Consider the following 137338-nt stretch of genomic DNA (forward strand, 5'->3'; position numbering starts at 1 on the left):
CAAAGCGAGTCCAGGACAGCCAAGGCTACACAGAGAAAACCTGTCTCCAAAAACCAATAACAACAACAACAACAAGGAGGAGGAACAGAGACTCATGTACAATAAGCCATTTCTTTAAGAAAAATCACCGATTTTACTCCAGAACCCATGATTTAACCAAGAAACAACCTTCTGGAGTGCTGGTTTTATTGTCTTTTCTCAGGCTAAACGTGACATAAGAAAACGTGCACTTTAGGGTGCCGAATACCAAATCTGCGTGAAAATAAAACAAGGTCTCTGAACCCCCACGAACTGACAGAATTTCGAGCTCTGGGTTTACAAATAAGGATCCCAAAGAAGAATTCGGGTTCAACTTTTTTTCCCACGCTCACACTGGAAATGTCAGTCATATTCAATGGGCTGTGTGTTTTGACACCGTCTTCCAATCAGCAACCGGAACCATGAGTCCAACGCTGCCAATCTGAGTCCCACCTCTTTACTGTTATGTACCAGGAACCTCCCCAAACTCATTGGGATTACCACTTCCCTCCGCCTTGCTGCCCTTCAATCCAGAACTACGTCTAGCCCTGCCCCTTGTTTTCCTGGTCCCGTCCTTTCCCTGCAGCATTGTACTGTTCTTTCCCAGCTGTATCTTTATCCCTAGGTCAGCCGCACCTTCCAGATTCATTCAAAGATTCGCCCTTTTTTTCCTTGGGACCCTCAGGCCCCTACTCTTCCGGCCACCGTCTTTGCATAAGGGCGCGGCTTCCTGATGGCTCCGCCCCCTAACCATAAGCCCCTCCTCCCACGCCTGCCTATTCTTCCCTCGTTACCCCGCCCCTGCCCATAGCTGCGGGGCCCTGCGGCTCCAGTGGCATCCCTCGGGCTCTGGGCCCTGCCCCCAGCTCCGCCCCACCCTGCGCTCCCGCCCTGTCCCTCCCGGAAGCTTTCCTCCGAGACCAAGGCCAGTTCCCTACCGCAGCAGCAGCGCCAGCAGGTGGGAGGGAGCAAGAGGCGGAGGCAGAGGGGGAGGGGAGAAGGGCGGGCTCCTCACGTCCAGCCTCGGGCTGTCCATCCGTGGTCGCAGATTCGTCACAAACGGCCTGGGGACACCCCCTCCTACTCCCCAAAACTGCGACTTTGATCTCCAGAAACTCCACCTCGAACATGGAGGAGGTCGTTGAGTCCTTCTCGGTGTCCAGTGGTCTGTTCCAGGCCTATAGGCTGGACGCTAGGTCCTCAGAGGACCGGCAAAGAACTGTGGCGAAAGTGCGTCTACGCAGCGCCACGGGGCCGCGTTTACCCTGGCGGACGCCGTCGCCGTCGCTGCTGCTGCCGCCGCTGCCACAGCCTTTGCCGCCACGGTCTCGCCGCCGCTGTCCCTGTGCCACCTCCGGGAGCCCACCCCCATTGTCCCCGCGGCACCAGGTTCCCAGCACAGAAGACCCAAAAACTCTGGAAACGCGAGGGTGCTTGTGGAGTTGCGACGCTGGGGCGCCGGCGGGACCGGGAGCGGCAGGGGTCAGCGCGGGAAGCCGGGGGAGCCGGGCCAGAGCGTGCGGGGCAGGAGCCGGGGCGACCTGCTCCGCGTCCTGGAGTTCGGGTATTCCTTCCCGGCCCGTCTTTCCCCGCCGGCCTCCCCACACGGGGTCGGAGCCCCGGCGGGCGTCCCCAGCGATGATCCCGGACTGGAGGTGGCCGGTGAGTACGGGCCGGGGCCGGGCGACAGTGCCAGTAGAGAAGGGGCAGCCCTGGCGGTGCGCGATAGGCGCTTCCTGGGCCCCTCGGGCGGGGAAAATTGACAGGCCATCGTTCGCGGCGAGAGGCGAGTGTCGGCGGCAACACTGTGTCCTTTGAGGGCTGCCTGGGCCAGAGGCAGGAGGGAAGCCTTGTTTGACTTGTTACACTTTGACAAAAGGGAAGCGGCACAGTATCTGGTAGACCTGGCTCCAGCCCCGCGGGCCTGGTCCTGCCCTTAGTCCCCTACTTCTTCCCTCAGCGCCTGGAGTTTTCAGGAGTAGATGCTTCCGCCATAGGCCAGGGCCCCAGGGCGTTTAGAGCTAAGTTGTGATCGCAGCGACGTGCCTCTGACGGCAGGTCCCTTGGGGCACTTTGCCAGTTCGGGAACCAGGGCAGCAAATCCAGAGCGGCTGCGTTCGCCAGGGACTGGCTTGGAAAGAGTTGAGCTTGTTTGTGCCTATAATAGGTTTCATGTTTAAAGGCACAGCAGCTGGTAGGAAACAGAAGTGAGTTGGAGTTGAATGTGTGGCTTGGCTGACTTGGAAGTCAAAGGCTGTCGACAGAGGGTCTAGAGCTGCGCACTCTCGTGGTTAAAGCCTCAGGTGGAAGGGAGAGGCTGAGAGTCAGTGTCCTTCAGGGAGCTCAGGCAGGCTTTGCGGTGGTCCTAAGCACCCTAGTTCAACTAGTCCTGAGAGAAATTGGGGCAGTTCCAGACTAAGCTGGGCTCCCTGGGGTTTGGTGCCATCTGCTGTCTCTACTCACCCAGAAACATTGGAGTGGGGGAGGGTTAGCCCTTGAGAACCCTGGAACAGAATGCCTAGATTTTCGTGTTCCTGTTTGTACCCTTAGAGCCTTGCACTTGGTAGGCCCTGAGTTAATGTTGCATGAATCTGTAAATGAGGAAATGAAGTGTAGCCTATGCTTTTTTCCTGGGTAAATGACTTTTTTTTTTTTTCACATGGTTCCTCCCTGTATATCCCCACTCATTTCCAGGGTGAAGTCCATAAAGGCCTCAGCAATGCACTGATTACGCAGTCCTGTGGTTTCTGTTAGTATCTAGGACTCAGTCATTGAGCACCCAGGCTTAGACAGGGCCAACTTCTATACTTAATCTGATCTTCCTCAGCCCCCAATCAGTGGTCTTCTCATTCAGCTGTTCATTCAGCAGGCTTTTCATTTTATTTGCCAAGGCTTGAGAATGCAGTGCATGCTGGGAAGCAGGGATGTAGAAGAGGGCAGGCCTGGTGTCTACTGAAGAGCTCTTAGTAAAGTGGGAGATGGCAGAGCTAGCAAACGTCACTCACACTGGAGGCAAGGATAGAATGCTGCGCAAACAGTCAAAGAAGTCATAATAGAAGTGTCATTTGAACTAGGTACAAAGAAGCCCTTTGTACCTTGAGAAATTATATTCAGGGAATTTTAGGCCACTTTGTGTAGACAACTGTAACTACTGAGAAGAATCTAAAAAGGAAGACTAGGGCCACACAGCAAGAAGAAGTCCTTGAATGCTGTCCTACGAAGCTGGAGAGCAGCAGGAGGCTTTTAGGCATGCCATTGCTACTTGGAGAAAGAGCACTCTTGTCACTTTATGTGAGACTAGGCTAAAGGAATTGAGACATAGCTAGGATAACCAAGCTACAGGTCTTAAGGGCCCAGACCAGGATCTTGGTAAAGGAGCTGGCACTCAGATGTGCTCTAAAGAGAGTCTGGCCAGGACATGGTGCCTTGTGAGAAGGAAGACTGGAGAAAGTGGGCTGTATGCTGGAGAGGCTGGAAACTCATCAGGCCTGTGCTAACTGATCTGTGTATTCTAGATGTGACAGCATGGGGGTGGACTTTGATGTGAAGACCTTCTGCCACAATTTGCGGGCAACTAAACCACCATACGAGTGCCCTGTGGAGACCTGCCGCAAGGTTTACAAGAGTTACAGTGGTATCGAGTACCATCTGTACCACTATGACCACGACAGCCCACCACCCCCACAGCAGACCCCACTGCGCAAGCATAAAAAGAAAGGGCGCCAGTCACGACCAGCCAACAAGCAGTCACCCAGCCCGTCTGAAGTCTCACAGTCACCAGGCAGAGAGGTGATGAGCTATGCTCAGGCCCAGCGCATGGTAGAGGTAGACCTTCATGGCCGTGTCCACCGAATCAGCATCTTTGACAACCTGGATGTGGTGTCAGAGGATGAAGAGGCCCCTGAGGAGGCCCCTGAGAATGGCAGCAACAAGGAGAACACAGAGACACCTGCGGCTACACCTAAGTCAGGCAAGCATAAGAACAAGGAGAAACGCAAGGACTCTAACCACCACCACCACCACAGCGCTCCCACCAGTGCTGCTCCCAAACTGCCTGAGGTGGTATACCGTGAGCTAGAACAAGATACCCCTGATGCACCGCCCAGGCCCACTTCCTACTACCGGTAAGACCATCACCATCTCCTACCTCTAGAAAATCAGTCAAAACCAGGAGAGATGACAGGCAGATAGGAGACCACAGAGGTAAAGGAAAGCACTAGCCTGCTAAGTCAATGTGAACTGTCCTTTAGCCCTAAGTGCATGCCAGGTCCTGTGTTTAGTGCTTTATAGCCATCACTCTCCCTGCTCCCCTTTTTAAATTTAATTAAGGTTGGTGAGTGTGTGGTGTGTGTCTGTGTGTGTGTGTGTGTGTGTGTTGTTTTCTTTCTGTTTTTTGAGAGAGTTTCACTGTTCCCCTAGCTGGCCTAGAACTCACAGTGTAGCTCAGGCTGGCCTTGAACCGACAAGAGAGCTGCCTACCTCTGCCTCCTGAGTGTTGTGTAACATTTGACCAGCTATTTAACCTCTTCATTTTTATAATTATTGCAAACAATCATTGCTCTCATTTGCCAGGCCTGTCAAAAGTCACTTGCTAGGAATCTCTAAGGCTGAGACCCACGTCCACCACACTTCAAGGCTGCACTGTTCCCCTGCATCCAGCATCCTGGTTCTAGAACCCTCATTTGCAGAGCAGGTGCAGTGCTCCTCTCTAGGGCAGAAGACATTGGCTTCATAAAGGCCTTAAAGACAGGTGGTAAATCTAATATAATTTCACCACTGTTCTGTTATTGTCACCTGTTTTCTAACAGGTTTGGTTCCTTTTTGTTTGGTTTTTGTGTTTTGTTTTGTTTTGTTTTGAGACAGGATTTCTCTGTGTAGTCTTGGCTTTGTAGACCAAGCTGGTCTTAAACTCACAGAAATCTACCTGCTTCTGCCTCCTGAGGGCAGGACTAAAGGCGTGTACGACAACGCCGGACGTCATTCCTAATTTTCAGAGAAAGAATCCTTTTTTACATTTATTTATTTGTGTGTCTGCCCATGCACTTGCATCACAGCCCCCGTGAAGGCTAGAGAACTACTTGTGGGAATCAGTTTTCTCTTTCTACAATGCAGGTCCCAGGTCCCAGGATAGAGTTTAGGTCATCAGGATTGGTAGCAGCCACCTTTATGCACTGAACTGTCTCGCTGGTCCTGAAGCCACAGACATAATAAAACTAATTCCCTTAACATGAGAAAACAAGATTTAGGGTGGTAAAACTATATGCAGAAATCTCATCAACAGGATGTTATCAAAATCCATTGTAAATATCCCCTTGGAGTCTTGGCAGCCATTTGTCTTTATTATAAGGCTCTTACGTGAACAGTGGCTTTTACCAAATATGCAGTTCACTCGATATTACAGTGACTGGGAACATAGTGATACTCTGTGGGGGGTTGGGGGGGGAGAAACTTTCCTCTCCCTTGCCCAAGTCTTCTTTATTTTTTCTCCTTTTGTCTGTTCAGCCCAGTTCCCCTTTCTAGTTTTCCAATTTTTTTCTTAGAATTTTCTACCATGCTCTCTTCACCCCAAACAGGCCCCTCTTTCAGCTTTCCTCTCTTCTAAAGGCTCTTGGTATGATCTGCTCTCACAGGCAGTCTAGCTCAATTATTCAGCTCCCCTTGCCCCCCACCCCCCGCCCAAAAAACCCAAACCCACACATTCACTTTCCTCCTGGGAGCAGATCTCTTCCACCAAGGAGCAGTTTCAGCTGATTGCACACAGTCAGTTAGGAGTTACATTTTTCTAATTATCATAGTTAGTAAATTCCCCATGTTTTAGAACTGATTTACTTTTGCAAAAACTTGAGAAAGTCTGAGGTCATCACTCTAATAATATAATTTTCTTTTGCTCAAATTCCAGTACACTTCTTGAGGGGGAGGGAGAGGGTGGTATGTCAGCTGGTATGTCAAGAATTGTACGTGACACATAGCCCACCTATCTGTGCCATCGTCTGTAATCTGGGAGCCTGTGGGAGTGTGTTATGAACCATCACCTGACAGTTCATGTGTAATGGCAGAGGAAAGGCAAGACCTGATGTCTAAGAGAACTAGCTAGTGCAAGCCCTAGAACCATCCAGCTAGTTCACACCAGCTCTGATCATACCCTTACTCCAGGAGCACAGTTGCGCTCACCTTGGAGATGGGGAAAGGTCTAAGGAAGAAGCTGCCTCCTACACACATTTTATTCTCTCTCCTCCCTGCCACCCCCAAAATGCCTTTCAATTGGACAACACTGAGGACTTATTCCTGTACAGTGAATCTGACATGATCCCTGCCTCTTTCTAGAGAAGGACCTAGGCACAAACGGCTATAATTCAATGTGGGGTTAGGGCTATACAAAAGCCAGTAATAAAACTGACATTTATTGAATACTTGCTCCACGTGAAGCACTGTTCTAAGTGTCTTCCTTTACTAACTGATTTTATCCTCACAACAGCTGTGTCAGGCAGGTTCATATTAGCATTGTTACTCTATACATGAGGAAACCAGAGCCCAGGGAGCTTAAGAGCTTAAAGTCATATACTGTTATATGGAGACCAGGCAATATGGCCTTAGAGCTTCTGTGCATCTGGCTGTTCAGAGATCCATTTTCCATGTAGAGAGAGAATTAACATTCTGCTGGAATGTGCTGTATGTTACTTGATCCAGCCTCTCCGTTCTCCCAGGGTCTCTTGTCTCTTAGACTGGCCTCCACTTCACAGGATAGTAGCCTTGAACTCTTGATTCTTCTGCTTCTACCTCTTGCGTGTTAGGATTTACAGGTATGCCATCACACCTGACTTTATGGAGTGCCAGGGATTGAATCAGGGCTTTGTGCATACTAGGCAAGCACTCTACCAACTGAGTATATCCCCAGCTCCTTGGCCATTCGCCTTTGTAGTATCATTTAAAGTTATCATTTACTGAATAAAGCCCTTGTATTGTCAGTAAATCTTTGATACTGGGCAGAGCAGTACTGTCCGGAAGGTGACAGAGTGGCAGAGACAAAGTTTAAAACTGGGTTTCTTCATGCCAAAGTCTTGTTTTTGCCTTGTACTATGTGGTTGATAATACCAGAGTCTAGTCAGCCTAAGACAGGGCAAATGGGGGCCTGTTGTTTCACAGCCACCTGGATCAGCCCTTTGCTATAGGCCTGCTGGCTCAGAGAGTGCCATAGTGGATGTGGAAAAGGCTAGGGCTAGAGACTGGATGCCACTCTGTCACTCTGGTAATATGACCTATGTGTGACAGGTGGTTAACAATTTTTCTCAAAGCTTCACTTTCTTCATCCATGAATAAAGATTATAAGAACACTGATCTGCTATCTAATGAGGATCAATATAACTTTGCTTAGTACCTAACCCATAGTAAATGCTCAGTCAGTCATAGCTATTATCTTTCAAGACTATCCAGAGACCCCTAGAACCTTCTGAGAGAACATCATGTGTCTTTGATCCTTGTCAGCTTTGCTAGAGAAGGCTTGTATTCATTTGCCAGTGATCTCCAAGGAACTGCCTTCCTCTTAACCATACAGTCCCCCACACTCCCACAATGAGCCCTCACTGCTCCAGCACCCCCTAGGGCACTGGCTGGGCCTCTGTACTTCAGGAGAGGCAGCATCGTACAGTAGCCACAACGTGAGTAATAGAGAAGGAGGCCCATGTTCACAACCAGGCCTCAGACACTCTCACAGGTAAGCTGAGGAAGTTAACTTCTCCCACATTTAAATCTCCTTTTCTGCAAGACAGGAATGATTCTAGTTTCTGTGAGTGTGGGGTTAAGGTAAGGCTAGAAGGAGACATGCAAACACAGGCAGACATTGAGTGCTTGGAGCACAATGCTTTGTCTGAAGGGAAGAGTTATCAGCAGTGTGATGCTGAGCTGCCTGTGTGCACTGCAGGTACATTGAGAAGTCTGCAGAAGAGCTGGATGAGGAGGTGGAGTATGATATGGATGAAGAGGACTACATCTGGCTGGATATCATGAATGAGCGGCGGAAGACTGAGGGCGTGAGTCCCATCCCACAGGAGATCTTTGAGTACCTAATGGATCGGTTGGAGAAGGAGTCGTACTTTGAAAGTCACAATAAAGGTGACCCCAATGCACTAGTGGATGAAGATGCTGTGTGCTGTATCTGCAATGATGGCGAGTGCCAGAATAGCAATGTCATCCTCTTCTGTGACATGTGCAACTTGGCTGTGCACCAAGAGTGCTACGGTGTCCCCTATATCCCTGAGGGCCAGTGGCTGTGCCGCCGTTGCCTGCAGTCACCTTCCCGTGCAGTAGACTGTGCTCTGTGCCCCAATAAGGGTGGTGCCTTCAAGCAGACAGATGATGGCCGCTGGGCCCATGTGGTATGTGCCTTGTGGATCCCTGAGGTCTGCTTTGCCAACACAGTCTTCCTAGAACCTATTGACAGCATTGAGCACATCCCACCAGCCCGCTGGAAGCTTACTTGCTACATTTGCAAACAGCGGGGCTCTGGAGCCTGCATCCAGTGTCACAAGGCCAATTGCTACACAGCCTTCCATGTGACATGTGCCCAACAGGCGGGCCTTTACATGAAGATGGAACCTGTGCGGGAGACAGGTGCCAATGGTACCTCCTTTAGTGTCCGCAAGACAGCCTACTGTGACATCCACACACCCCCAGGTTCTGCTCGCCGCCTGCCTGCCCTATCCCACAGTGAGGGTGAGGAGGAAGAGGATGAAGAAGAAGATGAGGGTAAGAGCTGGAGCTCAGAGAAGGTCAAGAAGGCCAAAGCCAAGTCCCGGATTAAGATGAAGAAAGCTCGGAAGATCTTGGCAGAGAAGCGGGCAGCAGCACCAGTGGTGTCCGTGCCCTGCATCCCACCACACAGGTACACGGGCAGGGAGGGAAGTGAGAAGCCCTCAGAGGAACTGTGGGGCCTGAGTGACCAGCTATCAGGAGCTGCATAGAAGTAAAAACGAAATAAATGGGAAGGGGCGATCTTAAGTAAGCCACCTGACTTTTGCATTAGGAGCCAGAAACTCTGAGCTTTTATCTGGCCGACAGAGCATGTATTTAAACTGCCCTTCTTTTTGATGGTGCAGTTTGTTAAGATGAAACAGCCACCGTGGAAAAGGAATCTTCTCATGAAAGGAGAATCAGTGAAAAATGAGGAGGAGAAGGCTCAGAAAGTTGTGAAGGCACACAGTGGTCAGGTGTGCTTAGCATGCGTAGGGGCATAGGTTTAGTCCCCAGCACAGGGGGGGAAATGCAGGACATGCAACTTGGTTATGTGCCAGAAGTGCTTCAGTGTTCCCTAAGGGCCGTCTTCCCATCCTGTGGACTGTGTGCCCTGTGGAGTGGTGCTCAGTCAGGCTGTGATTGTCAGTTGTTTTTAGCTATCTTTTTGTTGTCTGGTTAACTTCACCATGGGTTTCTGCTATACTTACAACTTTTTTGGTTTTGGTTTTGCTTTTTGTTTGTCTTGTTTTTATGAGACAGGGTTTCTCTATTACACAAAACCCTGGCTAACCTGGACTCTTGTTTGTAAACCAGGCTGACCTCAAACTCAGAGATCCACCTTTCTCTGCCTCCCTAAGTGCTGGGATTACAGGTGTGTGCCACCACACCCAGCTGCTGTTTGTAATTTATCTTCATTTGAAAGGCCAACAAGTAATGGGTACTTTATGTTCCCCATAGGCTCCTTCTGAGAGATCAGTCTTAACTGTGCCCTGGCTGCAGTAACTAAACAGTCTTAGAGGCAGACTGATGCTGTTCTGCTTGCTTAGTCCTGAGAGCTTGCTTTCCTCTCTGCTGTGTTGTGCTGCTCTAGGCATTGTTAATTATGCCTTAAGTCCAGAGTGCCAAGCTCCTCCTCTTCCTTTTCTTTCTGAGACAGAATCTCTTACAGTAGGTTGGGCTTGAACTCCATATAAAGCCAAATGTGACCTTGAGCTTCTGGATCCTTTTGCCTCCACCTCCCGAGTGCTGGGATTATAGGTGTGAGCTTTTCTGGACTTTTTTTTGATAAGCACCATAGCTCCCATTCATCCCCATTTAGGAACTTACTGGCAGTCAGGACCTAACAGGCTTTTACTTTGTTCCCTGGTTCCTAGGCTCAGTAAGATCACCAACCGCCTGACCATCCAAAGGAAGAGTCAGTTCATGCAGAGGTTACACAGCTACTGGACTCTAAAACGACAGTCACGGAATGGGGTCCCACTACTGCGGCGTCTGCAGACACACCTTCAATCTCAGAGGAATTGTGATCAAATTGGGGTACTATGTCCAAATCCCTATGAGGTGTGGAATCTAGTACCAAAAGGACAAGGACCAAAATTTGTAGCAATAGCCTCCAGCGTCACAGAGCTTTGGATCCCCCCCTCCTCACTTTTTTTTTCTTTCTTCTTTTTTGGTTTTTTGAAACAGGGTTTCTCTGTGTAGCCTTGGCTAACCTGGACTCAATTTGTAGATCAGGCTAGCCTTAAACTCACAGATCAGTTTGTTTCTCCCTCAAGTACTGGGATTACAAACATGTGCCACCATGCCTGGTTTTTTGTTTTGTTAATGTGCATTGGTGTTTTGCCTGCATGTATGTCTGTGTGAGGGTGTTTGATCCCCTGGAACTGTTAAAGACAGTTGTGAGCTGGGGTGTTGGGGATTGAGCCTGGGTCCTCTGGAAGAGCAGTTGGTGCTTTTTGTTTTTGTTTTTCGAGACAGGGTTTCTCTGTGTTAGACATGGCTGTCCTGGACTCACTTTGTAGACCAGGTTGGCCTCAAATTCACAGAGATCTGCTTACCTCTGCCTCCCTGACTGCTGGGATTAAAGGTGTGCACTACCACCACAGCTGTAGTTCTTAACCACTGAGCCATCTCTCCAGCCCCGATTTTTCCTCCTTAATTTAAAATTAACCCACCCAACCCAGGCTCAACATGAAATTTATATGTTACCATCTTGGTGGAAAGGCATTGTTCCTGTGCTCATTAATTCAACAAACATACTGAGCTCTGTGTGTGTGTGTGTGTGTGTGTGTGTGTGTGTGTGTGTGTTTGTGTGTGTGTGTTAGAAAGATGGAGGTGCTATTGATAAATTACTGGGCTTCCTCCTTGAACTTGTCCTGCCTTGGCCTAGGTTTCCTGGGCACTCTTCCTGAACTCCCCTCTGCTCTCTTATCATCTTCTGATGCCCCTTTTGCCTTTACAGAGAGATTCTGAAGATAAAAACTGGGCCCTCAAAGAACAGCTCAAGTCCTGGCAGAGGCTCCGGCATGACCTGGAGCGAGCTCGGCTGCTGGTGGAGCTGATCCGCAAACGAGAGAAACTCAAAAGGGAGACGGTGAGTGCTCCTGGGCCATCCCTGGTTCTCTGGAGGAGGGAGGGTGTGTGTCCCTGGCTAGGAAGCACCAAGGCCCATACTGGCACTGAGTCCCAGCACCATGTGCTTTTAGGCCTATGGGAAGCTGAATGGCAAAGGAGACTGCAGAGGCTCCTAACCTCTGTCATCTAGGCAGCTTGGGCCAGGAGTTCAAGGAAAGGGGACCAAAGTAGATAGAGTCATCTTTCTTTCATGGGTCCTGGATGAGAAATCATGTTCCTAAGCCATCAAGGACCATTCCTTTGATGTCTGCTGAGGGATTGGCCAGGGCCTGGCTGATCAGCCTTTTTGTGTGTCAGATCAAGATCCAGCAGATTGCCATGGAGATGCAGCTCACCCCTTTCCTCATCCTCCTCCGAAAAACCTTGGAACAGCTCCAAGAGAAGGACACAGGCAACATCTTCAGCGAGCCGGTCCCTCTGTCTGAGGTAACCGAATTGGACGAAGTAAGAATCCTTTCCCCTCACTCCAACTTCTTTCTCTTCCTCTTCCAGTTGGACCCCTGCTGCAGGTCTGGTCCAGGGACTAGGTGGGGACCTTGACATAAAGGGTTCGTGGCACTGAGGCAGGATGAACTAGAGCCACATCTATCACTTGGAATCTTGTCCCTTTTTTTTGTTTGTTTGTTTGTGTTTTGTTTTTCGAGACAGGGTTTCTCTGTGTAGCCCTGCCTGTCCTGGAGTCGCTTTGTAGACCAGGCTAGCCTCGAACTCACAGAGATCCACCTGCCTCTGCCTCCCGAGTGCTGGGATTAAAGGCGTGCGCCACCCTTGGGCTCTTGTCTTATCCTTTTTATACTCCAAGAAGTCAGAATGGGAGGCCATCTGCACTCCATCCCCACAGTCTGCCAGATGAACAATCCCAGGGCAGGAAAACGTTTTCATGGTGCTCAGTCCTAGAATACAAACTTTACAAGGCTCAGAATCTAAAGAGCCACTTCTGAAGCCCTAGGTTAACTTCTCTTTGAAATGTTTAAGATGGGACATTGGAGGCAGCAGCCTTACGTAAGCCTTATGATGAGCAAGAACAACAGTAAGAATACAAGGTGGTACAAGTTTTAGTGAATTGTCATGGCCTCTTTCTCAGTAAAGCTGCCAATGGTTCCAGGAAATACATTTGCCTGCATTTTCATCACCATTTCAAGGAGAGGAAAATAAGGGCAAGAGAGGTTAAGAGATTTACCAAGGTCACACAGCTTGTGACTACTAAAGCCAGGACTAGAACTTCCTTTGTACTACATGCCTGCCTCTTAACCATGGTGGGAGGAGGTTGCTAGATACATTTCAGGGGGGGGCTGTTAAGAGTAGGGTTTTGCGGGAATGAGAACAGATCTCCACTTAGACACTTACCCTGCTCTCCCAGGTACCTGACTACCTAGACCACATCAAAAAGCCCATGGACTTTTTCACCATGAAGCAGAACTTGGAGGCTTACCGCTACTTGAACTTTGATGATTTTGAGGAGGACTTCAACCTCATTGTCAGCAATTGTCTAAAGTATAATGCCAAGGATACCATCTTCTACAGAGCAGCAGTGCGACTCCGTGAGCAGGGTGGCGCTGTGCTCCGTCAGGCCCGGCGCCAGGCAGAAAAAATGGGCATTGACTTTGAGACAGGCATGCATATCCCTCACAACCAGGCCGGAGATGAGGCCCCACACCACACTGAAGATGGTGGGTGATAAGACATCTGCATGCATAGAGAGCAGTGCCAGAGATTGACAGCTTTCCAAAAGCCCCTTCCTGGGACAGGCAGTACAGGCAGAAAGCATCTGGGCTGAGCAGCAGCAGGCTATCCCCAGGAATGCTCCCCCAAAAGCCAGACTTGGTGAATGGATAGCTGGGCCACCATTCTATATACTAGTGCTGCTGTTTTGCAGCTGTTCCTGGGAGAAGCCAATGGGAAGAGTGGGCTTCCTGCTGCCTGCCCAGGTTCAAGGGGCAAAATGGGCAGCTCTGAGCCTGACCTTTCTCCCCCCAACTCTCCCTGGCAGCAGATGAAGAACGGCTGGTCCTGTTGGAGAACCAGAAACACCTGCCAGTAGAAGAGCAGTTGAAGTTGTTGCTGGAGCGGTTGGATGAAGTTAATGCCAGCAAGCAGAGTGTGGGCCGCTCCCGGCGTGCAAAAATGATCAAGAAAGAGATGACAGCATTGCGGCGGAAGCTTGCTCACCAGCGGGAGACTGGCCGGGATGGGCCTGAGCGTCATGGCCCCTCCAGTCGGGGCAATCTGACACCCCACCCAGCAGCCTGTGACAAGGATGGACAAACTGACAGTGCCGCCGAAGAGAGCAGCAGCCAAGAGACAAGCAAAGGTCTGAACCCCATAGCAATGTGGACCCCAAAGCAAGTCAGACTTTGGCTCTGCAGCATGTACTCAGCCCTGCTATCCCCTAGGCAGAGGTCCTTCCTGCACAGTTAGCTGCACTTTCTCCTTCATTCCCCAGTCAGAGGCCTCTTAGCTACCTCTCTAGCTGTTGGCATGTGCCATTCTAAATCACTGTCACCAAACCATCTCCCCAATTCTAGATAGAGTAATGATCCTATATTCCCAGGATATGACCCTGGACCCTTCTTTCTCATAGCAGGCCCCTCACCAACTCTCCTTCTCTCTTTCTCTGCTCCAGGCCTGGGTCCCAACATGTCCTCAACCCCCGCACATGAGGTGGGCAGGAGAACCTCAGTTCTGTTCTCCAAAAAGAACCCGAAGACAGCTGGACCGCCCAAGAGGCCGGGCCGCCCCCCAAAAAACCGGGAGACCCAGATGACCCCCAGCCACGGAGGCAGTCCTGTGGGGCCCCCCCAGCTCCCAATCATGGGCTCCCTACGTCAGCGCAAGAGGGGTAGGAGCCCCCGGCCCAGTTCAAGCTCAGACAGCGACAGTGATAAGTCCACAGAAGATCCCCCAATGGGTGAGCCTCATCATCACCCAGTGCCCTGCCCCAAAAAGAGTGAGCAGAGCTGCCATTCTTCCCAGAATACTTTGAGCTCTCCCTATAAAAGACAGCTAGAAGGACCCTAAGGAATCCTTTAATTCTATTCCCTTATCTTTTATTTGTAAGAACTGAGGCCCAAAGATACTGACCCAGTCAGGTTCCCATCCAAGCCTCCTCCCCACCATCACTTTACTTTTTCTCTTCTCTCCTTCCTTGGGGAATTTCCTGCCCTTTAAGCCCTTTGTGTCTTTAGGCCAAGGAAAGGTTCTTTAGGCCAAGGAAAGGTGAGAGTCAGGGCAGAGCTTTGGCCAGCTATGGTAGCTAGCCCAGAGCTACTTCTACTGGCCAAGCTGGAAGAAGTTTTCAGCCCAGAAAGAGAACCCAAACACTCATTCCATCTTACCCTCATGCTAGCTCTGATCTACATCTTCCTGACCAATTGGTTCCTTCCCTCCTCCTCTTCCCTCCAAGACTTACCAGCCAATGGCTTCAGCAGTGGGAACCAGCCAGTGAAGAAGAGTTTCTTGGTGTACCGTAACGACTGCAACCTTCCGAGAAGCAGCTCAGACTCTGAGTCCAGCAGCAGCAGCAGCAGCAGTGCCGCCTCAGACCGGACCAGGTACCAGCCCTGCAGATGGGAGGCAGCATGCAGGATGCCTTTGCAGGTTTTCCCACTGTAAGCTGATGGCAGCCATGTCAGTCCAAAGGATGGAGTTCAAACCCAAATGTCTGCAAAATAAATAGGATGGATCAGTCACCCTAGCAGAACAAAAGACACTGTCATAGTTAAGCTAATGCATAGAGCAGGGCAAACTGCTGCTGCCTGGTCACTAGGATTTAACTATCAAATATAGTTTATTTTGTCCACTAAGATATTTTTTGTTCATTTGGTTTTTGTTTTGTTTTGTTTTAGTTTTTTGAAACAAGGTTTCTCTGTGTTATCTTGGCTGTCCTGGAGTTGCTTTGTAGACCAGGCTGGCCTCAAGCTCACAGTGATCCATCTGCACCTTCCGAGTGCTGGGATTACAGGAGTGTGCCACCATGCCCGGCCACTAAGATGTTTTTTAGAACTGAATATAGGGGTTGCTGTTGCAGAGGGCCCTGGTCTAATTCTCAGCACCTACATATTGTAGCTCCAGTTCCAGGGGGATTTGATGTCCTTTTCTGGCTTCTACGGGTGCTACATGCACATGGTACATAGATTTACATGCAACCAAAATACCCATACAGATGAAATAAATAAAATGTTAAAAACACACACACACACACACACAAACAAAAAAACCCCAAGATGATAGGATTAAATTTATTTAAAGCAAAAATCTGAATGCACATAAAATTCTCAGTCTCTGTGTTCTCTTTAAAAATCAGAGGATCAGGGCTGGAGAGATGGCTCAGCATTTAAGAGCATTGACTGCTCATCCAAAGGTCCTGAGTTCAATTTCCAGAAACCACATGGTGACTCACAACCATCTATCATGAGATCTAATGCCCTCTTCTATCTGATGCTCTCTTCTGCCATGCAGGCATACATGCAATAGAGTGCTTATGCATACATAAATAGATTTTTTAAAAACCAGGATCAGCTGGTTATTGTGGCTCACACCTATAATCCCTGCACCTGGGAGGTTGAAGTAAGGTTGCTGCAAACCAAAGGTCAGTCTGACTATGGAGTAAGTTCCAGGTCAGCCATGGCTACAATTGTAATGAGACCTTGTCTCAAGGACTGGAGATGTAGCTTCTTGGGGGAGCACTTGTCTAACTTATGACAAGTTAGGGGTCATAACTTGGGATCAATTTCAAGTCCTCCAAAGCAATAAATAATAATAGAGGATCTGGCAGCCCTGGTTGGTATTGTTTGTAGATAGGCATGCTTTCCGTTTAGTGACTGACAGAGTTCTACATTAATCTGATTACCAGCCTAACCCTTAAGGGTGTGAGAGCTGCAAACTTCATATAGTCTCAGCTTTCCAAAAGTCTAGATTTGTGAGCTTAACAAGGACCCTGCCATGCCATTCCCCATTCCCACCTCTGAATTGCACTCAAATTGTCTTCCTGCAGCACAACACCCTCAAAACAAGGCCGGGGCAAGCCCTCCTTCTCTCGGGGCACATTCCCAGAGGACAGTAGTGAAGATACCTCAGGCACTGAGAATGAGGCCTACTCCGTGGGCACTGGCCGCGGCGTGGGCCACAGCAGTAAGTACCCTCACCCAAAGTCAGGGGTGCTGGGGACCCAGTTTCAAAGCCTTGGTAGCCCTGCAGCTGCTGATCCACCCCCTCTCTCCCGTTCCTGTGAAGTGGTAAGAAAGAGTCTGGGTCGAGGAGCTGGCTGGCTGTCAGAGGATGAGGACTCCCCATTGGATGCTCTGGATCTTGTGTGGGCCAAATGCCGAGGCTATCCATCATACCCAGCTCTGGTAGGCCTATGTTTCTCTCGTCCTTACCCCATGCTTTCCAGCCCCAGAACTGGGATTTATAAGTATGGCTTTGTCCTCTCCCTGCCAAGTTATGAAGTACAGGGATCCTTAGCAGGTAGACAGATATAGCTTGAGTACCCCAGAGAGATCCCAGTCAGCTTCCCACCTCTTCCTATCTCTTCTCTTGGTCCATAGGCTCTGAAATAATACAGCAAGGGTCAACACTGCAGTCCCAGTAACATATTCTTCAAATTCTTAGGTATTGCTAGTTTTGGGGAGGAGGTGACCTAAACCAAACTGGGCTTGTATTATACCCTCAGATCATTGATCCAAAGATGCCCCGAGAAGGTATGTTCCACCATGGGGTTCCCATCCCTGTGCCACCACTGGAGGTTCTAAAACTTGGGGAACAGATGACACAGGAAGCCCGAGAGCATCTCTACCTCGTTCTCTTCTTTGACAACAAGCGAACCTGGTAAGGAAAGAGGGGTACATTTGGTGTGACTTAAAGCCACAGATATAAATACAGTCATCTGTGATGGGGGGTAGACTGCCAAGAGATACAACCACGGATTAGGTTATTACAAAATGGAGAGGGGGGCACACTTAGAATAGCTCTAAGCAAAAGGGTGTGTTGGTCCTGAGTCTGATGGGCTGAATGGGCAGTAGCTGGGAAACAGCTGTAACTAGAAACCAAAGGATGATCAGTAACTGACAAAGTTAGGGTGGCTCTGCCCACATTGAGATTGCTTCCAGACTTATTTTTGTTATCTTTCCCTCTATAGTAACAAGATGAGGAAAAGCTAGCATAAACATTTAAGCTTTAAATCCCTCTTGTCAGAACTTTGTTGATTGCCTGCTGATGATAATCTGTAGTCTCCCTGAAGCAGCTGGGGCAGAATACCCATTTGAGGCCTTTTACACCCATAAAATGCCCTGGGGTTATGCTGTGGAATTAATATACCTTCCCAATGAGAAGTCACTCCTCATACTTAAGAAATTAATAAAGGAAAGTCTCTAATAATAGCATGCAGTGGTCCTGGCTAGGGCACAAAAGGGAGCCAGCCTCAAATAGAAAATGTGACCAGTTTATATAGGCCTTAGGCTTATACATTCCACATACACTGTCATCCTTAAATCTCTTTCAGGTCATGGCCCCAGGTTACACTTTAAACAATTTAAACAGAGACAGGAGACTGCAAGTCTGGCCACTTGGGCAGATGGGAGCAAAGAAATCGTCAGAATTATTTAAGTACACCAGTGCTGTTCTTTTCTGAATAGTTGTTACCAGGGTCATTTTGCTCAGTTGGCAGAATATGCTTTTCCTGATAAGTGATCCCCTTGATGTCAGACCAGGATGCCATTAATGATTGTTGTCTCTTGCAACTGCCACTTTGAGGTGCCTCTTAGAGGCTTGTTCGTTGATATGGGGAGGGGCCTGATGGCTGGTTTTAAGACAGTGTTGCCTACTTTCGTTCTGGATATGGAGATTAATTGGATGCCAATCCAGTAAGCAAACATAAGCAGAAACATTTTCTCAGCAACCCTACACTGCCATTATGGCACAACATTTTCTTTCCTACAGTTTCTAACACACCTGGTTAGTTCACTACTTACCTTCGTGTTATACTGGAGGCAGAACACCATTAGATAACTTCTACTTTGTGTAACTTAATCATTTCCTAAGCAAGTCTTAGTAAATCCTTTATTGCATCAATTTTATTACCTCAAGTTTCACCTTTATTAGTTATTGCCCCTGAGTATAACTGTTGACTGGCCTATCTTCTCAGTACACTACACAGTCCCTTGAAAGCAGGGATGCTGAGAGTCGGGCATTTCTAGATGCATGAAGTACAGAAGGGCCAGTACTTTCCCCTGGAAATCCATGCTTCATCTCATCTTTACCTTGTCTGACAGGCAGTGGCTGCCCAGGACTAAACTCGTTCCTCTGGGTGTGAACCAGGATCTAGACAAAGAGAAGATGCTGGAGGGCCGCAAGTCCAACATCCGCAAGTCAGTGCAGATTGCCTACCACAGGGCTCTGCAGCACCGCAGCAAGGTGCAGGGTGAGCAGAGCAGCGAGACCAGCGACAGTGACTGATACTGTCAGAGCCCACTAGTGCTCTGTGACCGCTCTCCTTCCCTTTGCTCACTGTCCTGGAGTGGTGCTGCCCTCTGCACTGATTAATTCCTGGTCTTGGGGCCAGTCTCAGGGGAAGTTGGGTAGGGGAGGTCCCTCCTGCCCTGAGTGCAGCTGGACTGTACAAAACACTCCAAGGGTCCATGGCCACTCAGTGCAAGGGGAGGAGAAGTCCCACAGGTCAAAAAGAGCTCAAGACCTCATGGCAGTATAGGGCAGGTTGGTGGGCCACAGTTAGAATACTGAATAAAACAGGCCATACCACCCCTACCTGCTCATGCCAGAGGAATCCATAACTGCCTAGAGGCCTGAGGCCCTTGCACGAGGTAAGGTCAGCCAGCATCTTCCCAGCCTAGCAGTGGGATTGATGTCTAGCCTAGAAGAGGGACACAAGGTGACCCCTCTCTGCTGTTGTAAATGCTGTAATTATTGGAGAATTTAAATTATTCTCATTTGTAACTGCGTTTCCGGGTCGCGCCAGAGTCATTTGGTACTTAAAAAAAGAAAAAAGAAAACAAAAAAAAGAGCTTGTCTCTACTTCCTTTCTTTTTCCCATAGAATTCCCCCCTACCTTTCAAACTGGTTTGTATTTATTTCAAAGGAAGAAAATATATTGATTCTTAGAAAATAAAGTCTATTTAGAATTCTTTCTTCTTGCCTTCTACCAGGGAAAGGTCTGTGCCTCATAGATGGGATGTACTATTTGTTTGCTGTTTTTTGAAACAGAGTTCTCTGTGTAGCCTTGGCTGTCCTGGACTTGATTTGTAGACCAGCCTGGTCTTGAACTCACAGTGATCCTCTTCCTGTGCCTGTGCCTGCTGAGTGCTGAGATAAAAGGCAAGGGCCACTAGGCCCTGTGATGGGATGTACTTTGTACCCAAGGGATTGCTGATTACCTTTTTGTTTGTTTGTTTTGTTTTGTTTGAGACAAGGTTTCTCTGTGTAGCCCTGGCTATCTGGACTCTCTGTAGACCAGGCTGGCCTTGAACTCACAGAGATCCACCAGCCTTTGCCCCCACCCCCACCCCCCAAGTACTGGGATTAAAGGCATGCACCACCACATCCGGCAGGAACCTGTCTTTTAAAGGTTTCAATAGCTTAAGAGTTTACATTTCCCATCCACAAGTACATAAAAATAAGTAAGTTGTTTCTAATCCCTGCAGTAACTACAGATGGGCCAGTAGGCTGGTGGTTAGCTCCAGTGACAAGCCATCCTAAGAACCTTTACAGGATTTAAAAAAAAAAAAAAAAGACCTTACAGGAATTATGGGGTGGGTCAATAATAGGTTGGTTATCTCAGGTGGAAGTTTAGAAAAATTATTTAACTTGTTAAAATTCCTACAACTAGGAAGTTGCAGAGCTAGGATTTAAACTGGAGTCCATTTGTCTGAAGAGGTGGCTCTTCAGCTAGAATGCTAAAACCAGATGGAAGAGCCCACTGCTTATTTCCTTTGTGCGTTCCAAATGCTTCAAACACTACAGTTGAGACGTTAATTGGGAACACAATAAGAGTTGTAGGAGACTATTGATATGCATCCAACCTTGGCATTTTTCCTAATTCAACCACTTGTTGGAGGGAATGCCTTCCAAGTGCCAGGCACCTGTAATGTGACATGCCTTTAGATAATGTAACCAACCACAGTAAGACATGGCTGCCCATGGCCTTGCAGCTACTGTGAAATCAAACTGAGACAAAAGACCTCATTTGTTTGATGTTGATGTTTAATGTGCTCTAGCAGGTGTGCTGTGTCTTGCCATAGGACACAAAAATAAATAAGCGGCAGGCCTTGTCCTTGAGTTGGTAGTCCAATTTAGGTACAACCCAAAAAATCTCCACACTAAATGGAAAATGTCCTAGTGTGTCAGACAAATGTCCCAAGATCGAATCTCCTAGCCCCCAGCATCTTTTTTCTTTTAAATCTTCAAGAAAATTAAGATACAATAATTTTTGGATCATGCTGGCTGGTGCTGGTAATTGGTCCATTAGACTGTCCGCATGGGAACCACACACAGCCTGTACACAGGCTCGCTCTACGCGGCCTGGGGGTAGAAGATAGGGTGTGCTGAAGGGCCGTGCTCAGGCTGGGGGAGGGCAGCGCGGCCGCGGGCTCTAACTGAGCCTGACAAACCTGAGACTGGCCTCTGAAGCCTGGGAGGAAGCCCGAGATGGCGCGCTCGGGGCTTCATGGCAGTAGGTGGAGAGGACAGCACTGAAAAAGGATCTTCTGGGACTGACTCACACTGCCTCAGAAGAGCCTAGGTGGAGAAATGCTTAAGGGAAAATGAGGTTCTTTTGGTTTCTTTCTTGAGACAGGGTCTCGCCATGTAGCCCAGCCTACTTAAGCCTCAAACGTGCCTCCCGCCTCTGCCTACCGAGTGCTGGGACGACGGGCGTGAACCAACATGCCCTGCAAGGATGTGGCTCCCGTGCGGGCCAGCCAGAGAAGTCGCAGGCCCTGAGATCACACCGAAAACCCTGAGGTGGGACGGCAGAGCAAAGAAGCCGGCGGCCAATCGCCAGCAGCGAGGCCCGCAGGCCAACCGCTACGCGCATCAGACAGACCCGCCCACTCCGCCACACCCGAGTTCTCATTGGTGCCTCTCACTTTCTCCTCGGATTGGCTACCTCTCCGGTCAAATAAGCGGGGGCTAGGATCTACTTCCGGTGACAGTAAGATGGGACCCGGAAGACCCGCGTTGGCGCGCCTTTCCAAAACCTCGACGGCCGCGCAAAAGGAGGCTCACGCCGGAAGGCTCTGGAGGCGGTGTCATGTCTGGAGGAAGAGGAGGGGCCTGTTTTACAGAAAAGCAGAGTGGGCGGAGTAGGGCCTTCGTAATTTGCAGGAGGCTGGGTTACGACGGGAGGGAGGCTCAAACGAGGATGGGCCTTACACCTCATTGGTGCTACAGTCTGGGTGGGCGTGGTTACTTGTGACTTAGGCCTTAGGACGCGGAAAGGTTGGGTGCTGAATGGACTGGCCTGTGATGGGCCGGAGACTGCTATTTGTACGTTATTCCGTTCCTGTCTGCCTAGCAGCATGAGGCATCGCACCCTAACCTCCAGCCCAGCCCTCTGGGCTTCTATCCCCTGTCCACGCTCTGAGCTGCGTCTGGACCTGGTTTTAGCTTCTGGACAGTCCTTCCGGTGAGTGACTGCCCTAGAAGGCTGACTCCTTAATGCTACCCACCAGGGATGTTGGGGAGTGATGGATTAGAGTATTCTTTGGAGTATAAGCACCGATGGTTAGCCTGTTACCGCCTTTTAGAAATACAGGTGATGAGGGTGCAGGCTTATGAGGACCATTCAGAAGAGGAAAAAAATAAATGGGAGAGCTGGGGGATGTAGCTCCGTATTAAAGAGTGCTTGCTTTTCATGATGCACAGGGCTCTGGGTTCAATCCCCAGTACCACTTTTTTTTTTTTTTTTTTAAAGGTGAAAAACATACTACTTTTATTTATAACTAGTGAGTTTATGGGTGGGACATTTGTAAGACAGGTGGGACCTTAAAGAGTACAAGATGGGTAACTGAGTGCAAGGGCTGTCTACTGGAGTGCTCAGGTGGAGGGAGCAAAGCCCTGCACACTGGAGTGGCGTGCTGGCAGATCAAGTATGGACACTGACTCAGACCGAGGAGCAGCTCTATTGCACCGTGTACCGAGGAGACAAGGGTCAGGTCGGCAGGCCCACCCTGGAGGAGCTGCGAGCCTTACATAAGTACTTTCAGCTGGATGTCAGCCTGGGTCAGCTGTATGGCCATTGGGCTTCTGCGGACTCCCACTTCCAAAAAGTGGCTCAGAAATTCCAAGGTGAGTACAAAAGGCAGGAATGATGTCTTTAGTACATTTGGTGTTTTGTTTTGTTTTTTGGTTTGGTTTGGTTTGGTTTTTCAAGACAGGGTAATAGCCCTGGCTGTCCTAGACTCGCTTTGTAGATCAGGCTGACCTAGAACTCACAGAGATCCACCTGCCTCTGCCTCCCAAGTGCTGGTGTACTTTTGTTTTTGTTTTTTAGAGATTTATTTATTATGGACACGGTGCTCTGCCTACATGTACACCTGCCCCCCCCCCCCAGAAGAGGGCACCAGATCTCATTATAGATGGTTGAAAGCCACCATGTGGTTGCTGGGAATTGAACTCAGGACCTTTGGAAGAGCAGATAGTGCTCTTAACCTCTGAGCCATCTCTCCAGCCCTCTTTTAAAAAAAAAAAAAACATTATTTATTTATTATGTATACAGTATTCTGACTGCATGTACACCTGTAGGCCAGAAGAGGGCATCAAATCACATTACAGATGGTTGTGAACCACTATGTAGTTGCTGGGAATTGAACTCAGAACTTTCGGAAGAGCAGGCGAGGCTCTTAACCACTGAGCCATCTCTCCAGCCCCTACATTTGTTAAGTTACATCTCTGTGATTCAGTTTGCCCTCTGTAAAATGCAGATATAGGGCCAAGGAAATAGCTCAGCAGATAAAGTGACTTGTCATGCAAGCCTGATGATCCAAGTTTAATGCCTACACTCACATAGACATGATAATAACAAAGTTCAATTATTAAAGTGCTTAGACTAGTACTTAGCACATTGCTGTTGATATTATAGTGATGGTGATCATCACAGCAAAATGATAAAAATATGTGTCCTGGAGCAGGTGATGACATTCATTCTGTCATATATGCAAAATCACATTTTTTCTTTGACCGGGGAAGGATAAAAATGGACAAAAGGCTCTGTTCGTGTGGTGTTCAGTTTATAGCCTTTTTTTTTTTAAACCACAAGGCAGGAGAGGTCTAGTGTTGATTTCTCTACAGGAGCAGTCCATTATACTTCTGGGTTTCCCTGGAGCTTCAAAGTGTAGTATCTGATTTAGAGGGATTCAAGGAAGCCAATCCTAAAACAGGTATGTCTCCTACCCGTAGCCTTCTCCTTTTCAGGTGTGAGACTGCTGAGACAAGACCCCACCGAATGCCTTTTCTCTTTCATCTGTTCTTCCAACAACAACATTGCTCGAATCAGTGGTATGGTGGAAAGGCTATGCCAGGCGTATGGTCCTCGCCTCATTCAGCTTGATCATGTCACTTACCATGGCTTCCCAAGCCTACAGGCCCTGGCTGGTGAGTAGGTGGGTCCCCAGAATTCAGCATTTGGACAGCAAGACCTACTCCAAGCTACCAGCTCCTGCCTCCAAGCTTCCCACCATCCCAAACACTGTCTCCATCCAGAACCACTATGTGTGGTTTGATCACGCCCGGTTACAACTCATCTTCAGATCTTGTCCCTGAAATATCAGCACCTCACTAGTTGGCTGTTTGTCAGTATATTCAGAAGCTCGTGAGCGAAACATGTACACAGCATTCAGTAGTTGAGGGTTGCAGGCATAAGATCTGAGACAGACTGTCTGGATCTGAATCCTAACTCTGACACTTACGTATGTTATTTAGCATCTGGGTGCTTCAGTTCTGAACCTGTGAAATGGAAATTAATGTTACATATCCTGTCACAATCAGGAGGACTGAATAAAGGGAGACACATCCTGCATCCCACATAGGAAATAAGTGGAAATTTTAAGCTGCTGTCACTTTAGTGAGCCCAACTCACTTGCCCTGTGAGGCAAGTATATTGGTTAGCAGATACGGGGACCAAGCTAGACGAATGCTTACTGAGTAACAGGGAGCCTGCCTTGCATTGTTTTTTGGTGCTAAGAGAGGTCTTGAGTCTCTGCTCTTGGCTTAATAATCATAAGTGTTCAAGGAATTCATTTGCCTCTCTAAGATTGGTTTAAATTGTTGATAGAATGGGAATGCCAGTTTCTATTTAGAAGGGTTTGGGGGTGAGTAAGTTAATTATAAGGCTTCGAAAAGGAACAAGTTTAAGGACATGGCGCTGTCCCATACCTGAGTGAAAGACCGTATCCCATCATGCCCTTGTCTTTGTGTTGGAGGGGTGGGTTGATGGATGAGTAGGTAAGTAGTGTGTACATGTACATGTGCAAGTGCATACATGCATGTGGTTGTGGAAGTCAAAGACCAATGTCAGGTGTATTCTTCAATTTTTTGTTTGTTTTTTCAAGACAGGATCTCTGTGGCCTTGGCTGTCCTGGACTTGGTTTGTAGACCAGGCTGGCCTCGCACTCACAGCAATCCACTTGCCTCTGCCTCCCAAGTGCTGGGATTAAAGGTGTGTGCCACCACCGCCCAGCTGTATTCTTCAATTTTAAAAAGAATTTTATATGGCCAAGCATGGTGGCACATGCCTTTAATCCTAGCACTCGGGAGACAGAGGCAGAAGGATCTCTGTGAGTTTAAGGCTAGCCTGGTCTACCAGAACAACCAGAACTATTACACAGAGAAGCCCTGTCTCAAAAAACAAAAACGAACAGTTTTTATATGTATGAGTGCTTTGTCTGAAAGTGTATACATGTACACAATGTGCACATACTGGTACCCAAAGAGGTCAGTAAAGGATGTCAGCTCCTCTAGAACTGGAGTTACAGATGGTTGTGAGGCAGCATGTAGATGCTGGGAACTGAAGCCTGGCCTTCTGCAAGGGCAACAGGTGCTCTTAACTGCTGAACCATCTCTCCAGCCCACTTAGCCCTTTCTAAGCATTTACTTTCTCTGTAAAATGTGTAACACAATGGTGCTATCATTAGGATCCTTAAGAAAAGCAAGCAAGCAAGGATAAGCAGACTACCATGATGAGACTTGATAGGCTGTGACCATATAATGGGGGAGGAGGTCCCCCTCAGTCACAGACATAGGTTGAGGGGAATAGGGTGAAAGCAGGAGGGAGGAAGGAACAGGAGGATGTAAGGGATGAGATAACAATTGAGATGTAATCTGAGTAAATTAATTAAATAAAAAAAAGAAAAATTAATTTTAAAAAAAGGAAAAGCAAGAAAGCATAATATGCTTTGCCAGTCAGTGTGTGTGTGACACATAGCCCTTGCTATAATCACTTATTTTATGAGCATGTGTAAGTGCAAGTGCACACACTTGAAGATCAGAAATCAGCTTTTCAAAGCCAGGCATGGTGGCGCATGCTTTTAATCCCACTCAGGAGGCACTCAGGAGCCGAAGGCAGACATATCACTGTGAGTTCGAGACTAACCTGGTCTGCAAATCGAGTCTAGGACAGCCAAGGCTACACAGAAAAACCCTGTCTCGAAAAACAGAAAAAAACAAAAACAAAAAAAATACACATCTTTTCAGAAGTCAATCTGTGTGTGGGTGTGTGCGCGCGCGCGTGCATGCGTGAGTGTGTGCATGTTTAAGGCAAAGTCTCTTGTTTCTGTCACTGAGCTGTATATCAAGCTAGCTGGCCTGTGAGCTTCCAGCAGATTCTTCTATCTCTGCCTCCCATCTCACCTTAGGAATGCTGGGATTACCAATAAGAACTTCTTCATCTGGCTTTTTACATGAGTTCTGAGGATTGGTCTCAGGCAATGAGGCCTATGCAGCAAGTGCATTTACCTGCTGAGCCTTTCCCAAGCTCCTGCAGCTTTTTAGGCCATAGGTGTGAATGCTTCTTGAACTAAAGAGCTCAAGTGGGGGTTTCTCCAGAGCAGGAGTTCTCAGCCCCTGCTTCAGAATCCAACACATAGGAAGTGCTAAGTGAACATTTGTGGGGCAGAACTCAGGCCTTGACTGTTTTCTTGTTCATAGCCAAGTGTCCACTGACTCCTAGAGGACAGTAAATAGGGACGATGTGCCTAGAAAAGCATTGTGGTGGGGGATCGTATACTCTAACCTGAGGACAGGAACAAACTGAGGGCATCTGACCCTTCCATCCCTCTCCACTCCCACAGGTCCAGAAGTAGAGGCTCACCTCAGGAAGTTGGGCCTGGGGTACCGTGCCCGCTATGTAAGTGCCAGTGCCAAAGCCATCCTCGAAGAGCAAGGTGGGCTGGCTTGGCTGCAGCAACTTCGAGTGGCCTCTTATGAAGAAGCTCACAAGGCTCTCTGCACCCTGCCTGGAGTGGGCACCAAGGTGAGGCCCCAGAGAGGTAGGACGAGGCTTCCTCACCCACGCTGAGAGTAGGAGAGGTGGAATCATGGCATACCTAAGAGTACAGGAGAGAACCAGCTTCTGAAGACTCCCTTTGTAGACCAGGCTGGCCTCGAACTCACAGAGACCTGCCGACCTCTGCCTCCTGAGTGCTGGATTATAGGCCTGCACCACCACGCCCGGTAGGGGTTGGTTTTTCATTTTTGTTTTTGTTTTTCGAGACAGGGTTTCTCTTTGTAGCCTTGGCTGTCCTGGACTCGCTTTGTAGACCAGGCTGGCCCTGAACTCATAGTGATCCACCTGTCTCTGCTTCCCGAGTACTGGGATTAAAGGTGTGGGACACCACGCCCAGCTGGGGTTGGTTTTTCAAGACAGAGTTTCTCTGTGTAACCTAAACTGTCCTGGTACTTGCTCTGTAGACCAGGCCGACCTTAAACCCAGAGATCTGCCTGTCTCTGCCTCCTGAGTACTGGGATTAATGACATGTGTCACTACTACCTGGCTCAATTTTTAAAATTTTAAATGGATTTTTATTTAAATAATTTTGAAATTAAAAAAAAATTGTGTGTATGTGTATTTTGCCTGCATGTATGTTTGGACACCACTTGCATGCATGACTCAGGGGGGCCATAAGAAGGTGCCAGATCCTCTGGTGTTATAGGTGGTTGTGAGCCACCATGTGGGTGCTGAAGAATGAACCAAGGTCTTCTGGAAGAGCAGCCAGTGTTCTTAACTGCTGAGTCATCTCTTCAGCCCTATTGACTTAAAGAATTATTAATGGATTGGCATTAAATCTTGGTATTGCCTAATTTCTGCTGTGTGATTTTGGTCAAGACACTTTACCCTTGAGAGCCCTGGTTTTCTTATCTGTGAAGAGTATGGTCATATCTTCTCCCCAGGTTATATGAGAGTATGCACAGCCCACACAGATGTTCACTCAGGAACAAGTCTTCTGGGAGCTATTTTTAGGAGTAATGAGTAACTACTGCATATTGACTGAGAATGCAAGACTAGTACTACCTTAGAGGAAGGAGGAAGCAGATGGCTTTGGATGCTGGCCAGATTCTGCCATTCTTCCAAAACAGTTCTCTTTTTGTCAAAGGTGGCTGACTGCGTCTGCTTAATGGCCCTTGACAAACCCGAGGCTGTGCCTGTGGATGTCCATGTGTGGCAGATTGCCCAGCGTGATTATGGCTGGCACCCTAGCACATCCCAGGCTAAGGGCCCGAGCCCCGTGGCGAACAAAGAACTGGGTGAGGAGAGTGTATAGTGCTGGGGCATTGGGCTGAGGTGGGGGAACCCCTGCATTCTTAATCATCTCTCCCACAATTCCTATCTGTGGATAAAGCGTATGTGGGGAAATTAACGTAGTCTCCTCACTTCTAATTTAGGAAACTTCTTCCGGAATCTGTGGGGACCTTATGCTGGCTGGGCCCAAGCAGTAAGTATACCCAGCCCAGACCCTAAAGGCTCCCTCAGCCCTGCCTGACCCCTGCACTCTTCAGCCACCTGTTCTCATGACTCCCACTCCCACCACCTCCCCAAGTATTCTCCATTGACCCCCAGCCCTGGCCTCAGCATGCCCTCCTCCTGATAGGTGCTGTTCAGTGCTGACCTGCGCCAACCAAACCGACCTCAGGAGCCACCAGCAAAACGCAGAAAGGAATCTAAGAGGCCAGAAAGCTAGGTGGGACAAAAGGTGTCATGGATCTTTCCCTTTGTTCTCCACTTCTCTCCCCCGTCCCCACCCAATCTCCTGTCAGGAAGGCTTACTCCTCCTACCTCAGAGGCCAGCACCCTAAATCAAGCTGTCAGTTTATACAACAAGGGACAAGGAAGCTACTTGAACAAACAGAACTGTCTTGTTTTATCTTCCCTTTATTACAAGAAGGAGCAATAAAATAGAAACATTTGTATGGAAAACGCAGTGAAGTATGAGAGGGAAGGGGTGAGGCGATATGGGGTAAGAAACTCCCCAGTTCTAGGCTGAGGAGGAAGCAGGCTATCCCAACCCCTCCCATGAAAGAAACCCCAACTTCCTTGATGTTCAATCCATGGCCCTAGAGCTTGGGGGTGGTGCTGGGGGGAGTTCCGAGCCTGGCTCCACACAGCAGTCTCGGCAGCAACAGCCAGCTGCTGGCCCTGTGTGGGAGGAAAGGGCAAGGGTGGCTGTGGAGGAGGCTCCAGCTCCAGCCGTGTGCGTCAGGGACCACCTATACCCTTCCACACCCTGGCTCTTACCCCCAGCTGTGGGTGTCAGCAGTTCTCCGTGGCTAGCTGTCTGTCCCTGCCCCTCCTGGCTGGTGCCCAGCTGCAGCTTCCTCATGTGCCGAACCACAGCCGTGGCATTGAAAGCTTGCTGTGGAAAGAGGGGAGGGGGATTGCTGAAGAGGGGCCTCAAGGGCCGGGGGTCAGCAATAGGTGTCTTGCAGTGACTCTGCTATTGCCATTCAGATGTTACTTAGTGACTCTCTAAGTCCTCTCCAGAAACCTCGGTGAGGCCTTACTAAATTATACATACAGCACATATACGAAAGGTGTACAAAGGAAAGTAAAACTAATTCATATTCCTCTAACAAACATGTACCAACACAGCTCTAAGGACACTGCATGGCTGTTCATTCATTTAATCTTCACTAAATTCTCTGCAGCAGCACTCTTGTATCATTTCACTCTTTTAGACAGTCTTGCTGTGTAGTTGCACCTCAGCATCCAAAGTGCTGGGATTCCGAGCATATGTGTGCTACACAGCAGGGGCAAGAAGCACGTTTGTTTGCTTGATTGTGGGAGATGGGCTCACTATGTCGCGCTGGCTGTTCTGGGACCCACAGAGAGCTGCCTGCCTCTGATTGCCAAGTGCTGGACTCAGGGTGTGCATCACTGCACTCAGCTCTGGCAAGCACTATTGACATCACTGATGTCTTTTAAGATGGGTTCTCCTGTATGTTGGCTCTCCTCCAATTCTACCTCCTTCTCCTGAATCCTGCTGCCACCATGCCCGGTTTTATGTGATGCTAGTGATCCGACCCAGGGTTTCATATGTACTAGACAAGCACTCTGCCAACTGAGCTATGTACTCAGCACACACGCACGTGCACACACACATGCTTTTTGAGACAAAAATCTCATGTAGCCCAAGCAGGCTGTCCTTGAATTCTTGATCTTTACCATCTTCAAGTGGCATTAATTTCAAAGAATGAAACTGAGGTGCAGAAAGGTTAGGTAATTTACATACTTGTTTCTGTCATTTTACAATTTATTCACCTATGTCCTATATGCCTCTCTTTTGTTGTTGTTGTTGTTGTTTTATGAGAACTTTTTTTTTGGCCTGCACATAAATCTGTGTGAAGGTGTTAGATCCCCTGGAGTTAGGGACAGTTGTGAGCTGCCATGTGAGTGCTAGGAATTGAGCCTGGGTCCTCTGGAAGAGCAGCCAATGCTTTTAACCACTGAGCCATCTTGGATCGCTCCTATATGCCTCTCAAGTTGACCATGTACAAAACTTAAAACTGCCCCTTCAAGACTTGGTTCTGTCGCTAGGATCATTACCACAGTTATGGTACCATTGTCCACTTTTTTCCCAACCAAAAGGTTGGGCAGCCCTTGACATCTCACTCCCTCAATATGCCTTCCATCTTCGTTTCTTGTGAGGCTACCTCCTGTTTTCTTTCTTTCTTTCTTTCTTTCTTTCTTTCTTTCTTTTTTTTTTTTTTTTTTTTTGTTTGTTTGTTTTGTTTTTCAAGACAGGATTTCTGTGTAGCCTTAGCTGTCCTCACTTATAGACAAGGCTGGCTTTGAACTCACAGCAATCCTCCTGCCTCTGCCTCCCGAGTGCTGGGATTAAAGACGTGTGCCACCACACCTGGCCACCTCCTGTTTTCAAACCACTCCTGTGTTCCTCTTGCTGCTGCTGAGTCAAGCCCCTCCATATGCTGCATCCCAGGCTTCCCTCCTTGCCTTCTCTGTACCCTGAAAGCCCATCCTCAGACGAGCTCCTGCTTTCAGTCTTTCTGGGAGCATCCATTACAACAGGTGGATGCCGCATTGCAGCAGGCAAGCAGCTCAGTGGCCCAACCTCTCCAGCTCCTCCAGCCTGGCCTCTTGACACTCCGTTCCCTTAGTTCTTTCAGCCCCTCTAATCCAGCAGGCTTACCCTGGCCTCTTTGTACCCACGTTCCCTCTGCCTCAAGCGTATTCTCTCTGCCTGGTTAATTACTAGTCAGCTGATGGGTCTGTGGACACCTTCTTCTTGGGTCCCACGGGCTGCATCATATAAGTCCTGGAAAGTAGACTGTCCCTCTAAAGATGGCGCTCAGTGACCCTCTCTAGACTTTAGGGGTCAAGGAGCCTTTGTTGAGTGAGATTCTTTGGAAAGCCTCCCTGGGCAGGTCCTGCATGCACGTGGTACTGTGTGGTGCTGTGCACATTGAGTCTGGGGAGCACCCAGGGTTAGGGGTATATGCTGACCTTCCACTTGCTCTTGGCAAAGTTCTTCTTGATCTGCTCACTCACTGACTGGTGGATATTCTTATCCAGAGCTGTATCTCCTGCAATCCTAGGAGCAGGGTATATGCAGGGTGGGGCTGAGGCCAGGCCTGGGCTCCCAGGTCCCACCCTAACACATAGTTTGGATTGGGAGCTCTCACCATGGGTGCTGCAAGGCCTGCTCACAGGTGAATCTCTTCTCCGGGTCTTTCTCCATCAAGTGCCGTATGAAATCTTTGGCTAAAGCCGCAAGACAAAAGCAAAGATACAGCGTGACCATGCCTGTGGGCACCCCAAGACAGTGCTCATTCCCTCACATCTCACCTGGCAACAAAGCAGGAAAAGGGCCTGGTCCCCTAACACACCACTCCACACCCAAGCCTTCTCGCTGCCTCCTTTGAGAACATATTTACAGAAGAATCCACTCAGTGTGCTCACACTAATGTGTAAACCACTGTGCAGCTATCACACACTGGTCCCTACCTGAGACATGGACATATTTATGTTATTTAAGCCTCAGGGCATCAGTAAGCCTTAGGGGAAGTGGAACTTTTTTTTTTTTCAAGACAGAGTTTCTCTGTGTAGTCTTGGCTGTCCTGGACTCACTTCGTAGAGCAGGCTAGCCTCGAACTCACAGCGATCCACCTGCCTCTGTCTCCTGGGTGCTGGGATTAAAGTTGTGCACCACCACTGCCCGGCTAAGGGAGGTATCTTTGTAATGCTATGTTTGAAGACTGAATAAATGCCTACAGATCTCTCAGATTAGGGGCCAAGGTAAGACATATGACTTCAGCTGTTAGTCTGAGACCTGGAGAGGCAGTGAGGAGACCCCGGAGCAGGTGAAGAAGGCCCCTGAAGAGGGCCCAGGCAAGAAGGCAAAGACCCAAGTACCAGAGTCAGAGATGTCGTCCCAATAAGGAGAGTCAAACTCATACTCGGCCTTCAAAATCTGTTCAAAGAGTTTGGCATCATTTTCATCATAGAAGGGCGGGTAGCCACAGAGCCTAGGCAGAGAGAAACCATCCTCATGTCAGCTTTAGGAATACTTGTTGGCTTAGAGATGGAGCTGTGGGGCAGTGCAAGAGTCAGAACAGACCACACACAGTTCTGTGTCTCCTTCACTTCCATCCGACAGTCCTGGCCTTCCTTCTGTCCTTTGAACATGCTGTTCAAGGACACCTAAAATATTTGAATCCCTTACATCATTCAAAAGCTAGTCAGGGGCACTGGAGAGATGGCTCAGAGGTTAAGAGCACTGTCTGCTCTTACAATGGTCTTGAGTTCAATTCCCAGCAACCACATGATGGCTCGCAACCATCTATAATGTGATCTGATGCACTCCTCTGGCCGGCAGGTGTACATGCAGGCAGAGCACTGTACACATAATAATAAATAAATCTTTTTTAGAAATCTAGTCAGATGTTACCTCCATGAAGGGCCCTCCACTGTCTGAAATGACATCTGTCCCCATCTCCCTTTTCCTGCTTGATTGTATTTGCAGTGATTTTACCAAATGCCACAGTTTTATAGATTTATTTACTCATTGATTCTACATGTCAACCCTTTTTTGTTGTTTTTGGCTTTTGTTTTTTGGGTTGGTTGTTTGTTTGAGACAGGGTTTCTCTGTGTAGCCTTGGCTGTCCTGGACTCACTCTGTAGGCTTTCTCTGTGTTATCTTGGCTGTCCTGAACTCTTGTAGACCAGGCTAGTCTCAAAATCACAGTGATCTGCCTGCCTCTGCCTTCCAGGTACTGGGATTATAGGCATGCGCCACCACACCCGGCTTGGCTTGGTTTATTTTCTGCTAAATCCTCAGTGCTCCTGCAGTGCTGGAAACATGGTATCTCTTAAGTGAAGCCTGCTGGCTTTTTTGCTTATTTGTTTTTATGTATGTGGGTATTTTGCCTACATGTAAGTCTCTGCATTATGTGTGATGTGTGTATGGTACCCATAGAGACCAAAAGAAGGCATCAGATCCCCTGGAACTGGAGTTATAGATGTTTGTGAGCCACCATGTGGGTGGGTGCTGGGAGTTGAACCTGGGTCCTCTGGAAAAGCAGCAATTGCTCTTTACTGCTGAGACATCTCTCTGGACCCCTATCTGCTAGTATTTATCTGCTAAATATAACTGTATAGAAGGAGGGGAAAAAGCAGAAAGGACAACTCTAGCCACAGGCCATCTTGACCCTACCCCAACTTACAGGATATAGGCAATGACCCCTATGGACCAGCAGTCCACTGCCTTGCTGTACGGCTTCTGGGCCAGGACTTCAGGGGCTGTAGAGAGAAGGGGATATGGTGATGACAAATGTCTGCCCTGCAGTTCCTGCTTCCTTATTCCCAGGCCCAACCTAGGGCCCTCCTCACCCACATATCCTGGAGTACCACAGGCTGTAGAGAGCACACTGCCTGGGTCCTCCATCTTGGAGAGGCCAAAGTCGGAGATCATGATTTTGGAGTCTTCATCCAGACTGTAGTACAGCAGGTTCTCTGGCTAGGAGGGTAGGAAAGAGAAGAAGGGCAGTCAGGGTAGCGAGAGCCTAGCAGCGTATACGCTTCTCCACAATCCACTGTGGCTAGCTAAGTCCATCAGGAGCTAGCTAGGGTACGGGTTTGTATACCTGCTGCCCCAACACTAGAGGGGTGAAAGCAGGAAGAGCAAGAGTTCAGTGTGTTCTCAGCTGCATATTGAGCTCAAAGCCAGCCTGACATACACAAAACTGTGTCTCAAAAACAGGTGACAAAGGCCTGAGTTCTAGTCATTCCAGTGGCTGATGCAGAAAACAGAAGTCCAAGGCTTGCCTTGACAGCAGTCAGTTAAGGCTAGCCTGGGCAATTTAGAATCTGCCTCAGAATACAAAGTACAAAGAAGAAAGAACAATGGGATGTGTATAGTAAGAAAGCAAAAGGGGACTCCCCGAGGAAGAAGGGGCATGGGAGAGGAACAAAGTGTAATACAGCTGTGTATGAAGATGCATGCCGTGATGAAACCCATTGCTTTGTATGCTAACCTAAAATACTGATGACAAAGGAGCAGCAATGGTACACAAAAGAGGCTTAGGAGTGAAGGGAATGCGCCTGTCTAGCATCACACATAAGGCTCTGGGTAAATAAGCAGTACCCCCGCCAGAGAGAGCCCAAGGGAATTCTCTAGAATGCTCCAAGTTCTAGAAAACATGGCCAAGGGGTTGTGGGAAGGATTCTCATAGACCTCAGAAACCTTATAGAATCCCCAGTACCATTAAAAATTTTACTTCCATAATTCCTATTCTGGACTTTGGGTAAGTATCACACTGATTTCAATCCTACCACGTAGGCAGCCTGGCCAGTCTGAACAAGCTCACTTTTCAGATGAGAAAAACAGTACCTTTTTAGACAGAGATTGACCCAAGAGCCAGTTTGGGCATGGCAGGGCTAGACTTCAAACCAACATCTGTTGTATCCCAGAGCCCTTCCATCCTAGACTGAATAACTTTTTTTGTTGTTTTGGTTTTGGTTTTCTGAGATAAGATGTCTCAGTGTGGCCCTGGCTGTCCTGGAACTCACTCTGTAGACCAGGCTGGCCTTGAACTCACAGAGATCTCCCTGCCTCTGCCTCAAGTGCTGGGATTACAGGCATGTGCCAGCACACCTGGCATGGACTGAAGTGTTTTTCTTTTCTTTTTCTTTCTTTCTTTCTCTTTTTTGTTTGTTTTTTGAGACAGGGTCTCTCTGTAGCCTTGGCTGTCCTGGAATCGCTTTGTAGACCAGGCTGGCCTCGAACTCACAGTGATTCTTTGCCTCCCAAGTGCTGGGATTAAAGGCGCGTGCCACCACGCCCGGCTGACTGAAGTGTTTTTCAATGTAAACCTGTATCCATTTCTCTGAAGCTTTGCTGTCCCAATTGTTCTCTACAAAGAGTAAGTAGGATGTTTCATTATCAGAAAAAGACACATACAACCCAGCCTACATGTGTCGCTGTCTGAGCTGGAATAAGAGAAGCTGGTTTAGGGGGTCACAGGTTCATTTTGTAAATGGGAAGCTGAGGGGCTGAGATGGCCAAGGACAGACAAGGCAGGATAGGCAGAGTTCCCCTCCCCCGGTGCACAGTTCACTAGGCCCCTCAGATCCCACCTTGAGATCCCGGTGCACAATGCCCAGGTCATGCAGGTACTTGACAGCATCCAGCACCTGGAAGATGAGGCGGCTGGCATCCCGTTCTGTGTAGAATCCTTTCTCCACAATGCGGTCAAACAGCTCTCCACCTGAAACCCTGCAGCAATGGACAGGAAAGTCTGGCCAAGAGAGCCTGATAGCAGGGAGAGGAGTAAGGACAGGCAGAGACAGGCCACTCACAGCTGCATGATGAGGTAGAGGTGGCCCCCACTCTCATAGATGTCATCCAGGGCTACAATGTTGGGGTGCTTGATCCTAAAAAGAGAAATGAGTTAGTTTACACTTAGGATGGCTCAACTGCTCCCCAGTACCTGCATCCAGGGCAGGACACCAAGGTTCTGGAACACACTGGGTTCCAGATGCTAGAAGGTAAGAAAGGAAAAGCAAGCAAGCACTGGGCCCAGATGCTACCTCTACCCAGAGAGACCCACACTCAGGTCCTGCCTCTGTCATGTGCTACTTGGGAACTATTATTTTCACTCTGCAGCTCTGATGTGAATGTGGCTTCCAAGTGTTTCGTGTTTACACCTTTGCCAACCTCCTTGACCTGAAGCTCACATCAATATAGGAAATGTCTAATTCAGCCATGGTGTTCTGGCACTGGACATCTCTGAGCCTGAGCATCTTCATATATAAAAGACCAGTAACAGACCTTCAAAGAGTCACATGAAGCCGGGCGTGATGGTGCACACCGTAATCCCAGCACTAGAAAGGCAGAAATGGGCAGATCTCTATGAGTTCAAGGCCAGCCTGGTCTACAAAGCAAGTCCAGAACAGCCAAGGCTACACAGAAACCCTGTCTCCAAAACCCAAAACAAAACAAAAGAATCACATGACATAAGGCAAGCACAGCGCTTGCATACAGTCAGTGCTCAGCAAATGAACCAAGGCAATTGATCTCAGTGATAAGAAAGACAAGGCTCTCCCACAGGCTTTCTGTGTAACTTTGGACAAGTCTCTTGTCCTCGCTGGCCTTATTATCCCAGCCCCTTGAGTGAGGGACATGAAATGACCATCTCCTCTCTGTTCAATAGGAAATGGGAGGCAATGGAAGCAAATGCTTGCTATCATCTTTGCAGCATGAGCAGATTTCCTATCAGCTGGTTGCTAATTTAGTCAGGGGGTCTGCAAATAGATGTCTGCTTCACTGTTGGAGGAGCCTAAGTGAGTAGAGAGCTGTGGGAGTGGTTGACCTTGAGGCCCCGTGAACAGATTCATCCTCTATAAACAAGCCCTGGCACCCAAATCTCATCTGGGAGGTTAGCTCTGTGCCAGTCACTCCCTGCCAAGTAGACGTTCTCATCCTGTGAGGGCCAGAATTGAAAGGATTTCTCCAGCTGGGGAACGAGGAGGGCGGGGTCAATGCAGAGCCCACACACTTGTGCAGCACAGCGATCTCATTCTCCATGCTGCCTTCTTTGCCCTCCAGGGCCTTCTTTGCAATGCATTTGATGGCCACCAGCTTCTGAGTCCTCTTGTCCTCTGCCAGGATCACTTCTGAGAAGGCACCCCTGTGAGACAGGTTTGCAAGGTGAGGAACTAGAGCCCCAGCTTCCCTTGCTCACTCCCTCATTGCCTGTAGCCCATGTGGCCACCTCAGTCCTTCAGCACTCATCTACCCCCTGGCCTCAATAACTGGTCACATGAGTCAGACCTGGCCAGTCAGAGGTGTCTGTCCCTGGCCTCACTAACTGATCACATACATGCCAGTTTCCTGGCATAGCTAATGAGGCAATTTCCTACTAAGCTGGTAGGATGTGAACCTGGAGTGGATGGCAGTCATCTTTGTCAGTACTGAGGAGAGCTGGCTTCACACTGAAGCTAACCAAAGGAAACCAGGCTGGGGATTTTCTGATGTGAGCCAACTGGGCCTGAACTCTAACCTGATACTTGATTATGTGTGTGGTTGATTGATTCTTTTTTTCTATTAAAGTCAGTTTGAATTATGGGTAATTTAATGCCCTTTAGAACCTCACAGAATCATACCATTACCTGAGAATATTTTTTAAATGCAGAATCTCAGGTCCTACCAACCTCAACTTCCTAAATCAAATGCTGCATTTTAATGAGGTCCACAGGCGATTTATATGCTCAGTGAGTTTAAGCAGCAGACTCTTAGCAACAAATAAATCTATTCATACTAGCACTCACTGACCACGGAGGATCTGCTAGGGTATTATTTCTGCATCTATTTTCTTTCTCTGAGAGAATAAGAAGTCATAAGTCAAAGCCACCCCCTGTGGCATTTCAGTCATTGAGATAACTAGAGACTGTGATCACAACATTGGTTGCCATTCTTCGCTCTCTAGTTTGCCCACACACTATGACTAGTCTTTTTCTTTTTTTGCCCCCAGATTTCTTTACTTTATGCCTACATGTATGTCTGCACCACGTGCATACCTGGTGCCCACAAAGGTCAAGAGAGGGCATTAGAGCCCTTCAATCTGGAGTTACAGATGGTTATAAGCCACCACCAGTGCTGGGAATTGAATCTAATCCTCTGCAAAACCAGCCAGTGCTCTTAACTGCCGAGCCATCTCTCCAGCACTGAAGGCCTGTCTTAAGTGCCTTCCTCTGTGCTGTGGCATGACACTTGCTTCCTTAGTCTCTTCTCAAGGCCTTGCATTCCCTCCCACTTTCCATCTCTTACTGCTTCAGCTCCTCCCCAGCCCTAACTGTAAGTTCCAGCAGACTGCTTCTTTCTATGGTAGCCTGACCTCTGAGCCTTTACATGCACTGTTCCCCCTGCCTTGAGTTACCTTCCTCCTTTTGACAAGCACAAGGCTGCCCATCTCATCTTTCAGCTCCCATATTTCATGTCCTCCAGGGAGTGTCCCCCAGGCAGAACAGACCACTCTGGTCTCTACAACCTCAGTAAGAGCATAATACACATCTGCCTGTCATGTTGTGTCTGTGGCTCAAGGACCAGCTTGTAAAGGAGCAGCCAGGTTTGCGTTGTGTTTGGATTCCCACCATCAAAAGCATCCATGTCCAGCCTCAGTTTCTGAACCCAGCTTTGGCAGCAAGCTAGATGACTGCCTCTTCTATTCTCCTGCACTTCCTTCTCTTCATAAGGATCCCATCCTACCCACTGATAGCCAAAACCAAAAAGCTGGACCAGTCTGCACCATGGCAAAGCTGCCACAGGCCCTCGTCTGTGGAAAAGGGAAGTGCTGACCAACTGGCCAGAGGAAGCATCACCCCAGACACAACCCCTCCCAACATCAAGCTCTTCCCAATTCTGTCACCATCTCAGACGTCACTCCACACCACCACCACCACCACCACCACCACCACTACCACCACTCCACCCTGAGACTCACGTGCCCAGAACATCTCGGAAATCATAAATATCCCTAATGTCTTCCGCCTGCTTCCACCTGGGGCCTTCCACTGCCCCTGGCATGGCCCACTGCCCCCCAGCCACAGCCAGGGCTCCTAGAAAGGAAATGGAGGGAGAGATTCAGAGGGCCTAGCCTCTCTGAGGATCAGCTGCATCGTGTCCAATCACCATTCAGCCAACGTCAGTGCATTCATTCCTTGATCTGTTCATTGACACAGTCAGTCAGCCTCCACCCGTCATTTGTTCATTCAACAACATTTGTTGAAAAATTCTTGTACCTAGAAAAAAATAATCATTCTTGGTAACAAAATTCTCAGTATTCATGCATGCCTTCACTTTATTCTCCATTTTGCCCCAGTCTTTCTCTGAATCCTAACACCCAAGGAAACCCTCCCCTCAAGGAAGATAGCAGTTAGAACCACAGAGCAGCCAGAAGCAGCCTAGCACCCGAGAGGAGCCTTATGCCCAGAAGCAGTGACGCCCCAGCCCCATCCTGGGAAGGGTTGGGGTGTCCTCTCCCTCCTCCTCTTTGACGCCCTAGCCTCTTGGAAATCAGGTTTCCGGCAGCCTGGGCTTCCAGCAATATCTCAGCCACGTTTTTAAATAGCTCCTTCTCACTGTTACCAAGGCAACATCAGCCACAGCTGGAACTCCCCAGGCCTAGCTCTCCTGACTCCCTGTCTGTGTCCCAGCAGCCTTGTCCCACCCATCTGTCCCCTCCTGGTCTGACCTTATCTATCTTGAACCTTTCCCTGGAGACCTCTGTCTCATACTATAGGAGAGGGTGGGTCCTCTCCCCATGCATCACAGGGATATAAGAACCTGAGGTTGAAGATGGCTAGGGTGAGTCCGGAGTTGCCCAAGAGACACCCAGCCATGGTACCAATTGAACTTGCTAAGGGCAAAGGCTGTCTCCTTAGTTCCAGTAGGAAGCTAGGCTGGGGATCATTCAGAAAAGTCTCTTAACACCCCAAATCAATTAAAGGGTAAAGCCAAAATAACTCCTTGTGCCCTATAGCTCCAGGAAGGACATCCTGACCAGAACTGAAAGTCTACTCCCTGGATGAGACCTTTTCCCAGAGTGTTGACCAGCCATCCCAGGGCCAGAGGCTTCTGAGAAAGGAGCCAATGGTAAAGTCAAGAAGTCAAGGCGAGCTGGGTGTGGTGGCGCACGCCTTTAATCCCAGCACTCGGGAGGCAGAAGCAGGTGGATCGCTGTGAGTTCGAGGCTAGCCTGGTCTACAAAGCGGGTCCAGGATAGCCAAGGCTACACAGAGAAACCCTGTCTCGAAAAAAAAAAAAAAAAAAAAAAAAAAAGAAGAAGAAGAAGAAGTCAAGGCAAACTCACCTGAAGGACAGCACTGACCCTAACAGTTCTACACTGCAGCAGACACTCTACCCGAGGGCTTCCATGAATCTTGACTTAAACACCTGACTATTAGACCCAGCACACTGCACACCATGACACCTGATTGTGTGCATACTCCCTAGCACCAACACACATGTTTATATACACAGCTCCCAGACACCCTCATACTCACACCTACCTGTTTGTCCAAACACCACTCACCCAGACCCCTTACACTCCAGTACCGATTGCATGCACACATGAACAAGGTGGCATCCATTCCCACATACCAGACATGGCAACTTTCTCTCTACACCCTCCAACTCCTCTGCTCAATGCCCTACACGCAAACCAAGCCTTAACTCTACCTAACTCTAAACACCCTTAGAACGGGACAAAACCTCCCCCAACTCTGACTTCCTACCCTGTAAGCCAGACATTAGTATATCCTTGAGCACCAAATGCAACAAAAAACAAAACAAAAATCAATCAATCAATAAAAATAATTCTCAGACATCCTCACACTACTGAAGCACATGCTTACTTCAGGGAACCCCTCACAGGCCCTCCTCCACCTACACTTCCAAATGCCCACGCCCTTCCACAGTCGGGCCTAGAGCTTGGACATACGGCCACACACAGACCCCCTCCTCACCTTGTTCTGATACCCAGTCAATATCCCTTGATGTCACTTAGCACCTGATGGGCCTGGGACGGAGCTGGGAGAAAAAAGGCCCAGCCCTATTCCGTCCAGGGACCAACCGCCCCTCCCACCCTTGGGCTTCCTATCCTGCGGTTTGAGCTCCCTGCCACACCGAGCAAGGCGTCCCCCAGCTGTACCTGCGGCTGCCCCGCCTCGGGGCTGGCTGCGAGGGCCGAAGTGGCCGGTGCGGAGCTCCCGCAGAGTCCGTGCCTGGTCAGCCTGCTTGTTCAGTCGCTGGCGCTCGGCTAGGGCTCTCTGGGCCCGCCTGCGGCTCTGATGTCAATGGAGGAGGAGCCTGCGGCTCAGGACCTGGGGATTGGGAGTTGAGGGGCGCAAGCTCTCAGATGGGCGAAGGGGGCCCAGTGGTTCTAGTACATACCCTCCAACATGCTTACTTGCCCTTTGGTCTTCAGCAGGACCCTTGCCAGCGGGGACAAGTGAGGTCCAGAGAGGATCTTGAAATCAGCAGTTGGTCAGAGGCAGATGGTTTTTTAAGCAGCATTTCTGAGATGCCAGCGGCTGGCCAGTTTGAACCTGGAGTTGCTTTCAGAACAGTTCTGGGACCTCCCTTTGGGTTCTTAGGCTCCTATCTCCTCTCTCCCTACCCTCTAGTGGTTAAAGGGAGCTGGGCCCATGGAAAGCTCAGAAAACTAGTCAGGGGCTGGTAAAACGAGCTGCAAGGTCTCATTTGATAGGTAAACTGAGGCCCCAAGCCAGCGAAACAAAGCTAAGGCTCTGATCCCACACACTTTCAGGTACTGCTCAAAGGTACGAGGGAACAGAGGTGGGAAGGGGGAGGGGGAGTTAAATCTGGATCCTTAGGGAAGCAGGCCGAAGAGGACCAAAGTGCCATGTGACAGACCCATGGCTGCAAGCCAGGATGGGGAGGGCGGAGCAAATCTGTTCTGGGGCTGCAGGCACTGGGCCAAGGGACCTGACCTGGCTTGGTTTATGCAAGGCTCTTTGGGAATAAATTGAGCTCAGGCTAGAATGGGATCAACTGGCAGAAGTTAGAGTTGGATCTGCCCTGAAGCCAGACCAAGGAGGCACCACCTGGCCTACCTAGAGCTGGCCAACTTTCACTCCTGCATTCAATTCCATTTCTCCCAGTTTGGCCCTCCTTTTCCCTGAGTGGCCAAGCCTGGGAAGATGGCCAAGATTGCTAGAAGGGTTTTGGCGTCTGACCACCACTGCCATGCTTTACCTTTTTGAGCCTCAGTTTCGTCTCTGAGGTGTGGAATTATTAAGCCTGGCGTGGTGGCGCACACCTTTAATCCCAGCACTTGGGAGGCAGAGGCAGGTGGATCTCTGTGAGTTCAAGGCAAGCCTGGTCTACAAAGTGAGTCCAGGACAGCCAAGGCCACACAGAGAAACCCTGTCTCGAAAAACCAAAAAAAGAAAGAAGAAAAAAAGAGAAAGATGGAATTATTGATGACTGACTTGGACTTCTCTTGATAGTTCTGTGTAATGGGTGTGTAGTACTTAGAACACTAGTTCAAAACACCACTAGGTGTGGTGGCTCACACTATTTTAGCACTTCAGAGGCAGAGATAGTACATTGTCAGATGTTCTAAGAAAGCCGGTGAGATTCTCCTTCAAGGGCAGAGAGGAAGGAAGGACAAAACAAGAGGATGTGGAGATGGCTCAATGGATAAGCTGCTCAACCACAAGACCTGAGTTCAAATACTCAGAACCACGGAGCAAGCTGGAGGTGATTCTGTGTTCCTGTAATCCCAGAACTGTGAAGTAGCCTTCTGAGAGCATGTCACCAGGCTAGCCCAGGTTCAGGGAGGGACATTATCAAAAAGGAGGTAAGACAGGGAGTGATAGATCAAGATATGTGACGTCCTCCTCTGGCTTACATAGACTTACACACACACACAAGGTAAAGCATGAGAAAAAGATTCAGTGTAAACTAAGGCTCAAAGAAAAGACCTGGTTTCTCCCCACTCAGATCTAGCCAGTGGAGAGCACATTCTCCACAGTTGTGTGGAGAGCAGGGACTGACTCTGACATGAACTCTGGTGCCCTCTGTTTGACCACTTCCCCTTGGTGGGGAGGCCTGGTGGCACTCAGAGAAAGGGTAGGCAGGCTACCAGGCTGTGGGGGAGGAGGTCCCCTTCTGTCACAGACCTAGGGGAGGGGAATAGGGTGAAAGAGGGAGGGAGGGAGGGAGGGAAATGGGAAGATACAAATGAGGGGATAACAATTGAGATGTAATCTGAATAAATTACTTAAATAAAAAAGAAAGAAAAAAAAAGGACCTAATTTGACCACAGTCAGAGATTAAGGGGTATTTTCTCCCCTCACATCTCAGTACCTCAGTTATCTCTGACTCAGGACCAAACCTCTATTCTCTCAACACCCACCTAATATACTACTGAGCCAGGGAGTTGCACTGTCTCTATGGCAACACTATTGGCTGATAAAAGTGCCCACTGAGGAATGGTATAACTATGTTTTTAAAGATGTGTTTACCTTTTTATTTATGTCTCTGTGTGTGAGCCTGCCAGTGTATGTTCGAGCCAAGCTCATTCAGGAGCCGTTGGAAGGTAGAAGACGGCATCTGATCACCAGGAACAGGAATTACAGGTGGCCATGAGCCACATGTGGCTATTGAAAACCAAACCTGGAACCCCTGCAAGTGCTGGTAACTGAGACACTTGTCCAGCCCCACTTGTGCAACTTTTATGTTCTTACACTTTGCCTGCCTATAAAGCTTTTCTGGAGGCATTAAGGTAATTCTCACTGTTTAAAAGATTTACACTGTAAAAAAAAATTACATTGTATTTATGTATATATGTATACACCACACACACACACATGCAGAGGTCAGGGGACAACTTCAAGAGTTGATTCTCTCCTACCATGCGCCTTCCAGGGATCAAATGTCAAATTGAGACTATCAAGTTTGATAACAGGCGCCTTTGACTGTTTTGTTGTTGGTTTTGCTATTTTTTTTTTTTTTTTTTTTTTGAGACAGAGTTTCTCTGTGTAGACCTGGCTGTCCTGCACTGACTCTGTAGACCAGGCTGGTCTCAAACTCACAGAGATCTGCCTGCCTCTGCCTCCCGAGTGCTGGGATTAAAGGTGTGCGCCACCACTGCCCAGCTAACCACCACTGCCTTTAACTCTTGACCCATCTCATTAGCTCACCTATTATAACCTTTTTTTAAAACCTATTTTTATAGATTTATTTTTATTTTATGTGTATGAGTGTTTTACCTTTATGGTTTTTGTTTGTTTGTTTGTTTTGTTTTGGTTTGGTTTTGGTTTGTTTCTTTTTTTTTTTTTTTTTTTTCCTGAGACAGGGTTTCTTTGTGTAGCCTTGGCTGTCCTGGACTCGCTTTGTAGACCAAGCTGGTCTCGAACTCATAGCGATCCACTTGCCTCTGCCTCCTGAGTGCTGGGATTAAAGGTGTGCATCACCATACCCAGCCTGTTTTGCCTTTATGTAAGTGCACCATTGTATGCAGTGTCCTTGGAGGCCAGAAGAGGGCATCATATTACCTTGGAACTGTAGTCACAGATGATTGTTAGCCGCATATGGGTGCTAGGAACTGAACCTGAGTCCTCTGCAAAAGCAGCAAGTGCTCTTGACCACTGAGCCATGTCTCCAGGTCCGCTATTTATTTTGTTGAGACTGGGTTTCATGTAGCCCAGGTTCATCTCAAATGTGCTATGTAGTCTGAGGATGGCCTTGATCTCCTGACCTTGTGCTTCTACCTCCTTAGGGCTACATTCATTGCCTTAATCCGTAATGTACCACAGCTAGCACAGCTCAAAGGACAGCCACCAAGTACCAGGGTCTCAGAGACTGGAACTAGAGGTGCTGAGCAGCTGCCTTCTCTCCTCTCTGTTCTTCTTCCCATGTTGACCTCTTTTCTGGTACAGAATACTATTCTCTACCTCACAGAGAAGGGCTCTTGAGTCCCTGAATCTCTCTGAGTAGTTGAGTAATGTAGCTACCCTTGACCTCCAGAGTGTTGACAGGGGAATAAGGCACCATAGTGGGCAAATGTTCTGTGGTAGGTCGCCAGCTATACACAGAGAGAAGTACCTGGCCCAAAGGAAATGGGAGCACTAGGCAGGCAGAAACAATGAGCTCACTTCAGTCTTATTTCTGTTGGCCACGGATAACCAGGGTAACTTTTTGGTATCTATTCCTTCAGTGTTTGTTTGTTTGTTTGTTTTTGGTTTTTCGAGACAGGGTTTCTCTGTGTAGCCTTGGCCATCCTGGACTCACTTTGTAGACCAGGCTGGCCTCGAACTCACAGTGATCCGCCTGCCTCTGCCTCCCGAGTGCTGGGATTAAAGGTGTGTGCCACCACATCCGGCTCTCCTTCAGTGTTTTTTAGATGCATATAAATAAGCTTAGTTCCTCCATCAACAACTTTCAGTGAGCAATCAAGGAAAATCAAATCTGAACTTTATTTATCTATTCATTTACCTTGGTTTTTCGAGACAGGGTGTCTGTGTAGCCTTGGCTGTTCTGGACTCACTTTGTAGACCAGGCTGGCCTTGAACTCACAGTGATCCGCCGGCCTCTGCTTCCTAGAGTGCTAGGATTTCAGATATATGCCACTGCGCCTGGCCAAATCTGAATTTTAAGTAACATTTATTAGTTGTTCAGGGTGTGTGTGTGTGGTGTGGGTGTATATGTGTATGTGAGTTGTGTGTGTGTGGTGTGTGTGTATGTGTGTGTGGTGTGTGTGTATGTGTGTGTGGTGTGTGTGTGTGTGTGTGGTGTGTGTGTGTGTGTGGTGTGTGTGTATGTGTGTGTGGTGTGTGTGCGTGTGTGTGTGGTGTGTGTGTGGGTGTGTGTATGTGTGTGTGGTGTGTGTATATGGTGTGTGGGTGTGTGCATGTGTGGTGGTTGTGTGGTGTTGTGTATGTGTTGTGGTGTGTGTATATGTGTGTGGGTGGTGTGTGTGGTGTGTGTGGTGTGGTGTGGTGTGTGTGTATGTGTGTGTGGTGTTGTGTTTGTGTGTGGTGTGTGTGTATGTGTGTGTGGTGTGTTGCATGTGTGGTGTGTGTGTGTGGTGTGTGTGTATGTGTGTGTGGTGTGTGTGGTTGTGTGTGGTGGTGTGTGTGTGGTGTGTGTGTGTATGTGTGTGTGGTGTGTGTGTATGTGTGTGTGGTGTGTGTGTATGTGTGTGTGGTGTGTGTGCGTGTGTGGTGTGTGTGTGTGGTGTGTGTGTATGTGTGTGTGGTGTGTGTGTGTATGTGTGTGTGGTGTGTGTGTGTGGTGTGTGTGTATGTGTGTGTGGTGTGTGTATATGTGTGTGGTGTGTATGTGTGTGTATGTGTGTGGTGTGTGTGTGTGTGTGTGTGGTGTGTGTGTGTGTGTAGTGTGTGTGTGTGTGTAGTGTGTGTGTGTGTGGTGTGTGTGTATGTGTGTGTGGTGTGTGTGTGTGTATGTGTGTGGTGTGTGTGTGTGTGTATGTGTGTGTGGTGTGTGTGTGTGTGTGTGTGTGTGTGGTGTGTGTGTGTGTATGTGTGTGTGGTATGTGTGTGTGGTGTGTGTGTATGTGTGTGTGGTGTGTGTGTATGTGTGTGGTGTGTATGTGTGTGTATGTGTGTGGTGTGTGTGTGTGTGTGTGGTGTGTGTGTGTGTGTGTAGTGTGTGTGTGGTGTGTGTGTATGTGTGTGTGGTGTGTGTGTGTGTATGTGTGTGGTGTGTGTGTGTGTATGTGTGTGTGGTGTGTGTGTGTGTGTGTGTGGTGTGTGTGTGTGTATGTGTGTGTGGTATGTGTGTGTGGTATGTATGTATGTGTGGTGTGTGTGTGTGTGTGTGTGTGGTGTGTGTGTGTGTGTATGTGTGTGTGGTGTGTGTGTGTGTATGTGTGTGTGGTGTGTGTGTGTGGTGTGTGTGTATGTGTGTGTGGTGTGTGTGTATGTGTGTGGTGTGTGTGTGTGTGTATGTGTGTGGTGTGTGTGTGTGTGTGTGGTGTGTGTGTGTGTGTAGTGTGTGTGTGTGTGGTGTGTGTGTATGTGTGTGTGGTGTGTGTGTGTATGTGTGTGGTGTGTGTGTGTGTATGTGTGTGTGGTGTGTGTGTGTGTGTGTGTGTGGTGTGTGTGTGTGTATGTGTGTGTGGTATGTGTGTGTGTGTGTGTGTATGTGTGTGTGGTGTGTGTGTATGTGTGTGGTGTGTATGTGTGTGTATGTGTGTGGTGTGTGTGTGTGTGTGTGGTGTGTGTGTGTGTGTGTGTGTGGTGTGTGTGGTGTGTGGTGTGTGTGTGTGTGTGGTGTGTGTGTGTGTGGGGTGTGTGTGTGTGTGTGTGTGTGTGTGTGTGTGGTGTGTGTGTGTGTATGTGTGTGTGGTATGTGTGTGTGGTATGTATGTATGTGTGGTGTGTGTGTGTGTATGTGTGTGTGGTGTGTGTGTGTGTGTATGTGTGTGTGGTGTGTGTGTGTGTATGTGTGTGTGGTGTGTGTGTGTGGTATGTATGTATGTGTGGTGTGTGTGTGTGTGTATGTGTGTGTGGTGTGTGTGTGTGTATGTGAGTATGTGTGTGTGGTGTGTGTGTATGTGTGTGGTGTGTGTGTGTGTGGTGTGTGTGTATGTGTGTGTGTGGTGTGTGTGTGTGGTATGTATGTATGTGTGGTGTGTGTGTGTGTATGTGAGTATGTGTGTGTGGTGTGTGTATATGTGTGGTGTGTGTGTGTATGTGTGTGTGGTGTGGTGTGTGTGTGTACATGTGGAGGCCAGAGATCAACCTTGGATGCCTTCTCTATCTCTCTCCACCTTATTTTTTGAGATGGGCTATCTCACTGAGCCCAGGGCTCACCGAGTGGCTAGCCTGGCTGGCCATCAAGCATCTGCAGCCACACATTACCCTGAAGCCTAGCTTTTTACATAGGTACTGAGGACCCAACGTCAGGCCTCATACTTCCACAGCAGGCACGTTGATAACTGAGCCATCCTTCAGCCCAAGAAACAATTTTATGACAACAAAATTATTAGGTATATTTGCTGGGTGGAATATTTCACCATTTGTAATCGATGGCAATATGACCCGTTTATAGAAGGAATACATTCTTATGAAGTTAAGAAGGTATGTTATATAGTAACTTCAAAGTAACATGCAAACCACACATTTATTCACATTGAAGTAGAAAACACCACAAATGTTTTTTGTTTGTTTGTCTGTTTTCTTTTTGAGATAGAGTTTCTCTCTGTGTAGTCCTGGTTATCCTAGAACTCACTTTGTAGAACCAGGCCGGCCTGGAACTCATAGTGATCCACCTGCCTCTGCCTCCAAGCGCTGGGACTAAAGGCATGTACCACCACGTCCAGCAAGAAAGATTTATTTTTATTACTTTAAAATTGTGTATATGTAGCAGGGTGTGGTGGCGCACGCCTTTAATCCCAGCACTCAGGGAGGCAGAGGCAGGCAGATCTCTGAGTTCCAGTCCAGCCTGGTCTATAGAGCAAGTTTCAGGTCAGAGAAACCCTGTCTCGAAAACACCAACCAAAAAAAAGTTGTGTACATGAGTATGCATCTGTGTACATGAGAGTGTAGGTAATGGAGACCCAAAGCATCAAGGGCCTCTGGAGTTGGAGCTACAGTACCAGACAGTGTGAGCCTGAACATGGGTACTGGGAACTGAATTGATCCTGTGAGAGAGCAGTACCTTTTCTTAACCACTGACCGTCTCTCTACACCTTGGTTCAGGAGTTTGAGGCCAGCCTATGTAGACCTTATCTCAAAACAATTATTTCACAAGATGATGGCCATGTAGTTTACCAGTCTAGTATTCAATGCTATTTTCATTATTATTATTATTATTATTATTATTATTATTATTATTATTATTAATTATGGTGTGGGGGTGGCTGAAGTTGTGTAGCCTGAGAGTGAAGGTTTTCCATGAGATCTGGAGATCAAATTCCAGTCACACACACACACACACACACACACACACACACACACACACACACACACACACACCACCTTTTGATTTTGGGGTCAGGCTTTCACTCTGTAGTCCAATCTATTCTGGAATGTCTAGAACTCACTGTTTAGCACAGAGTGGCCCTTAAGTTGAAATGGTTGCCCTGCCCAGCCTCCCAGATGCTGGGTTATAGGTACAAGATACCACACTTGAATTGAAATTATTTAGATTTTTGTATAAAAATTTATAAATAGCTGGACATAGTATTTCATGCCTGTAATCTCAATACTTAGAGGCAGAGGCTCACTACAAGTTCAAGGTCAGCCTCATTCCTGGTGTCCAGGACTACACAGTGAGACCCTGTCTCTAAATGCCTAGTTCCCAGAAAAGCATGGGACAGAAAGAAGAAGTTCTCTTTCCTAGACAGCAGCTGTTCTAAGAGAGCCAACTTTCAAATTATTTCTCCTTTTCTGGAATTCCATGTCTTAGTCATGCTCCATATTTGGGGGTTCCTCACTGCCTTCTTGGTGTCTCCTCCCCCTCTCTCAGTATATCAGGAACAGGCTGCCTGAGGGAACCAAAGGTCTCTTCAGACTTCCAGACTTGCCAAGCCTTAGCAGCCCCTGGGCTGGCACTGGGCTCCTCTTGTGCCTTCCTTCTGATCCTCCTGCCTCATGTCTGAGTTTGTTATGTGCTCACACAAGAGGGCTCAGAGATGGATGTACACAACGGGGCCTTTGCAGTTTGGACCCAGCTTACAAAACTGACTCACTGCCAGCTATCTGATCTAGCCTTCCCCTTTCTGAGCCCCAGCTTCCTCATCTCAGACAAAGGAGAGAGAGGCTTTACTTGCTGGGACATAGCCACTGCTGTCCTATGGTGGCTCCCCGATGTTATTTTCACTCCTCTCTGTGATGTTCCTCTCCAGGCTTAATTTTATTTTTGTCTTATTTTTTTAGGTTTATTGATGTATGTGTGTGTGTGTACAGGAATGTATCTATTCCCACCACATGTTTGCAGGAGCCCACAGATGTCAGAAGGAGATGTTGGATCTCCTGGAACTGGAGTTACAAGTAGATGTGAACCTGCTGATGTAAGTGCTGGGAACCAAACCTGGGTCCTCTGCAAGAACAGCAGGCACTTCTAACTGCAGAGCCACCTGCCCAACCCCTCTACATGTTCGAAAGGGGAGCTTCTTCTTTTTTCCAAATGACTTAGATTTCATCTTCTTGATGCCAAATAAGCCTGTACCTACACCTCCTCAGTTCCTTTGGTTGCCTATCTGTGCCCCATAGGGTCTAGCAATGTGATTATTGTCTGTCTTCCAGACTCTAGGAATGGCTGTGACATTGGCCTGCATGAGGTACTGCTGAGATAAATATGAGATGCCCTTTTCTGTGATGATCACATCCACTCGAAACTCCAGGATGCAGTCTCTCCCATTTGCGGGATTTGGCTGGAATCCTCCTCTCATGTGATCTCAATTTCCTTTGGTCATTCTCTTCAGACTGCAATCTTATTGTTGTTGTTGTTTTGAGGGTTTTTTGTTTGTTTGGGTTTTTTTGTTTTTTACAACAGGGTTTCTCTGTGTAAGAGCCCTGGCTGCCCTAGAACTCGCACTAGACCTGGCTGGCCTCAAACTCAGACATTTGACTGCCTCTCTGCCTCTGAGTGCTGGGATTGAAGGTGTGTGCCACCACTGCCTCGCGGGTCCTGCTAATCTCAATCACAGACTTGGATGCTGAATGCTGGATTTGCATCTCTTGAAGAATGGAATTGCCATCACTGGTCGTCATGGTGCCTCCTTTTGGGTCCAAAAACATCTTCATCAGAGATTTAGGTCCCAAAATGTCCAGATGATGTCTGCTATTGTCTTAGCAGTATTGATGTTTCTGGACTGAACTTTTCTTCCAGATTCATACTTTGTATTGTGACTGAGCACAAGCACTGGACAGGCCCATCATGGCAGGGGTGCTTCTTCTTCCTTTTAAGACCTGATAAGCGGGCTGGAGAGATGGCTCAGAGGTTAAGAGCACTAACTGCTCTTTCCAAAGGTCTTGAGTTCAATTCCCAGTAACCACATGGTGGCTCACAACCATGTATAATGAGATTTGGTGCTCTCTTCTGGCATGCAGCTGTATATGCAGACAAAACACTACACATAATAAATGTATAAATCTTAAAAAAAAAAAAAAGACCTGTATAATGTATCATTTTCTTTCTAATGTTCTCTCTTTACCCCTTGGGGCCTAATTATACCCTCAAAACTTGTCTTAGTCACAGTGTTCCATTTCTGAGAAAAGACACCAAGACCAAGGCAGCTACAATAAAGGAAAGCATTTACTTGAAGGCCTTCTTAGAGTTTCAGAAGTTTAGTTTATTATCATCATGGTGTTGGGAGCATGGTGGCCTGCAGGCAGGCACCAAAGCAGTGGCTGAGCTACATCCTGATGCATAGGCAGACACTGGGCTTGGCATGACTTTTGAAACCTCAAAACCCAGCCCCAGTGACACTCTTCCTCCAACAAGGCCACACCTCCTAATCCTTATAATTTAGCATTCAAATATATAAGCTTATGAGGGCCATTCTTATTCAAACCACCTTAAGGCTCTTTCTCTCAATAAATCTTATTTTTGAAAAGAATTCTGTGTCAATTGTTGCCTTAATTAGGGTCTTGTTGCTGTGAAGAGACCCAATGACCAAGGCAACTCTTACACACATTTAATTGGGGCTGGGTTACTGTTTCAGAGGTTTGGTCCACTGTCATCATGGCGGGAAGCATGGCAGCATGCAGGCAGACAAGGTGCTGAAAAAGGAGCTGAGAGTTCTACACCTTGATCCCAAGGTAGCAGAAGGAGACTGTCTTTCACACTGGGTGGAACTTGAGAATGGAAAACTCAAAGCCCGCCTTACAGTGACACACTTCCTGCAATAAGGCCACACCCCCTTATAGTGCCACTACCTATGGGCCAAGCATTCACACGCATTATCTATGGGGGCCGTTCCTGTTCAAACCACCACAGCTGTCTTTCCCATGTAGCCACTATCCTATTTCTTCCTTAGTATGATATTTTACAAATTTCAGGTTGGAGCCGGGCGTGGTGGTGCATGCCTTTAATCCCAGCACTTGGGAGGCAGAGGCAGGTGGATCACTGTGAGTTAGAGGCCAACCTGCTCTACAAAGCGAGTCCAGGACAGCCAAGATAACATAGAGAAACCCTGTCTCAAAAAACAAAACAAACAAAAAAACAACTCAGGTTGGATCCTTTAATAATGACAGACACTTGCAGCATGGGAATCTAGAATATGGTGAAGAAGGAACAGCAAAATAAGTTTTAATTTAATTAAAAAATATTTATTCATTTTTATGTATATGAGTGCTCTATCTGCATGTACACCTGCAGGCCAGAAGAGGGCATCCAATTATAGATGGTTGTGAGCCACCGTGTGGTTGCTGGGAATTGAACTCAGGACCTCTGGAAGAGCAGACAGGGTTCTTAACCACTGAGTCATCTCTCCAGCCCCCTTAATTTAATTTTTTTTATTTGTGTGTTTGCATGTGCACAAGTGTGTGCACATTCCATAACACACTTGTAGGAAATAACTTGGAAAGTTGGTTCTCTTCTGCCACCATATGGGTACCAGGGATCAAACTCAGGCTGTCAGATTTGATGGCAAGCTTCTTTACTCACTGAGCCATTTTACTGCCCCAAAACATAGGCTATGATGGTGTGGGGGGGTGTCAGGACGAGGGGCTGTGGGGTGTCAGGGGGAAGGGGTGAGGGATGTTGGGGGGGGGGGGATATGGGGGGGCTGGCGGGATGAACTTGTTTGTACAAAGTATGACACTCTCATTGGATACCTCATTGAAACATGTTCCCAGAGTTATGTTTTAATTATATGCCATGAACTTTATCAAAGGTTACAATGAAAGGACCCAGGACACTGGAGAAATGGCTCAGTGATTAAGAGTACTCACTGCTTTTGCTGGGAACCAGAGGTGTGGTTCCCAGCACTCATGTAGGGTGGCTCAAAACAGCTGTAAATTTAGTTCCAGGGAATCAGATACTCTTTTCTGGCCCCCTCAGGCACCTGCATGCAAGTGGTACATACAAACTCACAAAGGGTGGATATATAAATAAATAAATTGTGTGTGTGTGTGTGTGTGTGTGAGAGAGAGAGAGAGAGAGAGAGAGAGAGAGAGAGAGAGAGAGAGAGAGAGAGAGAGAGAGAGAGAGAGAGAGAGACTCACTATAGCTGTGGCTGGCCTGAGACTCTATGTAGATCGGGCTCGCCTCTAACGCTTCTCTAGCTGGGCATGGTGGCGCACGCCTTTAATTCCAGCACCCAAAAAGTGAGAGGCAGGTGGATTGCTATGAGTTCAGGCTAGCCTGGTCTACAAAGCGAGTCCAGGACAGCTAAGGCTACACAGAGAAACCCTGTCTCAAAAAAACAAAAAACAAAAACAAAGCAGAAAGAAAATAAAGGTGGGGGAGGGAGGAGGCTGTGGATGTGGCTCAATTTTTACAGTACTTGCCTAACACTCAGCCTTGAGTTCAATCCCCAGCATTAATACACTACATGTGGCGATGCAGTCTGTAACCCCAGCATTCAGTAGGTAGAGTCGACAAGGTAAAGTCGGGGCCACCCTCAGCTACATAATAAATTTGAGGGTATTTTGTCTAAGAGATAAAAGGAGAGAGAGACAGAGAGAGAGAGACAGAGACAGAGAGAGACAGAGGAGGGGGGGAGGAGGGAGGGAGGGAGAGAGAGAGAGAGGGGCGGGGGAGAGAGAGAATACAATCTCTGTTTCATTTTCTGTCAGAGATGCAGAGAACATTTCAAAGCTTGATTCTTGGTTTTGAGTTTTTGTAGTCAACTGGAAGCTGTCTTTTCTTATACAGTCAAACATTCTGAGTCAATTTCATTTTCATTCTTCTGTTGGATTCTAAGATGATTAAAGCTAAATTTCATATTTAATGAGAACAGCCCCATTAAACCTAATAAACTTGCTTCTTTGTTTTGTTTTGTTTGTTAAGACAGGGTTTCTCTGCGTATCCTTGGCTGTCCTGGACTCGCTTTGTAGACCAGGCTGGCCTGAACTCATAGCAATCCACCTGCCTCTGCCTCCCGAGTGCTGGGATTAAAGACGTGCACTACCACACCTGGCTATTAGCTTGCTTCTTTCTTCTTCTTCTTCTTCTTCTTCTTCTTCTTCTTCTTCTTCTTCTTCTTCTTCTTCTTCTTCTTCTTTTTTTGTTTTTGTTTTGTTTTTGTTTTTGTTTTTGGAGACAGGGTTTCTCTGTGTAGCCTTGGCTGTCCTGGACTCACTTTGTAGACCAGGCTGGCCTCGACCCACAGAGATCTGCCTGCCTCTGCCTCCCTGAGTGCTGGGATTAAAGGCATGGGCCACCACGCCCGACTTCTTTTTATTTTCTTTTGAAGGGGGTAAAATGGGGTGCTGAGCATAGAACCCAGAGTAAGTGGTCTACCACCAACCTACATCCCAGCCCCTCATTTTTTCCAGCTTGTGTTCCTATCAGCCTTACTTCACTCTTCCTCTCTAATCCACCTAGTCCCTATGCTGTCATGTTAGAATGCTGGTATGACACTATGCTGCTCCCAAACTCCCCCAGATCCCTACTACCAGCAGAAAATGCCCCTCATGCTTCGGTGTGCACCAGGAATTCCCCACTACCACCAGGGCATTTACTTATTTGCTTTTTTTGTTTTGTTTTTAGACAAGGTTTCTCTGTATAACCCTGGCTGTCCTGGAACTCACTCTGTAGACCAGGCTGGCCTCAATCTCAGAGCCCTACCTGCCTCTGCCTCCCAAGTGCTGAGATTAAAGGTGTTTTTTTAAAAAATTATTTGTTAAGTATACAGTTTTATTGTCTGCATGTATGCCTGCATGTCAGAAGAGGGCACCAGATCTCAGTGTAGATCGTAGTGAGTCACCATGTGGTTCTGGGAACTGAACTCAGGACCTTTGGAAGAGCAGCCAGTGCTCTTAACCTTTAAGCCATCTCTCCAGCCCTAAAGGTTGTGTATTTTGTATTTTGTTTCGAGGCAGGATTTCGTGTAGCCCAGGCTGGCTTCAGGCTTCCTTGTATCCGAAGCTAACCTTGAATGTCTTCCTGTCTCAGATGCCTGAGCTCTGGGATTACAGACTTGCACTATCACACCTGGTTTTATTTGTTTATATGAGTTTATTTCTATTTGTGCACATGTGGTCCTGAACTCACATGTGCACATGTATGTCCATGTGTGCACTCATGCTGTGGACGGTTGAGGTCAACATAGGTCTTTTGTTGATGACTTGCCTCTTTAAAAAAAAAATGTTTTTGTTTTTGTTTTTGTTTTTTGCCTCAAATTTACAGAAATCCCCCCTTCTCTGCCTCCTGAGTGCTGGGATTAAAGGCATGTGCCACTATGACCCACAGCCAGGTTGCTACCTCTTTTTTTTTTTTTTTTTTTAGGCACAGTTTACTGGGCTCACGCTGTAAGCCCGTTGCTCCTGAGGACTTCTGTGAGCTGACTGGGTTTCTTCTCCTTTTCCGCCTGTTTCCGTGGCCTCACGAGCTCCTTTTTCCGGTAATGGATCCTGGCCTTCTCCTTCTGCTTCTCCTCCAGGGTAGCTGTCACTGCGTGATACGCCACTGTACTAGGAGCCATGTGCCCCAGGTAAGGACATTTCCTGCTATGCATCAGCTGCACAACCTTGAGGCTGACAGGGTATAATCCACTTTTTGCAGTCCTGGGGTGGAGGGATCCCATTGAACACCTGGAGGGCCTGGCCTGGCTTGATCTTGAGGGGAAGTGTGCCATACACAGTGCACTGGAAGGTGCAGCTTGGGCACAGAGCATGCTAGAGGCTTTGCGCCTGGTTGGTGTTCATCCACTTTCAGAGAAAGGCCAGTCTCTTTAAATAGTTTCTGTAGAAGTTGCCAGAAATAACATCACTAATGCCAGTGCAGTGCGTGACCACCACCTTCCAGGCCAGCAGTACTTGCTTGGCCACAATAGCAGCCAGGTGGCCCAGGAGATGGCCTCTGCTATCCTGGGCTAGAATATCTCTGCCGCCAGGTGGCAGTGGTACAGGCCTTTGATTCTAGCACGCAGGAAGCAGAGGCAGGGTGATCTCTTTAAGTTCCAGGCTACCCTGGTCTACAAAGTGAGTCCAGGACATTAGGGCTACAAAGAGAAACCCTGTCTTAAAAAACAAAAACAAGACCGGGCATGGTGGTACACACCTTTAATCCTAGCACTGGGGAGGCAGAGGTAGGCAGACAGATCTCTGTGAGTTCAAGGCCAGTCTGGTTTACAAAGAGAGTCCAGACCAACCAAGGCTACACAGAGAAACCCTGTCTCAAAACAAAAACAAATATTTTAAAAATTAAAAATTATTATCTCTCTGCCATCTTGTTTTAGTTGTGTGCATGTCTGTATGTGTGTGTCTCTGTGAGTATATGCAGAAATCCACAGGAACCAAAAGAGGTTGTAGAGTGTCTTGGAGATGGAGTTGGAGGCATTTGTGAGTTGCCTGACTTAAGAGTTGAAATCTGAAGTTTGGTCCTAATCATTAAGCAACAGGTGCTTTTAACTGCCGCACCTTATGTCTGCTGAACCCAGAATTCATCAGTGCAGGTAGCTGGGATTAAAGGCGTGCGCCACCATGCCCGGCTGACATTTTAAAACAGAGATAGAGTCATTATTTCAAAGCTAAACAAAATAAAAACTGAGATAATTGGGCCCCAGCCTTTCCAAGTCTGTGGGTTTGGGCCCGAGAGTTTTTCTTTTTCTCATATTTCCAGGTGATGCTGGGACACACATATCCAGGGACCACAGTTATTTTTTAAATTTATATTTATTGTATTTAAATAGCCATTTAATAGTTTGTGTATGACTGGAAACTGTAAGAGGGTGATGGAGCACACATTCTAGGTACAGCATCCTTTCCTTCAGGATATTTTTACACTGAGCCAGCCCAAAGCAGCATTCCCTACCATTTCTCTCTGGGTTGCATAGGTGGAAATCAATATGTTCAACCTCTGAGACCCCTCTCCAACCAGTCTTTATTCTTAGAAGATGCCATCTTCCAGGTTAGAGCAAATCAAATCAAAAGAGCAGTAAGGAGTACCAGGTGTATTGTAACTGTCATTTAGGGGTCTTTAGCCCAGAGTGTTTCTCACTTAGCATCTGCAAGCCTAGGTGCTCCTTGACTAAAGTGATACTAAGTAACATCAGATTCCAGTACTTGCAAAATTTGTGCTGCAGAGAGACCATTTGTCAGCCTGTTTTATAGACAGATGTTATTGAGTTGGGAAGGCTCTCCTTGTGCCAGGCAGCCACTGGGCTCCACCCATCCCGTTGGCATCGGGGGCACTAGCCCCTCATCTGTTTTCACAGGGCATTGTAGCACAGCCTGTATGGGTCTTCAGAGTAGTAGCTTTCATGGCAGGGAAGATACAGCCACTCAAGTATGTAGGTGGCCATCCTGTACACAAAGCACTGAATGCTGTCCCCAGGAGCACCAGCATCCTGCCACTCCAGCATCCTCACCTGCAGGGCTGTGCACAGGTACACGTTGGAGCAGCCTTCAAATCTGTGCAGGAAGCACAAGATCTGCTCATCTCCTAGCCTGCCATGCAGTGGTACTCCTTGCCTGGCAGGTGCAGCAGCCATGGGATATGTTGTGCTCTCCCTTGATCACCAGTGGGAAGAATTCAACTGTGCACCCCGTGCTTCTGAAGGCCACTGTGCCCTGTGAACGGTCCAGCATGACTTTGTGGTTGGGCTGGCCTCACTTCAGGAGGCCATCCATGAAGATGTGGGCCATCCGGCTGCAGACACTGGTTGTGATTTGAACAGCTTGTTCCTACTGGATCATCCATCCCAGGCGGAGTGAGCAGTGGCTCCACTTGGGCCAGTGTCTCTGTCTGCATTGCTCACCATGGCTGTTGCATCCACTGCATGCTGCCCCTGCCAGCTTTCCCTTTTTATTTTCTGTGTGTGGCTGTTTAGCTTCTGCATATGTCTGTGCATCACAGGCATGCAAGTCCTCACAGAGGCCAGAAGAAGGCTTTGAATCCCCCTGGAACTGGAGTTACAGTTGGTTGTGAATGTCCATGTGGGTGCTAGGCTGAACCTGGGTCATCTGGAAGAGCCTCCAGGGCTCTTACCCACTAAGACGTCTCTCTAGTCTCATGAGACTTCTTTGAAAACCATTGAGGTAGAGTCGGGCGTGTGGAATACACCTTTAAGCCCAGCACTTAGGAGGCAGAGGCAGGCAGATAGCTGTGAGTTTGAGGCCAGCCTGGTCTACAAAGCCAGTCCAGGACAGCCAAGGCTACACAGAGAAACCCTGTCTCAAAAAAAAAAAAAAAAAAAAAAAAAAAAGAAAGAAAGAAAAGAAAAGAAAAAGAGCCGGGCGTAGTGGTGCACGCCCTTAATCCCAGCACTTGGGAGGCAGAGGCAGGTGGATCACTGTGAGTTCGAGGCCAGCCTGGTCTACAAAGTGAGTCCAGGATGGCCAAGGGTACACAGAGAGACCCTGTCTCGAAAAACCAAAAAAAAAAAAAAAAAAAAAAAAAAAAAAAAAGAAAAGAAAAGAAAAGAAAAGAAAAAGGAAAAAGGAAGGAAGGAAGAAAAAGAAAACCATTGACCCGGAGAATAGTCTGCACTGGTTTACAGCCTCCCCCAGCCTGCTGCCAGCCTCCTTTAGAACACTCCCGTATCCTTCCCCTTCCTCCACGCGCCCCGGGCTCCAGTGAAGCTGAAGTTCTCACCTCCCTCTAAGCAGGCCAGCTGCTCACACCTCTGTGTCTTGTTGTTCCTTTGTCTGGAATGTCATCTTCTGCTCAGCAACATCCTGTCTTGTCCTCCCTGAAGCTCCTCTTGGCCCTCTGAGCTGCTGTTGAGTCACCCTCTGCCCCAGGTCCCTGGCAGCTTGCGCACACTCTGCTCTTGGGTGTTTGTTTGTTTGTTTGTTTGTTTTATTTTGTTGTTGCTGTTGCTTTGGTTTGGTTTTGGTTTTTGGAGACAGGGTTTCTGTGTGTAGCCTTGGCTGTCCTGAACTTGATTTGTAGACCAGGCTGGCCTCAAACTCTGTCCCTGCTCTTATCACCTGCATTTCCCCTTCCTGGCCATCATTTCCGTCACAGAAGCCTTAGTCACAGGTACCTCTGGAAACAGCTGTGGAGCAAGGTAGCAGAAGTGTGACTGAGGAAGTAGAGCAGGCAGACAGAGTCAGTGGCACCCAGAATGTGTTGTACCACAGGCCATTTGTGTCTGCTTCTCTGTGTTGAGCCTGGAGCCCCAGGCCAGGAGGAGACTTTACCTGCTGACGGAAGTTCTCTGCCGTTCACCAACAGCCTCTTCAGCAGTTTTCAGGAGCTGGCTGCCTGGGGACCCACTGTTGCACAACCTTATCTCTCTGCTCTTTCAGAGGCATCTGGGACTCTGGGAAAACACTCTTGGGTGACAGATGTACCCCTTTTAGGGCCAAGCAAGATGCAATAGACTCTTGCCAGATTAGTCACAATGTTGGGATGGCTTCCAGTAAGAATTGGTCAGTAGCTGGAACTTATTCCTCCTCTTCCTAGGGAACCCATTTCCTCCAAATCCCACAAAGGAGGCCTGCTTTGCCCCGGTAACATGCGACATAGCTGTCAGACTGCTTAGAGGTAAGGCTGGAGATGTAGCTCAGTTAGTAGAATGCTTGCCTATCACACACAAAGCCCTGGATCCCATCCCCCACAGCATAACTAGACCTGGTGGTGCTGATGCCTAATGCTCCATGTTTGTGAGGAAGAGGCAGGAGGGTCAGACGCTCATCCCAAAAGTGAGCTGGAGACCAGACTAGGAGCATGAGGTTCTACCTTAAAACAATGTGAGTTCAGTTCTCAGTGTCCCTGTCAGGCCATTCATGACCCCCTCTCACTTTAGCTCCCGAGGAGCGATGCCCTCTTCTGGCTTCTGAGGGCACTAAACTCATGTGCACAGACACCTATTTACATGTAATTAAAAATCTTAAATACAAACTAATAAAAAAATAAAACAACAGCTGGGCGTGGTGGTGCACACCTTTAATCCCAGCATTCAGTGTCGCGAGCACTGAGTACTTCGCACTCAGGATCCCGAATGAACTCAATCTGAGACTGATCAGTGGTTTTGCAGTTGCTAAGTTTATTAACATAAACGGGTTCAAGAATATCAGTCACCACTACACAAAAACAACACCAAATCAATCCAAAAACACAAATGGCCAAAATCATATAATAATACCATTCCATACTATTCTATCTTACACTCAAGCATTCATAACTATCTTAATTCTAATAGGAGTAGCATCTAACATTCCTAATCAGGGTTATACGACCTGATGGAGAGTCGTGTCAGCGACGACAGGTCCAGAGCTACGACTTCTGGTTACAGCAGTAGGGTCCTAGGAGCTTGAGCCGTCATTCGTGTTTGGGTATTCGGGCACAGTCTCGGTCTGTTCGGTGGATCTCGTTCCGGGCAGTCGGGATTATGCGGCCATAGTGGAAGCGAGATACTGAATGGCTTTCGACTGCGGTTTATATACTTTTCACCGAGTTTGTTTACTCTTTATCACATCACACACTCAGGTCTGCTTATCTATTACTATACGCCACTCATGTTTACTAGCTCAGCTGGCTACAGCTGTCCTTATCACTTCATAACACACTTATTATGGTTTTCTACACTGAGCAGTTGACATTGCTCTTACATGCTCATTACATTCAGAGACAGAGGCAGGCAGATCACTGTGAGTTCAAGGCCACCCTGGTCTACAAAGCGAGTCCAGGACAGCCAAGGCTAACACAGAGAGACCTTGTCTTGAGAAACAAAAACAAAAACAAAACAAAAACAAAAAAAAAAAGAAGAAACAAACAAAGAAAGAAAACAACAAAAGAACTCTCTGCAGCACTTGGGAGGCAGAGACAGGCAGATCTCTGTGAGTTTGAGGCCAGCTTGGTCTACAAAGTGAGACCAGGACTACAAGAGAAACCCTGTGTCAAAATAAATAAATAAATAAACAAACAAAAAAGGAAAGAAAAGAACTGTCTGGGAACAGTGGCTGCCTATACAAAGGCTGTGGACACTCAGGAAGGCGTCACATCTCTGTGAGCTTTGCTGTCCTCTGTAGCCGGCACGGTGTTACTCACCCCATAGTAGGCAGCGTGCAAGGAACAGTGTCTGTGGCAGAGGGCTCAGCTCCATACCTGGCCTCTTCGATGGGGAATAATAAACTCTCACAGCTACTCCTTGGAAGCGAAGGGACCAGGTCCTGTCAGTGCTTAAGCATGTTGCCTTCTGTATATAGTGTCTACCTCTTTCCTCTCACACTTCTACCCAGTTTGGGGGCCTTGGTTCTCACCTCCTCCACAAAACTCTCTGTTCCTGGAACTCTCTATCCATGCCACCTACCACACTTATGGGCAGGTCTAGCGAATATGGAAGTGAATTGTTAGAATACGAGGTCTGTAAGCAAGGCCGCCGTGTCTGGCTGCACAGAATGGGCTCTGCCCAAGGGAAGGAAGTGTTATTCCGGTCAGACTGTACTAGGACAAGGGTACAGAACAAAGAAGCACTGCCTCCCAATCACATGGCTGAGTGTGTGTCCTGGCTCAACCACTTAGACCAAAGAAGGTTGTGACTCTGTTTTCTTATCTGTGAAGGATGGGATATTGTTAGTACTCTTACGATATGCTCAAGCAACTGGTACTTGGCTAATAGTTACTGAGTGCTTAATTTTTATGATTATTGTTAAAGTCTTTGTTTCATGTGTTTCTTTGTTTCTAAGAAGATACGAGCAGCCTGCGGACAATGAGTCACTATTGTCCCTGCAGAGAGCCTGATGTCATGCCCTCAGGCCCTTCCTCCATTTGTCCAAATGTATTCTTCTTTAAAAAGTTGTATTATTAAGCTGGGCGTGGTGGCGCACGCCTTTAATCCCAGCACTCGGGAGGCAGAGGCAGGCGGATTGCTGTGAGTTCAAGGCCAGCCTGGTCTACAAAGTGAGTCCAGGATGGCCAAGACTACACAGAGAAACCCTGTCTCGAAAAAACCAAAAAAAAAAAAAAAAAAAAAAAAAAAAAAAAAGTTGTATTATTATGTATACAGTGTTCTAGCAGCATGTACACCTGCACGCCGGGCATCAGATCACATTATAAATGGTTGGGAGCCACTGTGTGGTTGCTGGGAGTTGGACTCAGGACCTCTGGAAGAGGTGGCTTCGGCTGTGGCTGGATCCAGGGCTCTATCTGCCTCCCACCTTCTACGCTGTTTCTGAGCTGGCCTCCTTCTCAGGGATTCTCCTGTGGCAGGAAAGCAGGTCACTGGGTGGTTTTGCTTCCTTTATTTGTTCTTCCTTCTTCCCTCTCTTTTCCCTCCTCTTCCCTTTTTTCCCCTTCCTGTTGTGTCAGAGACTGGGCCTGATGTGGTCGATGCTATCCTCAAACTTGCTATCCAGCTGAGGTTGACCCTGGACTCCTGATTTTGCTAGCTCCACCCCCAGAGTGCTGGGACTACTGGCTGCACCACCGTGCTCAACTCCAATTGTTTTTGAGACAAAGTCTCAAGCAATTCACTCAGGCTGTCCTTGAACTTTCTAAGTAGATGAGGCTGTTCTTGAACCTCTGCCTTTCTTGCTTCTACTTCCCAAGGGCTGAGACTGTAGGCTCATACAACCATGCCAGACCCCATAGAGCAATTTTAAGGAAGGCCTGAGTGACCCAGGCTTAGTCACATGGCCATTTTTTGGACCAATCATTATGAGTGGCTAAGCTGGGCTAATGTGTCCACCCTAGTCTGACAGTGACATTCCCACACAGAGAGATGCCACCTTTTTGTTTGTGTGTACAGTGTTCTGCCTGCATGTCAGAAGAGGGCACCAGATCCCATTATAGACAGTTGTTGAGCCACCGTGTGGTTGCTGGGAATTGAACCCAGGACTTTTGTAAGAACAGACACTGCTCTTAACCTCTGAGCCAAAGAGATGCCACCCTATTTTAAGTTGGGGTCTCACTCACTATATAGCCCAAGCAAGCGTCAAACCTGCAGCGCTGGCTTCCTCAGCCTTCTGAGTTCTGGGACTACAGGCTTTTGCCACTACAAACCGTTTGTCTCTGTGTCTCAGGCCACAGGTCATTCCCTCATGAAGCCTCCTCTTCTCCTTTCCCATATTCTGGGGAGAACTCACAGGGCAGACAGCACACTGTGCACACTCCTCGGACTGACTCCCAGTCCAAGGTATGGCACTGTCAGTAGCCCACCCTGCACTTGTTTTGTTATCTGCTGAGATCCTGGTGAGTTCTGCCTCCACTGTGAGTAGAACTTTGTGGGGATGCATGGCTGCAACTCTGAGTAGGCCAGGTATCACCATGGTTCAGGCCTGTAATCCCAGCAGATATATGTAAGGCAGAAGAAGAGAACAGCCACACGTTTTGAGCCAGCCAGGATTCCTGTCTCAAAACAAAATTACTACAAGGTCCCAGTAGAGAGTGGTTTTCAACTTAATGCTGAGACCCTTTTATAAATACAGTTCCTCATGTTGTGGTGACCCCCAATCATAAAATTATTTTTGTTGCTACTTCATAGCTATTTTTGTTACTGTTATGAATTGCAATGTGAATATCTGATATGCAGGATATCTGATAAGTTACTCTTGAGAAAAGGTCGTTCTACCCCAAAAAGTATGGGAACCTACAAGTTGAGAGCCACTGCAGTTGTTACCTTAACCCTAGAGAGTGTGCCAGAAATGGGTATGAGAGCCCCAACGTGGACTTAGATAAGACACAGGGGACATCTGAAACGAGGCTTGTTACTCCTCTGGGAGGCCATGGCCAGCTAGCTTTAGGTTCTCTTCAGGGATAGGCACAGATGAACCATTTGGCCTTGGCTGCCCCTGGCTGCCATCCACAGCTGGAGACACTAGTGATAACCATAACCAGCACTGTGGAAATACCTCATGGAGCAGGTCATTGGTGGCCCTGAGCAGTAAACGGCTCTGAACGCAATCCTTCACCAGGAACCCCAGACTCCACCCTCCTGCCACCAGCATCCTCAGGAAGAAGTGCTCAAAAGTAAATGTCATGGGGCTGGAGAGATGGCTCAGTGACTAAGAGCACTAGCTAAGGATAAGGACCTGAGCTCAATTCCCAACACCTACATGGCAGCTCACAAATGCCTGTAACTTGCCAGGTGGTGGTGGCACATGCCTTTAATCCCAGTATTTGGGAGGCAGAGGCAGGTGGATTTCCATGAGTTCAAGGCCAGCCTGGACTACAGAGTGAGTTTCAGGACAGCCAAAGCTGTTACACAGAGAAACCCTGTCTCAAGGGGAAAAAAAAAATCAAACAAAAACAAAAACAGGGGCTGGAGAAATGGCTCAGTGGTTAAGAGCACTGCCTGCTCTTCCAAAGGACCCAGGTTCAATTCCCAGCACCCACATGGGCAGCTCACAACTGTCTGTAACTCCAAGATCTGACACCCTCACACCAATGCACATAAATTAAAATTAAATAAAATATTAAAAAACAAAACAAAACAAAACAAAAACAAAAAACAAACAAATGTCTATCTCTAATTCCAGGGGATCTGACACCCTTACATACAAGCAGGCACAACACCAATGTACATAAAATAAAAATAATTAATTAAAAAAACATTTACTAAAAAAAAAAAAAAAAAAGTCATAGGTGAGTGGCCACAAGCTGAGAGCCACAAAGCATGCCCTCCTGAACCTTTTTCACCTATCCAAGTCCTTCCTACCCCACAAATAATAGGCACTCAAAAATTATGGGTGCTTTTTGTAATTTTGTAAAAAACAAAACACAGCAGTCTCTTTATTCTTAAGTTTGTACTTTACAAAACCACAAAGAAGAAGTCCTTGAGGAAGAGGTGTTGAGGAGATGGGAAGAGGGAAAGGGGACAACCAGGGCAAGCCCGCTCACGTGGGCACCAGGCAGACGCTAGGTCTGGGCCAGCACAGTAAGGCCTTGCATGCTGGCTGCACAACGCTCAGCTGAGTGGCCTGCGAGGGTTTCAGCCCTGAGACTGTTGTCATTTTACGGCAGCCTCCAGCCAAGGCTTCACAGGCCAGGGAGATGGCCAGCAACAGGTGAGGCTACCCATCTAGGAGCTTCAGGATGCTCTCTCGCTCCTTCAGGGTCTTCCAGGCCTGGTCCTTTTCCTTCTTTGTGGGGGTGCGCTTCTTCTGCCGGGCAGCCATGATCTTGCGGAAGGCATCCATGACCTCATTGTCTGCCATGCGGACCCGCTGCCTCAGCTCCTGCCGGCTCACCTCCTCCTTGGCCAACCTGTGGGGACCACATGTCATGGTGATCCCATCTCCAGAGTTTGTTCCATCCCCTTTCTAGACTAAGCCTCCTCACAATCCCCCAAGGAGGCTGGGCCTTCTTGGCCTGTTTTGTTCATGGTCAATGTGCATAGACACAGAACCACATTGACCTGGGATGGTAAGGCATTAGCTAAGTGCTCTAAAAAGGTTAAGTTAAGGCTGCTTATGGTGGGGGCACAGGGAAATCTCCACCTTCCTATCAAGTTTGCTGTGAACCTAAAACTAACCTTAAATGTTTTTTGAGGTAGTCTCACACTGTAGCCCAGGCTAACCTGGAAATTACTCTATAGCCTTGATTGGCCCTGAACTTGAGGCAATCCTCTTGCCTCTGCCTCTCAGTTGCTAAGACTGTAAGTGTGAACTACTATTCCTAGCTTAAAAAGTAAAACCTAGAAGCCAGGCAAGGTGGTGCATTCCTCTAATCCTAGCACTCAAGAGGCAGAGGGAAGTAGATCTCTGAGTTCAAGCCCAGCCTGGTCTACAGAGTGAGTTGCAGGGCGGCCATAGCTACAGAGAAAAACCCTGTCTCAAAAATAAATAAATAAACAAATACTTTGAAAGCATTGACTGCTCTTCCAGCAGTCCTGAGTTCAGTTCCCAGCAACCACATGGTGCTCACAACCATCTATAATGTGATCTGGTATCCTCTTCTGGCCTGCAGGGATACAAGCAGGTAGAGTACTGTATACATAATAATGAATAAATAAGTTTTTTTTCAAGACAGGGTTTCTCTTGGCTGCCCTGGACTCACTTTGTAGACCAGGCTGGCTTGAACTCACAGTGATCCGCCTGCCTCTGCCTCCCAAATGCTGGGAATAAAGGTGTGTGTCGCCAGCGCCCGGCTGAATACATACATCTTTAAAAACAAAACAAAACAAAACATAAAAAACCCCAAAAACAACAACAAAAAAACAGCTGCTCTTCTGGAAGACCCAGGTTCGGTACCCAGTACTTACATGCTGGCTAACGACTATCTCTAACTCTAGTTCCAGAGGAGCTGATGCCCTCTATAGGCATCAGGCACACACATGGTGCATAGACAAACTTGCAGGCAAAAATATCTACATGCATAAAAATAAAGAACAGATATTTTTTAAAAACCTCATAAACTTAACACACATGCGCATACATGCACATACTGTCTCACAAGTCTTGCAAAGAGCTGTTATTTCTGTGTTACGATCTGGAAAGACCAGCTGCAATTGGGCTGGAGCTCTCCCTCTCCCCGCATCAGCCCTTGTGTAAATGTTAGTGTTGCAGCTGTGCACGTGAGCTTCAGCCTGCTTTGAAATGGTGTATCTTCAAAGGCGATCTGTCTACTGGGTGTGGACCTGACTTAGTTCCACTGAGGGTGAAGCTCAAGGTCGCTAGGAATCTAGCCCTCCTTGCTGCTCGGGCCTGGAGTGCCCTGCTCACAGCGCTGCAGCTGGAGCACAGCAGGGCCCAGGGCTGAGGTCCAGCCTTCTGAGAGCCCCAAGCCATTTCATCAGCACTCATTTCTGTAAGTACATAGTATTGCTTTCTTTTCTAGTTTGTCCTACCCTTGTTGCCCATTGCATCTGTAGTTTTCTCCTTGCCCTTGAAAGAGAACATGAACTAGAAAAGAGGCTTGGATTCAGCCTTGCCTCAAATCTTAGCTCAGTTCTCGACTGGATATGACTTTCTTTCTTTCTTCTTTTTTTTTTTTTTCCTTCTGTTTTTTGTTTTTTTTCAACACAGGGTTTCTTTGTGTAGTCTTGGCTGTCCTAGACTTGCTTTATAGACTAGGCTGGCCTCGAACTCACAGAGATCTGCCTGCCTCTGCCTCCCCAGTGCTGGGATTAAAGGCATGCACCACCACGCCTGGTGGTGGGTTCTTATGTGGGTGCTGAAGACTGAACTCAAGAGGTCAGGCTTGGGGGGCTGTAGAGATGGTTCAGAGGTTAAGAGCACTGGCTCCTCTTCCAGAGGTCCTGAGTTCAATTCCCAGCAACCACATGGTGGCTCACAACCATCTATAATGAGATCTGGTGCCCTCTTCTGGCATACAGGTATATGTGTAGGCAGAGCACTGTATACATAACAAATAAATAAATCTTAAAAAAAAAAAAAAAAAAAAGAGCCAGGTGTGGTGGCACATGCCTTTAATCCCAGCACTCAGGAGGCAGAGAGGCAGAGGCAGGCTGTGAGTTCCAGGCCAGTCTGGTCTACAAACTAAGTCTAGGGCAGCCAAGTCTACACAGAGAAACCCTGCTTTGAAAAACAAACAAACAAACAAACAAACAAACAAACAACAACAAAAAGAGGTCAGGCTTGATGGCAAGCATTTTCCTCACAGAGCTATCTTTCCAGTGCCTCTGTGGTATTTTGATTAAATAATGCCATAAAGAAAAACAAAACACACACAAATAGACCAAAAACAAGTGCAACATAACACTGTGAATATTACCAAACTATACTTAATAATGGAGTCAGGGCTGGAGAGATAGCTCAGGGGTTAAAAGTATGTACTACTAGATTTCAGTTCCCACACCCATGCTGGGCCACTAGCAAACATCTATAACTCCAGCTGCTGAGCATCTGATGTCACAGACACTCACATTCACATGCACAAACCCACACACAAATGAAATACATCTAAAAACAGAATCAAATCCATTCACTAGTTAGTTGTGGGTGCTAGAGCCCTGGCCCTGGACTTAGCAGCCATCCGGGACACAAGCCGGGGAGTAGGGCTAGCATGGTGTTCACTCACCTCAGGGACACAAGCCGGGGAGCAGGGCTAGCATGGTGCTCACTCACCTCAGGGACATAAGCCGGGGAGCAGGGCTAGCATGGTGTTCACTCACCTCAGGGACACAAGCCGAGGAGCAGGGCTAGCGTGGTGTTCACTCACCTCAGGGACACAAGCCGGGAAGCAGGGCTAGCATGGTACTCACTCACCTCAGCAGGTCGTGCTTCTTGGTGCGGTTGTGTGCACTGAGTGCCTTCAGCTCAGCCTGCCGTTTGCGCAGCTCGGCAAGGACCTCATCCTCTGAGTCCTCAGCAGGCCGGTCCTCAGACTCCAGGAGGCCCTGGGCAATCAGTTCCTCCTTGATGCGGCTCTCCAGGGACTTGGTATGTGGCACGCTGTAGGCAAGGCCAGTACCTGAGTTCGAGGGCCAGCTGGAGAGCCCCCTCAGAGGGTCCTGGGGTTTCCTTTCACCTTGCGAACCCACTACAACTATACATATGTTGCAGGCCTTGTTATGTGTGAGTTGCAGTCTTTTGATATATGTTCCCAAGCTTTTTCTTTTTAACTATATGTAACTCTTAAATATATTTTGAGCACAAATGGGATCACTCCTTTCCCCTAATTTGGTACTCTACTGTTTTCATTCTTTTGTGCCAACTATAATTCTGTAATAATTAGCAGTTCCAAGCTATTTCATATGTAGTTTGGGCACCTGGCCAGCCAATCCCTTCAGGTGAGTACTCAGGTAATCTCCAGGAGGAATGGAGCTAGGGTGATCAAGTCTGGACTAAGCCGTGTCCAGAAACGAGGCTGCACTCCCATCTGAGACTTCTGTGCTTGGCCAAATGGTCCTCAGCCTTTCTGCTAACAAAGACATGTCTCTCCACAAAGAGAGAGAGAGAGAGAGGCTGATGTCAAGTCTACAGTGCAGATGGGCTATCACTCACCTGAAGGGCTTGTTCTGATTTCGGGGAGAGGTGCTTGCTCCGTCAGCCCCCGATTCTTTCCCAGACATGTCAGGAATAGGAGAGTCCTCCATGGGGGAAATAATATTTTCCTAAAGACCAGAGATGAATTAAGAGAAAGCTATAACACTCCCATTTTTCTACTCCTCTCTGGCACACAGTCTCCACAGTGGCGCATGCCTTTAATCCCAGCACTTGGGAGGCAGAGGCAGGTGGATCACTCTGAGTTCAAGGCCAGCCTGGTATACAAAGCAGAGTCCAGGATAGCCAAAGCTACACAGAGAAACTCTGTCTCGAAAAACAAAAAACAAACAAAACAAAACAAAACAAAAAAGTCTGTCATCTTTTCCATCCCACTCATGTTAAAATGCCTCCTCCAAAGCTTTGATCATTCTAGAAATTTCTATTTTGGTTCGTGGGGGAGATAAATATATAAAAAGAAAAAGTCACAAGAACAACAGTGATAGGCTAGCCCAGGCTTGCTAAGCCTCTGCAAGGCACCTGGCACTGTGGGAAGCATGGCAGCGGCTGGGAGATACATTTCCCAGGCTCCCCTTCGGTCAGATGGACTCATGGGACAAATTCTCCAGTGGAAAGTGATCTAAGGAGGTAAGAGTCACAGTCACAGCCAGAAAGCTTCCTTTACATACTCCTTACTCAGTGTCTCAGAGTCTGCTGCAGTGACCCAGAGTGCCCTGGCCAGGATGAAAAGCCACATACGCTGGAAAGGAATAAGCTGGAGTCTCTGCTGGGATAAGCCAGACTTTCCCTTCCTCTTGCCTCAGTCTACTCCAGACTGTTCCCTGAGAGAAAAACCATTGTGTAAACTGAGGCTAGACTCAAAGGTGTAAAAGAGTGTTTCTAAGGTTAGGCAGGGGCATAAAGATGGAAACCCCAAGCGACAGTTTGAATCGTACCCTTACTTATTAGCTGGTGGTCTTACAAAAAAGGTCCCTTTTCTGAACCTCAACTTCCTCGAATGGAATGTGGAGCTAACACAGCACGTGCCTTCTTCAGTGAGAGGAGGCATGGGCTCCCCCTTAACCAATGCTCAGCAAAGGCATCGTGGAAGCCAAGTGTGGTGATGCACATCTGTTATCCCAGGACTTGGTAGGCTGAGGCAGGACAATGTCTGTACGTTCTAGCTCAGTTTGGTCTATCTCAAAAAGCAAAACCATTAAATACTAGCACCCTTGTGTAGGTGTGCACTCACGTTCACATACTCACATTTTGGCTTTCTGGGATGGTTGGTCACGTGTAACCAGGCTGCACTTGAGCTCAGGAGTTCCCTGCCTCTGTCTCCCAAGTGCTGCTGGGATTACAAGCACATGCCACCATGCCCAGCTTGTGGTTCCCAGTCAAATGGAGTGCTCACCTCTACCAGAGCCTGCAGTAGGCGCTGTGTCAGGGCACCAAAGGGACACCCATCTTCTGGCTGCTCATGCTGGGCCTCAGACTTCTTCAGCAGGGCATCCACATCTGAAGTGGACAGAGAGGACAGGGTGCCTGAAGCTCTGAGAACTCAGAGCCTGGCCTGGGGTGGGCGGGGGGGCCTGACAGGTATACCTTTTGTGTCCAGTTCAGTCAGCGGTCCCATGAGGCCTTTCTTCTTGTCAGCCACAGCTGCTGCTCGAGCCCCGTCCTTCTGCTCCTCTAGCAGGTCCTCCTGTGCCCAGCGCTGGGAGTAGTGTTTGCCCAGTGGGGGGATCTGCAGCAAAGATGCCGGTCAACTGTAAGAGGTGAGCAGCAGCCACCTGAGCCTGGAGTGTGGGAGCTTCCCCTGGCAGGAGGCACTGTCAGTGAGCACTCCGTTCATTCTGTTTCTTTCTTTCTTTCTTTCTTTTTTTGGTTTTTTTGAGACAGGGTTTCTCTGTGTAGCCTTGGCTGTCATGGACTTGCTTTTAGACCAGGCTGGCCTCGAATTCACAGCGATCTGTCTGCCTCCGCCTCCTGAGTGCTGTCATTCTGTTTCTTTCTACATTTATTTGTCGCCCAAGTCCCTAGCCCAAGGCCAAGGCTGGTGTCACAAAAGCCTAAGAAGCCACAATCTCTCCACTCACACTCTAGTAAGAGAAGCAGGTATAAAGAGTGAACACATAGCCGGGCGTGGTAGCGCACGCCTTTAATCCCAGCACTCAGGAGGCAGAGGCAGGCGGATCGCTGTGAGTTCGAGTGTGGTGGCACACACTCGCCAGCTCAGCACTTAGGAGCCTAAACAAGGATCATGAGTCTGAGCCTCTCTCTAACAAACACCCGACAATCAAGATGCATCCAGAGGCTGATATGCAATAATCAAGATATAAAGAATAAGCTGGGCCCATGGCCTACGCTTGTAATCCAGCACTCAGGGAGGCAGAGGCAGGAGGATCTCTGTGAGTTCTAGGACAGCCTGGTCTACAAACTGAGTCCAGGATAGCCAAGGCTACACAGAGAAACCCAATGTTGAAAAAGAAAAAAGAAAAAAAGAAGAAGAAGAAGAAGAAGAAGAAAAAGTATAAGGCAGGCATGGTGGCGCACACCTTTAGCCCCAGTACTCAGGAGGCAAAGGCAGGCAGATCTCTGTGTGTTTGAGGCCAGGTCCAGGACAGCCAGTGCTGTTACATAGAGAAACCCTCTGTGTGTGTGTTTGTGTGTGTGGTGCGGGAGATGGAATGCACCAACAAAAAGATATAAAGTATAAACTGTTGTGTCTATGGATCCTCCTGGTAGAGGTAATTCTTCTAAAGAGAACTCAAGGCAGGGATGACAGTCTTTTTTGGTGTATCGCTTAAACTTGCTGCAGCCACAGTGGATCACCTTTCCATCACTTCTTTCTTTGAGACAGGACAAGATGACCTCAAATTCACAGTTAGCTCACTGGTGACTGTAGCAGTTTTGGTCAGGACTGAATCTGGGGCCTTGTCCATGCTAAGTATCTGCTCTCCCACCGAGCACTCTCACTAATTCCATCTCTGGCCTCAGATAAATGGTTTTCAGACTCAGGTAAGTGTAACTAAAGCAGCCAAGGGACCTCAGAGGCACCAAGTGAGACGGTGTCCTTTATTGTTCTTGGAGAAAGGGCCTCAAATTTGTAAAGCCAGGGCTGGCCTCACACTTGCCTCGGTCGTGCAAGTGCAACAGGTGTGAGCTACTGGGCCCAGCTTCCTCTTTCTGCTGGGAGTTTGGAAAAGCATCTTTGGTGGCAATAGCATGAGCTCGGGGCCTTGAAGAGTGAGGTGGTCTGTCAAGCTGAGAAGAGCTTGTGTGTAGACTGTGGTGTGAAACTAGCCGAGGGGAGACAAGTCAGGTACAGATGAAAAATGTACCAGAAAAGAGAGGTGTGGCCAAGGAAAGCTGGAGACGGTTTGCACAGAGGCACTTGGACTCCATCTCATGAGCACACCTGAGGTGGCAGTTGCCCTGTGGTGGAGTCTCCTCCTCACATACTAGTCTACTCTCTTTCACAGAGCATGTTTTATTTTTATTATAAATAAAATACTTGGCCAGGGACGTGTCTCTACTAGTAGAGAGCCTGCCTGGAACACACAAAACCCTGGGCTCCATCTCAGGACTGTGTCAACTGGGCACGGTGCCACCTACCTGTAATCCCAGCACTAGGGAGCCAGAGGAAGAAGATCAGAAGTTCAGGGTCAGCATTGGCTACATAAAATTCAAGGCTAGCCTGGGATAAATGAAATCCAGCCTCAAAACAAACAAATGGAAAGAAAAACAAACAACTTTTAAGCCAGGCGTAGTGATGATATATGTTTGTGGTCCCAGACAGTTGGGGACCAGGCTGAGAATGGTTGAATCCAAAGGTTCAAGGTCAGTCTGGGCACCATAAAAAAAGAAATGGGAACTTAACTTTTATATGTTAAGTAATGAAAGAAAGCTGGTGCTGAAGTATAAAGGGGGGGGGGGAGGCGTTCAGAGGGTCTTTGGATAAAGGGGAGGGGACGGATGGAACTTAACTGGGCTGAGGTGGGGGAACCAAGGGAAAGCCTCTATGTCTGCAGGGGAAGGGGAGCAGGCAGCAGGCTGGGAAGAAAGGAAGTAGGTGACTGGGCTTTGCTACCTAGGATTCCAGGGCAAGTAGCAGCCCTCTTGTTCTGACTGAAAGGCTCAGGATTTCTACCTTGTAATGTTCAGCTTCATCTTCAGGGGGCTTCAAGAGCTCCTCTAGAGTTCGCACCTCCTCACTGGTGATGTCGGCACAATAGGGCTCCACAGAGGCCCAGAACCTGCAGCAAGAAGCAGACGCTGAGTGGGTACTCCTCCAGCCGTAGCCCTGGGCCTTCTAAGGCCCCACCACGAGACCCTCGGCTCCCTCTAGCTTCCCTTCCATGTGCTCAGGCTCAGAACCTGTTGGGAGCATCATTCTTGGGGATCCGAGGCACGTCGATTGGGTCATCAGTGAATTCATATTCCTGGATCTTGGGCTGAACGTTTTTGGATTTGGGTCGTCCTGGACCAGGGCCTGGCCCGTGTCCTGTCTTCCCTTCCAGTTTCTGTTTCTTAGGTTTCCCATGTTTTGGGGGAGCACCGAGTTCATGGTCTCGACCCAGCTTCAGGAACCGTCGGTCACCTTTCTTATCCTGCCAGTCAGTAAGGATCTGAAACACGCAAAGACAGTCCCTGAGAGGGAGACAGGGCACTCCTTTGCTACTATGGATAACTTGAGATCTAGAATTTGAGGTTATTAAGAAAACTATTCATCCGTCAAAGCCTAGTTCGTTCTCTGTGACTTTCTTACATGGATTAAATTGCAGGTCTACATTCTGATGCACCTGTGTCACCCAAGCTAGTCACGGACTGTTTGGAAGGAAGATTAACAAAATAAAAATTAAAAAAGGTTATGCCCCAGGGCATGGCTGATGGTGGTTCTTAGTGATGGTTAGCAAGATTCCCAGCTAACCTTTATTTCTTTTTTTGTTTTGTTTTGTTTTGAGACAGGGTTTCTCTGCGTAGCCTTGGCTGTCCTGGACTCACTTTGTAGACCAGGCTGGCCTCGAACTCACAGCAACTGACCTGCCTCTGCCTCCCGAGTGCTGGGATTAAAGGTGCGCGCCACCACGCCCAGTCCTAACCTTTATTTCAAACATTAATCCCAGACAGAGCCTGGGAGCTCTGTCTATGCAAACAACTGACTCCAAAAGCTCCTAGGAAAGTCCAGGGCCACAAGTGGACTGCGCCCACCTTCTGAGGCCCAATTGGATGCCATTCCTGGCCCTTGGTATCTGCACTGAGCCCTAACGATTCCCATTTGGGTTTTTCTTCCCATCCATCTCTTAGCCTTAGCAGATGGTGTTAACCTAATACTCCATCCCATAACTTGTCACAGTCTGTCTCTGGTGATGTCCCCTCTGTGGGAGAGTCACCTGGGTTTCGGCTTCCAGTACACGCAGTCGCCTGCTTGCTGAGGACAGCAGTGTCTCAAGCTCCAGCTGCAGTGTGTCCAGCTCCTCAATACCAATGCCATCATCCTCAGAGCGGGCCAGCACTGCCGTGTACCGGGGACAGACCTTCAGGTGGTCCACAGACTTGAAGTCATGAAACTGCAATGGGCAGTCCTTCAGCTCACTCATGGCCCAGGAGATGGGACCCTGCAAATCAGAAAGGAGGCAGCGGCCATTGGATGGGATAGAATCTCAACAAAGGAACCAGGCTTCAGTGTGCTTGTAGATAAGGATGGTGGCAGAGCTCCTGTCCATAGAGCCCTGACAGTACACCAAGCTGGGCCTTGCTTCACTGAATTATGCATATAACTTTAGGCAGGGGGCCTTTTCCCATGCTCTTCTTTTTCTTTCTTTCTTTCTTTTTTTTTTTTTTTTTTTTTTTTTTTTTTGAGACAGAGTTTCTCTAGGTAACAGCCTTGACTGGCCTGCAACTTGCTCTGTAGACCAGGCTGACCTTGAATTCAGAGATCCACCTGCCTCTAGCCCCAGGGTGCTAGGATTAAAGCCTGCACCACCACCTGGTTTCGTTCTTTCTTTGACAAAGGAAACAAACTCTGAAAGTGAATGCATATATGCCTTGACTCCTAATTGCAATTTATTGTCTTTTTTGTTTAGTTTAGGTAGCACTGAACCCAGAGTCTTGCTACATCTTCAGACTTTTTTTTTCTTCTTTGAGACAAAGTCTCATTATGTAGCCTTGGCTGACCAGGTACTCACTATATAGACCAGGATGGTCCCAAACTCGGAGCCTGCTACCTGCCTCTACCTCCCAGAGTACTAAGATAAAGGTATGCACCACCACACCTACCAGTCTTTTTTACTTTTTTTCCTTTTGGAGACAGGTTCTCAAACAACCCAGGTTGGTCTCAAACTAGCTATGTAGCCAAGGATTTGCTTCCACCTCCCAAGTGATGGAATTCCAGGCATGCACCACACCTGGTTTATACAGTGCTGGGGATCCAGGGCCTTGTGCATGCTAGGCACAAATTCTCCAAACCGAGTTACACCCAGCCCCCCTCATGAATTTTTATTGAGATAGGCTCTCAATAAGCTGCCCAGGCAGCCCTTGAATTTATGATCCACCTGCTCCATCATCCCAAGTAGCTAAGTTTACAAACCTGCATGTTTAGGCCGGTCTCCTAGTTGCAATTTGCACCACAGTAGTCTCGAACCTGCAGCACTAAGGGAGAGATACCAGTGCACCCTGTCTTCCCATGTTCTCTGTTTTCCAATGTTGGGCTGTTTCAGGCATTCTATCTTCAGGGTTCTCCCAGACTCTCCTTGTCTCATCTCATTCTACCTTTGCACCTTCTCTGTGTCCCAGGCTAGTTTGGAACACGGGCTGGTCAGGCAGATAGAACTAAGTCCCAGCCCCTTTTCTTCTTATGTGCCCTTTTAAACATGTTATTTAACCTGAATCTCAGCTTTTTTTTTTTTTCCAGGACAAAAGATGATGCCTCAGTCCGTTTCCCCAACTAAAGAGTATGAATCTGTAAAATGGGGGCATCAAGAGTACCTACCTCCCTGGAATGTTCTGAGGATTAGGAGGTGATGCTCCTCAAGTGCCCAGTTCAGTGCCTAGCACAGAAGTGGGACTGCTTAATGGCTGGCTCCACCTGTGTGTCGCCCCAAGATCCCGCCTCCAGGGTCCTCGTCCTCTAGGGAGACCCTAGCACAACCCCCGCCTCTCCTACCTCCTCTCTGCGGGCTCCTACAGGCCCCGGGCCGCAGGAGGGGGCGGGGAGTTCAGGGAGAACCGAGCAACCGCCCCGAACTGGCTATGGGCGGGCCCCCTGCAGTTGACGCGAGGGCGGGGACACAGCCAGCCCACAGTGCCCTGTGGGGGTGGGGGGGTCTAAGGCCACCTACGAACCTCCGGGAGGTGGAATGCTAGGCCTGAAGAGTCACCTAGGAAGCAGCCCGGGGGTAGGGTGGGGCTCAGAGCCGAGAGCTCAAGGGACTGGCAGCCTGGCTGAGCGCTAGGGCTGCTAGTAGGAGGAGACCGGAGAGGATAGGGGAGCAGCACCGGAAGAAACGTCGGGCTTCTTAGGTTCGGCCTGTCCTAATTTGGTGCCCAACCCGAGGTCGGGCTGTACCATTGTCACACGGGGCAGAAGCTACCACCAAGCGACAAGAACCAAAAGCGCTGGCGAGAGATGTATGGAGAGTCAAGGGGCCTCGATTGATATTTTGTCACTTCAGGCCATCTACAGATCTCAGCAGTCCCAGAGTGAAATCGCCCCGGAGATCTGAACGTCGCTCATCTCTTCCTCCCCGGTCCTTCCCGAGATGGTCCCTCCCGGAAGTGCTGGTGGAGACTCCGGCTGCGCCTCTCGCAAAAGGGCAGGCGTCGCGGGGCCGGGCACTTCCGCACTTCCGCTTTCCGGTCCAGACAGCGCCCGCGATGGTGAGAGACCCGGGGTTGGGGGGCCTCCTTGTGTCTTGGGTGGAGAGGCTGTAGGTCTGGGGGAGATGCTGGTTGCCGCTTAGGCTTGGGGCCAGAGGTTGCCCTGGGATAAGGGGGCACGGTGAGGATGGGGAGGCAGAGGGTGGAGCGAGAGCCGAGGTGAGGAGGAAGGGGAGAGCTGGGAGGCTCTCTGGGCAGGAGCAGGCCCCGAGACTTCCAGGTTGTGCACCCCAGACAGGAATGGCCTCTCCCCGAAGTTCGGAAGAGGCAGGAAGAGAGAGGCTACTAGGCCTGTGGTGGCGGCTTGCAGCCGAGATAGGACCGCTGAGAAATGCAGCGGTGCCTCCTCTCCATCCACGGTAGATTCATTAAGTACACCTCCTCGTCCCCGCCTGTCTTCTTGATCTCACGGTACTTCGATGCAAGTGTCCGCTTCTTATTACCTTCTTGGTTGCTCCAGCCTTGCTTCCAGCACCCAGTGAAGGTTCTGTGGTGTTGTTGCCTCCAGGTTCAGACTCCTTCCTAGTGTGGTACCGTGTTGACATTACTGTGTGTAAACGCTGATAACTGCTGGTCCTTTCCTTCCAGGGGCTGCTTAGCTTTGGTTTCTCTGGGTGTTCCGTTTAGTTGCGTCTGGTCAGGTTCCCTCTCCTACTGCTTTCTCTGGTCAGCTCTGATGACCTGAGTTCTGAAGACTGGACTGTCGCTCTCTGGTGATTCTCTGTCTGGAGAGTCACCTTGAAATTGGGCCCTGTTATTCAAGTCATCTACTTTTCTCCTGTGTTCTACGTCCTGACTGGTTTCATGCCTCAGCCTGAAAGCCGTTTTATTTTGTATGGTTGAGGAGATAGCTTTTCGTTTTTTAAACATTCGAGTTGATTGTTAGGTTTTCTTCAAACTATCTGTTTACTAAAGTAAACATTAAGGAGCTGGCCACCTAAAATTTGGTCTTCTTCCTATGGATTTTGACAAAATAATTAGATAGTCACCACTACAATCAGGGTAGACAACGTTCTCTCATTCTTCCAGTGGTATTCAGCACCCCATATGACTAATTTTGTTTGCCCTTCCGGTTTTGCGGTTTCTCGGTTGACATATAAATATACTACTCAGGTACATAGACAGAACCCACTGCAGAGCTACATGACCACTGCTTTTTAAGTTGTGTTTTTTAGCCTTTTTCCCTTCTGCCTGTCCCTGGGGTGCTGTGCTTGTCTCCACTGCCTCAGCTTGTAGTCAATGCCTCTTCTCTGAAGAGAGTCTCACTTCCCTCATTTCATTCTCCAGAGAGTCTCTGTGTAGCTGTAGCCGTAAAACTTCCTCCTCAGAAAGTCCCAGTGTAGCCGGGCTCCAGCCTGTAATCCCAGCACTAAGGGAGCAGAGACCAGTGGATCTCTGTGAGTTTGAGGCCAGCCTGGTCTACAAAGTCCAGGACAGCCAAGGCTACACAGAAACCCTGCCCCCACCCCCCGGGCCAAAAAAAAAATAAATAAATAAAGGGGGGGGGTGTCCCAGTATTTCTTGCCACACTGAGAAAAACTAATGTAGTGGACTGGCATTCTAAGTTCTCTAGGGTTTTATTGCAGCCTCATCTATGTAATTTAAAACGATTCTTACACACAGAAACGTTGTGCTCGTTTCTTCTTTGCTCTTTTGTATAAATCTATCCCTGCTTAATTTCATTTGTTCATTTACTCTGTAGGAGGTACCAAGCTAGTTACAACCTGCATAACTGAAGTTAATGTCTTCAGACCATGAGAATTACAATCTAGTAAAGGGAAGCTTATTTAATGTAAATTCATGAAGACTGTCTTGTGAATTCTATGTAAATTATAATAAATGCACTGGGGGAAGTCAACAAGGAGGAAGGAAGAGGCCTTCCCTACTGCGGGGCTAGCCTAAGAGAGGAGGAAATAATGCAGGTGACGCTTCAGCCCGTGATAAGCCCTGAGGAGGGCAGAGAACTTGACTGAGCTACAATGTAGCTGATAGTTACCTCCGACCTTGTCCACTCTACTAAGAATGTCTGTGTTCTGCTTTTTCTCATTGTAAAATCCTCCTGATTTTTTGTTTGTTTGTTTTTGTTTTTCAAGACAAGGTTTCTCCGTGTAGCCTTGGCTGTCCTGGATTGTTTATCTAGTCAAAACTAATTTTTTTAGACAGATTATTTATAAGCCTAGTTATTTTATATTTTGCCCACCATTAGCCTGTGTGATCCTTACCCATTTGAGCTGTTTGAGGGCACAAGTGATCTGACTGAACACCCTGCATGCTCAGGACATGGATTCATACATTTGTCAGTTTAGCAAGCAGATTGGGGACATGGATCCTTCTAGATCAGTGTTACTCCACGTAGGCACTGGCGGCTCTTGGAGCGATGTAATTTTGTTGTGCATCCCCAGATTGGGCAGCGTGGCTTGCTTATGTTCACTTACGCCCATAGTACACCCATGACAATTTTTTTCTTCACACTTTGTTAAATGCCAAGAAGAATTATTTGCTGCTGGGGACAACGGCTGTAGACTTCAACTGGACTGCATGTTGAAAGCTGGGTATATTCTGTTCTGTATGATGGCCACACTGAAGCTTTCAGTGCTACCTGTTCTGTAGGGACCGCAGTAGGGGGGCTGACTGATGAGGCAGGTTCTCTGATCCTTTGCGTATCTGGGGTTTATTCCTGCAGACTGCCACTCTCCGCCCTTACCTTAGTGCCGTGCGGGCCACGCTGCAGGCTGCCCTCTGCCTGGAGAACTTTTCCTCCCAGGTCGTGGAACGACACAACAAGCCAGAGGTCGAAGTCAGGTAGGAAAGGAGAAGGTCAGGATGGATGGTGGTTCCTGGTTTGGTTAATTCCAATATAGGGTTGGTGGCCTGACATTACAGAATCCATAGGGGCCCATCCCACAGGGTCTGGGTGGCTTCTTAGAGCAGGGCTGTGGAGAGGTGTCTCCAACAGTGTTGCTGAACCCACTGGTGGCTTCAGAAGAGGTCCCAGGATTGAGTTTCCAGAGATGACATCTCTGACCTTTATTAATGTAACATCAAGACTTTCTACTTTTTATCATTAACACTGTCTGACAACTTAGGCCCACTTACACCCAAGTATTCCATATTTTGAAAGCATTCTTCTCTTGACTGGCTTTCATTTCATAAGTAATTATTCTTCCTCTTTGAAATTTCACTTGGCAAGGAGGTGACATATGGCCGCTCATCCCAGCACGTGGAGACTGAGGCGATAGACCACAGGGATAGCCTCAGCTATACAGCAGGACTTCCCTCAAGAAACCAAAAGAAGCAAAAGGGGGCAGGGGGAATCTGGGGTGTACATTGTTGGATAAGCCATGTTGCCACATTAGAGGATACAAGTTTTTTGGTTTTGGGTTGTTTTGTATTGTTTTGTTCTGTTTTTTGCTGGAGATTTTGCCCAGGTCCTTGGGCATGCTAGGCACACACCACAGCTGAGCCATATCTCCATCCCCAAAGTGATTGGGACTCAAATAATTCTGTTAGGATCAACTGTTACTATTTGATATACATGAAATACTGTGTGTTATTACTTGATAAACATGGTTTTTACATGGAGACAGTTCACAGACACATACACACCCCACCCCTACCCCCATCCCTGGTACCTTTACAAAAACCTAGAGAGTCAATGGCATCAGCTTGGCCCTCTGATTTTGGTTTTTTGGTTTGTTTTTTTTTTTTTTTTAGGAGTAGCAAAGAGCTCCTATTGCAACCTGTTACCATCAGCAGGAATGAGAAGGAAAAGGTTCTGATCGAGGGCTCCATCAATTCTGTGCGGGTCAGCATTGCTGTCAAACAGGTGAGTCAGCAGGGCCAGGGCAGAGTTAGGCGTGCTCTTCACAGCCAGGGGTCCCATCTGAATGGTGAGCGGCTAGATTTCCGCCTTCAGGAATTCACTCGGGGTGATTGGCCCGAGCAAACAGGCACAACCAGGTAAGGTGACACATGCCTGTCATCCTAGCACTTCGAAGGCTGAGACTGAGACTGGAAAGCTCAAGGCCAGCCTGGGCTACTTCGTGGGTCCCTATCTGAAAAACAAAACAGGAAACCAGTCGGTAGAATAAAATGACAGCAACCCTATCTTCCAGGCCTTGCTCTGGATTACAGACAAGGGAGTAGCAGGGAAGGCTTTGGGGCCAATTAGGTGTTGTGCCAGAGAAGGTTTCTAACATGATTGACTGCACTTAGAGCAATTCCAGCGCTGGTTTGATAGCCACAGTTTCTGAAAATGCTATTTTGTTTAAAAATAGACAGCACAACACATAGACACATACAAAATTCTCAAAAAAAAAAAAAAAAAAAAAAAAAAGCAGACCATCCAATTCTAGCTTGTCTCTCAGAAACCAGTGTGTAGGCTGGGGGTGGGCGGAGTGATACATCCAGAATCAAGAAAGAAAAATGCCAACAAGGACACATGCAAAACTACCAGAACTAATGATCTAACAACAGTTGCCCAGACAAATGGCATTGCATTTTCTATGTGTATTTTCTCTAGTAGTTTTGTAATTGGAGGACTTACTTCTAGGTCTTTTATCCATCTTCAGTTAACTTTTTTATTTTACTTTATTTTATTTGTTTTTTTTTTCCAGACAGGGTTTCTCTGTGCAGCCTTGGCTGTCCTGTACTGTTTGTAGACCAGGCTGGCCTTGAACTCACAGACATCAGTCTGCCTCTGTCTCCCTGAGTGCTCACCATGCCCGGCTTTGAGCTAATTTTTTGATATGGTGTAAGATAAGGATCTAGTTTCATTCTTCCACATAGGACTGTCCAGTTGTCCGGACAATTTGTTGGAGAAATTCTTGCCATTTTATGAACTTGGTGCTTTTGATGGAAATCAGTTGACTTATAACATTTCAGTTTCTATCTGAGCCCTCTATTCTGGTCCAATCCATATATGCATAAAACAGATTTCCACTGCTTTTTTTTTTTTTTTTTTTTTTTTTTTTTTTTTTTTTTTTTTTTTTATTCATACAGTATTCTGTCTGCATGTGTGCCTGCAGCCAGAAGAGGGCACCAGATCTCATTATAGATGGTTGTGAGCCACTGCGTGGTTGCTGGGAATTGGACTCAGGACCTTTGGAAGAACAGCGGTGCTCTTAACCTCCCAGCCATCTCTCTAGCCCAGAATTTCCATTCCTTACATGTTTCTGCAGGCAGTGTTTTCCAGATGTCTGGGTGTTGCTATATCTGTATCACTTGAATGGTTATTTGATGTTTTTTGTTTTTCTTTTTAAATTTGAGCTATATTCTATATTCTATTTCCGATTCAGAAAGAAACTTTGGGCTGGGCGCATGCCCTTAATCCCAGCACTTGGGAGGCAGAAGCAGGCAGATCTCTATAAATTCGAGGGTAGCCTGGTCTACAGAGCGAGTCCAGGACAGCCAGGATTACAAGAGAAACCCTGTCTCAAAAAACAAAAAAGGAAAAAAAAGAAAGAAACTTTGTGTCCTAAATGGGAAAACAGTATCATTTGCCCCTTCCTAGCGGACAGCTCTAAAAATAGCAATGAAAACAGAACAATGTTACAAAATTCAGATTAGTGCCTGTGAGCTTCAGGGTTAAAGGGAAGGTAAGTGCTGGGCGGCTGGAAGGCTGTACTGGTGTCTGATGGCCGGGATGCAGATGTAATTGGGAGAGTTGATTTGGGGATTGTTGGATTTTAGTATTATTGACGCAGACACTTGCTACGGAAGTCCCTGATACCCAGGTTGTGTTTGCCACAGCGTGTTTCACCATGCTGAAAAAGGCAGCACTAGTGACCTGAGGACGTTCAGACAGCTTCTGATAATAAGAGCCAGAAAACCAGGCTCAGGGTGGTTTTGGCTTTCAGGTTGGCTTTGAGAGCCCTCTTTCTTTTTGATGTCACCAGGCTGATGAGATTGAGAAGATTTTATGCCATAAATTCATGCGCTTCATGATGATGCGAGCAGAGAACTTCTTTATCCTTCGAAGGAAACCTGTGGAGGTGAGACCTTGCTTCTGCTTCTTCCTGCTCCCCAGGGCTCTGGCTCTGGGGGCCCCTGGCTGTGCTCTGTAGTGCTGGGACTGGAGCCCAAGGCCTTGAAATAAGTCACCGTGCTACACCCCGCATCTGTAGGATTGTAGGCTGAGGGTTGCTGCTGCTCCAGCTATAGGGTGTCACTGCCTGTTCTGAGGCAGCCTGTGTGTGGTAGCAGGGAGACAGACGAGGTGGGTCCGTGCACACCCTCCTTCTCAGAACCTAGTCACAGACAAGGCAGTGACTTCAGGATCCTTCCCAACCTGGGTGTGGTGGGCACTCCTGTGCTCCGTCTGGGAGAGGCTAAGGCGGAAGAGTCATGAGTTTGAGGCCAGCCTAAGCTACATTTGGATGTGTATCTGAGAGAGGGAGAAGACAAGAAAAACAAAACAAAAACGTTCCCACCAACTGAAGTGCAGCCTCTCACAGCCACAGTAAACAGTGACCTGCTTGCTGCCTAACTTTGTATTTAAAGGTATGTGAAGCCGTCCACTCTGCAGGCTCCCTGCGTAGGTCACCACGTTAGAGCAGCAGAGATCATCACCCAACACATGGTGCCATTTCTTCACCTTGAGCCACCTCCTCTGTCCTCAGTGTGCTCTCTGGGGGTCACTAGAGTAAATAAGCTCCTCCTCCTCACATATCCTCCTGAAGCAACAGCTCCAGTCCCATCCTCTTTCATGTCACTTCTCTTGTGTTTTTTTACTATTGGGTTCTTTGAAATAAGATTTGTGGTCCTGCCAGGCGTGGTGACACACACCTCTAATCCCAGTACTTGGGAGGCAGAGGCAGGCGGATCACTTGTGAGTTCGAGGCCAGCCTGGTCTACAAAGTGAGTCCAGGACAGCCAAGGCTACAACAGAGAAACCCTGTCTCAGAAAAAAACAAAAACAAAAAAGATTTGTGGTCCCTTTATTCCCTTGGTTCATTACAGATACAGGGCTGTTTGTGCCACAGCCGTTCAGGGACATCTGACCTACCAGTTTTGAACTGGGCTCAGATGCTTGGGTCCAACAGACACACAAAACACACTCCCCCGTACTTCCTCCAACCCCACCTGCAAGCAAGTTAGGTTGCTCACTGAAGAAGGAAGGTATCCCTCGGGGGGGAAATGGTAGCCAGTTGGAAGCCTGTATGTGAGTGGGAAAAAGATGTGAAAAGCAAGTGTCCTTGGGGGGTTAACTTTGTCTCTTCCTTCCCTGCTGGCGTCCCTCACTAGGGGTATGACATCAGCTTTCTCATCACCAACTTCCACACGGAGCAGATGTACAAACACAAATTGGTGGACTTTGTAATCCACTTCATGGAGGAGATTGACAAGGAGATCAGTGAGATGAAGCTGTCGGTCAACGCCCGGGCCCGCATTGTGGCTGAGGAGTTCCTCAAGAATGTGAGTGAGTGGGCTCTCTGTACCTGACGCCAGAGGCGGAAGGAGCCATGGGTTCTGGAAATGTGGTGTGGCACTGACAAGATAGTCAGTCCTAAGTCTCCTCAGACCTGTAGCTGAGGCAGGTGCTTTGAAACACATGGCCAAGGATTTCATCCCCAAGAGCCCCAGTCCTTGGGGGGTCTTGCAAGTCTGGGAGGCAAGTCTCTGGGGGCAACACAGGCATGAGTTCTCCGTTTTCCAATTCTACGCAGCTCAGACCCCCAAGCAAGGAAGATAAAGTGCCCTGTGAATCTCCTCAGACCATAGGACAGTTAGTCATGAGTCGGCCCACTCATCGAGCAGACAGTTGTTTTTCTCCAGTGTCTCTTCTCAGCCTTACCACTGTGGTTTCTTCAGTGTGTGTCCCGTTACTCATGGCCATCTAACTGAAAGGACTGCAGTGCTCTGAAGAGGAAGGTTGTTTACATGGAGGGCCTGGCACATAGCTTTGTCTGGAGATTCAGACAGCCCTCTGCCTTCCACACAGTTTCCAGTTTGTTGATATATTCCTTTCAGTGGTAGAGTTAGTGTTTGTGCCTACTAGTGTGTAGACCCAGCCCAGGAGAGCTCAGAATCCCTAAAAATGGAAATAACACCCACTTCCCCTGGGGTTTAGTTACCCTGTGGGCAGCCAGCGTACCAAGCAGTGTTGTTTATACTCATAAGTCAGACCCAAGTGTGGGCCTGGCTCCTCTGCCTCCTCCAGCCATGTCACTCAACTGCTCAACGAGCCTGCTTTCCTTTGCTATGAGATGAGGGTGCTGTTAATATGTGCCTTTCAGGGAGGTTGAGCATTAAGATCGTGTGAGAGTGCTTAGTACATAAACTTCCAGGTGTGGGTGTGGGAATACCAGAGTTTTGGGACAGATCATAAAGGCCTCTAGGTTCATTTGACCAAGTGGAAATAGTACTGGTCCCAATTTAGTATTTGGCTTAATTACTCTATAATCATTTATTTGTGTGTGTGTGTAAGTGTGTAAATGAATATGGGATGAGAGAGAGAGTGTGGCTGCAGAATCCTGGAACTGGAGCTATAGGAGCTGACTGATGTGGGTGCTGGGAACTGACCTCGAGTCCTCCGGAGGGAATAGTACTTAGTCACTAAGCCATTTCTCCAGCCCCTAATACTTAATTTGTTGTCTGAGGCTCTGGAAGTGAAATTGCATGCCCAGTGCCCAGCTTATGACTGGAAGGGTGATGTAGAGAGGGTTTTCTGATTGAAGTGTCTACAGTGGGGCTGTAGCGTCTGGCAGTACTGCAGAGGCACTCGATAGGCATTGTATGTGGCTGCGGTGGGCTCGGTGGAGCACAGTAGCATCTGCCTCAGTTAACACTGAACCGAGGGCTTTGCCCAAGTTACCCAAGCCCTGCATCCAGGCTCTATCCCAAGCCCTCATTTTACTTTTAGTTTGAGTTTAAATCTTGCCATGTAGTCCCAGGAGTCAAGTTTGCAGTCAGCCCCTCAGTCTCTGTAGTAGCTGGGAATTCAGGCTCACACAGCCAGGCCAGAAATGAGTCCCCAAATTTGGATTTAGTAGTGTTATCTGCAGTCTTCCGAGTTAGCAACTAATTCAGCTTTGAACATCATGTGGCCCAGTCTTGGGCTATGCTTAGTCATTGTCTCTGGTTTATAGTGTCCAGGATTATTGCTCTTGGCATTGTGGGGATACCCAAAGGCAGAAAGCCTTTCCTTGTCCTGTCTCTTCCCTTCCCGTCCTTCTCTTTGCCTTCCCTCCCTCCCTGTAGATCTTTCTGGAAGGAAGGCAGAGTAAACAGGTAGCCTCTGCTGCCCTGAATTCACTTAGTGGCTGAGGATGGCCTTGAACTCTTGATCCTTGTTCCTCCACTTTCCTGAATACTAGAGTTGTGAGTGTGTGTTGCCATGGGGAGCTGAAAGCTTGGAAAGCCTGTTCTGATTTGATAGTCACCCAGAGTTTAACATAAAGTACCAGACTTCGTCTCTTTCTCTGTAGCTCACAGAGACCTGATGCAGCAGCTCAGGCTGAATCACCAGGATGTAGTAACCCCACTTATTGCCTGTCATTCTCTTTGGCAGTTTTAAACCATCTGGCTGGATCTCGCCGCCTTCCCCCTTGGCTTCCCCTGTGTCTCTGCGTGTCTGCGAAGATGTCCTGGAGTCACTCCCCGGAGCAGTGGTGCAGCAGCAGCAGCAACAGCAGGAAGCTGGGTTGGGTGGGCATTGGATGCGGGAGGTGTGCTTGCTAGCTGTGCAGAAAGGCAGCAGTGGACCTGCCCCATGCCCCACATGTCTGGTCAGGCTGGCTTCTGATATTCAGTCCCCTGGGCTGGGACAGACTTTTTTTTTTTTTTTTTTAACGTCTTGAAACCTAAACTCTGTGCTTGTAGAAGACTGTACCCTTTTTGTCTTTTTTCCTTTAAAAGCAACCTCCACCTCCAGTGGCTGTGACTGGCCCCAGTGATTGTACCTTATTGGTCGCTGTGGTCTGGGCGGGCCTGGAGCCAAAAGGCGACTATTTTTCCTGTGCCACCCCAGGTGGGGAGAGAGGGAAGTTTCAGATTCCGGTTTCTCTTCCTTGCTGTCTTACTCACAAGTTTCCTTGGGCCCTGTCGAGGTGGTGAGGCCCTTTGCTAGCCTCCTGAGTCCTGCCTGAGATGGCCACTGCACAGGTTGGGAACAAGGGCTGAATCCATGATTGCCGGGCAGGCCTAGGAGCTGGGACCCAGAAGCCAGGCCATATCTGGCTGCAGGGGCTACCTGGTGTCCCCCCAACACTCTCCCAGCTGAGAGGCCCCAAGGCTTGCCTGTCTGGGTACAGTGCCTGTGCTGGAGGTACAGAGGTGAGTCCTTGAGCACCCAGCTGGGTCTTGCCTGCTCTGGCTCCTCTGCTCCCACGCTCGCTGTTTCTGATTCTAATGAATCCTCCCTTCTCCTAATTAAAGTCTCTTCCTGCCCTTTTAGGGCTGCATGAGGTCTGTGCTCTGTGTGTATGTGTGGAAGGACAGATGTTTTTATTCCCTGGAGCCATGGGCTATCATTTGGGTCTGGAGCAGTCAGCAGACAATTTTGTCATTGAACCCTGTCAAGGGCCCCAACCCAGAGACTTTTCCCTGCAGGCAAGCACTATCATTCTGAAGGTAGTCTCTGCCTGAACAGAGATGCAGTGCTTGCCATGCCACGCTTCCATTCCAGCTTGCAGATCCCACTGGTGGATAAGAAAACCAGGTCCTACTGTTCAAAATAGCTTGTTCCAAACCTCCCATCCTGTGGGCAAGAGGGAGACTTCTGCCTTTGCTACGACAGCAGTCGTTCTCCACGCTGTCTCAAAGTCTTAGTCCCACTGTGACTTAGCAGGCGTTGGATAGCTACAAGGAGGTCAGCACGAAAGTGCACAAGAAGTCCCATCAGATAGTGCCTATGGGCTCAGATAGTTGCTGGCTCCTGAAGCAGTCCTTTTTCTCGCCGTTTCCTCATATGTAGAGACTGTGCTGGGTAAACAGTAGTTGATCTCTACTAGCTATAGCTTCCATTTAGCCTGTGTATGCTGGGCGTCAGTTCTGACATCCATGGGCAAAACTAAGGTCCAGGAAAAGTGACGTCTGTAAACAGGCATGTGAGTGTGGTGTTCGTGCTTGGGGGTGGGGGTGGTGAGTGTGCTTACAGGAGAGGATATCAGGGAAGGCCTAAACACAGTTGGCCTTGAGCCAGGTATGGTAGCTCACACTTGTAATTCTAGCACTTGGAAATTGGAGAGAGGAGGACTTCTGTAAGTTGTAACTATAGAAAGATACAGTGTCAAATGAAATAAAGTGGTGTGATGGAGAGCTGCGCTTTCTGGATGGACAAAGGAATGTTTGCTGGGGTTGGACCCAGGGCCCTGCACACACACTGCAAACCTATCACCAGCCCCTGCAGGGGTCTTCTGAAAAGAACAAGTAAGTGTTAAAGGAAGGCGGGGGTAGGGAAGCTTGATGGGCCACCATCCTTTATGACACTGCCTCTGTGACCTCCTGCCTTATTGAATTAGTTGGGCCCTCTGTGGTACATGGCTTTGTTCTAGCTTTGCCGTAACTGTTAGAAGTACTCCTGGTGAAGCTGGGTGATCAGGAGGGAATGGCAGCTGGTCACTCAACCCTCAAGGGACAGCCTTGCTGTGGTGAGCCAACTAAAACTCGTCAAATTATCTCCCAAGGTCCAAAGTCCCTAAAACCAGATTAGCAAACTGAGAGCAGGCCAGATTGCTGCCATCCGTCCGGTTCTCTCTTCTGGGAAGTCCCGTTACCTGCTGTATGTGGGGAGTTGTGCTTAGGTCTGGCTGGACAGGTGCAGAGTTGGGGGAGGGGAGACCCACCTTCACTGCAAAGGCAGATTTGTCTGGTGACAGCTGGCTGCTGCTAGAGTTGGCCTCTACAACTCCCATCTGGTGCTTCTGACAGCAAGCCCAAGCGGCTGAGCATGTAGCTTTGTCTAGCATCCCTGAGGCCCTGAGCTCCATCCCAGCACTGAGTGTGGTAGCAGGCAGCTGTTGAAACTTCACCTGAAGTTTCACACCTCACATGAGAATCTGTCTCAAAAGAAGTGTCCTAGGATTGGCTATGGTGTGTGATTTTTGAGACAAGTTATGTTCTGAAGATGGTGCCTGGAATGAAGCATAACTTGTGCATCTTTCCCTTTTTTCAGTTGATAAAAATGATTTATTTTTATTTTCTCAAGTTAGTGGAAGAAGCAGTAGGTGCTCTGGACCTTTGTCACCCTATACACAGCCATGACTTTATCCCCAGAGACCTTACTGCCATCTCCAACCAGGCCCTTCAAGACTGATTGGCCTCACCAGCTGCCTTTAATCCCCACAAGAAATGTTCCTAGCTTCTGCTGGGTGTGGTGGCACATGCCTAGGGGCAGGCAGATCTCTGAGTTGGAGGTCAGCTTAGTCTACAGAGTGCCACGATAGTCAAGACAACAGAGAGATTTGTTTTGTATAACAACAAAACAAAACCAAAAAAGAAAAAGAAAGCAGAGCAGTTGCTGAGACTTCCCACTGCCCCTTTCTCCTTTGCATTTATACCTTTGGCTTAACTGGTCACCAAAGAGGACATCCCTAACGGCCTTGCCTGCTGGAAGCCCTTTCAGCTCACTGCATTTTTCCCTTCCCTTAAACCAGCACCTCTTAATTTCTTGCTAGCTTTTTGTTCTCCACACACTATAAGATCCATAAGGTTGGGGCTGGAGAGATGGCTCAGTGGTTAAGAGCACTGTCTGCTCTTCCAGAGGTCATGAGTTCAATTCCCAGAAACCACATGGTGGCTCACAACCATTTATAATGTGATCTGATTTCCTCCTCTGCCTGCAGATGTATATGCAGGCAGAGCTCTGTATACATAATAAATAAATAAATAAATCTTAAGATCCATAAGGTCTGGGACCACTTGACAGCCCTTACCCCAGAGTCAGTGTGGGGATAAGGGACTCTGATAGTCGCCCCTGTGCACGGTTCATCCATCCTCAGTGTCTGGCTCATCAAGAGTGTGTGCAAGTGAGGCCCAGAGTTACTTCACTACCCCAAGGGCCCACCACTTCTATGGCGCACTCCACTTAAGTCTGTGCCTGGGCAACGGTCTCCTAGGAGACCGGAAACACAGGGCGGGGCTCGAGAGGGCGCCTGGGCGGAGGCGCCAGTGAGCGAGCCCGCCGAGAGGCGCATGCAGGGAGTCAGTGCGGCGCTTCTCCTGAGCGCGGGGCAGGTGGTGCCCGCGGCTGCCTGGTACCGCCAGGAGGGCAGCTCGGAGAGGAGCTGGCACCAGAGGCCGCAGCCACCCGAGCTCCACACCAGTTCCCAATCCCGCTGGCCCTGGGCACGCAGCTCCGAGTTCCGGCCGCTAGGGAGGCTGCAATGGTCTGGGCCCGCCTCCGCCAGGCCCGAGGGGACTCGCTGTGGGGATTGCAACCCGTTGCCTGCGCGCCACCTAAGCAGCGCTCACGAGGCGTTCGTGCCTGGTGCTCGGGGCACTGCCGATCCCCACCGCGTCTGCTCCTTAGTCCCCCAGACCCAGGATGAGCCCTTGCCTGGTACCCTGCAGCCGCCTCATGGTGAGGCGCGGAGTGGCCCGCCAGCCCTGACACCCTGTCGGCTGCAGGGAGAGGCCTCAAGGGTGGACAGGTTGGGAAATCTGGAAAGCACTGGAGGTTGGGCGTCCGGATATAGGGTGGAGGCAAGGGAGGGCGGGGCACCAGGAGTCAGAGAAGTCCCTGGGCCAAGCCCCCAGCTCTTTGTGTTCCTGCTCCACATCTCTCTGCAGATTCCCTTCTCTGGCGAGGATTTTCCAAGAGACCTCACCACATGGGGCGACTCAGAAACGCCAAAATCCACGTAGAGAGAGCCGTCAAGGTCGGAGGGGATGGATGGTGGTGGTGGCTACACTTACTCGTTTCTCATATCCTAAAAAATAAGTCCATAAAAGGCAAGGAAAGGCTTACCACCGGACACACACGCGCACACACACACACACACACACACACACACACACACACACACACACACACCTTCATCTATAAGTGTCCTCCATCTCCATCCTCAGCTCCTCTTCAGGCCCATAGTCTTGGTTGAATTGCCTCTCCCTGGGCATGTATGCACTCTCAAGCTCTCTAAGCCCTGGTTCCCTCCCCTTTTATCCCATTCCCACTGGAAATATCTCTCATCTACGGTCCTGGTGCTGGTAAGTCCTGCAGCCCTTAGCTGCTTTCTCCTGTTGGGGTACTGTGTGTCACAAACGGGCTCCACACTAGTTTGTTTCCCTTGCTTCTTTCTGGCCTCTGCCTCTGAAGGTTTCTCAGCCGTCCATGATTCCCTGGCTCCCACTCCATGCACCCATCTCCCTGAACTTGAGAGCCAAGGTTCACACCGTACCCTGGACCACCCTTTTCCTGACTCTGACCCCCACCCTGGAGATCCAACCTTTTGATGTCTCTGAGCGGGGAGGGGGAGGGCTCACCAGCATCTCACAGTTGATCTCAAACCTTGCTCCTGTTCAGTTCTCTGAATGTCATCCTCCTGGTATCCAGTTTCCTCCATCTTTATTTCAGAAGCCAGAAACCCATTCTAATAGTTCCTTCCATTTCCCAGCAAACGCATCCATCATCCACGCCTCAATACCTATTCTCAAGCCCAGCACCTCCCCCACTCCCCACGCCCCCTCGTGTTCACATCGCCACCATGGCAGCCTCTAAGGATTTGCCTCTGTGCTCCACCCCCCCCCCACGCCCCATTCACCATGAAGTTGCATGCAAACTTATACAGCCTCTTCCTTTGCCCTATTGCCTCATTCCTCTTTTTTTTTTTTTTTTTTTTCTGAGACAGGGTTTCTCTGTGTAGCCTTGGCCATCCTGGACTCACTTTGTAGACCAGGCTGGCCTCAAACTCACAGCGATTGGCCTGCCTCTGCTTCCCGAGTGCTGGGATTAAAGGTGTGCACCACCATGCCCGGCTGTCATTCCTCTTATATAAAACTCAAGGCCACATTTTAAGGTCCACGGGGGCCCTCCACAGTTCAGTCACACTACCTGTATTCTTGGGAGCTCTAATTTTTCAGACTTGCTCTCAGTTCCTTCTGACTTCTAGCTAGCCTTTGTGCATGCTACCTCCCTCTGTCCGAACTCCCATTTGTTCTGCTCTGCATTCATGGCTCCTTCCCAGTTTGCCTTGACCACGTATTACTCTTGAGGCTGGGAATCCCAGTGATAGAATGTGTGTGTGCTGAGCATGTGCAAGGCCCTGTGGCGCAATCTCCAGCACCAAACAGAAAGGAAGTAATCTCTGCTCTGTCACTTAACTACTTACTGTGTGGCCTTAGAGAAACTGTTTAGCCTCTGTGTGCCTCCAGTGTGTAATTAAAATGCAAATTCTTCTTAATGGTGTGTGTAATGGCTTGCCACATACTAGGTCTTATTAGCTATGCATGTTAATTGTTCTTGTTTATAAGCTGCCTCCTATTGGGATATAAAAACTCCCTAAAAGGCAGAGATGCTGTCTGGTTCACCTTTCCCTCCCATATGTCTGATGTGGAAGCAAGGCCCTACCTCTCACCTTACAGCAGAAGAAGATCTTTATGATTCATGGCCGATACCCAGTGATCCGGTGTCTCTTGCGCCAGAGGGGCTGGGTAGAGAAGAAGATGGTCCATCCCCCAGGCACCACCCTGCCACCATCCCAGAAAGATCTAGACAGCTCGATGATGGGCGATAGTGATGCCACAGAGGATGGTGAGTAGGTCCCTCCCTGTCCACAAGCTGCCCTTCCTGAGTCTTTTTCCTTTGCTTCCCACTGGTCCAGGGTTGAGACCTTAAAGGGCTGTGGGCCATGGACACAGTCCCACGGAGTCATTCTCCACGTCCACAGAGGAGGAGGAAGAGAACGAGGACCTTCGTGAGACACAGCTGTTGGACTTCGAAAGTTTTCTGGAACTTGATGACCTAGATGGGTTACATGCCCTGATGGTGAGGACTCTGGGGGGTCTGCACAAGACAGGTATGATGGGAGGCTTCTATTCAGAGAAGGAGTATCCAGTTGGGTGGCCTTCTTTCTCTGAACCCTAACATCCAGCCTGGGAAAACAGATTGCTTCTCTAATGATGGGCACAGAGATCTGCACAGAGATCTGCACAGAGTGGTAAGGGACTCAGTGGGGCTCCAATCTGGTGACCACATCCTCATGGTGGCTCTAATGGCTCTCCAAGTACAGATGGCTTTGCTCAGCTCTTCCCTTTGCCCTTGGCAGATGAAGGCCGTAAGGGATGGCTTTAAAAGCCAAGAGGAAGTCGGGCAATGGTGGTGCATGCCTTTAATCCAAGCACTGGGGAGGCAGAGGCAGGGGCGGTTGTGTCTCTGAGTTCAAGATCAGCCTGGTCTACAAAGTGAGTCCAGGACAGCCAGGGCTACACAGAAAGAAACCTGTCTCAAAAACACAAATACACATAAACCAAGAGAGAGGCTGGGCGTGGTGGTGCATGCCTGTAATCCCAGTACTCAGGAGGCAGAGGCAGGTGGATCACTGTGAGTTCAAGGTCAGCCTGGTCTACAAAGTGAGTCCAGGACAGCCAAGGCCACACAAAGAAACCCTGTCTTAAAAAACAAAAACCAAGAGAGAAGCAAAGATAGTACTCCCTTTACTAGAGTGAAGACCTGAGTTCAAGCTCCACAGAACCCATATAAAATGCCAGGTGTGGTGGTGAAAAGCTTGTGATCTCAATGCTATGGGGGCAGAGACTGGTAGACCCCAAGGGCTCACTGGCCAACCAGCATAATGTACCATGCAAACTCCAGTCTAGTCAGAGACCCTTTGGCAAAAACAAGATGGAGGACTGGAAAAAAGCTCAGTGGTCAAGAGCCTTAATAAAAGAAGATGGATGGCGGGGGAGGGGGGGCTGCAAGATTTCACTCTGGGTCTGTGCATGTGTGCACGTGCCCACACCCTCCTATACACAGAAATATGTACACAAAAACTTGAGAGAGGCTCACGTTCTGGCAATGCAGAGTATGGATGGCGAAGAGGATGCTTGAGTTCAGAGCTTGATGTCCACCCAGACTAAGTAAAGTATGTGAAATTGTCAATACTTTTTCTTTTTTTTCTTTCTTTTTCTTTTTCTTTGTTTCCTTCTTTCTTTTTTCTTTTCTTTTTTTGTTTGTTTGTTTGTTTGTTTTGAGACAGGGTTTCTCTGTGTAGCTTTGAGTGTCCTGGACTCACTTTTGTAGACCAGACTGGCCTCAAACTCACAGAGATCCGCCTGCTTCTGCCTCCTAAGTGCTGGGATTAAAGTAGTGCGCTGCCACCACCACCTGGCTGCCCATTCTTTTTCTTTAGTTTAGACCCTCCCCCTTTTCTCTCTTTCTGTGATATGTATGTATGTATGTGGGCCTGCTCGTTCTGCATACACATATGGAGCTGAGAGGACAATTTTCTTTTTCTTTTTTGGTTTTTCGAGACAAGGTTTCTCTGCGTAGCCCTGCCTGTCCTGGATTCGCTTTGTAGACCAGGTTAGCTTCGAATTCACAGTGATCCACCTGCCTCTGCCTCCCGAGTGCTAGAATTAAAGGCATGTGCCACCATGCCTGGCCTAGAGGACAATTTTCTGAAGTCTCTCCTTTCATCACGGGTTCTGGGATCAACTCAGGTATTAGGTCTTGGCAGCAAGCACCATTATGTGCTGAGCCATCTGGCTGGCTGCAATAATTTCATTTCTGTTTCTGTAATAAAATACCCTGACAAAAAGTAAGTTGGCACACAAAGTTTAGCTCCTAGTTCCAGGTTACAGTCAGTCAGCAAGGAAGTCAATGTGAAGACCTTCAAACAGCTATTCACATCACATCCATAGTCACATAGAAATGAGTGCATGAGAGCCAGGCATGGTGGCACAGGCCTTTAATCCCAGCACTCAGGAGACAGAGGCAGGTGGGTCTTTGTGAGTTCGAGGCCAGCCTGGTCTATAAAGGGAGACCAGGACAGCCAAGGCTACACAGAGAAACCTTGTCTCAAAAAACCAAACCAAACCAAAACAAAACAAAACCAAAACAAAACAATAACAACAAAAACCCAAAACCAAACCAAAACAAAACAAAAAAAGAAATGAATGCATACATGCTTTGCTTTTTACTCTGCTCACCTTCTCTCCTCTTATTCAGTCCAGGACCCAAGCCAAGGAATAGGACCACCCACAGTGATCTGGTTTTCCCACATCAACTAATGTAATCAAGAAAAAGCCCCACCTCTGAAGCAGGGCATGGTGGCACACGCCTTTAATCCCAGCACTTGGGAGGCAGAGGCAGGCATATCTCTGTGAGTTCAAGGCCAGCCTGGTCTATGCAGTGAGCCTAAGACAGGGTTCTGTTACACAGAGAAACCCTGTCTTGAAAAAACAAAAAGAAAAATTATTTATTGTGTATACAGTGTTCTGCCTGCATGTAACACCCATAGGCCAGAAGAGGGCACTGGATCTTATTATAGATGGTTGTGAGTCATCATGTGGTTGCTGGGAATTGAACTCATGACCTTTGGAAAAGCAGCCAGTGCTCTTAAGCTCTGAGCCATCTCTCCAGCCTCTCAAAAAGATTATTTTCCCAAGCGATTCTAAAATGTTCTCATTTATTTTGTGTGCATGGGTATTTTTGCATGGTTATGTGTCTGTGTGCCATTTGAGAACCTGGTTCCTTAGAAGACCAAAAAATGGCAAGAAATTTTCTGGAACCAGAGATAGTTGTGAGCTGCAATGTGGGTGCTGGGAACTGAACCCTCTACAAGAGCAGCAAGTGTTCCTAACTACTGAGGTCTCTCTCCAGACCCAGTTTTTTGTTTTTGTTTTTGATCCAGGTCTGGTGCTCTCTTCTGGTGTGCAGGCCTACATGTAGGCAGAACATAATAAATAAATAAAAGCTTAAGGGGAAAAAAAGTAAAAACTCTTTGTAAAAAAGAAAACAGGGCACTGGGCGTGCTCAGGAGGCAGAGAGAGGCAGGTGGATCTCTGTGAGTTCAAGACCAGCCTGGTCTACAAAGTGAGTCCAGGACAGCCAAGACTACACTGAGAAACCTTGTCTCTAAAAAGAACAAAACAAAACAAAAAAAGAAAAAAAAAAAAAAAAAAAAAAAAAAAAAAAAAAGAAAAAGAAAAAGAAAAAAGAAAGAAAGAAAAAGGAACCGGTCTTGAACTGAAGACTCTTCTTCCTCTGCCTCTGGACTGCTTCAGTTACAGGCAAGGACCACCCCCCCCCCCATTTTGAACCTTCTTCCAAATGTCTCTGAGTCAATTCTTTCACTCCTCTCTAAAGTCCTCTACGGTAGGGTCAGTGCATTCCACAGATGACAAGAGTGAAAAACAAGAGTGACAGACTCCACAAATATGTCCACAGAGATGTTAGTTCACCACAACCCAACACGAATTGCCAGCACAGCCTTTTTCTTTTCTTCTTTTTCCTCCTCCTCCTCTTCCTCCTCCTCCTCCTCTTTCTTCTTTTTCAAGACAGGGTTTCTCTGTGTAGCCCTGGCAGCTCTGGAACTCACTCTGTAGACCAGGCTGGCCTTGAACTCACAGACATCTGCTTGCCTCTGCCTTCCGAGGGCTGGGATTATAGGTATGTGCTACCACACCCTTCCTGGCAGTCTTTCTTGACAACAGAGATGACAGTTTCAAGCAGGGCAGGACGGTTTATATGGAGAATTCCAGCACTTGGGAGGCTAGAGCAGGAAGACCCTAACTTAGAAGCTATCCTGGGCTACCTGGTGAGTTTGAGGCCTTTGAGGATTACATAGTAAAAGCCTGTCTCTAAAAATAAAGAACAGAGCCCAGCACAGTGTTGCTGGCTAATAATCATCCAGTGTCCCAGAGTTGTAAGGAGGATTGAGAGCTTCAGTCTGTGGAGAGCCTTTGTCCCTGCTATGTGCTCCATGGTCAGAATCACCGTCCTTCCACTGGGAAAATCACTGATGGCCACAGAGCAAAGTGTGGCATCGTGGTGTACAGCTTAGTCACTGCCTTGGGACAGGAGGCCAAGTGGAGATTGGAAAGCCACCTGCTGTCTGCTCACTGCCCCCCTTCCCCATAGGCTTCGGAGCACATGACTTCTCATGACTTATTTAGACATGGGGGGGGGTCCAGAAGACACCTTGTATACCTTCTCCCCCATGCCTTCATCTTCTCCCCTTTTTTCCAGTCCCGCATGGTTCGAAATGAGACCCCCTACCTCATCTGGACCACTCGGCGGGACGTGCTGGATTGTCGCTTCCTTTCCAAGGATCAGATGATAAATCATTATGCCCGTGCGGGCTCCTTTACTACAAAGGTAGGCATCCCAGGGAACCCAACGGCAGCCCCACTTCCTGCTGTGCGTGTCGGTCACAGAAGATTCTGCAGAGAACACGAGATGTTCTTGGGTTCACATCTAAGTCCTGAACTGTATCTGGCATATGTTGACATGATGACTACGGGCTCAGTTCCCATGGAATGGGGAGGCAGGAAAACATCACCTTAGTGATTTGTAAAGAAAAGAGCTGTGGCCTCCTGAAGTCTACTGACTTGAGTGAGCCTTACCTGGTTTCTTAGCAAGCTGCTGCACCTCGCCAAGCCTCCACTTCCTCATCTAAAGATGAGAATGTTAGCACAGCCTGTTGTCTAAGGTTATGCTAAGGATGAAGGGGTTTCCTAGCAGCTCCTCCATCCGTGGTTCTCAACCTGTGGGTCACGACCCCTTCAGAGGTTGCATTTATACACCCTGCATATCAGATACGTACATTGCGATTCGTAACAGTAGCAAAATTATAGTTATGAAGTAACAATGAAAACAATTTTATGGTTGGGGGGGGAGGTCACCACAACATGAGGAACCGTATAAAGGGTGGCAGCATTAGGAAGATTGAGGACCGCTGTACTATGTCACCATTGGTGTGAACTGCAAAGGTTTCCTGGGTAAAGCATAGATGGGAAAGGGTGGGTGGAGGAATGTGGGACTGTCGCAGTTGGGCAAAGCTGGAGGTAGGTATCAAGTCAGGCCTAGCAAATGGGTCGGAGGTTCCAGGCAGGGTCTTCCTGAGTGCCTGCACTTGACATGTGCTGTTTATGAGGGAGTCCCTTGACACGCTCTGGGTCCTCCCCAGCTCTTTAGCCGCTGTCTCCATAGGTGGGCCTTTGTCTCAACCTTCGGAATCTGCCATGGTTTGACCAGGCTGACGCTGACTCCTTCTTCCCGCGCTGTTACCGCTTAGGGGCAGAGGATGACAAGAAAGCCTTCATAGGTAAGGGGACTTCCAGCCCCAGGCCTGGCGCCCTCATGCTTTCTGTCCCACAGTGGAAAGCAGCATGCCTCCCCTTTTGCCCTCATCTACTCAGTAGATTTTCCTCTGTCACCCAGTCCTTTCTTCCCACTAATGGGTCTTCCATTCCTGAGCCTCCTAGCTTGGCCAACCTTGGCATCCAGAGAAACCTCGAGGGCCAGGCTTGTACCTTAGAGCAGGTTCTAGAGGTGGGTGGGTTGGTTGTGTCTGGAGTCCAGATAAGTTTCAGGCTGGACTAGGTTTCACAGAAGCTAAGGCAAAGTAGGTACCAGCTCCAATGTGGGTTCTGAGTTCAGAATTTGGGTCCAGATCAGATGGCAGCTTTTAAATTATATTCCAAACCTGACATAGAATTTAGGCCATGGTCTGATTCTCAGGTTAGAATAAATATCAGAAATGGAGAAAGAGAGCTATGCCTGGTGGACCGATGCCTGTAATCCTCACACTGGGAAAGCAGAGGCAGGACGGCCATACATTTGAGATCAGCCTTGTCTACATGGTGAATTTCAGACAGCTGAAACTGCAAGACCCTGTCTCAAGAAGAGAAAGAGGAAGGAAGGGAGAAAGGAAGGAAGGAAAGAAGGTTATCCAGGTCACTTTCTAGAGACAGTCTGGTCACACTGTGGTTCAGTGTTCAATAGCTGGGATAGCAGCCAGGTGCTAGAATGAGACAGGTAAATAAGGTTCTGGATCCAAAATGGGGCAAGCCATGGTGAGGTTCCAGAACCAGGAGAGGCCTGGAGCCTGGGGGCTGAGCAGGGTATCCCTGCCTGGGAGCAGAGGACTTCTGGCTGACAGCTGCCCGCAACGTTCTCAAGCTGGTGATGAAGTCGGAAGAGACAAGAGAGGCAGAGGCCCTCCTCGGTGAGTGCTGTGGTGACCTCCGCTCCCTTGGCTATGTGCCCAGCCACCCATTCATTCCTTCATCCATATGTTTGAGTCATGTGACCAGGCTGCAGCCTTTGCCACCAAGCTTTCTGCCCATCGTCCCATCTGTGAATATTGTCCATCCCTGTTCACTCAGCCATCCTCCCACACGGCCACCTCCTGCCTATCATTTCAGTCACCTACCATGCCATCCTTTCCATATTATACCCATCTCTCCACTCTCACCTTCCTGTCCTCGCACAGGTCTATCTGCCTGTCTTGCCATCTTGCTTGTCCATCCTCTGTTTACCGCCTGACATCCTGAAATCTATCCCTGCATCTACCCTGCACCTGTCTACCTGTCTGTCTGTCTACCTGTCTACCTGATTGACCACTGTAGAGAGGCAGGCTGAGGTCACGTGACCCCATCCCGGCCTGTAAGAACCACTCAGGTTCTCTGGGGATGACGCAGAGGAACACAGCAATGTACAGATGTCCCAAAGAAACCCTGTACCTGCACATAAGGAACATCTGGGAGGGGAGGGGGACATAGGAATCCTCCTTCATGCTAGTCCATCCCATTGGTTTCCCTTCCCCCTCTCCTGCAATACTGGGGTTCCACAGCCAAAGGACTCTGGGAAGAAATGGGCAGCTTTACAGGAAGGAGAAAAGTCCCTGGCCCTTCCAGAGGACCCCCCCCACACACACACACACATGTACTTTGATTGCTTTCATTTAACCTAGGTGGATCAGGTACCAAAAAGATGGTATGTACCAGGATCTGGGCCACAGGGGACCCTCTGTGGCCAGAGACCTTGCACTTGAACTTCTGTGTGCCGAGCTCTAGTATGGGTCAGGCTGCAGGTAGGCAGTTGAAGGCTTGGTTTCATGTCAGTTTTTAAATAGGCAAAAGGCTGAGCCAAGGTTGTGAGTAGGTATCAGGTCCTTTGAGGTAAGGGCTGGCTTCTCACTTCCAGCTGAATGCTTCTGTTAGCACGAGGCCATTAGTATTTTGTGTCTTATGGGCTGCAGATGGCCATCAGGATTCTGAGAAAGGGGATGGATTTCCGGTATCCAGGGGGGTGTAGGAAGCTATGTCAGTGTGTATCTGGGTTCAGTTCACCTGGGTCAAGGTTTCTAGGTACACTGTAGGGCCAAGATATGTCGGGGTGCTTGGGGATGGAAAGCTGCAGGTAGATGCTGGTGTGTGTTCTAGAACTGTTGGCATTTACACTGGAGCCTTCGTTGATTATAGGTGCAGGAACAGTGGAGGCCAGGGATGAAAGGCTTGGGCTGCAGGGGGTCAGAGCAGTTTCAGGCAAGGGAGGGGCATGTCCCAGGGTGGCTGGGGATCAGGTTCACACTGGGCTTCAGGTGTCTTTAGGCCAATGTCTTCAGGTAAGTGATAGGCTTCAGGTCAGCAAAGGGCAATGGCATGTGTCACGTTACCTGCTTCAACATGGACTATTTACAGGTCCCTTCTATCTTCACAGAAGACACACAGTCCAAGAAACAGGAAAATAAGGCAGTGACAGTGTCCCCAGACTTTGTGGATGAGGCTCTGAGTGCATGCGAGGAGCACCTTAGCAGCATGGCCCATAAAGACATCGACAAGGACCCCAGTGCCCCACTGTACTTCAGCCCTGAGGGTTGGTCCCTCTTCCTCCAGCGCTACTACCAAGTAATCCAGTAAGTTCCCTACTGTGCAGGGCTACGGGCATGCGCAGGTGTTACAGTCAGATGCTGTCCAGTAAGTTCCCTATAGTGCAGGGCTACGGGCATGCGCAGGTGTTACAGTCAGATGGCGTTCACCTAGCACAACCTAAGCTCCCCTTCCTGATTTTGTTTTCATGAACACTCCTGCACAGTAACCCTCATAGGCTCCCACTGGCTTCACAAGAGAGTCCAGTCCACTTTTTCTACCTTAGCATAGAATAGGCCCAAGGTGGTAGCTTGGGTTGTCAGTAGACCTTAATTTCAGTTCTTTCTTTCCATCTCCCAAGCTCTATGACCCTGGGAACATCACTGAGCTTTCTGAACATTGTCTTAAATGCAAAATAGGTTTAAAAACAGCATCCAACAGCCAGGTGGTGGTGCACACTTTTAATCCTGGCACTTGGGAGGCAGAGGCAGGCAGATCTCTGTGAGTTTGAGGCCAGCCTGGTCTACAGAGCAAGTTCCAGGATAGCCAGGAGTTCTAGGAGTACATAGGGAGACCTTGTCAAGAGAAAACTTTAAAAAAAATCGTCACCTTGGGGAAGGATATTTTGTATTGTGGGGTCAGCATAGGCGTGGTGGTGTCCACTCAAAATAGGAATCTAAGGCATTTAGATTTCATCCTAGAGGCCATTTGTCACTGTGTGGCACAGAATGCTAATTCCCATAGGAAGGAAATAAGTGTCATAAGAAAGGGCTTTGGGGTCAGTCACATTTGGAAAACCTTGAGTTAAACATAGTGAATTTAACAAGTTTCCTTGTTGTGAACAAAAGTGTCAGGGAGGGAGAGACCAGCGGTGACGACTTGGCGCTTGCTTGAGTAGTGGAAGGCAGGAGGCAGGGGGCAGGATCTGGTAGCAGCAGAATGTGGCAAGTGCTTGGTGAGCACCACCAGTGTGTATACCATTGTCCAGGCTCCAGAGCCAAAGCACTGCAGGGCGCAGCACCTGGGTGGGAGGCTTGCAGGAGACCACCAGGTGGCAGCACTGAGGGACTCAAGTGGGGGTGGTAACCAAAAGAATCTGAAGGACTTTGAATAAATGAGGGAATCAGGGGACCCACAGCTATAGCAAATAACTAGGGTCTTTTTCCTAAGTAGCAGGAAATGACAGCAAAGCGATCCTATGCTTTTCCCTCAGTGGCAGGAAACATAAGGCTGCTTGTCATTTTTACAGCGATGGGGTAGAACTCAGGACCCCAGCTTTAGGCAAGTGCTTTACCAAGTGAGCTACCCCAGCCCCAAGGTAGCTATCTGTTTCTTTTAAATTGGTGTGCATGAGAGCCACTGTATCCTGTGCAGGTCAGAGGACAATCTTGTGGAATTCTTGATACTTCCCATAAAAAGAAAGCTATCTATGGCAGAGGTCAAGGTGCTAAAGTGAGGTTAGCACTCAGGGGAGGGGTCTTTGTTGTCCAGCAGTTTAAATGAGGCAGCCCTCTAGGACAGTATATACCCGAGGACACTGTCCTTCCTGTAGGGAACAAAGTCTCCCCTTTGCTGTGAACCCCTGTATGTCTAGGCCAATTTCTTCCCAAGCACATGTACAGCCAAGTACTAAGTCTTTTAGGGAGTGCCTGCCAAGGGGCAGGGGCTGTGTTGGAGAGTGAGCCATAGCAGACAGCATGCTCTGCAGAAGACCGTCCTGCAGGCTCCACTTGTGGCTCAGAGGAGAGTGTGTACTCAACCCTGGGTTCAAGCCCCAGTCCCCCACAATAGAAAGGCCAGAAGGCAAGGGCAGACAGTAACTGAATAAATGGGTGTGTGGCGTGGGAGGGTATGTGATGAGAGAGAAACAAATCCTGGTGAGGTGGGATAGAGACAAGCCTGAGAAGACGTAGGCTAAGAAAGGACTGACTGCCAATCAGAGTTGAGTCCAGATTAGGAGTGTGGACCTCTGAAAGCACCTTTGGGTGAATCAGTCAGGCGTTTGTACCCTGGTCCAGTCAGTCTCTCCACCTGGTGCGTAGCCTTGGGCAGGTCACTTAACTCCCCCAGCTTCAGTTTGTTCTTCCCTGAAACTGGCTAGTTAATATTTCCCTGGAGAGCTGCTGAGAGATGAAGGGGAGTGTGTGTGGAGGGGGGGCTGTGGCAGGGGCTTGGCTTAGCGGATGCTGCCCCATCTCATTAGGAATGGAGGTGTCAGAAGATGGAGTCTAGAACTGGGGAGGGGTGTGGTCCGGATAGGTTAGGGGGGAGTCAGTAACTTGAGGATGGGAAATAGGGGGAGACTTATCTAGGTGTTTCAGGGTCAGGCATGACCAAAGCAGGTTAGAGTATGGCTTGGGGGAGGGGCGGTTATGTCTCCAATTATCCTATACTCTCATCTGGGCCCAGGCCCCACCCACCCCAAGTCCCACTGTCTCCACACAGTGAAGGGGCAAAACTCAGATACCTGGAGGCCCAGGTCCAGCGCTGTGAAGACATCCTGCAGCAGCTTCGGGCCGTGGTACCCCAGATAGAAATGGAAGGGGATCGAAATATCTGGATCGTGAAGCCAGGAGCCAAGTCCCGTGGCCGAGGTGGGGGAGCAACCTCTTCTTCCAGTTTTAGTACCTTTATGTACTACTAGAAGCGAAGGAGGTTAATCGTGCAGAGACTGCCCCACTGCCAGGTTCGAATCTCAGCTCTGTTATTAATATGCTGTGTGACCTTGAACAAGTCAGTTCGCCTCTCTGAGCCTCAGTTTTCTCAGCTGTGACATGGGGATGGCACCAGGGCTTTCTGTCAGGTAAAGGCTAAACACAGCTCATACCTATTGCTCAGCATGATGCTGGGTCAAGTGGTCACCCCGCCAACATTGCTTCTCTGCCTCTCACTACCTCTACGACCTTTTCTGGGCTTTTACCTTCATTGAAACACTTCAGTGAACCCACTGTATGCACAAGAGTCCAGCATCAGCCCGGCCTTTAAGACTGCAGAAGGCCTCCCGAGAAATAGAAAGCTTGTAGTGATACTCTTTATTGAAAAAAATCTACATGTAAATGTACAGGTGAGTAAAGTGTCACAAAGTGAACACACTGTATCTCCAGTTCCAGGAGATCCATAAAACAGACATATGTAAAACTCATAAACAGAAGATAAAAAGGAAAGTATATCTGTGCCTCAGGCACTTGATTATAATCCCAGGTAGGTTAGGGATTTAGCTCAGTGGTAGAGCGCTTGCCCAGCAAGCCCAAGGCCCTGAGTTCACTCCTCAGCTCTGGAAAAAAAAAGAAAGAAAGAAAAAAATAAAAAAGACAAAATAAAAAAGTAATCCCAGGTATAAGCAAAAAGATCAAGGCCACCCAGGACTACATAAGACCCTGTCACAAAATGAAAGTAAGAAAAAAGAGAGAGGGGAAAAGCAAGCTGGGCATAGTGGCACAAGCCTTTAATCCCAGCAGTTGGGATGCAAAGGCAGGTAGGTCGCTGTGAGTTTGAAGCCAGCCTGGTCTACAGAGTGAGTTCTAAGACAATCGGAGCTGCATGGTGAGATGTATGAGGCGGTAGCCGGAATTGGGTGCACAGGTGGCTAATAACAGGGTGAGGTGACTTCTGCTGAGGCTCACCATGGGCCCAGCCTCACCACACAGCCTCACCGAGCTCCATATGAGCCTATGAAAGCAGAGCCCAGGTAGCCGTGCGATCTGGAGAGCTCTCACAGGACCTGGCCCAGCAGCTGCCTTCACTCTTGGCAGTGAGAGGGAGGTTTGGGTATGCTTTTCAGTTTTCTCTTAATTGCCGGAGAAAGAAGTGTATGCGTATAGTCAATACTATCTCAATGTTTCTACATTGTGGGCACAGGAATGTGAGAGGACAACTCAGAGGGGTCTGTTTTCTCCTTCTGCCGTTCTGGGGACTGAGCTCAGGCGATCAGCCTTGTGACAAGCACTTTTACCCACCAAGCCACCTTGCCCTTACCTATTTTTTAATTTGTTCTGTTTTTTGGGTTTTTTTTTTTTTTTTGAGACAGGGTTTCTCTGTGTAGCTTTGACTGTCCTGGACTCGCTTGTAGACCAGGCTGTCCTTGAACTCACAGAGATCACAGATAGCCTACCTCTGCCTCCCAAATGCTGGGATTAAAGGCATGTGCCACCACTGCCCAGCCTTATTTTTTAATTTTATGTGTATGTGTTTTACCTACTTGTACATATGTGTACTATGTGTGTGTCTGCTGCCCATGGAGGGTGACAGAAGAGGGTAACAGAGCTCCTGGAAGCTGGAGCTGGGGTCCTCTGTAAGAACAAGTGTTGTTGGTTTTTTCTTAAAGATTTATTTATTTATTTATTATACAATGTTGTATCTGCATGTACAACTACATGTCAGTAGAGGGCACCAGATCTCACTATAGATGGTTGGGAGCCACCATGTGGTTGCTGGGAATTGAACTCAGGACCTCTGAAGAGCAGCCAGTGCTCTTAACCTCTGAGCCATCTCTCCAGCCCAACAGTGTTTGTTGTTGTTGTTGTTGTTGTTTTTTGTTTGTTTTTCAAGACATGGTTTCTCTGTGTAGCCTTGGCTGCCCTGAACTAACTTGTAGACCAGGCTGACCTTGAACTCACAGCAATCTACCTGCCTCTGCCTCCCAAGTGCTGGGATTACAGGTGTGCGCCACCACGCCCTGCCCAACAAGTGTTCTTAATGTTGTGCCATCTCAGCCAGGCTTGGTGGCACATGTCTGTAATCCTGGCACTCAGGAGGCAGAGGCAAGCAGATCTCTGTGAGTTCGAGGCCAGACTGGTCTACAAAGCAAGTCCAGGACAGCGAGGGCTCTGTATAGCAAAGAAACCCTGTTTTGAAAACCCAAAAACCCAACCCTTACCCCCCTCAAAAAAAGTTAGGCCATCTCTCTAGCCCCCACCCCCATAGTCAAACAATTAGAAAAAAATATTTAAATTATTTGTTTTTCTAGAGAGAAGATTGTTGTGACAGGGGTGGGGGCAGTCTTAAGGTTCAGCTGGATTCTGTAGGGACTTGAGCTTCTCCCTGACCTCGTGGTCCATGACAGCCTGCTCTCCCCTCAGGGATTATGTGCATGGACCACCTGGAGGAGATGCTGAAGCTAGTGGACTGCAACACCATGCTGATGAAGGACGGCAAGTGGGTCGTGCAGAAGTACATCGAGCGGCCGCTGCTCATCTTTGGCACCAAGTCCGACCTGAGACAGTGGTTCCTGGTGACTGACTGGAACCCACTCACTGTGTGGTTCTACCGAGAGAGCTACATCCGCTTTTCCACACAGCCCTTCTCCCTGAAGAACCTGGACAAGTGAGCACCGCCCCCACCTCCCCCGACTGCCGGCTCAGACTAACAGAACAGTGCTGGGTTTCAGACCACAGACTCCACAGGCGGGTGGGAGTCAGCCGGGGGTGGGAAGGTGGTGGGGGTGGAGGCAGGCTTCCCATCCTTCAACACCCATTCTTTCACCCTGTGGGAGATTGCCAACGGGATACCCTGGGGATACAGACCTGAACAAAACAAGATCCCAGCTCTCAAGGGCGTACAGCTCAGCAATGAGCTTGAGTAATTATGGCTAAGAGGCTAGAGCAGTCGTTCTCAACCCTCCCTGATGCTGTGAACCTTTAATACAGTTCCTCACATTGCGGTGACTCCCACTATGAAATTATTTTCATTCCTACTTCGTGACTGTAATTTTGCTACTGTTATGAATTATAATGCACCTGTTTTCTGATGGTCTCTGGCAACCCCTGTGAAAAGGGGCCACTACCCATAGGTTGCGAACCACTGGGATAGAAGGTGATGTGTAGATTTGGGTAAAGGCAGACTAAAAATAACTTGAGAGAGGAAAGGCAACTCGTAGTTTCCTTGTGGGATGAGAAGAAACCTTGGTGAGGCCTGGGTTCAAATTCCATCTCGTCAGGATCAAGTTGTGTGCCTTTGGAGAAGTTAAAAATGACTTAGGCCTCCGTTTCTAGCAGGGCCACAGTGGGCCACATCTGTAATCCCAGCACTTGGGAGGCTGAATGGGAGGACTGTGGGTTTAACGGATAGCCTGGGCTACATAGTGAGAGCCCCTTCTCAAGACAAAACAAGCCAGGTGTGCTAGCTCTTAACTGCAATCCTAGAACTTGGGAGGCCAAGGCAGGAGCCAAAATCAAGCCAGGTATAGTATTAGATGCCTGTGACGAAGATATTTGGAAGGCGGAGGCAGGACTATCAGGGTAAACTGTCATCCTCAGCCACATGGTGAGTTTGAATCTGGCCTGGGCTACATTTGGCCTTTTCAAAAAAAAAAAAAAAAAAAAAAAAAGAGCTGCCTCAGTTTCCACATCTGAAGACTGGAACACCTGTACAGTGTAGCTGTCCGTTAACAAGCACTTCTCATGCCATCATCGGGCCTTCTACTTGCTTCTATCAGTCACTTCTCAGACACAATGAAGTGAGTTGCTGCCACTTTAGGGATGTGAGGCGAGCAGGATAAATGGCTTGCCTGGGATCTCACAGCTGGTCACTGGTGAAGGGATGTGACCACCCTTTGATGACTCAGTGTCATGCTCTCCCTATCTTGCTCCTTGCCCCATGCAGGATGAACTAGGCCCAAAGCGCTTGCTACTGTGGCCAGTCTGCAACACCTGAGTGTTCCGAGAAATGACTAGCCCTGGCCTTAGGTGAAGGGCTTGGGGGTATTGATCTTGATTGATTTTGTCCTATTGATCTTTCAGCAGAGGTGCATCTCGGTTGAGCTCACCAGGATGGCTGACTCCAGGACTGGGCCTGCAGCCTTAAGGTTGGGTGTGGGGCTCCAAGGCTGAGCCTGTCTCTCTGTCCCACTCTAGCTCTGTGCACCTGTGTAACAACTCCATCCAGAAACACTTGGCGGCGTCTTGTAACCGGCACCCATTGCTGCCCCAAGACAACATGTGGTCCAGCCAGAGGTTTCAGGCCCACTTGCAGGAGGTGGGCGCCCCAAATGTCTGGTCCAGTGTCATCGTGCCTGGCATGAAGGCTGCTGTGATCCACGCCCTGCAGACCTCCCAAGACACTGTGCAGTGCCGGAAGGCCAGCTTCGAGCTCTATGGGGCCGACTTTGTGTTTGGGGAAGACTTCCGGCCCTGGTTGATTGAAATCAATGCCAGCCCTACCATGGCACCTTCTACAGCCGTCACTGCCCGCCTCTGTGCTGGTGTGCAAGCAGATACACTACGTGTGGTCATCGACCGGAGGCTGGACCGCAGCTGTGACACGGGAGCCTTTGAGCTCATCTATAAGCAGGTAAGATGTTCCAGCACTTTCCACAGGTAATCCCACAGCGAAACCCTGGGTTCTGCTCTGAGACATGGTTAAAGACCTGAGTTCCTCGATCTTAACACAGACACTTCCCTCTGGCCTGTCTCATATGTGACCTGGAGGTTCCTGTTCTGAGAGTTGTTACTGCCATGAGTTCATATTCATAGATGTTTTCAGAGGCTTTGGGGCCTCCTCAATTTCCAATCACAATTCCAAGCCTCTAGGTAGCCTCATTTCCTATCTGTAATATAAGACTGTAACTGGCACCTCCCTTTGTGTACTGTGAGAATGGAGTAGTTTGATCTGTGCCTGGGGCTTTGTTAGGGTGCCTAGACAGAGGACACAAAGGATGGCTTTAGCTACTGTGCTTGCCCAGGAAGGCTGATGGGAGCTCCATCAATTGCAAGGTCTATCAAGAGTCAATTAGTAGTGTCTGTTGTTGTTGTTGTAACAATTGTTATGCTATTGATCTTTTTCCAAAAGCAGATTATTTATTATTTATTTTTGGGTTTTCGAGACAGGGTTTCTCTGTGTAGCCTTGGCTGTCCTGACATGCTTTATAGACCAAGCTGGCCTTCAACTCACAGGGATCTGCCTGCCTCTGCCTCCCAAGTGCTGGGATTAAAGGCATGTGCCACCAGGCCCAGCTCCAAAAACAGATTATTTAATAAGTACCAGAATTTTTTTGTTTGTTTGTTTTGTTTTTTTGAGACAGGGTTTCTCTGTGTAGCCTTGGCCATCCTGGACTCGCTTTGTAGACCAGGCTGGCCTCGAACTCACAGGGATCCGCCTGCCTCTGCCTCCCGAGTGCTGGGATTAAAGGTGTGCGCCACCACGCCCGGCTCAGAATTTTTTTAATCAGCCAAAAACATTGTTTTGTTGTTTTTTAGTTTTTTTAGACAGGGACTTACTCTGAATAGCCTAGGCTGGCCTGGAACTTATGCTGTTGCCTAGGGTAGCCTGAAACTCATGGCTTATCTCCTGCTTCAAGCCTTCCAAGTACTAAGGTTATAGGTCTGAGTCATCATACCCAGCTTGGAAAGAAAATATCTCCACAATCTCCCAGCATTAATCAGAATTCTGAATCCACCAGTGATGACATCATCCGTTAGGCCAAAGGCCTCAGGGAGTACTCAGCTCTCAGGGGCACACCAGGGCATGCTTTAGAATACCCTAGGCTTTCCCAGTCCAGCATACCTGGACATAGAACTGGCTTCTCCTACCTCTGTCTTCAGGAGGCTGTGACAGGGGGATCACTTTGAGTTCAAGGGAAGCTTGGGTTACATAGTGACTCCCAGCTAGCCCAGGCTTCAGAGTGAAACCCTATTTCAAAACGGCAATCATACAAACACAGACAACCTCTCAGGGGTGGTGGCGCACACCTTTAATCCCAGCACTCAGGAGGCAGAAGCAGGTGGGTCTCTGTAAATTCAAGGCCAGCCTGGTCTACAAAGTGAGTCCAGGACATTCAGGACTACAGGAGAAACCCTGTCTCGCAAAAACAAAAAAATAAAAGCACACAACTTTAAAAGAATGTTTTTAAGGGTTTCTGAATTCTGAGGGCATTTTTAAAGTAGGAGTCTTCCAGCTAAGATTCACCAAGGTCTAGGTTTGCTACAGGAAGGCAAAACACTGACCACATAACCTGACTGGCTCCATGTTTCTTACAGTTCTGATCATTTCTTAGAACAGCAGTTCTCAAACTGTGGGTTGCAAGCCCTTTGGGGGTTGAACAACCTTTTCACAGGAGTCCCAGGTGTTAGTGATGGAATCCTGGACCTGCGTGCTAGGCATGTGCAGCACTACTGAGCTACACCTTCAGCTTTAGAGACATAAACGGAGGAAATATTAGCAGGCATACATATACACCTGTAATCCCAGCACTCAGGCAACAGAGGCAGGAGGATTGTCACAAGTTCACAGCCAGCCTGGTTGACATAGCAAATGTCAGTTGAGCCAGGGCTTGGATAATGACACCTTGTAACAAACAGTGTAATCTTGGACAAGAACAGAGCAAATGTTAATGGGAAAGAGAAACTACTTTGCAGTTTAAAAAGATCAAAATTTGCATGGGCCATGGCAACACACACCAGTAATCCTGGCATTTAGGAGGTTGAGGCAGGAAGATCAGGAGTTTAAGATCATTCTTGGCTATATAGTGAGCTTGAGGCCAGCCTGGGCTACATGAAACCTTGTCTCACAACAACAACAGCAACAATTGCATGGCTGGAGAGAGTGAGCCAGGCTTGGCAAATGCACGTGCATATGTCAGATGCTCCTTGTCCCTCAGATACCTTTTACTGCTCATGTGTTTTTGAGGACCAGTGTACACCCAAGGTGGCTACACTGGTGGCTTTGTCTCTCTGACCTTCTTTGATGTAGGACAGCTCTGCTGTTTTCTTCCTGGTCCTTTGAAGGCCAGGTTGGCTGGCCTGGAGCTCTGTCCCACATTCTGTTTTATCTGATTGTCTCCGGGTGTTCAGTCTGTTCTCTGAGTGTCCTGTAAACTAGAAGATAGGTTAACAACTTGATGAGGTTCAGGGTAGAGATTTTTGGCAAAAACAAAACCAAACAACAGCAAAAAACAAACAAAAAACCCCAACCAAACCAAAACACTTAAGAAGTGACGTTGTGCACTTCATATGACTGTCACAAGGCACAGATAGACTCCTAGTTCCTGATGCCAAATTTGGCCTTGGGCTAATGGGCTGCTACCATTTTTTTTATTATATCATTATGTCTGAGCTTGTGAATGTGTGTGGTCATCTGAGGACATTTGTGGGACTCAGTTCTTTCCTTCTGCCCCATGGGTCCTGGGTATTGAATTCAGCAAGTACCTTTACACATCTCAACACTGTCCTCTCCTACCAAATTATTATTTTGTATATTTGTCCATTTTCTGTTGCTAACAACATAATGCCATATACAGTGGTTCTTAACCTTAGGGTTGTGAGTCCTTTCACAGGGGTCTCCTAAGACCATCCTGCATATCAGATACTTACATTAAGATTCATAGCTGTAGAAAAATTACAGTTATGAAGTAGCAATGAAATAATTTTATGGTTGAGGGTCACCTAAACATAAGGAACTGTATTAAAGGGTCACAGCATTAGGAAGGTTGAGAACCACTGCCGTAGACAGTGTTAAGTTATAAAAAAAAATAATAATAAGTTGGGCTGAAGAGATAGCTCAGCAGTTAAAAAGTACCTGCTGTTCTTGAAGAAGACCCAAGTTCAGGTCCCAGCACCCAAGTCTCCAGCTCACAACTGCCTATAACCTCCCCTATCTTAGACAGCTACTCTAACTTAGAGGCCTCTCTGAGGAAAGCAGAGTTTCTGTGCCTCGTCCTCCTGGCAGTCATGGTGAGAATTGCGCTGCCACGTAGGAAGCCATGGCTCAGTTCTGCCCGTTTCTGGCTGCCCATGGTGTGAAAACACCTGCATGCTAACATAGGCCAGAGGTTGCCTTGGTGGGCAATGGAGTGGGGTGCTTTGTCTGCATGGCTACTCTGGCCTCCTAGTTTCTAGGGCTCTGAGGGGACTTCTATTTCTCAGAAGTGCCTCTTGACCAGACAGCCCAGAAGCTGATTCTGTCCATCTCGGCCTTGTTTTCTCTCCTGCCCATAGCCTGCTGTGGAGGTGCCCCAGTACGTGGGTATCCGGCTCATAGTGGAAGGCTCTACGATCAAGAAGCCCATGGCAGCAGGCCATCGGCGGACAGGGGTCCGCTCATCACTCCCTCATCTGCTGACCCAGCAAGGCTCTGGGGAAGGCAAGGACTCAGGATCCCCTACCCACAGGTCAGCTCCTAGGAAAGATACTGGATCCAGGAGCCTCGGACACACTGAGAAGCAAGACTCTACTGCCACCACCTCGGCCCCCGGAAAGGGGAAGAAAGGCAAGGCAAAATGCCACAAGCCCTGGTCTGCCTCACCCTCCAGAAGTGGGAGCCCCCCAATATCAGTGTAGCCCACAATTTCTATAGGTCGCTGGGTCTGAAACAGCCTGAGGCCTGGGGCAAATACCATGCTTCGCAAATACCCCAGTGCTCCCAAGGTCGTTTCTACCTGCTCGCCAAGCCCTTCCCAAGTATCTGGGCTTGCCTTCCTAACCCAAAGACCACCAGGGATAGCAAGTATGAACACTGGTCACCAAGTATCTTTAAATATACAACCAAATGAGTATTCCAAAGTAGTCACCCTGCCAGGCAGTTAGACCAGAAGATGCCATGGCTTGGTCCTAGAGTGTGCGTCCCCGGAGTCCAGACCTCTGCTGCTCTAGTCAGCCTTTACCCTCGCACTTCTTTGGGGAAAGGTGCTGTCACCGTGCCCTTCCCACTCCCAAATCAGCCCCCCTAGTGCTATTGTCCTCATTTTCCAGCCGGGGTAGCAGGAAATATAAGGACGTTGCCCGAGGTTGCACAGCTCAGAAGGGGCAGAGCTGGGATACAGACCCAGGTCTGTTGGAACCCCCAACCCTGTGTTCTTCCCACTGCCTCTGGAGGAGGAGGAGCTGGGAGGGGCTCCATTTGCCTTTGCCTCCCATCCCCCACCTCTGCACATACCCTGTGGGACAGCTGGTCAGGCTGGTGCCTTGCTCAGGTCCTCACAGCTTCCCTTCTCCCACAGCCCTTCCCTATCTCCCTAGCCTCCATGCCGAGGCCTGCCTGCCTTCTCCCTGCGTGCTCCGACCCCAGGGCAAGGTCCTCAGACTGCAGCATGGCCAAATGGTGGGCTCTAAGGCTCTGCCAGCCACAGGCAAGGCCTTGATGCCTCTACCTACTGCCAAAGTTCTGATGTCCTTCCCACCTCACCTTGACCTCAAGCTTGCACCCAGCATGCTGAAGCCAGGAAAGGTGGGCCTGGATCTGTGCCTCACACCCTGGCGGGTAGTGCTGAACAGTGGGATTGGGGCTGAAGGGCACAGGCACAGGGCAGCGCCCAGACCATGCAGCACCCCAGGGAAGGGCTTCTCTTCCCCAGAACCCTGTTCCAAGACAGAGGCCTGATCATCTCTCTCCCCTCCCCTCCTTTACACCGAGGCTGCTATTCCCTTGCACCTTCGAGGCTCCCACTTTGGAAGTGCCTTGTGGCCTCTGCCCTTTGAAGCTGGACCTCTTCCTAGCACCCACAGAGAAGTCAAGGCCAAAGGCAAGTTCAAGGCCAGACTCTGCGACAAACCCAGGGCTGAGGCATACCCCGAGAAGAGGCTGAGCCTCCCCAAACCTTTCACCCTTGATGTCCCAGAGTCTGGGGACCATGGGAGCTATGAGGCTAGCGAAACCCCTGCTCTGATCTTCACTGCCCCAATCCTGGATCCAGCATCAAATAATAATAATAATAATATGTATATATATAACAAGTAAAGTTCTCTGGACTTGGCTTGAATAGAGGCAAGATTCAGAGCAAGAGCTGTTCATCAGGGCCTCCGTCAGCAAGGCCCACAAAATGGTGGGCATTAGCTTTCTCTGCAGGAAATGTTAGGGTGGGTTAGGGGAAAAGCCCTCACTATACAAATGAGGAAACTGAGGCTGGACAGGAGACATGGCTCGCCTGAGACTAAATGGCAGTATGTGGAAGGCCAGCCATCAGTGTACCCTCCCAAAGTCAGGGGGTGCTGACAGAATGCCTTCTGCTGAGCACAGAACATTATAAGACATGGGCTTCCCCTAAACCTCAGCCCTTCTCTAGAGGGTACAGGCTGGGCCTTCCCTCAATGAGGTGGCAGTCAAGCCACTCAAAACTGGGAGACCCAAGAAACGCATCCCAGTGAAGCATGGCATCTCTTCCCTGTGAAGGACTGGCTGCTGGCCCCCAAAAGCGGTATCTACCTGCAACCTGTGAGTGCGCTGTGGGAGGAGCGGGGTGTTGAAATTCCATGAGCTGTGTCCTCCAAAGTCAGAAGGACTCATGTCTGTACAGTGGTTCACACCTGTCATCCCAGCCCTCAGGAGGCAGAGGCAGGCAACTGAGCTAGCTCCCCATCCAGCCAGGGATACAAGGAGAGACCCAGTCTCAAAAGCAAACCAATCTACCTCCTGGCCAGGAGTGTAGCAGATGGCACCTACTAGGCTGGCCACTGTTCACTTGAGCAGAGAGCACAGTCCCTGATAAACACTTGCTTTCTCAATTTTGGTAAACCAGACTGTGAGGTAGAACTTTATTTAAAGTCCAGAGAGAAGTCACTTGCCCAACACCACACAGCAAGCAAGTGGCCTAACTGGGATTTGATCTTAGGTTTGTTGGATCCAGGAGCCCGGGCCTTGATGGTGCTCAGCACTGACCTTATGGTCCTTGAGCTGGGCTACAGCCCTTCCTTTTTCTATTTTCCAACTGGAGGTCAGACAGTCTATTGTGGGGAGAGCCTCAGACACTGCAGGGTCCGAGAGAAGTAAGGGGGCAGGGGTGCCAGAAGTTCACTGGGGGGGTCCCTGGACCTGGTGCCTGGGAGGAGGAGGCGGTGCAGGTGCAGGTGCAAAGGCATCTGGGCTGCGTGGGAAGGACTCAGGTGGAGATGTCTGAGCAGGGCTTCATCTAGGACCTGGGGTGGGAGAGACAGTGGCCATCTGAGTTCCTGCCAGAGGAGCACCCAGCTCTGGTGGACACAGAAGAAAGTCTGTAGGGACGTCCCCGGTCTGCATCTGCAGTAGTTTTCTCTAGAGACAGGCAGGCTTGTCTTCAGCTTCTTTTGTGCTTAGTGAAGCCACATGACTAAGCCTCCAGCCAGTGGGATGCGAGGAGACATGCACAGACCTGGCCCTCAGAGCCCTGATTCACACAAACCTCTAGTCTCCCCTTCTGGCCAGAGAGCAATAGGTCCCCAGGTGGCTGCTTAGCACCAGGCACACTCCTGTCGACTCAGCACAAGGAAGAAATGATGCACAAGCCTCCTCAAAGGGATGGTGAACTTCAGGGCCTGTTTAGAGGTCAGCTACCCCCTCCTTAAGCTCATGCACAGGAGGAGGCCTGAGAGAATATGGCATTTGCTTGAGCCACATGTGGGCCCAGAGGCCAAGCCAGCTTCCTCCTAGTCTTATTGTGCATGGTGTCTGGAGATCCTGTTCCCCCGACCCCACCCCCAACTCAGAGTAGGCATCATGGACCTTGGGACCTACCTGTCTCTGGGGCTTGGTGGTCTTGGCTGGCCACAGGAAGCGCTGGCCCAGAACAGTGCCCACACAAGTTGCATAGGTGTGGTCCCCAAGAATTGGGCAGAGCTGTAGAGCCATGTGCACCTGCAGCTGACTGGGGAAGACTGAAAGAAAGGGGATTTGGGAGGCAGTTGCTCTCCCTGACCATGCAGTACTGTCCCTGTCCCCAGATCCTAGGATCTGTGAGGTGACCTCTGCTTCCACACAGAGGCTCATGAGCAGATCAGGACAATGACAGCTTCCAACCACTCTGTCCTAGAGTTCAACCCTACAGAACTGAAGCCTCTGGGAATAAAGTGTGTTCCAAGCGCTAGCCTGTGAGTATATGCCTAAAACTGCTGCCTCCTGCTGAGCCCACTCACCCTTGGGAGGTACCAGATGCTCCCTGGCTGTTACCAAACAACTATCTTCCTCACAGGCCTCATCTCCCCAGCAGAGTACTGTCCAGACCCACCTGTCAGCGGCTGCAGGTGGACCAGGGCACAGCCACAGCCTGTGGCCATCACATAGAAATGGCTGAGGGTCTTCTTGACACCTTCCATGATGTCCTTTCGAGATGGGGATGTCACTGGAACTGCCTAGGGTACCAGTCAAGAATGACAACACACACCTAGGACCCCCGTTGAGTCACCCCTGCTGCCAGCAGACTTAGGACGGGGCCTCTGCAAAGGCAGCAGCCACATGCCTTGTTAGGGCACATTGGAACTAGCCACCCCATGTGCAGAGCTCAGACTCCTCTGTAGGGCAAAACCCGGGTCTTCTTCCCTGATGGCCTCTGACTTACAAGATCAATGCCATCCATGTGTTCCAGCTTTAGAGGCACGCGGACTGTCCCCTCAGGAGGCTCAGGGATGCCATCGGTGATGGCGCTGAGAAAGGGAAAGGAGGTCTTAGAGCAGCCAGCTGGGAGCTTCCCTTGGCTCTGGGAGTTGCCCTGCCGCTCTCACCAGTAGGTGGCTGTGGGTCTCTGGGCTCTCCTTGAGTAGTTGAAGAACTTCTGCAGGTGGCTTGCTGTCTGGGGACAACTGGAGAGGAGCACAAGCCCAGAAGCCTCCCTGGGAAAAAGCGGACAAGTCACATGAAGCCTCAGAAAAGAGGGCTAGAGGGCTGGCTGGTCTTGCAGAGAGCCAGCACCCAGCACCCATGTGGCGGTTCCCAACTGTCTGCAATACCAGTTTGAGATCTGGCGCCCTCTTCTGGCCTCTGAGGGCACCAGGCAAGCACTGGCTCACAGACATTTATGTGGGTTAAGGGCTCATCCACTTTAACTAAAAACAAATCTTTTTGTTTTGTTTTGTTTTTTGTTTTGTTTTTAAGGCAGTACTCCTCTACCCCCACCCCCCCATCCCCCCACCCCCGGCCATAAAAGGAACACCTGCTTAAGGCCAAACAGTAACACCAGGATTGGAGTCCAGACCACCTGGGAAACAAGTCATAAGGCCGTTTCTCTGGCCCTCAGAAGGAAGGCCAAATGCCCTAATGGCACCAATGTCCAAGAGTCTACCATGTACCAGGCACTATGAATAAGACTTTTTCTGTACAGTGGGTGTAAGATAAATGCCCACGGGCAGCACTTACTTCCCAGGTGCTCGCACGACCTGGAGCTCCTGGTTTCCCAGCCCCAGGGCCTGGCTCAGCTGTGGCAGCACAGACAGCAATGTCAGCTCTCCCGGTCTCCCTGGGAAGTTAAGATGGAGGACAGGTTGCCAGAATGCCATCCAACCGTCTCCTCCCGACCGGCCTCTCCCTCCCTGCCCACGCTCGTACCTGTCACAGGCAGACCCTGTGGCTTGTTCAGTGTCACCAGAGGTCCTGAAACATCCCAGAGACGTCAGCAAAAGCAGAGAAGCCTGTATGCATGCAGCCTCAGGGGTTATAAGCTCCCAAGCCGACACCAAACTGAACTTCCTGTTCCCTGCACCTCAAAGCCTTTGCACCTGCCGTTCTAGGCTTTCATTCATATCGGCTCCAATATGCCTCAGTATGTAAGCTGCACCTCTCCTACAGTCCTTGAGTGTTTGAGACCAGGGTTCAAACAGGCTGGCCTCAAACTTGCTGCACAGCTAAGTGTGGTCCTGAACTCCTGATCCTCTTTGTCTCTACCTCCCAAATGTGGTCGCCACACCCAGAAACAGCAGTGATTCCTCATTATTTCTCACATCAGGACGGTTGATCTCTCAAAGCGGGAGCCATACTTTCCCCAGTACTGAGAAGGCCCCTCGTTGCTTCAGACAGTTGTGAAGCACTGGGAGGCTGGAGGCTGGTCCTCTGCAAGAGCAGTCCTCTAACCAGCCTTTCTGAGGCCAAGAGGCATGCCGCTTACAGACCCCAGCTATAACTAACCCCAAAGCTTGTTCTGATAGTAAACTAACTTCTGTTACTCAGAACGCAGGGTCGGGGTGGAGACAGTTTCCTACACCCGTCCTCATGACGGGGAGGTTAGGAGGAGTGTGGCTGCTGACCGGGCTCCTGAAGCAGCTACCGGAGGTCCGACTCCGGCAGGCTCTCCTCACCTTTCTGATCCACCACAGCTGCCTTCAGTATGTCAGTCAGCTCCTCCAGGCCCAGGTTCTCTGTCCGCTGCAGCCCCGGGAAGGGCTGCTCCTTGCGCTTGCTGGAGCCTTGAGGCCGATGCCTGAGAAACATGGTAGAAAACGGTACCTCCTCCGCCCACCCTGCCTCACCCATACTTTTTTTTTTCTTTTTTCTTTTTTTTTCGAGACAGGGTTTCTCTGTGTAGCCTTGGCTGTCCTAGACTCGCTCTGTAGGCCAGGCTGGCCTCGAACTCACAGCGATGCGCCTGCCTCTGCCTCCAGAGTGCTGGGATTAAAGGCGTGCTTGCGCCTCCAGGCCCAGCTTCCAGCCTCCTCTTAACAAAAGTCTCAGAACTCCCGGGCTCAGCTCACAGTTGGGGTCCACCTGCCCCCTTAGACTTTACAGAAGAGGCATCTGAGGCTCAGAGCGCCAAGGACCACGCAACACGGTCGGGATTAGAACTCATGTCCAGATCTGAATGCTTCATTGCCCTCCCCTTCCTGAAACCTTCCCTCTACACGGAAGTGGAATGTTATAATCACCGGGCCTCGGTGCCGAAGCCTGCATCCCTCGGCCGTGGGCAGGTCCCCAGCCCTGGCCGCCAGACCCTAGAGACCCAACGCCAAACTCGCAGGGCGCCCATCACCGGAGCAAGCACAGTACGCACGCGCGTCCATGGCCCCTCCCCCGGCATGCATCCTCCGTAGGGAGATTGGTCAGGCAGCCTGCCAATCATAGCACCGACCAGGCGGAGCTCAGCGGAGGGAAGTTCCGAGTTTTGCCTCTTTTGTGGAAAAAGTGCCACTTAGGGCTCTGGCTTTGGAGAAAACTGAGGCATGAGGCAGAGTTATTTACTCGTGGTAGGGCAAGTGTCTTAGAATAAAAAGGGGCGAACCTGCAGATTGTCTTTTCAATTCTCAGAAGCTCTGATATGAAAACCTCCCTTGTAAAGCACTTGCATGGAAACAGCCTGTGGACACGAAAAGTCCCAAAATTGTGGTTCAGATGGCAGAGAGCTTATCTAAGATGCACAAGGTTCTGGGTTCGATCCCTAGCACTGCATGCGAAAGTCGCGAAGACCAAGATCACAGATACAGAATGAGCTGGAGACCAGCCTGGGATACAAAATGCCCTTCTATCAAAAGTAAATCAAACTAGTCTGGGTGTAGTGGTGCATGCCTGTAACAGAGGCAGATCGGTTGCAGAATTCGAGGTCATCCTGGTTTATAAGCAAGGTCCAGAACAGTCAGGATTACACAAAGAAACTCTGTCTCAAAATAAAGAAATAAAATACTTTTTTATTTAAAAGAAAAGAAAGAAAAGAAAAAGGGAAACAAGCTGTGTGTGTGGTCCACATAGCAAACTGCACTCTGGTCAGTATGTCTTAAAAACAACATACTTAGACACAAACTGAAAAGATGAGTCAGTGGTTAAGATCACTTTGGCACCACATTCTTGGACTCATAATGTCCTGTAGCACCTGTCCAGTAGCCAGTTCCCATGTACACACACACACATATATGTACTTTTTTTTTTTTACAATAAAATACAATATAATTAACAATAAAATACAGACGGGGCCTTTAATCTCACTACTGGTCTACATAAAGTGACAACTAGCACTACAAGACCCTGTCTCAAAAAAAAAAAAAAAAGGCTGGGCAGTGGTAGCCCTGATCTACAGGACAGCCAGGGGTCTATAGAATATAAGCAAATAATGAAATAATAATAATATAATTGAAAATAAAAGCAATATAATTGAAATAATATAATTGAAAATAAAAGTTGTTGTTATTGTTTGTTTTTTCAAAACAGGGTTTCTCTGTGTTGCCTTGCCTGTCCTGGACTCTATTTGTAGAACAGGCTGACCTCGAACTCACAGTGATCATAGGCAGCCTGCTTCTGCCTCCCAGAGTGCTAGGATTAAGGAAGTGTTCTACCTCACCTGGCTAAGTATCTTTAAAAAATAAAGCAGTGGGGCATGGCTGCACACACTTTTAATCCCATCACTTAAGAGGCAAATGCAAGAGGATGTCTCTGTCACCAAGCTACGTCCCCAGACCTAAAAGACTTTCTGAAGCCGGTGTGGTGGCACACGCTTTTAAACCCAGCACCTGGGAGGCAGAGGCAGGTGGATCACTGTGAGTTCGAGGCCAGCCTGGTCTATAAAGGGAGTCCAGGACAGCCAAGGCTACACAGAGAAACCCTGTCTCGAAAAGCAAAAAAAAAAAGACTTTCTGAAAGGGCTCCATCCCTAGTCTGTTGCTTCTGTTGGAGGAATCAGAGGGCTGCAGTAATTCTTTTCCTGCCTCCATTTAGAGGCAGAGGCTGCCTCCTCCACAACACTCTGCCCACAATTGTGTCCTTTGCTGAGGTTTTATTTGTCCTTCGAAATTTAGCTGTGGGAAAGTAAACCTTCAAATTCCCATCTATTCATTTAGGTCCCCCCCCCCACACCCCCGTTTAACCTTGGCTGTCCTGGAACTTGTGCTGTAGACCAGGCTGGCTTTGAACTCACAGAGGTCTGCCTGCCTCTGCCTCTCGAGTGCTGGGATTAAAGGCATGCACCACCACCACCCTGCTTCAAATTCATATTAATGGTGTTTGGAGATCAAACTAGTATTAGATGACATTGTGAAGGGGGTGCTCTAGGGAAGAGAGGAGAGGAGAGAACGCCTCTCTTTCAGTGTGGTCCTCCTTCCTTTGTGTTAAGGGGCACCAAAAAGGCCCCTGCATATGCTGAGCAGCTGCTGGCTCCATGCTTTGGACTCTGCAGCCTCTAGAACCATGACTCCGTGTGTGTGTGTGTGTGTGTGTGTGTGTGTGTGTGTGTGTGTGTGTGTGTGTGTGTGATTTTTATTTACATGTAAGTGTCTGTGTATCTGTGTAAGTGTATGCCACATGTGTATAGGTGCCCCGAGAGGCAAAAAAATGGGCATCAAATCCTCCAGAGCTGGAGTTACCGGCAGGTGTGAGCTTTTGTTGGGTGCTGGGAACCAAACTTAGCAGCTGAATTCTCAAACACTTAACCATCTTCCCAGCCCCATAGATATAAACATATTTTTAAAGCAACTAAATTTTTAAAAAAAAATTTTTTTAAATATATTTATTATATATACACTCCTCTGCCTGCATGTACACCTGCGCACCAGAAGAGGGCACCAGTACTCATCATAGATGGTTGTGAGCCGCCATGTGGTTGCTGGGAATTTAACTCAGAACCTTTGGAAGAACAACCAGTGCTCTTAACCTCTGAACTATGTCTCCAGCCTCCAGATATAAACATATTAGTGATCGACACTCAGAGTTTTTTGTTTGTTTGTCAGTGCTGCAGATGGATCCAGGGTCCCATACTTGCTAGGCAAGCACTCCTTCACCAAGCTGCAGGCTAGCTTCAGGTGTTTTGTTATAACAACAGAAAACAGATGCTTGTGGAAAGAGATGATGTGGGGTCCAGCCAGCCAGCCCTAACCTGATGGCACTGTCTTTATCTCTGTCCAGAGTGAGCTGCACTGTCCCAGTCATGCTCGGACCAGAGTGATAATTTACACAGGCCCCCTGGGATGACTGAAGACACTTACTATGGAGTCAGGCATTCCTTAAGGGCCTGGGATGCCTGGGAGATCCTAATAGGCTGCAGGTGAGACGAGAGAGTAAAACAGGCTGTGAGGTATAGACAGCTGCCTTCACTTCTGTAAAACTCACTAGTACTATGGGAAAGGGATGAAATGGTCTTATCATCACTATATAGCAGGAAAATAAGAAACAAAGAAGAAAAACAATTTCCCTGCCCGGCTGTGGATTCCATGGACAGCTGTAATGCACATCTTTCTGACATGCACCACTAACCCTCACAGTAACGCCCCTGCTGTCCTGCTCGCAGTAAGAATAAATTCATTTAATCTAAAGTTGAATTGAGTCTAAGTCTCTGGTTTCTCTCAGTGGATTTGAAGGTCACCTTGGCATATCTAGATTGAGATGAGGACTACCTAGGCTACTAGCACAGTGCATGTCAGGGCATGTTCATGAGGAGGCTTCTAGGGACAAGTGGGTTCTAAGGACTCTCGCCTAATGACTGAGTGTGTAGAGACCAATCAACACCATTTCATGTTCAGGGCCTGAGCACCTGACCCCCATCCCTACCCCACACCCCCACCCCCCGACCCGGAGTTTCCAGGGAGAGCCGCAAACACACAGCTAGCAGCTGTTTCTAGGAGCTTGTGATCAGAGCTGCAGGTCACAGTGACCAGAACAAACGAAAAATTCCCTCCTGCTGTCTGGCCCTGGTCCCCTCGCTTAGCCCTGGTCACGCAGTCAATCAACTTAAAGGTCACCCTGTCAGCCGATCGAGTTTGCACTAATCCCTGTTGCTGAAGTCCGCTTCTGTATAAAAACCCACAGCCCTTTGCTGGGGCGTGTCCTCCTTCCCAAAGGCAGGTAGGCGCCGCAAAAGCCCCTTGCGTTTGCGGCCATCTTGGACTCTGTCTCTCATTGGGGGCTTCCAGGAAAAGACTCTACCGACACGAGTTTTACAAGTGAATCAGTCAGAATTTGGATGGCTTCTTGGGAGGTGATGGAACTGGCGGGGTGGGGCCTGCTTAGAGGAAGTAGGTAGTTCCTTGTGGGTGCCTCTCCTTGGAGGCTATGTCTTACTGTCAGCTCTTTCCTGTTTTGGCTCCATCAACATCCTGCTACAATCCTGTGAGCTGCTCTGCTGCAACCTCCTCACCTAGTGGATTGCAGCCTCTATTGATTGAGACAGGGTCTTACTGTGTAGACCAGGCTGGCCTGGACTCACTGAGATCCGCCTGCCTCTGTCTCCCGGGTGCTGGGATTAAAGGTGGGCGTCACCACATCCATCATCTTTATTATTTTGTTGTTTTATTTGTATGGGCATATATGCAGCACGTGCCTGAAGTGTGTCACAGGCAGCTGTGAGCTCACTAATGTGGGTGCATGGAACCTCGGTGCTCTGCAAAAGCAGATAGTGCTCTTGAATTGGAGCCATCACTCCTACCCTTTTCTTTTATACGTTTTTGTTTGTTTGTTTGTTTGTTTGTTTTGATTTTAGTTTTAGGTTTTTTTTGGTTTTTCGAGACACAGTTTCTCTGTGTAGCCTCGGCTGTCCTGGACTCTTGTAGATCAGGCCGACCTCAAACTCACATTGATCCACCTGCCTCCGTCTCCTGAGCGCTGGGATTAAAGATGTGCACCACCACGCCTGGCCACGGTTTTGTTTTTTTGTTTTGTTTCTGTTTTTAAATCAGGTATTTTGTCACAGCAACAGAAAAGGTAACTGATACAGAAGATGAATAATTATTATACTCTTTGGAATTAAATTTTATTTATTATTAGTGTATGTGAGTATGTACAAGCACACTTTTTGTTTTTGTTTTTCAAGACAAGGTTTCTCTGTGTAGCCCTGGCTGTGCCGGAACTCACTCTATAGACCAGGCTGGCCTCAACTGCACAGATCCACCTGCCTCTGCTTCCTGAGTGCTGGGATTAACGGGTACACCACCACCACCCAGTTTAAAGGATAACTTTCAAGAGTCAGTTCTCTCGTTATCACATGGGTTCCAGGAACCAGACTCAGGCCATCAGGCCTGGCAGCAAGCACCTTTACTTGATAAACTCTGTAGCCAGACCCTGTACGATTCATTCTTTCTTAATTTTCATTTTTCTGTTCACGAGTGTTTTATCTGCATATATGCAGGCCTATCATGTGTAAGCCTGAGGCCAGGAGAGGGTATCAGATCCCCTGGAACAAGAGTTGCAGGTAGTCAGTCGTAAGCCTCCTTGTGGCTGCTGGGAATGGAACCCAATTCTCTGGAAGAACAACCAGTGACTTTAAGAAGTACCCAGCCATCCCTCCAGTCCCTTGTGTGAATAATCTTTAAAGTTTTGGTTCTTTGTTTTGGTTTTGAGACAGAGTCATACTACATAGCCCCAACCAACCTGGAACATGCTATTGGACCAGGCTGGCCTCTGTTTCCTGAGGAGTGCTGGGATTATAGGCAGATCCCTACATCTATTTTTCTTTTGTTTACATTTATTTATTGGGAGGTGTTGGTTGTGCATATGTAGAGATAAAAAAAATACAACTGTGGGAGTCCACTTTCACCTTTCATCATATGGGTTCTAAGGGTCCAATTCAGGTTGTCAGGCCTGGCAACAAGCATCTTTATGTCATCTTGTTGTCCCTAAATCTGTGACTTTTTTTTTTTTTTTTAAGAGATTGCTCATTGTTAGGCCTGGGACTATAGTATTAGTGGTAATATTCTGCTTGCTTAATATGTATGAGATTCTGGACTCAAAAAGCCAGGGCTACATAGGGAAACCCTGTCTCAAAAAACCAACAAAACAAAAACAAAACCAAAACTTTTAGTTCTTTGGCGGCACAAGCAAGATAAGGAAAGGATGGCCACCCTTTGGAAAGTGTCGCAATAAGACGCATGTTGTGCCGCAGCTGTGGCTCTAAAGCAGTCAACCTGTGGCAGATGTGGCTACCCTGCCAAACACAAGACAGGGTATAGCTGGAGTGCCAAGGCTAAGGAAACACTACTGGGCCTGGCCAGATGAGGCAACTAAAAATTGTCTATTGCAGATTGAGACATGGATTCCGAGAAGGAGCAGCACCCTAGAGGCCAGCTGTAGCAGTGTCCAGTTCGTCTTAATGATTTCAGTCAGTCATAATATAAATGCTCTGGTTTAAAACACACACACACACACACACACACACACACACACACACACAACAAAAAAACAAACCACCCCACTTTTAGTTTTGGTTTTTTTTTTTTCTAGACAAGGTTTCTCTGTGTAGCCCTGGCTATACTAGACTTGCTTTGCAGACCAGGCTGGCTTTGAACTCACAGAGATCCACCTACCTCTGCCTCCCAAATGCTGGGATTAGAGGTGTGTGCCACCACTACTCAGCCTGTAAAAACCAACTTTTAAAGAATATAGCAGGGCATGGTGGCACACAACTTTATTCCTCGCACTTGAGAGGCAGAGGCAGGCAGATCTTGGTGAATTTGAGGGCATCTTGGTCTATATAGTGAGTTCCAGGACAGCCAGGACTACAGAGAGATGAGAACGAGAGAGCGGGGGGGGGGGGGGGGGGGGCGGTGGAGAGAGAGAGAGAGAATATATACACTCAACACACAACACAGAAACACAGAAAGGACTGGTGAGGAACTTGGTAAAAAAAAGAAGGAAAAGAAAAAAGCGTTTTCTCCTTGTCTGGCTTCACCTGGATGTCTGTCTAACTGCTCTGACATAGGCCAGTTGCTGTTCTAGAAGCCTTCTGGGATGTCTCTTGTGCATCACAGAAGCAGCTTGAGCAAGGACTAGTGACAGAGTAGGCAAAGAGCACAGCTATAATCCCAGCACTGGGGAGGTGGCGGTGGAGGATCAGGAGTTCACAGGCGTCCTTGGCTACATAACGTCTGAAGCCAGCCTGGGCTAAGTATGACCAGCTAAATATATATATGGTTCAGCCAGTAGAGATGATTGCTGCCAAGGCTGACAACCTGATTTTAATCCTCAGAATCTATGTGGTGGGAGGAGAGAACCAACCCCCACAAGTTGTCCTTTGACCTCTATATTTGCTCAATGACATGTGCATGCCAATACATGTTTTAAAAAAAAAAAAAAAAAAGCCGGGCGATGGTGGCACATGCCTTTAATCCCAGCACTTGGAAGACAGAGGCAGGTGGATCTCTGTGAGTTCGAGGCTAGCCTAGTCTACAAAGTGAGTCCAGGACAGCCAAGGCTACACAGAGAAACACTGTCTCAAAAAAACAAAGCAAAGAAAAGGTTGCTTTGTGTGCTTTTAATTTTTTTTTGTGCGTGTGTGTGTGTGTGTGTGAGAGAGAGAGAGAGAGAGAGAGAGAGAGAGAGAGGGAGAGAGAGAGAGAGAGAGGCGGGTGGAGAGAGGGACTAGCTAAAGGCTGGTTCCTGACCCACTCAGTTAAGCAGACCTCTGCTGCATCAACAGTGTCTAGCCCCAGGAAAGGCCATGTCCCTACTTGGACCGGTGCCCAGCCCTCCGGGGGCTGTAGCTCCTTTACTCTTTGGAGGTCTCTCTTCCTGTCCCATGGCAGGCTGCCCTCTCTGGTCACTCCCTACAGCTACCTTTACTCCAGTGGGCTTTGAGCTCCTGGAAGAAAAGGAGGCAGACTGCCTGCGCTGAGGGGCTCAGTGCCAGGTGGCAGCCACAGTCAACTGCTGAGCTTGTGCCTGGGACAAACACCAGCTCCCATCAGCCCCTTCTGGCTCAGTCACAACTTTGTAGCAGGTGTGGTCCGGCAGCTGCTACAGCCCTGGGAGACAGGACTGATGCAAACCAGGCCTCTAGAAGCCAGGCTGCTGCTGAGCCGGCCGCTAGCCACAGCTGCAACTGTGGGAAGGCCCAGAAGAGAAAGTGCACCTGAGCTAGCCTTGCCTGCTCTTGGTTTCTCATCCATGACTCCAGGCACGGGACAGCTGCCAGCAATGGCTTTCCAGACAAGCTTGAGCAACTTGGCCCTTTGTCTTAGTGTTTTCTAAATCCAAATAGGCTTTACAGGGAAGACTGTAAAATTATGTAAGCTTTGGATCTGAGAGCCAGACTGAAGCATGCCTTCCTACAGGCCTAGTCTTAAGTGAGTTACCTGTCACTAAAAAATGGGGCCTCCCTCAGGAGATCTGACTCTCCCTCCTCAGAGCTCTGTGCAGACGATGGGGCGGGGGTCACTGTGCTAAGTTAGAGGCTGTCTTGAGTGCAGAAGTGCTAAGCACGAATAGGGATCTGCACACGCAGGCAGTGACAAATCACCCTGTAGATGGACTGGGACCTTTCAGCCTGAACCTGTGAAATGTATTATAAAACAGTCAGGAGTCAAAAGAGCAGTTTGATCCACCTGACCGACAAGTTTCATTTGGAAACTGTCACACACGTAGATTACATGAGCTGCCCAAATAGCAAATGTGGCAGGATTTGAAAACTAACTAGAGATTTTTATTTTCACATTTACTTATTGTGTCTCTCTCACAATATTAGACCTTATATATTAAAAAGGAGTGGGGCTGGGGCTCAGTTGCTAGAACATTTGCCTAGTATGCTGGCAGCCCTGCATTCAAGCCACAGCGCCACATAAGTTGGACATGGTGGTGGATCACACCATGCTAGCACTTAGGAGGTGGAAGCAAGGGACTCAGAAGTTCAAGGTCCTTCGTCACCACATAACAAATCTGAAGGCAGCCTGGGCTACATGAGACTGTATCTAAAAGAATGGACAGGACCACCGATACAGCTCAGCAAAGAAAAGCAATCGCTACACAAGTCTGCCGATCTGAGTTCAAAGCCTGGAACACACAGTGGCACTAAGTGGGCCTCTGACCTGCATACCAGCACACACACACACACACACACACACACACACACACACACACACTCACACACTCACATCAAATGCTGTCTCCTGTACTTCTTGGCAAATGGTTTCACACAAAGAATACAGGCAAAGATGAGGTATAAGCATAAACAATTTACTGTAGATTCTAATGCTATACATTAATGGAAAATGAGAACAAGAGGGAGAACTGTGTGACTTTCCCCAGAGAACATGAACGGTGTCCATTAGCCCAGGCAGAGGACCAATGACAGGCAAAGCCGCGATTCCAACCAAGTCCAGCTTGATGAACCAGTGAGCTTACAGCGTTACCTGCAGGAGGGGCCTGGGTGACAACAATCACCTACATTACTTGAAAGTCCCTCCCTGGAGCATGTGAGGGCCCCCCAAAATCTGCATCAATGGCATCCTGGCTTTAGTTAACCTTTCACCTCTTATATTCTATAGCACCCCCCAAGAGCCTGTGCAGCTGGGAGGGTTAGGAAGAAGGAATGCTTGGAATTCTGGGTGAGAGGACCCCTGACCCTCCCCCTCCTCCTCTTCTACTGCAGAGTGTTAACCACTCTGGTACCAGAACCATAGACCCAGCTGTCACGGTGGCCTGCTCTTCCTTCTGTTGTCTCGACTGAGGCCAAGGTATATCGGAGGCCACCACAGCAGTGTCCCCTGCACGATGAGCAGGGTAGGGCAGGAGGGAACACCAGAGAGGGGGTGGCTCATAGGCTAGCACCGAGGACAGAGAGGCAGACATAGTCCCTGCCAGGGACAAGTGCTGGTCCTCTAAGCTACCCAAGGCAGAAAGGAGGGAACTGTGGCAGGTGGCCAGGAAGTTCTTTTGGGACCAGAGCTCCAGACCTTCCTGCAGTTTCCTAGGTGCTGTGCTGTGAGAGAGGTGCAGGCGGGTGAGGAGCTTTTCAGCTACCAGGCTGTGGATGCTACTAGCGGAGCATAGGGTCCCCCACACACCCTAGTCTGAGGGAAGGCCTCTGAGGACTTGGGTCTTCATTGCAGCATCCTCAGGCAGGCGGGGAGGAGGGAGGAGGGCTTGGGCTTAGAAGGCTGCTCTTCTTCAGCGTCCAGGAACTGCTGCATGTAAGTGGAGGTGCCAAGCAGCATGTGGCCTGTGGCCTGCATGCTGAAGAGGGCCCAGCGGAGCATCTCCCTGGGGGACAGCAAGGTATTCAGGTCAGGCATAGAGAATACCCTGACTGTTTCCCCAAATATTTTCTCCATTTTTCTATGCTAGCCTGAAGCAGTTGGCTTTAAGTTAGCTTTCTTTGGGCTGGGCGTGGTGGTGCACGCCTTTAATCCCAGCACTGGAGAGGCAGAGGCAGATGGATCACTGTGGGTTTGAGGCCAGCCTGGTCTACAAAGGGAGTCCAGGACAGCTAAGGCTACACAGAGAAACCCTGTCTTGAAAAACAAAAACAAAAAACAAAACAAAAAATGTTTGCTTTCTTTTCTTTTTGAGATAAGAGTTTCACACTGTAGCTCAGGTTAGCAAGGAACTCATTAAATAGCCCTGACTGGCTTTAAACTCACAGTAATCCTCCTGCCTCAGCCTCCTGAATGCTGTTGCAGCTATGTACCACCACATAAACATTTTGTGGTTTGGTTTAGGTTCAGTTTGGTTTGCTCTTTTTGAGATAGAATTTGGAACTATAGACTAAGTAGCCTTAAAGCCAATAATCCTCCTGCCTCGGCTGCCCAAATGCTAGGTTTACAGACATTCCCCACCATGCTAGCTTTCCTCCTGGTGGAGATCTAAGTATCACAGGAGAAGAACGATGGAAACACTTCCTCATACAAACAGAAGCCACGACCAGGCTCTCAGCCATCCCCCTACATACAGTCCGGCCTCTACTCACACGCTTGCTTTTCAGGACACCCTGCCTCTCCCTGTGTGTAGCTCCAGGTCTCAAAACAAACCCTTTTGTTTCCTTTCTATTTATTTATTTATTTTTGTGTCAGGGCTTTTCTGTGTATCCCTGGCTGTCCTGAAACTCACTCTGTAGACGAAGGTGGCCTTGAGCTCACAGGTGTTGGAGTTAAATGTGTGCACTGTTGCGGGGTGGGGGGGGGGGGGGGATGGGGGGGTGTTGGTCTGATGTATTTTGATGCTAATTAGTAAAAAGCCAATCACCTGGGCAGGGTGGATGTGGTCTACAGAGTGAGTCCAGGACAGCCAAGGCTACACTGAGAAACCCTGTCTCGAAAAAAATTTTAAAAAAATGAAGCTTGCTTGTGTTTGGCCTGTATGTGTGTTTCTTCCTGTGGTCCTGGGGAAGTGGACACCAAGTTTTAGGGAACCCTCCACCCCTGAACTACAGCCCTGGCTTCCTTTTACTTTATTTTGAGACAACATCTCACTAAGTTGCCCAGGTTAGCTTTGAACTCACTCTGTATCCTAGGTAAGCCTCTAACTTGCCATCCTCCTGAGTACTGCTCAGGGATTAGAGGTTTGTGCCCTGAGGTCTGACTTCACCTATGTTTTAAATGCAGTGCCTTCTCAGTTATTTCTCAAATTGTTCAACCATGGCTTTGAATATATCAACCAGTCCTTAACAGGAATGAAAAATCTGGCACATTCTACAAACGAGTGAACCTTGAAAACAGAGCTCTTATGGGAAAAGCCAGTCATGAAAGAGCAAGCACTGTCTGATCCCATTTCTAGGAGGTATCTAGGATAGATCAACAGAGGGACAGAACATAGAATAAAGGTTACGGAGTCTCGAGAGAGGACTGAGCCTCTGCTGCCTGGTGCCAAAGCACTGGAAATGAAGACAATGCTTGCACAACAAGTTCAGTTACTTTATGCTGCTGGGTGAGACACTTAAAGTGGCCACAGCAGAACATTTTAGGATGTGCAGATTTCAGCACACTGTTTTGAGCTGAGGTCTCACTATGTAGCTCTAGCTGACATGGAACTTGATATATAGACCAGGCTAGCACAGAACTCACAGAGATCCACCTGCCTCTGCCTCATGAATGCTGGGATTAAAGGCATGCGCTACACTACTTGGCCCTTAGCACATTTTTTAAAAAATCACAGTAACACCACTAAGTCACTCAGCTGACTACAGCTTGACATTGCCTTTTGTTTTCTGTGTGGTTTTAAAGTTTATTTTTATTTTTCATGTATAGAAATATGGGTTGTTCATCTGAGTGCAGTACTCACACAGGCCAGAAGAGGGCGTCAGATCCCTGAAGCTGCAGTAGCGTAGTTGTGAGTCGTTAGGGGGCTGGGAACTATCTCTTAATGGCTAAGCCATCTTTCCACTGGTTAGTTTTGTTTGTTTTTTTGAGACAGGATCTTATCTGGCCCTGGGTATCTATCCTGAAACTCCTGATTCTCCATTTCCAAAGTACTGGGACTATAGTTACGTTTTCATTTATAAAAATGATTAGCTGCGGAGATAGCTCAGGATATGAGTGCGTCCTTAGCGCATGTGAGGCCCTGGGCTCTATCACCAGCATTCAAAAGAAAGTCCCCAGATACTGTGGGAATTTTGCTTTTAGGGGGTGAAAAAAAATGTACTTTGCTTTACTAGAAAGTAACCTTAAAACTACCCCTCACACACCATAAGACAAATCAAGTCACCTAGATAAACCCACCCAGATGCAGCTGTCAGTCTTTGTTATCCCTGGTGCCACCCCAGCCCCTGAGAGAGTTCAGCTTTGGGCAGACAGGTAGGGCCTCTGTCTTAGCATCCCTCCGACCCTGTCTCTGGCTGTCTCAATCCACTCACTTCACTATGCGCTTGGCCCTGTAGCAGTGCAGGTCATAGGAAAGCGAGTACGTGTCATAGAGGGTCGCCTTCACGTTGAGGCAGCCGATGAAGTCTTGAGGGTTCAGCTTGTACAAGTCGAAGGTCACCCGGGCCACGTCGATCTTCTTAGTCGGCCTCTGGGAAAGGGACAGCTGGGATCTTTTCTTGCGCTACAAGACAAACAAACCCCTGTTAGCTCGCCCCTGGGACCCCTCCCAAGCACTCCACACTCACCCCTGCCCGGGGAGACCCTCACCTGTTCTGATGGGGGTTTCCACTTCTGCCCCTTCTGCAGGACCATGAACACGGTGTCTCTTGCTAGGGCTTGGAAGTATTCTTCAGTTTCCACGATCGTGCCGTCTTCCTCCAACACCAGGGAGAAGGGCTTGTCCTTAAGCTTCAAGATGTCCTGGACCTGGAGAAGAAGGTTGGTGACATTTCTGTCATTCCCATGGAGCCACAGAGCTGAGGGCCGAAGGCTTACGTCAAAGCACCTCAGCTACGAGAGAAAGAGGAAGGGAGCTGCCATCTTTCCCTGCACGGACCGCTGCCATGGGAGCCCCACCCAAGAACGCTGTCTTAGTGCTTTCTAGTACCAAGAAGCAGTGTAGTCTAATAAAATAGAATGAGAGTCATATATGTGTCGTTTTATTAGTGAGATATTTTTGAGGGGTGGGGATGGTGGTGGTGGGTGTTGAATCTAAGGCCTCACACATAATGGTCAAACTCTGCACCATTGAACTCTATCCCCGGCTTCTTTGTACTTTTTGTTTGGAGACTGGGTCAGCCTAAGTTGCTTAGGTTGCCTGGAACTCACCACATAGCACAGACTGGCCTCTGCTTTCTCTTTAGATCTCCCTGCTTCAGCCTCCCAAGTAACTTGGATTACAGGGCCTGTACCACCAGGCCAGTTAAACTCCACTTTGTTGTTGCTATGGTTTGTTTTGTCTTATTTTTAAGACTAAGTAGCCATGGCTGTCCTGGAACTTTCTATATAGACCAGGTTGGCCTCAAACTCACCAAGATCCACCTGCCTCTGTCTCCCAAGCACTGGGATTAAAGGCATGTGCCACCTTTAAAAAGCTTAAAATAACCCGGCCAGTGTTTCAGATTTTTATTTTTAGTTATGTGTATATGTATATAGGTGGGTGGGTTTGTGCATCCATGTCAGATGCCCTGGAGCTAGAGTTACAGGTGGCCGTGAACTGCCTAATGTGGGTGCTAGGAACCAACTCCAGGTCCCTCACATGACAGGGCATGCTCGTAACTACTGAGTAATGACATATCCAGCCCCAAACTGCACTATTTAAAAGAATACAAATCAGCCAAGTATGACGGATGATATACAGTTGTAGTCCTACTACTCAGAAGGCAGAGATGGGGATTTCAGTAAGCTCCAGGCTAGCTGGTCTGTACGTAAAGATCGAGGCCAGCCAGGACTGTATAGCAAGACCCTGTCTCAGGGAAAAAAAAAAAAAAAAAAAGGAATGTGGAGGTGGGGAAGAAGGAAAGAAAGAAAAGTTAGCTTGGTTTAGAATACAAGTTAATACTAGAAAAATAACAAGAAAGTTAAAGTTTAAAAAAACAGTTAAGAGGGGCTAGAGAGATGGCTCTTTATCTTCTTTCTTTTTGTTTATTTGTGGTGTGAGGAATTGGGATGAAGTTCTCTGTAGGAAAAATATTGTCCCTCCAAAGCTACATTCCCAAGGTGTCAACTTAAAAATACTTTAAAAAGATTTACTTCAGCCAGGCATGATAGTACATGCTTTTTATTTAAGGATTTGGGAGGCAGAAGCAGGTGGACCTTTTGAGTTGGAGGCCAGCTTGGTCTACAGAGTGAGCTCCAGGACAGCTAGGGCTACACAGAGAAACCCTGTTTTGAAAAACCAAAAGTGAATGAATGAGTGAATGAATGAGTGAATGAATAAGCAAACAAACAAATAAACGAAACTGTCCTGATTTGGGGGGCAGTCAGCAACGTTCCAGCGGAGTCTCAGGATGAGCTGTAATAATGCCATGTTGCTTCCTCTTTTTGATGGCTGATGAACATTTGGGAGACATCCAAAAATCATGGCAGCAGATTGGCCTTTTCTTTTCTTTTCTTCTTCTTCATTTTTTGCTTTGTTTTTAAAAAATTATTTATTTATTATTATGTATACAGCGCTCTGCCTGCATGTACACCTGCAGGTCAGAAGAGGGCGTCAGATCACATTACAGATGGTTGTGAGCCACCATGTGGTTGCTGGGACTTGAACTCAGGACCTCTGGAAGAGCAGACAGTGCTCTTAACCACTGAGTCATCTCTCCAGCCCCTGCTTTGTTTTTAAAAAAAAAATTATCTATTATTATGCATACAGTGCTCTGCCTGCATGTACACCTGCAGGCCAGAAGAGGGCGCCAGATCACATTATAGATGGCTGTGAGCTGGGAATTGAGCTCCAGGACCTCTGGAAAAGCAGGCAGTGCTCTTTAACCTCTCCAGCCCTGTTTTTTGGTTTTTAGACTCAAGGTTTCTGAATAACCTTGGCTGTCCTGGACTCACTCTGTAGTGCAGGCTGGCCTCGAACTCAGAGATCCACCTGCCTCTGCCTCCCTGAGTGCTATGGTTACAGAGGAGAGCCACCGTGCCCAGCTGCCGTGTATTTTCTAATGACGCAGCAAATGTTTTGTATGCTTCTTACAGATTTTGTTAGTTTGCTTTGCTTCATATTAGTTTTTTAAAATTCTCGCTCTGTCTCTCTGTCTCTGTCTCTGTCTCTGTCTCTCTGTCTCTCTCTCTCTCTGTGTGTGTGTGTGTGTGTGTGTGTGTGTGTGTGTAGCTCAGTAGAGTGCCTGCTCAGCATGAACAAAGCCCTGGATGGTTTCTTCAGCATCTTGTAGCCAGTGGCACTGGCCTACCATCCCAGCACTCAGGAGGTAGAAGGCCGCGGGACCAAGGCTCAAGTGAGCCTCAGCTACATAGTGAGTTTGAGGCCAACTACATAGGATCCTGTCTCAGACAAACAAACAAACAAGCTACAATTTTTAAAAAATCCTTTAGAAAAAAAAATCCTGTTTGTGAGACTGGTGACTCATGCCTGTAATCCTAGCACTTGGAAATCTGGTGCAAGAGGAATGCTGGATGTCCCAGGCCAGCCTGGGCTACAGAGTGAGCTCCAAAGATGCTTGAGCCGAAGAATGAAATCCTGCCTGACTACTTAAAAGCAAACAGAAAAAGCTAAAATGTTAAATAAATAAATAAGTGGAAGTTAAGTTCCAGTGAGAAGGCTCAGCAGGTAAAGGTGCTTACATCCAGCTTGCTGACCTGACTTCAGTCTCAGGCCCCTCATGATGGAAAGAGAAAACCAGCTCCCAAGAGTCATGCTCTGGTTTTTACATGTATCCTGTGGCACGTATGTGCTCATGCATGCACACACATAAACACACAAAACAAGTAGATAAATAGTCATCAAAAAAATAATATTTAGCCAGGTGTTGCTGGCACGCTTCTTTAATCCCAGTACTTGGGAGGCTGAGGCAAGTGGATCTTTGTGAGTTCAAGGCCAGCCTGGTCCTCAAAACAAGTTAGCAAGTTCCAGGACAGCCAGGGCTACAAAGAGAAACCCTGTCTTAAAAAAACAAAAACTGACAGGCATGGTAGCTCAGGCCTTTAATCCCAGCACTTGGGAGGCAGAGGCAGGCAGATTGCTATCTTGAAAAACAAAAACAAAAACAAAAACAGAGAGAGAGAGAGAGAGAGAGAGAGAGAGAGAGAGAGAGAGAGAGAGAGAAATGACAGTTAGTTAGCAATCCTATCTCCTATACCCACCCCTCCACCCTGTCCATACCTTTCTTTGTGCTACCAAACATGGAATCAAAGTCCAGAGGGCTCCAAGCCCTGGCAGTAAGAGCCCCCTTTGACCTGTCTGTGTTGCAGAGATAAGAGTCCCACTGTTGCTCCCCGTGTCCCCTGGCAACAGAATCCTGATTAGGTGGTTCTCATTTTCTACAATTCCAAGGCTTTCCTAAAACACCCACTGAAAAGGAAAATCGCCAGCCTTAGCCGTGACCTGGGGGTGTGGCTGAGGGGTGGAGGGCACTGGAAGTGGGTATGATAAGCCCCTAATGAGGGAAGTGGTTCCCAGAGCTCAGAGCAAGAAGTGAACCAGCTCAAGGTGGACTCAGCCACAGGTCGCCCAGGAGACGGCAAACCTGCTCCTAGGAAGGGCAGAGTTTCTTCACACAGATGAAATGGAACCCTGGCCTTGAAGGCTATACTCTCTGCGTGCTAAATGAACTCTGTCCACTGAGAAACTTCTTCAGATGTTTAACTTTCCTGGGGTACCTGGACCTGCAGATACCAGGGCTCCAGTCTCAGAGGCCATGTATCAGATAGAGGTACAGTGAGCAGAGTGCGGGGGGGCCAGGGCAGGGAGAGGAAGGATGGGAACAGTGTCCTGCTCTTAGTGCTAATGCTCCAAACGAAGGCTTCCTGGAAGTTGCAGCTTGGGAGACAGATTTGGGGAAACCTGTTTTGGGGGCCAAGTAGGAGATGCTGACCGGAAGCACTAAAATCCTGTTTCCCCAACTCCCGACACTTCTGCAAGATTGCTTTTACGTTTCATTTAGTGTGTGTGTGTGTGTGTGTGTGTGTGTGTATGAAGGGGTGTTCTCTCTCTCTCTCTTTTTCTCTGTGTCTCTTTGTCTCTCTCTTTCTCTCTGTGTCTCTGTCTGTATGTCTCTCTCTGATTGTGGTTTAAGCCTGGCTCTTGGTATGTACCCCTGACTGAGCAGGAACGCCCTATATGTGAACCAGGATGACTTCAAACTTGGAGTCATCCTGTTTCTCCATGGACCACCATACTCAGCCTTGGTTTTAATCTTTCTTTCTTCCTTCCTTCCCTCTTTTCTTTCTTTCTTTTTGCCTTGGTTTTTGTTTTTTTGGTTTTTTTTTTTCGAGACAGGATTTCTCTGTGTAGCCCTGGCTGTTCTGGACTCGCTTTGTAGACCAGGCTGGCCTCAGACTTACAGTGATCTGCCTGCCTCTGCCTCCCGAGTGCTGGGATTAAAAGCGTGCGCCACCACCACTTGGCTGTAGGAGTTTTAGTTTCTTTTGAGATCTCTCTTTTATATAGCTCAGAGTATTATGGAATTCATTTATGTTGGCACGGCTTGCCTCAAGCGTCACACCCTCCTGCCCTAGTCTCCCACTTCCTAGGCTCCTAAGTATGAGCCACCGTGCCTGGCTTGTTTCTCCAAGTCTAAGAGGTACTGGGAAAGGGAACTTAGACCCTTTTTATCAAGAAAATACGATTTGCCCACTGTTGGTGTGTATGATGGCAGTGTATTGTCCTCCCTCTGTCACCTGGCCGTGTCCATCACACACACACTTCTCGGGGAAGGTAATGCTAACCTTTTCACCAATTAAAAAAACAACACACACAGGGTGGTGGTGCCACCTGTCTTTAGTCCCAGCACTCGGGAGGCAGAGGCAGGTGGATTGCTGTGAGTTCAAAGCCAGTCTGGTCTACAAAGTCCAGGACAGGCAAGATAGCACAAAAAAGAAAAAAAGAAAAAAGAAAAAAGAAAAAGAGAAAAAAGAAAAAGAAAAAAGAAAAGAAAACAGAAAACAACAACAACACACACACACACACTGGAAGACTAAAGCAACTGGCAGGGTTAACTCTCAGCCAAGACCTTGAGAGAACCTATGCAGGGTACAGGCAGACCCCTTACCTTGCCCAGGAGGTCCTCCAGGCTGTGAGCCATGATGCCTTTGCGAACCTTCCGATCTGCGGTGCTAACACGACAGGGCCTTGTCCTGGGGGGCTCCCGGCTGGGCTTAGACACCAGCTGTTGTGTCACCACTGCAGTGCTCACGGCCACATGCCTGGGGACATCAGTTTGAACATCAGACGACCTGCCTGCTGCCACCAGCTCTGCCCACTCCTGCCTGGTGAGCTCACATCTGACCCTTCCAACCAGTCATGGCTGCTCCAGATGGCTTTCTCAGTGCCCACCAGAGAATGTGTCTCTGCTTTGGATGGGCAGGAAAATCAGCTGGGATGTTGCTTAGCTCAGACTCACTTCAGTGGCTCTGAGTGGAGCCTAAGAGACTGTGTGTCTAGCAGGAGCCCCAAGCCGTGTCAGTGTGGCTGGTTCTTGGCCCAGCCACATTCCCCTGAAGGTTACTCTGCTCTTGTGGCCTTGTTCACCTCACCTGTAAAGTGGGGGTGAAATGGGGGGGCAGCTTATAGAGTAGTTTTGGACTCTGAGGTACACAGGGTAGAAAGAAAAGAGTGGCGAGAGTGTGAGTCTGGGATTTTTCCGGGTTCAAGTTCAAAGCTACAGATACAGCCAACCCGTGACTCAGTTTCCCCATCCACTGACTTGAGTAGGTGTGAGGCTCCTGGGAAGTTAGAAATGAAGGCACCCATTGCAGAGCCTGGGCCTCTCTGTTACAGATGCAATGGGAACTGTGACAGTGGCAAAGTCTAAGGGGCCCTTGTCCAGACTGCAAGCTCTTGGGTGCTCCTCTAGGTACCCCGAATCAGCTCTGTGGGGCTTATTGTAGGAGTTGGTTTGTTTGTTTGTTTTAATGGACTATTTGCTTGTGTGTTTGTTTTAGAGATAGATCTCACTATGTAGACAAACCATCCTCAAACTCATCAAGATCTTTGCCTCTGGTCCCCAGCAACAGGATTCAAAGTGTGTGCCATTGTGCCTGGCCA

General features: G+C 48.6%; 8 protein-coding genes and 2 pseudogenes across 18 annotated transcripts in view; 4 read left to right on the plus strand and 6 right to left on the minus strand.

Moving 5' to 3' along the window:
• The first annotated feature begins 1531 nt into the window (after window positions 1–1531).
• Window positions 1532–19767, plus strand: Brpf1 (bromodomain and PHD finger containing 1). 8 transcript variants are annotated; one of them, XM_051155062.1, is made up of 14 exons: window positions 1532–1680; window positions 3534–4142; window positions 7937–8896; window positions 10122–10284; window positions 11210–11341; window positions 11680–11826; window positions 12743–13052; window positions 13373–13693; window positions 14006–14290; window positions 14786–14933; window positions 16376–16512; window positions 16615–16733; window positions 17054–17208; window positions 18651–19766. In XM_051155062.1, exons 2-14 carry the CDS (start codon window positions 3544–3546, stop codon window positions 18832–18834), a joined length of 3660 nt encoding a protein of 1219 aa, XP_051011019.1. In that variant the 5' UTR covers window positions 1532–1680; window positions 3534–3543; the 3' UTR covers window positions 18835–19766. The 8 variants fall into 8 exon arrangements, with proteins under 8 accessions (XP_051011019.1, XP_051011020.1, XP_051011021.1 ...); XM_051155063.1 differs by having other exon boundaries at window positions 13376–13693; XM_051155064.1 differs by having other exon boundaries at window positions 11680–11808.
• Window positions 19768–21851: 2084 nt separating this feature from the next.
• Ogg1 (8-oxoguanine DNA glycosylase) lies at window positions 21852–28618 on the plus strand. Of its 2 annotated transcripts, XM_051155072.1 has the most exons (7): window positions 21852–22018; window positions 22433–22680; window positions 23806–23985; window positions 26679–26860; window positions 27981–28131; window positions 28270–28319; window positions 28476–28618. In XM_051155072.1, exons 1-7 carry the CDS (start codon window positions 21912–21914, stop codon window positions 28563–28565), a joined length of 1008 nt encoding a protein of 335 aa, XP_051011029.1. In that variant the 5' UTR covers window positions 21852–21911; the 3' UTR covers window positions 28566–28618. The 2 variants fall into 2 exon arrangements, with proteins under 2 accessions (XP_051011029.1, XP_051011030.1); XM_051155073.1 differs by lacking the exon at window positions 21852–22018 and having other exon boundaries at window positions 22297–22547.
• A 122-nt stretch (window positions 28619–28740) lies between these two features.
• Camk1 (calcium/calmodulin dependent protein kinase I) lies at window positions 28741–41185 on the minus strand. 2 transcript variants are annotated; one of them, XM_051155070.1, is made up of 12 exons: window positions 41050–41185; window positions 38842–38956; window positions 36898–37029; window positions 35699–35773; window positions 35477–35615; window positions 33731–33857; window positions 33565–33640; window positions 32255–32367; window positions 31525–31603; window positions 31346–31433; window positions 29120–29237; window positions 28741–29020 (listed from the first exon to the last, which is right to left on the minus strand). In XM_051155070.1, the coding sequence occupies exons 2-12, from the start codon at window positions 38922–38924 to the stop codon at window positions 28926–28928; spliced, it is 1125 nt and encodes a 374-aa protein (XP_051011027.1). In that variant the 5' UTR covers window positions 38925–38956; window positions 41050–41185; the 3' UTR covers window positions 28741–28925. The 2 variants fall into 2 exon arrangements, with proteins under 2 accessions (XP_051011027.1, XP_051011028.1); XM_051155071.1 differs by lacking the exons at window positions 36898–37029; window positions 38842–38956; window positions 41050–41185 and adding an exon at window positions 36712–36879.
• A 14123-nt stretch (window positions 41186–55308) lies between these two features.
• LOC127197657 (60S ribosomal protein L13a-like) lies at window positions 55309–56452 on the minus strand (annotated as a pseudogene).
• A 684-nt stretch (window positions 56453–57136) lies between these two features.
• On the minus strand, window positions 57137–57652 carry LOC127196852 (gamma-glutamylaminecyclotransferase-like; annotated as a pseudogene).
• Window positions 57653–64689: 7037 nt separating this feature from the next.
• On the minus strand, window positions 64690–76382 carry Tada3 (transcriptional adaptor 3). The gene is made up of 10 exons (XM_051155077.1): window positions 75834–76382; window positions 75432–75638; window positions 74236–74460; window positions 73220–73470; window positions 72993–73098; window positions 70445–70586; window positions 70254–70357; window positions 68861–68970; window positions 68123–68308; window positions 64690–65159 (listed from the first exon to the last, which is right to left on the minus strand). The coding sequence occupies exons 2-10, from the start codon at window positions 75435–75437 to the stop codon at window positions 64967–64969; spliced, it is 1323 nt and encodes a 440-aa protein (XP_051011034.1). The 5' UTR covers window positions 75438–75638; window positions 75834–76382; the 3' UTR covers window positions 64690–64966.
• On the plus strand, window positions 76373–87126 carry Arpc4 (actin related protein 2/3 complex subunit 4). The gene is made up of 6 exons (XM_051155075.1): window positions 76373–76720; window positions 79404–79522; window positions 80435–80546; window positions 82618–82713; window positions 83966–84136; window positions 86232–87126. The coding sequence occupies exons 1-6, from the start codon at window positions 76718–76720 to the stop codon at window positions 86235–86237; spliced, it is 507 nt and encodes a 168-aa protein (XP_051011032.1). The 5' UTR covers window positions 76373–76717; the 3' UTR covers window positions 86238–87126.
• A 2043-nt stretch (window positions 87127–89169) lies between these two features.
• On the plus strand, window positions 89170–113094 carry Ttll3 (tubulin tyrosine ligase like 3). Its single transcript, XM_051155076.1, has 14 exons — window positions 89170–89371; window positions 89570–90242; window positions 90452–90540; window positions 92243–92411; window positions 92548–92645; window positions 96849–96977; window positions 97812–97926; window positions 98746–98829; window positions 100326–100521; window positions 102920–103068; window positions 105553–105796; window positions 107326–107761; window positions 111403–111673; window positions 112404–113094. Exons 2-14 carry the CDS (start codon window positions 89855–89857, stop codon window positions 112781–112783), a joined length of 2748 nt encoding a protein of 915 aa, XP_051011033.1. The 5' UTR covers window positions 89170–89371; window positions 89570–89854; the 3' UTR covers window positions 112784–113094.
• A 1012-nt stretch (window positions 113095–114106) lies between these two features.
• Window positions 114107–118134, minus strand: Rpusd3 (RNA pseudouridine synthase D3). Its single transcript, XM_051155074.1, has 9 exons — window positions 118003–118134; window positions 117439–117560; window positions 116693–116737; window positions 116504–116603; window positions 115873–115980; window positions 115710–115794; window positions 115380–115503; window positions 114890–115029; window positions 114107–114315 (listed from the first exon to the last, which is right to left on the minus strand). Exons 1-9 carry the CDS (start codon window positions 118101–118103, stop codon window positions 114124–114126), a joined length of 1017 nt encoding a protein of 338 aa, XP_051011031.1. The 5' UTR covers window positions 118104–118134; the 3' UTR covers window positions 114107–114123.
• Window positions 118135–127840: 9706 nt separating this feature from the next.
• Cidec (cell death inducing DFFA like effector c) overlaps window positions 127841–137338 on the minus strand; it is an 11360-nt gene continuing 1862 nt past the window's right edge. For both annotated transcript variants that reach the window (XM_051155079.1, XM_051155078.1), the window contains exons 3-6: window positions 136344–136497; window positions 130885–131043; window positions 130608–130798; window positions 127841–128020 (exon numbers count right to left, since the gene is read on the minus strand). In XM_051155079.1, the coding sequence (XP_051011036.1) occupies window positions 127861–128020; window positions 130608–130798; window positions 130885–131043; window positions 136344–136497 (664 nt within the window). In that variant the 3' untranslated portion in view covers window positions 127841–127860. The remainder of the gene's footprint in view (window positions 128021–130607; window positions 130799–130884; window positions 131044–136343; window positions 136498–137338) is intronic.

This window comes from Acomys russatus, chromosome 13 (assembly GCF_903995435.1).
Source record: "Acomys russatus chromosome 13, mAcoRus1.1, whole genome shotgun sequence".
Lineage (NCBI taxonomy): Eukaryota > Metazoa > Chordata > Mammalia > Rodentia > Muridae > Acomys > Acomys russatus.

What these genes read in the sequence shown, in the direction of transcription:
- Brpf1 (XM_051155061.1), top strand. Translation starts at nt 3,544, where the DNA reads ATGGGGGTGGACTTTGATGTGAAGACCTTCTGCCACAATTTGCGGGCA. An exon ending in AGGCCCACTTCCTACTACCG is followed by an intron (nt 4,143 to 7,936) that starts GTAAGACCATCA and finishes TGTGCACTGCAG; the next exon opens with GTACATTGAGAAGTCTGCAG. An exon ending in CCCTGCATCCCACCACACAG is followed by an intron (nt 8,897 to 10,121) that starts GTACACGGGCAG and finishes CCTGGTTCCTAG; the next exon opens with GCTCAGTAAGATCACCAACC.
- Ogg1 (XM_051155072.1), top strand. Translation starts at nt 21,912, where the DNA reads ATGAGGCATCGCACCCTAACCTCCAGCCCAGCCCTCTGGGCTTCTATC. An exon ending in AAGCCTACAGGCCCTGGCTG is followed by an intron (nt 23,986 to 26,678) that starts GTGAGTAGGTGG and finishes CCACTCCCACAG; the next exon opens with GTCCAGAAGTAGAGGCTCAC. An exon ending in TGCCTGGAGTGGGCACCAAG is followed by an intron (nt 26,861 to 27,980) that starts GTGAGGCCCCAG and finishes TTTTTGTCAAAG; the next exon opens with GTGGCTGACTGCGTCTGCTT.
- Camk1 (XM_051155070.1), bottom strand. Translation starts at nt 38,924, where the DNA reads ATGCCAGGGGCAGTGGAAGGCCCCAGGTGGAAGCAGGCGGAAGACATT. An exon ending in CTCTACCTCATCATGCAGCT is followed by an intron (nt 35,616 to 35,698) that starts GTGAGTGGCCTG and finishes CCATTGCTGCAG; the next exon opens with GGTTTCAGGTGGAGAGCTGT. An exon ending in TTGTGCACCGGGATCTCAAG is followed by an intron (nt 33,858 to 35,476) that starts GTGGGATCTGAG and finishes CTACCCTCCTAG; the next exon opens with CCAGAGAACCTGCTGTACTA.
- Tada3 (XM_051155077.1), bottom strand. An exon ending in AATCAGAACAAGCCCTTCAG is followed by an intron (nt 68,309 to 68,860) that starts GTGAGTGATAGC and finishes CCTTGCCTACAG; the next exon opens with CGTGCCACATACCAAGTCCC. An exon ending in AAGAAGCACGACCTGCTGAG is followed by an intron (nt 65,160 to 68,122) that starts GTGAGTGAGTAC and finishes TGGTCCCCACAG; the next exon opens with GTTGGCCAAGGAGGAGGTGA.
- Arpc4 (XM_051155075.1), top strand. An exon ending in AAGCCAGAGGTCGAAGTCAG is followed by an intron (nt 79,523 to 80,434) that starts GTAGGAAAGGAG and finishes TTTTTTTTTTAG; the next exon opens with GAGTAGCAAAGAGCTCCTAT. An exon ending in TTCGAAGGAAACCTGTGGAG is followed by an intron (nt 82,714 to 83,965) that starts GTGAGACCTTGC and finishes GTCCCTCACTAG; the next exon opens with GGGTATGACATCAGCTTTCT.
- Ttll3 (XM_051155076.1), top strand. Translation starts at nt 89,855, where the DNA reads ATGCAGGGAGTCAGTGCGGCGCTTCTCCTGAGCGCGGGGCAGGTGGTG. An exon ending in TGACAAGAAAGCCTTCATAG is followed by an intron (nt 97,927 to 98,745) that starts GTAAGGGGACTT and finishes GCCTGGGAGCAG; the next exon opens with AGGACTTCTGGCTGACAGCT. An exon ending in TTGAGCTCATCTATAAGCAG is followed by an intron (nt 107,762 to 111,402) that starts GTAAGATGTTCC and finishes TCCTGCCCATAG; the next exon opens with CCTGCTGTGGAGGTGCCCCA.
- Rpusd3 (XM_051155074.1), bottom strand. Translation starts at nt 118,103, where the DNA reads ATGGGCGCCCTGCGAGTTTGGCGTTGGGTCTCTAGGGTCTGGCGGCCA. An exon ending in ACATGGATGGCATTGATCTT is followed by an intron (nt 115,504 to 115,709) that starts GTAAGTCAGAGG and finishes CTGGTACCCTAG; the next exon opens with GCAGTTCCAGTGACATCCCC. An exon ending in CCACCTGCAGCCGCTGACAG is followed by an intron (nt 115,030 to 115,379) that starts GTGGGTCTGGAC and finishes CCTTTCTTTCAG; the next exon opens with TCTTCCCCAGTCAGCTGCAG.